Genomic DNA, 143482 nt, shown 5'->3' with positions numbered 1-143482 from the left:
TTCATACTGAGCCTGGTTCTGCTAGAGGTTTTTCTTCCCGTTAATGGGGAGTTTTTCTTTCCGCTGTAGCTTCGTACTTGCTCAGTATGAGGGATTGCTGCAAAGCCATGTACTATGCAGACGACTCTCCCTGTGGCTCTACGGTTCCCCAGGAGTGAATGCTGCTTGTCGGGACTTTAATGCAATCAACTGGTTCCCTCATATAGGATTTTTTTTACCAAATCTGTATAACCTGATTGATTTTGACTTTGTAAAGTGCCTTGAGATGACATGTTTCATGAATTGCCGTTATATGAATAAAATTGAAAAGTCGAAAGCTTATAGCAAAAGGGCTTTGAAGGCAGCTTTAGTCTGCTCTTCTAAATATGCTTTTGAGTTTAAGAATAAGGCCTCAGAATGAACTGTGAGTAGAAAAACCTTTCTGAAAGTAGTGCAGGACAAACGCTTTGACATTTCTATACTTTTATAAAGTCATCTGCAGGCTTTATTATTTCTTCTTGCTCTTGTTGGCTTATTTGTGTCATGTTCAGTTGATGCTCAGTTTTTCTGTTTTAAGGACTTTTACTGTGAAGTTCTCGGTGATTTCATCTGTGAAAACTGCTAGATGAATATTTCCTTCCTTCCTAATTGTTCTGGTTCCTCCACAGAGTGGACCAGCAGAACTCAGAGGTTCCCAGAGGTCCGTCTGCCCGGCAGCATCAAACCCAGCTGGACTCCATATTTATGGTCTGTACATGTACAACAACTACTATTCCATTGGTTCTGTTCAGTCGTCTCCATGCTGGACTTTGTGGACCAGTGGACCATCAGTCTGTCCAACATGGTTCTGATGTTTGGATCCATGATCTCAGTCTGATGTGTCCTTCATATATTATTCTGTTCCAGCTGCTGGAGGACAACATCGTCACTTTTGTGAAGAAGGAGCTGAAGAAGATCCAAAAGGTTCTGAGTCCAGATGACCCAGACTGCTCAGAGAGTCAGAGAGATTATGAGGAGGTGCTGGAATGTGAGGATGAAGAGCAGAGGAGGAGCAGCAGAGAGGCACTGATGAAGATCACTGCTGAACTTCCTGAGGAGGATGAAGCAGGAGGAGCTGGCTGACCGTCTGCAGAGCAGTAAGACGATTTCTACAAAGATTTAACCTGATGGATAAATCACACATTTACTGATGTCTGAAGAGATGGAATCACATTTATTCACATCATCTTCAGAAGATCATTTGGTTTCCTTTCTGATTTCACTTTTTCTGTTAATTTAGAACATTTTGCTGCAGTTTGTCAACATAAACTTAAATCTGGTCTGAAGGAGAAGTTCCAGTGTGTGTTTGAGGGGATCGCTAAAGCAGGAAGTCCAACCCTTCTGAACCAGATCTACACAGAGCTCTACATCACAGAGGGGGGACTGGAGAGGTCAATGAGGAACATGAGGTCAGACAGATTGAAACAGCATCCAGGAAACCACACAGACCAGAAACAACCATCAGACAAGAAGACATCTTTAAAGTCCCACCTGGAAGGAGATCAACCAATCAGAACAGTGATGACAAAGGGAGTGGCTGGCATTGGGAAAACAGTCTTAACCCAGAAGTTCACTCTGGACTGGGCTGAAGACAAAGCCCACCAGAACATCCACTTCATATTTCCATTCACCTTCAGAGAGCTGAATGTGCTAAAAGAGAAAAAGTTCAGCTTGGTGGACCTTGTTCATCACTTCTTTACTGAAACCAAAGGAATCTGCAGCTTTGAACACTTCCAGGTTCTGTTCATCTTTGATGGTCTGGATGAGAGTCGACTTCCTCTGGACTTCCAGAACCAGGAGATCCTGACTGATGCTACAGAGTCCACCTCAGTGGATGTTCTGCTGACAAACCTCATCAGGGGGAAACTGCTTCCCTCTGCTCGCTTCTGGATAACCACACGACCTGCAGCAGCCAATCAGATCCCTCCTGAGTGTGTTGGCATGGTGACAGAGGTCAGAGGGTTCACTGACCCACAGAAGGAGGAGTACTTCAGGAAGAGATTCAGAGATGAGAAGCAGGCCAGGAGGATCATCTCCCACATGAAGACATCAAGAAGCCTCCACATCATGTGCCACATCCCAGTCTTCTGCTGGATCACTGCTACGGTTCTGGAGGACGTGTTGGAGACCAGAGAGGGAGGAGAGCTGCCCAGCACCCTGACTGACATGTACATCCACTTCCTGGTGGTTCAGACCAAAGTGAAGAAGGTCAAGTATGATGGAGGAGCTGAAACAGATCCACACTGGAGTCCAGAGAGCAGGAAGATGATTGAGTCTCTGGGAAAACTGGCTTTTGATCAGCTGCAGAAAGGAAACCTGATCTTCTATGAATCAGACCTGACAGAGTGTGGCATAGATATCAGAGCAGCCTCAGTGTACTCAGGAGTGTTCACACAGATCTTTAGAGAGGAGAGAGGGCTGTACCAGGACAAGGTGTTCTGCTTCGTCCATCTGAGTGTTCAGGAGTTTCTGGCTGCTCTTCATGTTCATCTGACCTTCATAAATCATGGCCTCAACCTGATGGAAGAAACACAAACATCTAAGAAGTCTTTATTTTCTAAGAAACCTAAACTAAAGTCTCTTCACCAGAGAGCTGTTGATCAGGCCTTGCAGAGTCCAAATGGACACCTGGACTTGTTCCTCCGGTTCCTCTTGGGACTTTCAGTGCAGACCAATCAGAGACTCCTACAAGGTCTGCTGACACAAAGAGGAAGTAGCTCACAGACCAATCAGGAAACAGTTCAGTACATCAAAGAGCAGATCAGTTATAATGTATCTGCAGAGAAAAGCATCAATCTGTTCCACTGTCTGAATGAACTGAAGGATCGTTCTCTAGTGGAGGAGATCCAACAGTCTTTGAGTTCAGGACGTCTCTCCACAGATAAACTGTCTCCTGCTCAGTGGTCAGCTCTGATCTTTATATTAGTATCATCAGCAGAAGATCTGGATGTGTTTGACCTGAAGAAATACTTTGCTTCAGAGAAGGTTCTTCTGAGGCTGCTGCCAGTGGTTAAAGCCTCCAACAAAGCTCTGTAAGGACACAGATTGTTGCTGCTTTTATTTCTGATAGTGAGAAATCTGCTAATGAGCTAAATATTGATTCATGTTTCTTCAGTTTATTTCTAATGAACCAGTTCACAACAAAAGGCAACATAAAGACGTGTAAAATCAGACAGATCCATCAATGTTTCCAAGGAGAACATTGGTGACTGTAAAGAAATCAACAATATTTCTGATGAATTGTTTAATAGCAGATTTTTCTCCCTGTCTCCTCAGATTGAGTGGGTGTAACCTCTCAGAGAGAAGCTGTAAAGCTCTTTCCTCAATTCTCAGCTCCCAGTCCTCCAGTCTCAGAGAACTGGACCTGAGGAACAACTACCTGCAGGATTCAGGAGTGAAGCTTCTCTCTGCTGGACTGGAGAGTCCAAACTGCAGACTGGAAACTCTCAGGTACAAAGTTCTCCATCCTGTGGAAACCAGATTTCTGTCCATCACCTGTTAAAACAGGATGTAAATGTTAGTTTAAAGATAGATTTGTTAACTTTTCCCCCCTATCAATAGAAACCAGGCACAGATTCTAAAAGGTTTTTATTTTGTGACTAGTTTGAAGAATGAAATATATTCAGGAGCCCCATCCCAAAAAAATGTGTCAGAATTGTAACTTTTATATTTTTCTGTTTTAATGAATTAAATATAATAATAAAAAAATAAAAAAAAAAATAATAATAATAATAGTCAAGCGTTTAGCTAAAAGAGCAATAAATTCATGCCATGAAAAATTACATAAATAATATAATAAATAAGTTCACAGTTTAAAAATAGTCCAAGTAAATCAATGCTAAAAACAGTTAAAAATGTTTAGTGTTTCATGTTTAATCAGAGTGAGACATCCCACCTTTGTCAGTTCTGTACGTGAATTACGTTACATAGTAAGTGCTCTTACCTTAAACTATCTTTGATGTATTTTCTCCGGAAAAATCAATGTTCCATTAAGTAAGCTAGAAAAAACTGTTCATGTTGAAGTTAAATGTGTTCTACATGCTTCTACCTTTGAAAACATTCGTCTTTGTGAGAATTACTTTGCTCAGAAAGAACTTGAATATGTTTTGAAAGTATTATGGGTAAAGAGTATGAAAAAATGTCTCAGCGATATATTGTGTTGAAGCTAAGCTAGCTAAGTATGGAAAGACTCTTAAAAAACAAATTTTAAAAACACAGAAATATAATAAAATTCATACTACAGAAAAACAAGTTTAAATAAGTGGGATTTGTAGTTCTGTAATGAGTCTGAGTTCCTGATGGTTTGGGGCGGCAGCAGCAAAGTTTTGGTTTCTAAAAGCCCTTTATGTGATGATTACTCAGAATCTATTTTAAAATTTAAATATATTATATTAAAAGGTTTCTAGCAGCTAGGATTTTCAACATTGCCACACTTTCTAACTTTATAATCACAACAAAATAAAAGGTTGTAAGCCCGACTCGTACCTGCAGTTAAATCAAAGGATGAAACTAAAATGTTCACTGCCTGCAGACACAGCTCCTTCTCTCTCTGGAAAGACGGCACATGTTCATTTTAACTATTTATGAACCTCATCATCAATCAAATTCAGAGACCCAGAAAAAACAAGATGAAAATAATGCAAAAATAATATCAAGCCATTAATATTAAAGACAAACTTCAGTTACATTAGGTTTTATACATTTTTAGGAGATTATTAACCTTATGATGTGTTCTGAAAGCAGCCCAGCTTAGCGCAGGTTCTGCTACATGTTGCTGCCACTGGGAGACCTGATGTCTCCACCGTCATCATCAGCCATGGCAGCTGTCGACGGCCCTGCCACAAACATTTCTGTTATTTTTGAACATTTGGGAGCAAGTGCTTGAAAAGCAAGTTGTTGTTTTTATTCACACAGTTTCTCTGAGCCTCCTGACTTTTTCTCCATCTCAGCATACTAAATTACACCTAAAGGTAGTTTATTTATAATGAACCAGTTCACAACAAAAGGCAACATAAAGATGTGTAAAATCAGAAAGATCCATCAATCTTTCCAAGGAGAACATTGGTGAATGTAAAGAAATCAACAATATTTCTGATGAATTGTTTAATAGCAGATTTTTCTCCCTGTCTCCTCAGACTGAGTGGCTGTAACCTCTCAAAGAGAAGCTGTAAAGCTCTGTCCTTAGTTCTCAGCACCCAGTCCTCCAGTCTCAGAGAACTGGACCTGAGTAACAACAACCTGCAGGATTCAGGAGTGAAGCTTCTCTCTGCTGGACTGGAGAGTCCAACCTGCAGACTGGAAACTCTGAGGTACAAAGTTCTCCATCCTGTTGAAACCAGATTTCTGTCCATTACCTCCTAAAAACATGATGGAAATGTTAGTTCAGTGATAGATTTGTTAACTTCTGTCTGACCTTTATTCACTATGAACAGAAACTAGGCGCAGATTCACTGTATAGGAGTGATTCTCAAAGGTTTTTTGTGCCCCATTAAAGAATTAAACATTTCCAGGACCTCTGACAACAAAATGTGTCAGAAATGTAACTTTGATTGTTTTCTCTTTTAATATATTAAAGCAGTCACTTTGAAGATTATGCAGAATTCAAAATTTAAATACATTATAAAATAATGGTTGACGCATCGGTGTTGCAGGACACATCACCAGCATTTATAATGCAGACTAACTTGGCCTTAGAACATTAGCTAAGATTAATGTATTGACGTTGTATCATTTTGTCAGATTTACCAAGTGGTTGGGTTGCTTTAACCTGCTCATTACACAGCCTTGTGTTCTGAAAGCAGCCCAGCTTAGCGCAGGTTCTGCTACATGTTGCTGCCACTGAGAGACCTGATGTCTCCGCCACCATCATCATCAGCCATGGCAGCTGTTGACGGCCCTGCCACAAACATTTCTGTTATTTTTGAACATTTGGCAGCAAGTGCTTGAAAAGCAAGTTGTTGTTTTTATTCACACAGTTTCTCTGATCCTCCTGACTTTTTCTCCATCTCAGCATCATAAATTACACCTAAAGGTAGTTTATTTATAATGAACCAGTTCACAACAAAAGGCAACATAAAGATGTGTAAAATCAGACAGATCCATCAATCTTTCCAAGGAGAACATTGGGGAATGTACATAAATCAACAATATTTCTGACGAATTGTTTAATAGCAGATTTTTCTCCCTGTCTCCTCAGACTGAGTGGCTGTAACCTCTCAGAGAGAAGCTGTGAAGCTCTGTCCTCAGTTCTCAGCTCCCAGTCCTCCAGTCTCAGAGAACTGGACCTGAGGAACAATGAACTGCAGGATTCAGGAGTGAAGCTTCTCTCTGCTGGAATAGAGAGTCCAAACTGCAAACTGGAAACTCTTAGGTACAAAGTTCTCCATCCTGTTGAAACCAGATTTCTGTCCATTACATGCTAAAAACATGAGGGAAATGTTAGTTTAAAGATAGATTTGTTAACTTTTTTTCCCCTATAAAAAGAAACCAGGCACAGATTCACCGTATAGGAGTGATTCTCAAAGGTTTTTATTTTGTGACCATTTTGAAGAATGAAACATATTCAGGAGCCCCATCCCAACAAAATGTGTCAGAATTGTGACTTTTATATTTTTCTGTTTTAATGCATTAAATATAATAGTAAAAATATAATAAAAATAATAATAATAGTCAAGCCTTTAGCTAAAGAGCAATAAATTCATGCCATGAAAAATTACATAAATAATATAATAAATAAGTTCACAGTTTAAAAATAGTCCAAGTAAATCAATGCTAAAAACAGTTAAAAATGTTTAGTGTTTCATGTTTAATCAGAGTGAGACATCCCACCTTTGTCAGTTCTGTACGTGAATTACGTTACATAGTAAGTGCTCTTACCTTAAACTATCTTTGATGTATTTTCTCCGGAAAAATCATTGTTCCATTAAGTAAGCTAGAAAAAACTGTTCATGTTGAAGTTAAATGTGTTCTACAAGCTGCCGCCTTGGAAAACATTCGTCTTTGTGAGAATTACTTTGCTCAGAAAGAACTTGAATATGTTTTGAAAGTATTATGGGTAAAGAATATGAAAAAATGTCTCAGCGATATATTTGTGTTGAAGCTAAGCTAGCTAAGTATGGAAAGACTCTTAAAAAACAAATTTTAAAAACACAGAAGTATAATAAAAATCATACTACAGAAAAACAAGTTAAAAAAAGTGGGATTTGTAGTTCTGTAATGAGTCTGAGTTCCTGATGGTTTGGGGCGGCAGCAGCAAAGTTTTGGTTCCTAACAGCCGTTTATGTGATGATTACTCAGAATCCATTTTACATTTTAAATATATTATATTAAAAGGTTTCTAGCAGATAGGATTTTCAACATTGCCACACTTTCTAACTTTATAATCACAACAATATAAAAGGTTGTTAGCCCGACTCGTACCTGCAGTTAAATCAAAGGATGAAACTAAAATGTTCACTGCCTGCAGACATAGTTCCTTCTCTCTCTGGAAAGACGACACATGTTAATTTTAACTATTTATGAACCTCATCATCAATCAAATTCAGAGATCCAGAATAAACAAGATGAAAATAATGCAAAAATAATATCAAGCCATTGATACTAAAGATAAACGTCAGTTACATTAGGTTTTATACTTTTTTAGGAGTTTATTAACATTATGATTTGTTCTGAAAGCAGCCCAGCTTAGTGAAGGTTCTGCTACATGTTGCTGCCACTGAGAGACCCGATGTCTCTGCCACCGTCATCATCAGCCATGGCAGCTGTTGACGGCCCTGCCACAAACATTTCTGTTATTTTTGAACATTAGGCAGCAAGTGTTTGAAAAGCAAGTTGTTGTTTTTATTCACACAGTTTCTCTGATCCTCCTGACTTTTTCTCCATCTCTGCATCATAAATTACACCTAAAGGTAGTTTATTTATAATACTCCAGTTCACAACAAAAGGCAACATAAAGACGTGTAAAATCACACAGATCCATCAATCTTACCAAGGAGAACATTGGTGAAAAGAAATCAACAATATTTCTGATGAATTGTTTAATAGCAGATTTTTCTTCCCGTCTCCTCAGACTGAGTGGCTGTAACCTCTCAGAGAGAAGCTGTGAAGCTCTGTCCTCAGTTCTCAGCTCCCAGTCCTCCAGTCTCAGAGAACTGGACCTGAGGAACAACAACCTGCAGGATTCAGGAGTGAAGCTTCTCTCTGCTGGACTGAAGAGTCCAAACTGCAGACTGGAAACTCTCAGGTACAAAGTTCTCCATCCTGTTGAAACCAGATTTCTGTCCATTACCTGTTAAAACATGATGGAAATGTTAGTTCAGTGATAGATTTGTTAACTTCTGTCTGACCTTTATTCACTATGAACAGAAACTAGGCGCAGATTTACTGTATAGGAGTGATTCTCAAAGGTTTTTTGTGCCCCATTAAAGAATTAAACATTTCCAGGACCTCCGACAACAAAATGTGTCAGAAATGTAACTTTTATTGTTTTCTCTTTTAATATATTAAAGCAGTCCCTTTGAAGGTTATGCAGATTTTAAAATTTAAATACATTATAAAATAATGGTTGACGCATCGGTGTTGCAGGACACATCACCAGCATTTATAATGCAGACTAACTTGGCCTTAAAACATTAGCTAAGATTAATGTATTGATGTTGTATAATTTTCTCAGATTTACCAAGTGGTTGGTTTGCCTTAACCTGCTCATTACACAGCCTTGTGTTCTGAAAGCAGTCCAGCTTAGCGCAGGTTCTGTTACATGTTGCTGCCACTAAGAGACCTGATGTCACCCCCACCTTCATCATCAGCCATGGCAGCTGTTGATGGCCCTGCCACAAACATTTCTGTTATTTTTGAACATTTGGCAGCAAGTGCTTGAAAAGCAAGTTGTTGTTTTTATTCACACAGTTTCTCTGAGCCTCCTGACTTTTTCTCCATCTCAGCATCATAAATCACACCTAAAGGTAGTTTATTTATAATGAACCAGTTCACAACAAAAGGCAACATAAATTCAATTCAATTTCAATTAAATTTTATTTATATAGCGCCAAATCATGAAACATGTCATCTCAAGGCACTTTACAAAGTCAAGTTCAATCATATTATACAGATTGGGTCAGATTATACAGATTGGTCAAAAATTTCCTATATAAGGAAACCAGTCGATTGCATCAAAGTCCCGACAAGCAGCATTCACTCCTAGGGAAGCGTAGAGCCACAGGGACAGTCATCTGCATTGTACATGGCTTTGCTGCAATCCCTCATACTGAGCAAGCATGAAGCGACAGTGGAAAGAAAAACTCCCCATTAACGGGAAGGAAAACCTCCAGCAGAACCGGGCTCAGTATGAACGGTCATCTGCCTCGACCGACTGGGGTTTACAGAAGACAGAGCAGAGACACAACAAGAGAGACAAAGAAGCACAGAAGCACACATTGATCCAGTAATCTGTTCTACATTAGATGGTAATAGCGGGTGAGCCGTCTTCTCCGGATGATGTCACAATTAACAGAACGCCAGACCAGGTGTACCTACTATAAAGATAAAAGAGAGAGAACAGAAAGTTAAAGCAGAAATGACAACACATAATGCATAATTGAAGAACAGTAGAACTCTATAGAGTGAGAAAATTAGGTCCTGATATCCTCCAGTAGCCTAAGCCTATAGCAGTAAAACTATAAAGGTAGCTCAGAGTAACATGAGCCACTCTAACTATAAGCTTTGTCAAAAAGGAAAGTTTTAAGATTAGTCTTAAAAGTAGACAGGTTGTCTGCCTCACGGACCAAAACTGGAAGTTGGTTCCACAGGAGAGGAGCCTGATAGCTAAAGGATCTGCCTCCCATTCTACTTTTAGAGACTCTAGGAACCACCAGCAGACCTGCAGTCTGAGAGTGAAGTGCTCTGTTAGGAACATACGTGGTAATCAGAGCTCTGATATATGATGGAGCTTGATTATTAATGGCTTTATACATTAGAAGGAGAATTTTAAATTCTATTCTTGATTTAACAGGAAGCCAATGAAGGGAAGCTAAAATTGGAGAAATATGATCCCGCTTGTTGATTTTCATCAGAACTCTTGCTGCAGCATTTTGGATCAGCTGAAGGCTTTGAACTGCATTTTGTGGACATCCTGATAGTAAAGAATTACAATAGTCCAGCCTTGAAGTAACAAATGCATGGACCAGTTTTTCAGCATCACTCCTGGACAGAATGTTTCTATTTTTGGCGATATTCCGGAGGTGAAAAAAGGAAACTCTGGAGACCTGTTTAATATGGGATTTAAATGACATGTCTTGGTCAAAAATAACACCAAGATTTTTTACTTTATTACCAGAGGCCAAGTTAATGCCACCCAGATTAAGTGATTGGTTAAGAAGTTTATTTTTTGAAGACTCTGGCCCAAAGATTAGAACTTCAGTCTTGTCAGAATTTAGATGCAGGAAATTTAAAGTCATCCAGCTTTTGATGTCATCAAGACATGACTGCAGTCGAAGTAGTTGATTGGATTCATCAGGATTTATGGATAAATATACCTGAGTATCATCAGCATAACAGTGGAAATTAATCCCATGCTGTCTGATAATTTTGCCAATCGGAAGCATATATGTAGTAAAGAGAATTGGTCCAAGGACTGAACCCTGTGGTACTCCACAGGTGACCCTAGAGTTTGAGGAAGATTTATTATTAACATGAACAAACTGGAATCTGTCCGATAGATAAGATTCAAACCAGCCTAATGCTTTCCCCTTAATCCCTACAGTATGTTCAAGTCTTTGTAGGAGAATATCGTGATCAACTGTATCAAATGCAGCACTGAGATCTAACAGGACAAGTACAGACATAAGTCCATTATCTGAGGCCATGAGAATATCATTAGTGACCTTCACCAGAGCTGTTTCAGTGCTATGATGAGCTCTGAAGCCTGACTGAAACTCCTCAAGTAGGTCATTACTTTGTAAATGTTCACAAAGTTGATTAGCAACTACTTTCTCAAGAATTTTAGATAAGAAAAGAAGATTAGATATAGGTTTGTAGTTTACTAACTCATCTTGATCAAGAGAAGGTTTCTTAAGTAAAAGTTTAATAACAGCTACTTTAAAAACCTGTGGTACATATCCATTTACTAAGGATAGATTAATCATGTCTATAATAGTGCCACTGATCAATGGGAATATGTCCTTAAACAACTTGGTTGGGATTGGGTCTAACATACAGGTAGAAGGTTTAGATGAAGCTAAAATTTTAGATAGCTCAGAAAGCTCTACTGCTGCTAAACAGTTCAAACACTGCACAGGTTCTAAAGATTCCTCCAATACTGCCTCACTTACTGAGGACGAGGTAATCATGTTTGGGAGGATGCCAATTATTTTATTTTTAATGACATAAATTTTATTTATGAAGAATCCCATAAAATCGTTACTACTAAGAGCTAAGGGAATGAATGGATCAACAGAGCTATGGCTCTGGGTAAGTTTGGCAACTGTACTAAAGAGAAATCTAGGATTATTTTTATTCTCTTCAATTATTGATGAAAAATATGCTGCTCTAACTCTGCGAAGGGTCTTGTTATACAACAATAGACTGTCCCTCCAGATTAAGTAGGATTCCTCTTGGTGTGTAGAGCGCCATTTTCTCTCCAATTTCCTAACATTGTGCTTCAAGGAACGCAGCTCTGAATTAAACCAGGGAGCCAGCTTCCTGTGAATAATCACCTTCTTTTTCAGGGGAGCTACATTGTCTAATGCAGAACGCAATGAGGAAGTCACATTGTTAGCAAAGGTATCGTTTTGTGAATGGGAAGAAACAGCATTGCTGCCATCTACAGGGCATTTCTGCAATACTGAGGATATTAAAAAGGGGACAGACTCTTTAAGTTTTGATACAGCATTATCCGATAAAGATCTACTATAATGGAACCCTCTTTTGGGGGTGGAGAACTCAGTTAGATTAAACTCAAATGTTATTAAAAAATGATCAGACAGGACAGGGTTGTGAGAGAATACTGTTTATTCTTCACAATCAATGCCATATGTCAGAACAAGGTCTAAAGTATGGACCAGAGAGTGCGTCGGTTTATGCACATTTTGAGCAAAACCAATTGAATCTAGGATAGTTTTAAAGGCTTCACTAAGGTTATCACATTATCAACATAAAGACGTGTAAAATCAGACAGATCCATTAATCTTTCCAAGGAGAACATTGGTGACTGTAAAGAAATCAACAATATTTCTGATGAATTGTTTAATAGCAGATTTTTCTCCCTGTCTCCTTAGACTGAGTGGCTGTAACCTCTCAGAGAGAAGCTGTGAAGCTCTGTCCTCAGTTCTCAGCTCCCAGTCCTCCAGTCTCAGAGAACTGGACCTGAGGAACAACCCCCTGCAGAATTCAGGAGTAAAGCTTCTCTCTGCTGGACTGGACAGTCCAAACTGCAGACTGGAAACTCTCAGGTACAAAGTTCTCCATTCTGTTGAAACCAGATTTCTGTCCATTACATATTTTTTTTTAATTAGTTTATTTGTCAGGGACAATGCAGCGCACATTATTACATTCATAGTTGTAATAGGCAGAGCCATAACAAAATGTGTAAATGTGTTGCATGAAAGGTTTCTAGCCTATAGGCTAATTTGCAACCGCAGTCCCCAGTCAGGTCTTTATAAAATACATTTCCCTAAAACGTAGCTCACATTGCACAATCATATATAAAATACATTATAAAAGACAACCATTAACATTTTACACAATCCTAACAACATTGCACAAAGCAACACTTCACATCCAACATAATCATAATGACTCAATGTTCACATATTTGATTTTCTTTCAGCCAATGTTTCACCTTTCTATTAAATGTTTTCAGGTCAGTTTCTATTTTTATTTCCGTTGGTAAATCATTCAAAAAACGGATCCCTATCACTGAGAAACTTGACTGTCCAAAAGTGGTTTTGCGCCCCTCTGCTATACAGTTGCCACCCGCTGCTCTCCTAGTGTTAACTCTCCGTGTATTTATTTTTGTCACAAAAGGACAGAGTACGGCTGGAGCTATATTGTTTGTGCATTTAAAAATCATCTTAAGAAAAGAAAACTTAATAAAACTATCAAAATCTAAAAGCTTATATTTCTGTACAATCAAACAGTGATGCCACCTATTTGGTTTCTGATCCATAATTTTCAATGCTTGTTTGTATAGTGATAAAATAGGTTTAACTGTTGTCTGGGAGGCTTGGCCCCATAAAGTAACACAATAAGATAAATGAGAAAATATCATGGCATGCAAGAACAGCAAAGCTGCTTTAACAGGTATATGCTGCCTCATCATTCTAAAACAGTTTAGATTTATCCGGACAGTCTTACAGAGTTTATTAATGTGTTTATTAAATTTAAGTTGGGAATCCAGAATAATGCCTAAAAATCTAAATTCCTCAACTTCCTCTATCGCTTCTTGATCTAATTTAATGGTACATTTTGCTTTCCCTCTTATTGAGAAGCACATAGATACCGTCTTTTTGGCATTAAGCGTCAGATGATTTTCTTTAAGCCATATGGATACACTCTTCATTTCCTTGGTAAGGGTCTGTGCAACGATAGTTGGTGTCTTAGCTGATGCATAAATTACTGTGTCGTCAGCATACATTTGGCAGTTGGCTGACTGACAGCATGTAGGTAAATCATTTATGTATAAACTAAAGAGCAGAGGCCCCAGAATGGAGCCCTGTGGAACACCCATTGTAGATTGTAATGGTTTTCAGAGCTCTGTGTTTATTTTAACACGTTGCTCTCTATGCTCCAAATATAAAGCAAACCAACCAATGGTATGTTCTGATAGTTTGAAGTTTGAAAGTTTATTCAAGAGTATGTTGTGATTCAGTGTCAAAGGCCTTTTTTAGGTCTATGAACACTGCTCCCACAACACTACCCTTGTCCAGCTTGCTCTTAATGTTCTCGGTAAGGTAACAATTAGCCATTTCTGTAGAATACCCTGCTCTAAATCCAAACTGCTTAGAATTTATAAGTTTATTACTTTCAAGATGTTCTACTAACTGTTCTGTAATTACTTTCTCTAAAATTTTAGATAAAACCAGCAGTATTGAGATTGGCCTGTAATTGCTTGCTTGGCTCTTTGCACCAACCTTGAAAATCGGTGTAATAATAGCTTGTTTCCAACTTTGTGGGAATTTACCCACTGTGATGGAAAGATTTACAAGGTGGGTTATAGGTTTAATTAAGGCAGAGCAATAAGTTTTAACAAATGCAGTATCCAACCCAAATGCATCCTTTGTCTTTGATTTATTTAATTTATTAATAGTTGTACGTACTTTTTCCTCACTAACCTCTTTAAAATGAAAAAAATCTATTTGATCAAACTTTAAAGTCTGCGAGGTGGTTGCTGGTTTAAAAGTCTCAGCAAACCCCTCCACAGACTGAATAAAAAATCTGTTCAATTCATTTGCAATAGCTGAATTGTCAGTACTGATAACTCCGTCCACTTCCAACTCAGCTATTGTTTTTTGTGGAATAGGCTTAAGTTTTGTAAGGCTATTGAGATGCTTCCAAAGAGATGCACTATTTCCTTCCGATTCTTCAATCAATTGCATAAAATAAGCTGTCTTTGCTTTATGCAATTCTCTGACCACTGTATTTCTCAATCCTTTAAAGTTTAACAAGTCAATATTAGTTTTAGAGAGCAAAGATTTTTTTCAATGCAAAGTCTCTTTTTTTCATTAACTGACGAATATCGTTGTTCAGCCAAGGTAAGGAGGCTTTACGTTGCATATCCTTAAATGTCTTACTGTATTTCTCAATCAGATTTGTTAGGGTTTTCATCAAGGAGCTACAAAAGTTTTCTAGATCGTTCGATTCCAAGACATTATTCCAGTCTAAGTTGTCTAAATCATTTTTAACTTGTGTCAACTTATTTTTTGACTTGCTAAAAACATGATGGAAATGTTAGTTTAAAGATCGATTTATTAACTTTTTTTCCCTATAAAAAAGAAACCAGGCACAGATTCACCGTATAGGAGTGATTCTCAAAGGTTTTTATTTTGTGACCAATTTGAAGAATGAAATATATTCAGGAGCCCCATCCCAACAAAATGTGTCAGAATTGTAACTTTTATATTTTTCTGTTTTAATGCATTAAATATAATAATAAAAATATAATAATAATAATAATAATAATAATAATAATAATAATAATAATAATAGTCAAGCCTTTAGCTAAAAAAGCAATGAATTCATGCCATGGATAAATTACATAAATATTATAATAAATAAGTTCACAGTTTAAAATTAGTCCAAGTAAATCAATGCTAAAAACAGTTAAAAATGTTTAGCGTTTCATGTGTAATCAGAGTGAGACATCCCACCTGTGTCAGCTTTGTACGTGAATTACGTTACATAGTGAGTGCTCCTACCTTAAACTATCTTTGATGTATTTTTTTTTTCGGAAAAAATCATTGTTCCATTAAGTAAGCTAGAAAAAACTGTTCATGTTGAAGTTAAATGTGTTTTACACGCTGCCGCCTTGGAAAACATTTGTCTTTGTGAGAATTACTTTGCTCAGAAAGAACTTAAATATTTTTTTGAAAGTATTTTGGGTAAAGAGTATGAAAAAATGTCTCAGCGATATATTTGTGTTGAAGCTAAGCTAGCTAAGTATGGAAAGACTTAAAAAACAAATTTTAAAAACACAGAAATATAATAAAAATCATACTACAGAAAAACAAGTTTAAATAAGTGGGATTTGTAGTTCTGTAATGAGTCTGAGTTCCTGATGGTTTGGGGTGGCAGCAGCAGAGTTTTGGTTCCTAAAAGCCCTTTATGTGATGATTACTCAGAATCCATTTTAAATTTTAAATATATTATATTAAAAGGTTTCTAGCAGCTAGGATTTTCAACATTGCCACACTTTCTAACTTTATAATCACAACAATAAAAAAGGTTGTTAGCCCGACTCGTACCTGCAGTTAAATCAAAGGATGAAACTAAAATGTTCACTGCCTGCAGACACAGCTCCTTCTCTCTCTGGAAAGACAACACTTGTTAATTTTAACTATTTATGAACCTCATCATCAATCAAATTCAGAGACCCAGAATAAACAAGATGAAAATAATGCAAAAATAATACCAAGCCATTAATATTAAAGACAAACTTCAGTTACATTAGGTTTTATACATTTTTAGGAGTTTATTAACCTTATGATGTGTTCTGAAAGCAGCCCAGCTTAGCGCAGGTTCTGCTACATGTTGCTGCCACTGGGAGACCTGATGTCTCTGCCACTGTCATCATCAGCCATGGTAGCTGTTGACGGCCCTGCCACAAACATTTCTGTTATTTTTTAATATTTGGCAGCAAGTGTTTGAAAAGCAAGTTGTTGTTTTTATTCACACAGTTTCTCTGATCCTCCTGACTTTTTCTCCATCTCAGCATCCTAAATTACACCTAAAGGTAGTTTATTTATAATAAACCAGATCACAACAAAAGGCAACATAAAGACGTGTAAATCAGACAGATCCATCAATCTTTCCAAGGAGAACATTGGTGACTGTAAAGAAATTAACAATATTTCTGATGAATCGTTTAATAGCAGATTTTTCTCCCTGTCTCCTCAGACTGAGTTGCTGTAACCTCTCAGAGAGAAGCTGTGAAGCTCTGTCCTCAGTTCTCAGCTCCCAGTCCTCCAATCTCAGAAAACTGGACCTGAGTAACAACGACCTGCAAGATTCAGGAATGAAGCTTCTCTCTGCTGGACTGGAGAGTCCAAACTGCAGACTGGAAACTCTCAGGTACAAAGTTCTCCATCCTGTTGAAACCAGATTTCTGTCCATTACCTGCTAAAACATGATGGAAATGTTAGTTCATTGATAGATTTGTTAACTTTTGTCTGACCTTTATTCCCTACGAATAGAAACCAGGAACAGATTCACCGTATAGGAGAGATTCTCAAAGGTTTTATTTTGTGACCAATTTGAAGAATGAAACATGTTTAGGACTCTCATCCCAACAAAGTGCCTCAGAATTATTCAATTCAATTTTATTTATATAGCTCCAATTCATAAAACATGTCATCTCAAGGCACTTTACAAAGTCAAAATCAATCATATTATACAGATTGGTCAAAAATTTCCTATATAAGGAAACCAGTTGTTTGCTCCAATGTCCCGACACGCAGCATTCACTCCTGGAGAAGCATAGAGCTACAGGGAGAGTCGTCTGCATTGTCCATGGCTTTGCAGCAATCCCTCATACTGAGCAAGCATGAAGCAACAGTGGAAAGAAAAACCACCCATTAACGGGAAGGAAAGCCTCCGGCAGAACCAGGCTCAGTATGAACAGTCATCTGCCTCGACCGACTGGGGATTAGAGAAGACAGCGCAGAGACACAACAAGAGAGACAAAAAAGCACAGAAGCACACATTGATCTAGTAATCTGTTCTACATTAGATATTAATAGCAGGTGATCTGTCTTCCCAGGATGATGTCACAGATAACAGAACGCCAGACCAGGTGCACCTACTATGATGAAAAAACAGAGAGAACAAAAGTTAAAAGCTGAAATGACAACAGTCATGCAAAACTGGAGAACAGTAGAACTCAGCAGAGTGAGAGAAATAGACCCTGATGTCCTCAAGTAGCCTAAGCCTATAGCAGCATAACTATAGAGGTAGCTCAGGGTAACATGACCCACTCTAACTATAAGCTTTGTGAAAAAGGAAAGTTTTAAGATTAGACTTAAAAGTAGACAGGGTGTCTGCCTCACGGACCAAAACTGGGAGTTGGTTCCACAGGAGAGGAGCCTGATAGCTAAAGGATCTGCCTTTCATTCTACTTTTAGAGACTCTAGGAACCACCAGCAGACCTGCAGTCTGAGAGTGAAGTGCTCTGTTAGGAACACAAGGGGTAATCAGAGCTCTGATATTTGATGGAGCTTGATTATTAAGGGCTTTACACGTTATAACTTTTATAATTTTCTGTTTTAATGCATTAAATAATAATGATTTCCCTGCCTTTTGTTAAAAGAGCAATAAATTCATGGCATGAATAAATTACATAAATAATGTTAGATGAGTTAATAGTTTAAACTTACTTCTAGTAAATCAGTGCTAAAAACAGTTAAAAAGGTTTGTCAGGAACAAGAGGTTGAGGACCCCGTATTCAGCCAGACACTAGAGTGCAAATAAAAAGGCTTTAATAAAGCTCAAAAAGATCAGACAGGGATAAGCAGGCTCGGTGGTCAAATAACTGTCAAGGGTCAAAACACAAACAGGCAAACTGGTTCAATTAGGGCAGGCAGACTTGATTGTCAAAAAGAGTCCAGAACGGTACACTGATAAGCAACCTAACTAGGCAGGGATCAGGCAAACTCAGAAACTCCACGACAGAGTCAGGGTCAGGCAAAACAGGCAGTTAAAAACGGAAAAACAGGTTCAAGGATCAGGCTGGCTCAGAACACAAAAAGGCACATTGGATCAATTAGTGATGGGTCCGGCAACGCTGATGCGTCGGCGCATGCGTCAAGCTGATAGAGCAACACCCGTGTTGATGCGCGTACCGCTAAGGGCAAGTATCGCTATGGGAAAGTCACGTGACCGATACAGGAACTATTTTTAACTGACTCAGACGAGCCAAAGCAGTGTTCCCTCTAAGGTGCGTGCGTGTGCATTCGCGCACAGCATCTGGATTCAGCGCGCACAGCAAAGCTATGCTGCACAGTAAATAAAATCCAAGCGGAACTGTAAACAAAATATTAATAAACCAAGTTATTTTTTGCAACTCTGGTGAGAGGGTTTACCACGGCCCCGCTCTGTGAGAGCCAGATGGTGATCGGAGCGCAAAACTGATTGATGGGTTGGGCAGACGCCTTTATGGTTGGGCAGGTTGCGCTGTGCGTCTTTGTTCTGAGCGTCGTTTCAGAAAAAACGGCTGATCTACACTGGGTAGAAAGCTGCTACGCTGAGTAGCTCTACATGACGCTGTCATACTCAGCGTTTCCGGTTTAAGAACAGATGATATCAGTTAGGTAACTAAACACAGCGTCCGATCAACCGTCAGTTGAACATGAGAACGAGCATGAAAAGAAGCCCAATTGATGGAACACAAATAACGTGATTCACCATGGCACTGACAGCAAATAATCCTGTGTGCATGTCCTGCGAATGGAATTAGAAATCTATAAAGAAGGCATATGGACAATATAAAACCACAAGAAACAATGCCATTGCTGCTGAAAAAGTGAGTTTGCAGCAGAGAATTCTTTTTAGAGAATTTTTGACATCAAAGTGGACAGGCAGAGCCAAAGTGCCACAGCTGATGCCTTCCAGGAGGTGCATAGATACTTAGCACAGGGTCCCAGGATCCTATGATATACTGGAAAAAACAAAAGACAGTCTGTCCAAGCCTCTTACATCTTTCATTACAATTTCTCTGCACTCCAGCCTCATCGTGTGAGCGGGTGTTTTCTACAGCTGGAGATGTGATATCAAAAAAGTGTAACAGACTGAATATCAAAACGTTGGAACAACTTATTTCTTTGAATAAAAATGTGTAAAAAAAAATAAAATAAAAAGCCAGTCTACAAGCATCCCCATTCAAAACATTTTTACTTAGAGATTATTACGTTATGATACAGGTTCACATTATTTATTGGCTGTATCTAAAAAAAAATCAAAGATATTTTAAATTTAAATGAAAATATTAAATACAAGCAATTTAATGCCACAGTATCGGCACAATATCAATACAGTTTGGCAATGTGTCGAAACGCTTCATGACGCATCATCTACCCATCACTACTCAATATTCACAGGACTATCAGAAAAGAGTTCGCTGGACAAGACTCGCCATGATGGAACTAATTGATCTGGCAGATTGCAGGGGGAGGAGGCAGTTATAAGTAAAGGAGTGAACAGGACGGATTTCTGTCCTACAATGTGAAATATTTACACACATATTTAACAATCTATACAGTGATATATCTTATATCTGCTATGTACATACTACTACTGTACATTAGGGGTGTGCAAAATAATCGTCATGGTGATGCATCGTGATTCTAATTTTCGTGATCTACTGCATCGATTCTTGACGCCAAGTATCGATTATTAATTTAAAAAAATGAATAAATAAAATTGCATGAATGGTTGGCGAACATCAGCCAAAAACAAGTCTAATACAACTTCCAGTCCAGTAGATGTCGCTGCGGATGTGTTGACGCACGCTGCCATGTGTCACATTTCCGGCCGCGGGATACTGTGCCGAGTCATTCAAAAACAAAACATGGAGGAGATTGAGAAACTTCGTCCGGCTCATCACATGTCAAATCCGATGTTTGGAAGCATTTTGACTTAAAAAACAAAGGTAAAAATGAAGTTGATATGACGCACGCAATTTGCAAACACTGCTACACCAGAATGAAATACTGTGGGAACACAACAAACCTAAAAGCACACATGCAGAGGCGCCATCCAGAAAATCAAGAGCCGCCAGCGCTGCAAAAAGTGCTTAAACAAACAACGTTTGTTTAAAACGTTTGCTCATACACTAAATTTGGCATCCCAGCGTGCCCTGAAACTCCCCGCTGTCACTAGATTGCTAGTGAGAGTAAGACAGGTGACAACTTTTTTCAGACGCAGCACTGTTGCATTCCATGTACTGCATGAGAAGCAAGCTTTGGTGAACCTCCCTCGCCACATATTTATAACCAATGTCACCACCCGCTGGAACAGCGCACACAATATTCTGGAGCGCTTTTTAGTGCAACAGCCTGCCATCCACGCTGCGCTCACCGATTCTGACATAACAACTGCAGAGGAGGTTGTCGCTGCCATGAAACCTATGAAAACAGTTCATAGGTTTCATGGCAGTACACTCGCCGTATCATAGGAGGTCAGTCCAACGCAATCGATTGTAGCACCACTCCGTGCCCAACTCGTCCATGAGCTCCAAGACAAACCGAGTGATTCCACCTTGACAAGGGAGCTAAAAACCACAATGTGCCAGGATCTTAAAAAGAGATACTTAAACGAAAAGGAAGCTCTGGATAAAGCCTTGCTCTTGATCCCCGTTTTAAGGCCTTGCCTTTCCTTTCCAAGGATGAGAGGCAAGATGTCTACAATGGAATAACTGCAGAAGCTACCAGGACCAAGTGGGCATTACAGGTAACATTAACAGCAATACAGTTGAAATTTACTATAGAAATATAAAATATATATACTGCTGAAGACCAGGCAAAAGAGGAGATGGCAAGATACAAGGAGGAAGCATCCCTTAGCCTCGTGAGACCATCCTGATCTCGCGAGCTTTCAAGGTTTCACTCGCAGATCAGTCTGGCTACTCTCCGTTAAAGAAAATTTGGAGCCGTTCACCAAACGAACATCCAATCAGCGTTGGCTTTGAGGCGGGTTGAGGTGTGACGCAACCGGAAGCGCGACAGTTCAGTCTAAAGAACATGGCGGCTTCAGCCGATGAAACTAGCGTTAGCGTGGCTATCGAGCAAGTCTTATCGGAATTACAGAGTATTTCTTTGCTGAGCTAACGAGCCTTTACCTGCAGCAGCAAGAGTAGCTTGGCTTGTGGTTGTGTTTTCGTCGTCACTCGTAACAGAGCGACGACAAAGCATGTTGACAAGTACGTCATATGCTTCGTTGATCTGATTGGTTTATTTAGCCCGTCTATCACCAACATAGGCCAATCAGCTAACCAGTATTTTCGCCCCTTCCCAAAATTACTTCAACGGAAGGTTTCCAGATGGATATGCGGAGCAAATCTATCTGGCGGCGTCAGGTTAAGCATCCCTAGCCCTTAGTGATAATCCGCTTGGCTGGTGGAAAGAACATGAGGGCCAGTATCCTTTTCTGTCACGAGTAGCTAAAAAACACCTGAGCATACCAGGTACTAGTGTCCCCTCAGAGAGAGTTTTCTCTACTGCAGGGGACATTATCACTGCCAAAAGGAGTGTAATTTTCCCTGAGCACCCGGACCAGCTTCTGTTCTTAAACAAAAACATTAAGCACTAAGAATGGCATAGTAGCTGTTGCCTTTGTATGTATAACTAGTTTAACACTTGTTCATTTGTTTTTTGAGTGGACATTGGGCACATGCAGCTAATGCATTTGGCTGCAAGGGATGTTTGCAATGTCCAGTGTTCTCTCACCCGGTGAACGCTGGAGATAGGCACCAGCAACCCCCGCGACCCCATGAGGGATTAAGCGGTTTGGAAAATGGATGGATGGATGGATGGATGGGATGTTTGCAATATATATTTAAATTTTTTGTAGTTTTATAATGCCTACGCACTTTTTTGTCTCAGTTTGTCCTCTTGTGTTTATGGAATGATATTGTTATAATGGCAGCTACTTCCAAAAGGTGAAATGTCATACATTTGAATGTTTTCATTTCATTGAGTTAAAGGACCACTGAGGCCATGTACATGGCACTGATTATCCTTATTTTGTTATTTTTAGTTTTATAAATCCTAAGCACTTTTTGTCAATGTGTCCACTCCAGCAAAAGTAATATTTGTGTCCAGTTACAGTAATATTTGTTTTCGTGGCAATACCTCCAAAAGTCATTTCAATAAATACAGCTATGTATGAATGCAGTTGCTTTCAGTTATTTATGAATTGGAAGACACTATCCAGATCATAATCAGCCAGTCAGCCACTGGTAATGGCTGTATTTTTTTCTAACAGTGTTCAGTGAAAATATTGCAATGCATCTGTCAGGATGCAGCTCATTGGCTGCATGCTGAGCCTCTCTCCCTCTCTCTTGTTCCTGCGCAGCCTGATCGGTTTCACCTGGCAGGCTGCAATTAACCCGCAACTGCTTCCACCTGTTTCCACCGCTTTATAAGACTCACCTCTTTCTGTTCCCGTCGCCGGTCCATAGCGTTCACTCCCGCTCAGTCTCTGCCAGTATTCTTGTCAGCTCCGTTTGTTACCGTCAGCCTGAAGACTCCTTTCAACCTGGTTTTTGTTACAGTCAGCCCATAGACTTTCCGTCAGTTTGTTTTCTCCAGAACACGGCTCCGATGTTCAGCTCTCCACTGCACGGCTCTGATGTTCAGCTCTCCACTGCACGGCTCTGATGTTCTGCCCTCCGGTGCACGGCTCTGATGTTCAGCTCTCCACTGCACGGCTCAGACGTTCTGCCCTCCAGTGCTCTGCTCAGATGTGTTGCTCTCCAGTGCTCGGCTCTGATGCTCTGCTCTCCAGCGCTCGGCTCAGATGTTCTGCTCTCCAGCGCTGGGCTCAGATGTTCTGCTCTCCAGTGTTCGGCTCCAGAGTTCCTCCCGGTCAGTCTCTCCACACTCCTCCTGCCGGCCAGCTTCTACACCCTACACCTCCGTCTGTTGAAAGACTCTGGTCTCATCATCCATCTTCCACGCCATTCAATAAAACTCACTCATAAGAACTGACTCTGTGTGTGCGTGCTGTGTCCGGGTTCATCCCAGAAAAATATCATAACATTATCAAGATGCATTGCAATAATTCAAGTATCGTGATGCATCGTGATAGAATCGCGTCGTGGCCTGTGAATTGTGATTCAAATCGAATCGTGACTTTTTGGGCAATACCCACCCCTACTGTACATTGTATATATTTTTGATTATCTGACATTTTATTATTTGTGCTCTGGATAGAGCTGGCTTTGATCTCGTTGTACATGTGTGGAACATGATGTACAATGACAATAATAAACATTCTGATTCTGTTATATTATTCATGTACAGACAGCTATACGTTACCTCAATGCAGAGAAGCTGAAGGCAACCACCTGGGCCCCCACCAGTAATGGGACCCACTGGTTACCCATTTCACCTGATTCTGCAAGTGTGAAATATGTGCTCACCATACACTGCTAACGCCACTGATCCAAACCACTGCTTTATCTGTATCTGAGCTTCAATTCTTGACTCCATCACTGAGATTAAAGTGATCTAAACACCTGAACAATGGTTCTACTGGGACCACCAGTTTATCTTTGGTATTTTAGATCCAGTTTGAAGTCGCTTAAAGCCAGAACCTCCTGCAGAGTTTGTGTCAGTTTGTACAGTTTCCATCTTAGTGGAGCTCTAGTTAGGATTCATCTGGTTAAATGTATCAGTTGTTACTTTTTATAACCTACAGAAAAAAATGCTGTTTGATTTATATTTGTATTTATTAAAACCAGTTGAGCAGCAGCTTCTTGAGCACTACTTTATCATGTTAACATCATGTGTTGAATTGTGTGTCTGCAGCTTGTCAGGCTGTCTGGTCTCAGAGGAAGGCTGTGCTTCTCTGAAATCAGCTCTGAGGTCCAACCCCTCCCATCTGAAAGAGTTGGACCTGAGCTACAATCATCCAGGAGACTCAGGAGTTAAGCTGCTGTCAGCTGGACTGAAGGATCAACACTGGAGACTGGAAACTCTCAGGTATTATTATTCAAATCTTTTTATTGTTTCATACATGTAAGAACAACAATAAAACAATAACAAAATGACAACAGGTGCTAACATCACATATTTAGTGGGGGGGGGGAGGGAGGGCTACATGCTCAGAAGTCTGTCTCAAAATGCAAAAGAAATGGCTGCCAGGTGATATTGTATTGTTGGATTGAATCATTTATTGTATGTTTCAGATGTTCAAGCTTCAGATGGAGCATAACATCTTCCATCCACTGCTTATGAGATGGAGGAGCAGCTCTCTTCCAATTGAATAATATTAGGCGTCTTGCAAGCAGTGTAACAAATGCTATAGCATTGGCCTGCTGCGTTGTTATTGGTGTAGTCGGAGGGACAACCCCAAATAAGGCAGTTAGAGCACTGTGATCAATATTCCTCTTCCATATAAATGTAGTCGTCCTAAAAACTGACTCCCAAAAGGGGAGGAGCCTGGGGCAAAGCCAGAACATATGACTGAGATCAGCAGGGTTGTGTCCACACCTAACAAATGATGAGTCTACACCAGGATACATTCTAGCTAATTTATTAGGGGACAAGTGCAATCTGTGCAGAACCTTAAATTGTAGCAGGCTATGTCTAATGCAAATTGAGGAAGAATGGATTCTTGAGATCGCAGCCTGCCAGGCTGTATCAGTAAATAGTTCCCCTAACTCTTCTTCCCATGATTCTTTTAGATGTATAAGTGATGGGGATGCAGCGTTCTGAATTTTGCCATATATAACTGATATTAAGCCCTTATCAGTCGGATTCATATCCAAACATTCATCAATCCATGTTATTCGAGGCAGTGTTAATGAGAAATTAGTATTCACGTAACTACGTACCTGGAGATATCTGAAGAAGTCAGCCTGAGGGACACCAAAGCGCCTTTTAAGCTGTTCAAAAGAAACAAATTGACCTCTTTCATAAAGATCCTTAACGCAAGTTATGCCTCTCTCGTGCCACTTCTGAAAGGATGGATCTATCAAGGATGGGGTGAACTGGACATTGCATCGCACAGGAGATGCAGTTAGTGCATTTCTAAATTGAAAATGAGTCCTAAATTGGGACCATATCTTTAGAGCGCCCGCAACAACTGGATTATTCGTCCTGTGGCATTTACTCAAAGGTAAACGGCTACATATTAATGAGCTAAGCAACACTGGATTGCTCGAATATTGTTCCAGGTGGACCCAGTCTGGGGACTCAGGACCCGTCTGATCTATAAACCAGTACAAAAACTTATGAATATTGGTTGCCCAGTAATAGTAAAGGAAATTAGGTAGGGACAGTCCACCGTCCTCACTCTGCCTCTCTAGATATTCCTTTCTAATTCTCGGGATGTTTTTATTCCAGATAAACACAGATACATGTTTGTTTAATTCTTTGAAGAATTTCTTAGGAATAAAGACTGGTATGGTTTGGAACAGATATAAGAACCTTGGCATGATTGTCATCTTGACTGAGTTTATTCTTCCTACAAGAGACAGAGGGAGTTTTGACCACTTCTCCATGTCTGATTTAGCCTTATTCAGTGCTTTAGCGAAATTTTTGTTAAACAAGCAACTGTAATCATATGTTACACAGACGCCTAAATAATCAAAACTATCTTTACTGACTATAAAGGGGAGACTATGGAAGGCAATTTGACGTGCCTTGTCGTTGATTGGGAATAAAACACTTTTTGATAGATTCAATCTATAACCAGAAACCTGCCCAAATTTTCCAATTAGGTTTAGAGCAATAGGTATTGTAATATTGGGTTTAGACAGGAAAAGGAGGAGGTCATCGGCATAAAGGGACAGTTTGTTTATGCGCCCACCTCTCTGCACACCAGTTAAATTAGCGGAGTCCCTTATCAAGATTGCCAGAGGTTCAATAGCGATATCGAACAAAAGGGGGCTAAGGGGACATCCTTGTCGGGTACCACGTGAGAGAGGAAAGAAACTAGAAGTGACCTTATTTGTTCGTACTAATGCATGTGGTGCTGTGTACAAAATGGTGATCCAGGTACAGAAAACTGGGCCGAATCCAAATTTTTTGAGTGTAGTAAATAGAAAATCATATTCAATTCTGTCGAATGCCTTTTGGGCGTCAAGGGATATCACTACTTCAGGTTCAACATCATGGCGGTGATAGATTACATTAAAGAGACGTCGTAAATTACTGGATATCTGTCTGCCCCTAACAAAGCCCGTCTGGTCCGGGTGGATAAGTTTGGGAAGAACATCTTCAAGCCTGCCAGCAAGGACCTTTGCCAAAATCTTATAATCACAACATAGCAGACTAATTGGGCGATATGACTCACAGTGCAAGGGGTCTTTAGATTTTTTAAGTATCAGTGAAATAATTGCTTGCGTCATAGTCACAGGTAGGGCCTTTTTATCTAATATCTCCCTAAAAACTCTTAGCAGTAAAGGGACTAATTTTGGTGCGAATTTTTTAAAAAACTCTATGGGAAACCCATCTGGGCCAGGTGCCTTTCCGGGTTTCATTTTTGTGATAGCCTGAGTTATTTCTGATATAGTAATAGTACCCTCCAATTTAGATTTGTCCGAGTCATCTAGCATGGGTGTAGTCAGATTACTGAAAAAGTCTTCAATCAAAGCAGTGTCACCAGCTTCAGAAGTGTACAAATTCTCATAAAATGACTTAAACTGAGCATTAATCTCATTTTGGTTAGTAAGTATGTTACCATGCTCATCCTTTATCGCTGTAATGAAACCTGCAGATGCTGACTGTTTAAGTTGATGGGACAACATTTTGCCGGCACGATCCCCAGACTCATAATAGGTGAGACGTGACCTCAGGTGCATGTCTGTGGCTTTGGTATTAGTGACTGAGTCAAATTCTGTTTGAAGTAGGATTCTTTCTCTGTATAAGTCGTCAGAAGGTGAAGCTGAATGTTGTTGATCTACGGTTTTAATTCGTTCAATAAGCTCTGAGGCCCGTTTAGCCCTCCTTTTGTTTTCACCAGCAACGTAAGATATCACTTGACCTCTCAGATATGCTTTTAGACTTTCCCAAAGTATAGCATTACTTATCTCAGGCGACTCATTTAACTCAATGAAAATATCTATTTGTGCGTTGATGAAGTCAACAAATCTTTGTTCAGATAGCAGTCTGGGATTAAGCCGCCACGAAAAGGTGGGAGATTTGTTTTCAGGAAAGCCTAACCGCAGAGTGACTGGGGAATGGTCTGATATTACAATACTGCCATAATCCACTTGGGTAACCATGGGCAAGAGTCTCTCATCAATCAGGAAGTAGTCAATCCTTGAATAGGTTTGGTGTACTTGGGAGAAAAAAGAGAACTGTTTGGATAATGGATATTTGAATCTCCAGGGGTCCACCATTCCGTATGTTTCAATGAACGTATTGATACATCGGGCTGAGTTACTAAGCGTGGAAACTTTTGGGCTGGAACGATCCAATGTTGGATTCAAAGTGCAATTCAAGTCCCCACCTAGTATTAAATTGTGCGATTCAAGATCTGGTAAGAGGGAAAAAAGATTGCTAAAAAAATCCACATTATCCCAGTTAGGGGCATAAACATTAGCAAGAACAACAGGCCTATTAAATAATTTGCCTTGTGTGATGACATACCTGCCATTTTTATCCCTAATTGTTTTAGACTCTTCATACTGTACATCTTTATGTATTAAAATAGCTGCTCCCCTGCTCTTACTGTTGAAATCCGAATGAAAATATTGTGTAAAGCCACCTCTGCAGAGTCTACACTGATCTTTATTTAGCAAATTGGTTTCTTGCAAATAAACAATGCGACTTTGCAATTTCTGAAGATGAGAGAATACTTTGTTACGTTTCACCGGATGGTTTAATCCCCTGACATTCCAGCACACCAAAGTGGTGTTGGTTAGTATCTTATTATTTGCAGAGGTCATAGATAAGACTCAACAAAAGAGGCTTCCAACATGTAGCCCATGAAGGGAACAGGGGAAAGAAAAAAAAGGAAAAGGGGCAGGAGGGGAGGAATAATGAACACAAAATTAACAAAGCACCTATAATAGAACGGCAGAAAAGGGAAAAAAAATAAAATGAAAATTAGCCTCAAAAGGAGGCCGCTATACTTCCAGTTCTCACAGTGTATCTCCTCACTATCCAAACTGATAGATGCTTACCATGTTAGCCCACACAAGAACCCAATTACAAACGGTAATTAAATGCAACGATGCGATTCCTACAGCAGTAGTGACCCATTCCAATATAGCATCACAAGGCTCAAAAAAAAAAATTAAAAAATAATTGCCAGTATCAAAAAAGCCAAAACTTAGAATTCAGAATTAGACATTATGGTATGTCTCTTTTATAAAGAAAAAGCACTATAAGGCTCAATATACGCACGCATTACCTGTAAGATCCGATTATTCAGCATTAATGTTTATTATTGTCCTGCGACGACACCATCTGGTCCTAATAACTCCAGGCCATGCTCCCTTGCGAAAGGTCATGCTTAATGGGACGCTTCAGCGCTCAGCAACTCCTTCAGAACAAACTCCTTCGCACGCTTTGGATCCTTGAAGGTCGTTTCTTGTCCATCCGCCGTAGTAATCCTTAACGTTGCTGGATATCTGAGGCCGTAGCGGACTCCTGTGCAGCTGCGAAGCAGTTTCCTTACTTCGGTAAAAGCGGCGCGTTGTTTACTCACAGCTTGGGTGAAGTCCGGCAGGACACGAATAGTATCACCATCAGCGGTTGTTATCACTCCAGCCTCTGCTGCTTTTTTAAGGAGTAATTCTTTTTCTGTGAAGTAGTGACATTTAACCACAAACGCCCTTGGTGGCAAGTCATCTTGTACTGGCTTTGTGCGGAGGGTCCGATGCACTCTATCCAGAGTCGGCAACTTGTCCAGTCCAAGGGCTTCTTTCAGCACACCAGCTACGTAAACTGACGGATGTTTCCCTTGCTCGCGCCCCTCTTTCACTCCGGTGATGCGGACGTTGCAGCGCCGTGATCTGGCCTCCAGATCCTCACACCGGGCTTTGAGCAGGGAAAGTTCTTTTTTCATCCCGGACAAGTCAGACTCCATAGCCGCAATAGAGTTAGCATTAGCGGTCACTCCGTTTTCTAGCTCAGCCGTGTGACTCTCAAGTTTGTCCAGTCTTTTATTGAGTTTATCTGTGACATTGCGCAGCTCCGTTTGGATTTCAATAGCCTTTTCATCCATTTTCTTCAACAATTCTTGCCTCATTGACTGTAATTCCTCCATAATGGCATTCTGGTTGCCCGCCGCAGTCGTCATTGTTGAGGTTGAGCAAGCTAGGCTAGCTGAGCTGGCTTCCGCTTCAGAGGCCCTCGCGTCTTGACCGAACTTGTTGACTTGGGACTTTTTTGGCATGCCTGAAAGGTTGATGTTGTCTAATATATACACAACAGCTTGTGCAAGGCTATATCGCGTAGTTTTATAAGAGCTGTATCATAAATGAAATGGTTCAGGTGTGGAGCTCACAAACCCACGTCCTCACATGGCGCTGCCTAAACCGGAAGTCAACTCTCAGGTATGAATGAATAAAGGTATAAAGGTAATTTATGACAAAGTTTGGACTGATTTATAGATTTATGATTTATAAATCAAAACCTCCTAAGTTAAATCCCACCCATCCCTCTCCTACCCCTCTTGTCACTTTGCTTTGGAAAAGCAGACGTGATTTCAGACAGAGTAGGGAAGTGTGCAGCATTAAAGCCTCGTAGTTGTGTCTCAAGGAGGCAGAGCTTTACCCAGAGAGCTTTCAGGTGTGTATACAGGTGTGGCACCAGCTGTTCTTTGCCTTGTAGCTTCATCGGTGTATTCAGATGATGTGTAAGATCAACTAAAGATGCCAGGTCTGTCAGCCGCAGAGGGTCATTTAGTTCATGAAGAGGTCGGCCCTTCTCTTTTAAAACCTGCTTCATTTCTGGTCTCAGCCAATCAAAGCGCTGCAGAACAGAGCTGCGGCTGAGCCAGCGCACATCAGAGTGGTAGAGTACACCCCCGTATTCAGCATCCACATCAGGGTGTTAGAGTACATCCCCGTATTCAGCATCCACATCAGAGAGGTAGAGTACATCCCGTATTCAGCATCCACATCAGAGAGGTAGAGTACATCCCGTATTCAGCATCCACATCAGAGAGGTAGAGTACATCCCCGTATTCAGCCTCCACATCAGAGCGGTAGAGTACATCCCCGTATTCAGCGTCCACATCAGAGTGGTAGAGTACATCCCCGTATTCAGCCTCCACAACAGAGAGGTAGAGTACATCCCGTATTCAGCATCCACATCAGAGAGGTAGAGTACATCCTGTATTCAGCATCCACATCAGACAGGAAAGCCTGAAATTCTCCGTGCTACAGTTCTCTAGCTCCAGTTATGTTGACAGTTTTTCCATCAGTGTTCATCACATGGTCAGTCTTGCTGGACAGTCTTGGCACACAGAGCTTCTTGGTGGATTATACATCCAAACAGCCTCACCTCCGCTCTCTTTTACCTTGGCGCACACCAACCATGCCGTTGCTTTGGGCTCGCCCGTCATGGCTGGAGCTCCATCCGTTGTTGCTCCACAGAGCTTGTCCCATTTAAGCTCCATCTTTTCAGCTGCCTCTGACACAGCTTCAAAAATAGCTTATCCTGTCGCTCTGCCTTTTAGGCTCATCATATCATCAGCTCCTCCCTACAGCTAAAATGATCATCTACTCCCCTCAAATAAGGCAAGGCAAGGCAAGGCAAATTTATTAATATAGCACAATTCAGTACAAGACAATACAAAGTGCTTTACATGATTAAGATATACCAAAATAATAAAATGTAGATAGAAAATAGAATAAAAGCAAGTAGGGATAGAATGTAGTAACAAAAAAGAACATTAAAAACAGTAAAACTGTTTAACTAGAACAGTCAAAGGCAATTTTAAACAGATGTGTTTTAATCTTGATTTAAAAGAACTCAGGCTTTCCGCACTTTTACAGTTTTCTGGAAGTTTGTTCCAGATAAACGGAGCATAGGAACTAAATGCTGCTTCTCCGTGTTTAGTTCTGGTTCTAGGTATGCAGAGTAGGCTGGAGCCAGAAGACCTGAGTGGTCTGGATGGTTGATACACTGATAACAAGTCTGTGATGTATTTAGGTGCTAAGCCATTTAAGGATTTATAGACTAACAGAAGTATTTTAAAGTCTATTCTCTGAGATACAGGGAGCCAGTGTAAGGACTTTAGAACTGGGGTTATGTGCTCTACTTTCTTAGTCTTAGTGAGGACGCGGGCAGCAGCGTTCTGGATCAGCTGCAGCTGTCTGACCCACTTTTTAGGAAGTCCTGTGAAAACACCGTTGCAGTAATCAATTCTACTAAATATAAACGCATGGATTAGTTTTTCCAGATTCTGCTGAGACACCAGTCCTTTAATCCTAGAAATGTTCCTCAGGTGATAGAAAGCTGACCTTGTAATTGTCTTTAGATGATTTTGAAGGTTCAGATCTGAGTCCATCACTACTCCCAGATTTCGGGCCTGATTGGTGGTTTTTAGCTGAAGCGACTGAAGCTGTGTGCTAACTTTTGATCTTTCCTCTATTGGTCCAAATATTATTACTTCAGTTTTGTTTTTATTCAATTGGAGAAAATTTTGGCACATCCATGCATTGATTTCTTCTAGGCATTTACTCAGTGCCTGAATTGGTTCATAGTCACCTGGTGACATGGTGATGTAAAGCTGTGTGTCGTCTGCATAGTTATGGTAGCTGATGTTGTTATTTTTTATTATCTGGGCTAGAGGGAGCATGTAGATATTGAATAGGAGGGGACCCAGGATGGACCCTTGGGGAACCCCACATGTGATTTTTGTCATCTCTGATGTAAAGCTACCTGTAGGAGCCATTTCTCTATTTTTGCTGATGAGTGGATGGTAAAGCCATGGAGGATTCCACTTCTTTGTTCTTGGACGATGTCAGGAGGAGGAAGTGCCACGCACACAAGCAATGAGGTGCCTCAGATATAAGCCACAAACACTCATGTCCCTCTTCGATGACAACGGTATGTACAAAGATTGCTAATGCTGTAAAGGAAAAACGGCCAGACGATTGGAGTTTGATGATAGCAATCAATGTTAAAGTACAAGTTTGTCAACATGAAGATGAGTTAAAGATTGAATTAAAGCATTGCACTCCTAAACAAAGCAAGTGGATTTGAAATATAAACGGAACAAAGGCAACAACAAAGTTACATGCAGTTTAAAGTTTGTGCAAAAATGTCTGATGTAACAAAACCACAGATGGCAAAGTGTGACTCAGAGATTTCATCCAAAAGAAGCATTAAATTCACTGAGAAAGGCTTGATGTCATATATGAAAACATGCCAAGATAAAAGAACTGCTAAATTGAAACAAGCAAAACGGATAAAAGATGATTTAAATGTGTTGATGGACTCCAAGGATAACGCTGACTCAGTCAAGTCACTTTTGACTACATTTATGCAATGTTGTGAGGATGCAGAGGTGTCGCATAAACAATTAACAAGTTTGCCACTCCTCTCTGATGAACTTAAGAAACAAAATGAACATTTTCAAAGTAAAATGAGTACTTACCTGGCGTTTACTGAACATGTCAAGGGCTGGTTATGTGAACTGAGTGAGCCGTTTGTGATACCAAATGCTGATGACCAAGCCAAAGACAACGCTGAATATTTAATTAACCCTGAAGACAGTGTTTCCAATGTGTGCTCTGTAAAGTCCAATGTATGCTCTCAATTGTCCCGTGTCTCTTCCACTGCATCTGCACGCATAAGAGCAGAGGCTGAAAGAGCAGCGCTGCTGGAGCGTGCTGCAGCTCTCAAAAGGAAGCATCAGCTTGAAGCCATGGAGGAGAAGCTAAAGCAAGAAAAGGAGCAATTTGAACTTGAGACAGAACTAGCGGCTGCTAATGCAAAGCTTCGCGTATTAGAAATAAATTCACAAGGTGGCTCGAAATGTTCTGATGGCATGAACTCTTACATTAAAAGGGGTATTTGTAAGTCGGCGCCAAAACTTAATCCAAGTGCCAACATATCTGTCCCTGAGGACGTGGACGTTGTTAAAATGTCCTCTGCAATCTCTGAGCATCCAGTTGTTCGATTGAAACATAAGTCAGCAATTCAAAACACTGAGCCACAAAGTGTCCATGTTCAACTAAATGTTCAAAGTCCAGACACAAGTGTAAAGCCACAACTGGAAAAATTGGATCATCAAACCAGTATAATTAACATCATGCAAAGGCAAAATGACATCACTGCCATGTTGGTTCAGCAGAGTCAGAGTTCGGTCTTGCCACCAAGAAACATTCCAATTTTTGATGGCAACCCTCTTGAATACAAATCATTCATAAGAGCTTTTGAGAACAGCGTGGAGGCCAAAACATCTAACTTGAGCGATTGTTTGCACTTTCTAGAACAATTCACTAGGGGACAACTTAGAGACCTTGTGCATAGTTGCCAGCATTTACCATCGGAATTGGGCTATCTTCAAGCTAAAAATCTTCTTTCTGAACATTTTGGAAATGAATACAAGATTGCACAGGCCTATATGGATAAAATTAGCAACTGGCCAGCTATTAAAAGTGAGGATATTAAATCACTGCAAGCATTTGCTCTGTTTCTTAAGGGATGCTCAAATTTAACGAAACACCTCATTCATATGAAAGAACTGGACTTGCCTTCAAATATGAGGAGCATAATCTTTAAGCTTCCCTACAAAATAAGAGAGATGGAGAAATGCAGCCTGTGACCTGCAAGAAAAAAGGAATCAAAGAGCACTATTTACTGATCTTGTTGCTTTTGTTGAAAAGCAGGTTAAAATTGCATCTGATCCGTTGTTTGGCAATATCACTGATGTTCAACAGCTCAGCTCTAAAAACCCCAGTAGCGGCCTTACAAAACTAAAGAAAAAGGGGAGCAGCTTTTTCACAAAAGTCCTTTCAGTGAATAATGAATCATCTGAAGATGAGATGAAGTCCTCTAAAAACCACAACTGTTTGTATTGTTTCAAAAGTAATCACTCAGTTGACAAATGTTTTAAGTTCAAAGACAAGCCACACAAGGATAAAGTGAACTTTATTAAGGAAAAAGACATGTGTTTTGGCTGTTTAAAGGTGGGACACATAAGCAAAGAATGCAGAGGTCGCTTGATCTGTACTGTCTGTCACCAACAACATCCCAGTGTCCTGCACATTGACAAGGAAACCACAAAAGCTTTCTCCAGATGTCCACAGAATTCTCTGAGAACCACGTCCACAATGACTCAAACCTGTAGTCATATTAGGGTCTGTGATGAAGATAATTCAATTTTCTCTATTGTTGCAGTTCAAGTTAGGAGTCCAAAAACCAACACAACTGTGCAGACATATGCATTTCTGGACCCGGGCAGCACAGCAACATTCTGCACAGAAAGTCTGGCCAGAAGGCTGCAACTGAAGGGCAAGAGAACAAGCATTCAGCTGCAAACGATGGGTCATAAAGACATTGTGAGTACAAACATCATCTCTGGACTGCAAGTAGCAGCGTTTGATAAAAATGATTTCATTGAGCTTCCAGATGTCATGACACAAAAACGAATGCCTGTTTCAAAGCGAAATGTTCCACAACAGGAGGACATTAACCAGTGGCCATACCTGCAAAGTATCAAGCTCCACAACTTAGATGCTGATGTAGATTTACTCATTGGCACAGACGCACCTAAAGTAATGGAGCCGTGGGAGCTGATAAACAGCCAGGATGATGGCCCATATGCAGTTTGGACTCGAGTTGGATGGGTCATCAATGGACCACTTAGGAGTGAAAGGAGAAAGACAGACTGTCATGCTTTCACCGCAAACAGGATTTCTGTACAAAATCTGGAAACAATGTTGATTGAACAATATAATCATGATTTCAATGAAAAAACATCCCAAGAACAGATTGAAATGTCCAGAGAAGATATCAAGTTTATGGATATCATGAACAATACAGCACATTTAATCAATGGACATTATTGCATTGATTTGCCTTTTAAGGCTGAAAATTCCACCTTGCCAGTGAACCGCTGTATTGCAGAGCAACGTCTTCAAAGCCTTAAAAGGAAGTTTGATAAGAGCATCACCTTCAAGAAAGACTACATTGCATTTATGGATGACATGATATGTAATGGATATGCTGAAGTTGTTCCAAGTGATCGCTTAGTGGGCAGTGAGGGAAAAGTGTGGGTGTTTATCACCCCAGAAAAGGCAAACTACGAGTTGTTTTTGATTGTGCTGCAACATTCAAGGGGACCTCACCTGAATTGCCAGCTGTTACAAGGACCAGATCTGACCAACTCAGTTGTGGAAGTCCTTGTGCGCTTTAGAGCCAATTGCCATTATGGCAGATATTCAAGCCATGTTTCACCAGGTCTATGTTCCAGAGAAACATAGAGACTTTCTTCGTTTCCTCTGGTGGCCCAATGGTAACACATCACAAGTTCCACAAGAATATCGAATGACAGTGCATCTGTTTGGAGCAGTGTCCTCGCCGAGCTGTGCAAATTATGCATTAAGAAGAACAGCAGAAGATAATGCTCAGCAATTTCCTGCCGAAGTGGTCAGTACAATCAAGCATAATTTCTATGTGGATGATTGCCTGAAATCTTTGCCTACAGAAGAAGAAGCAATAAAATTTGCCCAAGATCTGACAGCTCTTTGTAACAAAGGAGGATTTAAGCTCTCCAAGTGGATCAGTAATAATCACACGGTGTTGCAAACATTTCCAGACAACATCAAAGCAAAGGAAATACTGGAACTGGATTTGGAGCTTCCAATGGAACGGACACTTGGCTTACAGTGGTGCACTCAAGGTGATGTCTTTAAATTTAAAGCTTCATTTCCAGAGCGGTCGCACACGAGAAGGGGAATACTGTCAGTAGTAAGCTCATTGTATGATCCTTTGGGTTTTCTCGCTCCCTTCATCATCACTGGCAAAATTATACTACAAGAGCTCTGCAGGAGAAACCTGGGCTGGGACGATGCTGTTCCTAATAATTTCTCCAATCAATGGACCGACTGGATGAAAGATCTGAAGAGGATCTCAGAGTTTGAAGTGGACCGCTGCATTAAGCCTAAAGACTTTTGTCCTGTTACTGCACAGCTTCACCACTTCTCTGATGCCAGTCAAGTGGGATATGGTACAGTGTCGTATCTAAGATTAAAAAATGAGCATCACATACACCTAGCATTCCTCCTGGGAAAGGCCAGAGTTGCTCCTCTTAAGCAGACAACCATTCCTCGTTTGGAGCTCACTGCAGCTGTCCTCGCTGTTCGAATAGACCAACTACTACACAGAGAGTTGCACCTTGAACTTGAGACATCTGTTTTCTGGACTGACAGTACCACTGTCTTAAAGTACATCTGCAATGAAGCAAAGCGTTTTCATACCTTTGTTGCAAACAGAGTGTCCATCATCAGAGATGCTACACAAACTGATCAATGGAGACATGTGAGCTCTAAAGATAATCCAGCTGATGAAGCATCAAGAGGGATGAAAGCGGAAGACTTTATGGAGCAAAGTAAATGGATTAATGGTCCTAAGTTCCTGCTTGAGTCTGAAGATAAATGGCCTAAACTGGAAGTGAGGTATGACTCTCTTCCTGCTGATGATTCTGAAATAAAAAGGAATGTGACTATCAACGCTGTTGTTGAGAAGATTAAATGCCCTACCAGTGTTTTCATCTCCTATTTCTCATCTTGGGCAAAGCTAAAGACATCTGTAGCTTGGGTTTTAAAGCTCAAAAAACTCCTTATTTTGTTGTCTCAAAAAAGACAAGAGTTTTCTGCCATGTTACAGCAATCTGCAGAAGATGGAAACACCAAGCAGGAAAAGGTGTCACAAAAGTTGCAGCAATTTAAAGCTAGGCTGAAGAAGCAGTGTTTGACATCTGAAGATCTGGCTAAAGCAGAGCATTTCATTATTCAGTTTGAACAACATCGCAGGTTTGGTCCAGAGATCACCTCGATCAAAGCCAACAGGATTGTTTCCAAAGACAGCCAGCTGTACAGACTTGATCCAGTGTTGGACAATGGAGTCCTCAGAGTGGGTGGACGCCTCAAAAGAGCTGCTATGCCGTCTGAAACTAAACATCCTGTCATCCTGTCCAAAGACATGCATGTGGCAACGTTAATTCTGTTCTACATTCACCATCTGCTTGGTCACGCAGGAAGAAACCACATGCTGTCCAGGCTGCGTCAGAGATACTGGATAATCAATGGAAACTCTGCTGTCAGAAAAATCTTGTCTGATTGTGTGACCTGTAGAAAAAATAGAGGAAAGCTTTTGGAACAAAAAATGGCTGACTTACCCCAGGAAAGGGTTGCACCAGACAAAGCTCCATTTACAGATGTGGGAGTTGATTATTTTGGCCCCATTGATGTTAAGAGAGGCAGAAGTCTGCTCAAACGGTATGGAGTAATATTTACGTGCCCAACAAGTCGTGCTGTTCATTTGGAGGTGGCTCATACCCTTGATGCAGACTCTTGTATCAATGCAATTAGAAGATTCATCTGTAGACGTGGTCCAGTCTCTTCCATCAGGTCAGACAACGGCACAAATTTTGTGGGAGCCAACAGAGAACTAAGAGAAAATCTGGCTGCCTTGAACCAGAGCAAAATACAAAGAGTTCTGGTCCAAGATGGCATAAACTGGCACTTTAATACACCGGTAGCTTCACATCAAGGTGGTGTCTGGGAGCGCTTGATTCGTTCTGTCAGAAGTATACTCACCTCAGTTCTAAAACAGCAGGTTGTGGATGATGAAACTTTGCAAACTGTTTTCTGTGAGGCTGAAGCCATTTTGAATGATAGACCCATCACACTGGTCTCTGACGATTCAAATGATTTAGAAGCCCTCACACCAAATCACATCCTGACACTAAAGAACAAACCTGTTATGCCACCCGGACTGTTTCAAAAGCAAGATCTATACCTCAGACGACGTTGGAAACAAGTACAGTATATGGCTGAACTGTTTTGGAAAAGATGGATCTCTGAGTATTTGCCTTTGATGCAGGAAAGACAAAAATGGATGAGACCGAGAAGAAACATCACTGCTGGCGATATTGTCCTGATTGCAGATGTGACGGCACCCAGAGGATGTTGGCAGATGAGGAGAGTCCTGGCTGTCAACGCTGAGGCACGAGGACTGGTTCGTCCAGTGCAACTTCGGACCAAAACCAGTGTGTTGGAGAGACCAGTGACGAAGGACATTTTATTCTTTCTTTCTCTCTCTTCCTTTCTCTCTGTCTATATCCAATCTCTTTGCAGGTTCATCATAAAGAAGAATGAAGAACCCAGAAGATTTGCATTGAAATATTTGTATTGAAATTGTTGTTAGAATAGTCCTTTAGTTAGAGAAGTAATTGTGATGTAATGCACAATTAGGGGCCGGAGTGTAGGAGCCATTTCTCTATTTTTGTTTTAGAACTCAGATTATTTAGTTCATTTGTATTTATTTGGTTATTTGTTGCATTTAGAATACAGTTGTTTAGAATACAATTATTTCTTAGTAAATTGTTTAATTAGTTAATTGATTTTGTTTGGGTTTTGGGTGTGTCTGGTGTATAAATACATGGACTCCAGGTAGCTCAGGATGGAAAGTGGGTGGGCTTATGGTTTTTTACCAGTCTTCCAGTGCTGCAGTCTGGCAGTCTACCAGTCCTTTCAGGAAGCAAGTCACTCAGCCAGATTTCGGGCCTGATCAGTGGTTTTTAGCTGAAGCAGCTGGAGCTGTGTGCTAACTTTTGATCTCTCCTCTATTGGTCCAAATATTATTACTTCTGTTTTGTTTTTGTTCAACTGAAGAAAATTTTGACACATCCATGCATTGATTTCTTCTAGGCATTTACTCAGTGCTTGAACTGGTTTATAGTCACCTGGTGACATGGTGATGTAGAGCTGTGTTTCGTCTGCATAGTTATGGTAACTGATGTTGTTATTTTTTATTATCTGGGCTGTGGTGACCACGGAAGCCTGACTGGAAAACGTCAAAGCGGCTGGTCGTTGTTAAGAAGGTGTTTAATTGTTGAAATACAGCTTTTTCAATAATCTTACTGATAAAGGGGAGGTTTGAGATGGGCCTGTAGTTCTGGAGTAGAAGTTTGTCTAAATTGTTCTTTTTCAGCAGTGGTTTGATAATTGCTGTTTTTAGGGACTGGGGGAAAACACCTGACAGAAGGGACGTGTTTATTATCTGGGTCAAATCAGACGCTATGACAGGTAAAACTTTCTTAAGGAAAACTGTGGGTAGAACATCAAGGCAGCTGGAGGAGGAACTTAGCTGCTGAATGATCTGCTCTAAGCTTTTGTGGTTTATTTCGCTGAAATGGGACATTTTGTCAGAAATAGTTCCAGCTGAATAAAGCATTGGTTCTGGTGTTGATATGGTAGTACAAAGTGATCCTCTAATTTTTAGGATTTTTTCAGTAAAGAAGTTAGCAAATTCGTTGCAGGCCCTGGTGGAGTGGAGTTCGGAAGTCACGGACACAGTAGGATTTGTTAACCTGTCGACTGTGGAAAATAAGACACGAGCATTATTAATGTTTTTCTTGATGATCTCAGAGAAGAAAGATTCTCTTGCATTTTTCAGTTGTAAGTTATATCTGTAAAGTCTCTCTTTATAGATGTCATAGTGAACCAGGAGTCTATTCTTTCTCCACCTGCGTTCAGCTTTTCGACATTCCCTTTTTTCACTTCTAACTGATGGAGCATTTCTCCAAGGAGATTTTTTCTTCCCGGAAAAAAACTTCACTTTGACTGGAGCAATGCAGTTAATGATGTCTGAGACTTTAGACTGAAAGTTATCTACTAGCTCATCTACTGAGTTGCAGCCCAAGGTTGAAGTATCAGAGTAAGCTTGAATAAAAGTTTCCGTGGCATTGTCCTTAAAGGTGCGTTTTCTTACGATGTCCCTTTGGCTAAATGAGTCACTGGAAATGATGCTTTCAAAGGTAACAGAAAAGTGATCAGATAGGGCAACATCAGTTACATTGACCTGTGAAATCTTTAGACCTTTAGTGATGATCAAGTCTAAAATATGTCCCTGTTTGTGTGTTGGCTGTTTAACGTGTTGACTTAAACCAAAGTTTCTAAGTGTGTCACACAGTTCTTTTGCACTTCTGTCTTCAGGGTTGTCAACGTGAAAGTTGAAGTCTCCAACAATAATTAAACAGTCATAATCAACACATATCACAGACAGCAGGTCACTAAAATCATCAGTTTGATGTGGACTTAGGAGGCCTGTACACATTCAGAAACATAGTTCGTACCGGGCCCTTTACCTGGAGAGCCAAATGTTCAAAAGAGTCAAATTTTCCTAAAAACACCTTTTTACACTTTAGTGAATCATTAAACAAGGTTGCTACTCCTCCACCTTTCCTTTGCTGTCTGCTCTCACAAAGGAAATTGTAGTTTGGAGGAGTCGACTCCATCAGTATAGCTGCTTCACTAAATTCATGCAGCCATGTTTCTGTTAAAAACATTACATCAAGATTATTGTCAATAATGAAGTCATTAATTAAAAGGGATTTTCCTGACAGAGATCTAATATTTAATAAACCCAGTTTATATGACTTAGCGGTTGATGATGTCTCTGTGACAGGTTGCATCTGACAGTTTATGATTTTTAAGTATTTGTTCCTGTTTATCCTTTTGTTTTTCTTATTTCTGCCACGTATTATCACAGATATTCCATAATCTCCGGCGAAAGGCCCCGGCTGATGCTGGGAACTCTCATGTCTGATAAACGTGTGGCCAGGGCCCAATCTGTATCACAGCGAAGTAATTTGGAGTTCCTCAGTACCAGAGTGTTCTGTGATACGTGGAGGAGGAGGATCTGAGGCTCTGAGGCCTTTGGAGAATCCTGGTTTATTCACAGCAGAATGGCTATGTGGAGAGGATGTCATCTGTAGGCCAATCTTAAATACTTTGTTCATGTTATGAGAAAATTCCAGAAAAGGAACTTCTGGGCTTTGTGGAGAAGAAGGGGAGGCGGGTCCAGTCTGGACCGGTGTTTGTGAAGATGGAGGTTCTTGGTCCTTTCGTTGTCCTGCTGAGATCTGGGATGAATTGTCCTGTAGCTCTGACGAAGCCTCTTTCTGTGTCATCTTTCTGGCCATCTTTATCTTGGCTTGTTCGGGCTGCACTGGGCTTATCATTTGTTTTGGCACTGGATGTTCTTTGTTTTGGGACAAAGCTGATGACGCATGGTTCACAGAATAGAAGATGTTTGAAATCAGCCGTTTTGCACCTGACCTATTTAGAGAGAAACGATCTCTGTTGAACAGATGTCTTCTCTCCCAAAATATGTTAAAGTTGTCTATGAAGGTTACAGTTGTTTCTTTGCATGTTTTTTCCAGCCATTTGTTTAGCATCAGAATTCTGGAAAAAATCTCGTCTCCGCAGTTAGCGGGTGGGTGAGGCCCGCTAAGAAGAACCTTGACATTCAGGCCATCAACAAGTTTCAACAAACGAATGTAATCCTCTTTTAATACTTCTGATTTTCTTATATGGTTGACGTCCTTCAGGGCTTCAGCTTGTATTATGAGGTTTTCCAAGGTCGGACGTTTTCTCAAGATCCTTGGAAGGTCTGTCTGAAGGATGTCTGTTAAATCAGACACCAGGCCACAGTTCCCGTCGTTATAAATCAACACCTCTGTATTTTTCTTGTTACAGAAATGTTTAATCCCCCTTACAGAACCATTGCATAATATCAGGGTCCTTGGCCCTGTGGCATGTCTTTTCTCTGATGTCTTAGAACGAAAATCGTTGACATACCTCTGGTTTTTGTCCTCCTGGGTCACATTTTGGAGCGGAGCGAATCTGTTTCGTAAAGGAATTCCAGCATTTCCAGTAGGTTTACTCCTATCATTTGTTGTGGGAACAGCCCGCTGTTGTTTCACTTGTCCTGGGACATCTCTCTGTAGTCTCGGCCAGTTTTCTTTGTCTAGGCGTGGGGTTCGTTGGTCCTTTGGTCTTGCACCCAGAGTGGTCCAGGGATTCTCATTTTCCTCAGGGAACTGTTTGTTCGCTGAGTCGCTGGGCTGGTGGTCACCGCTCGGAATCACGGGCAGGGTCGTATCATTTCCATTCGCGGCGTTTACATCATAATTCACTTCAAGTCGACAGATTTTCAGTTCCATAACAGCTATCTTCTGTAAAAGCTTGTCAAAGTCCATTGTGTTGAAGGAAGGCATCTTTTCAAAATCCAAATCAAAAAATAAGTAAAAGAAAATAAAAAGAAAATAAATAAATAAAAACTAAATCCAACTTTCTGTGGTTTAGGTTAAGAGATGAAAAGGAGATAAAAAGTAAAAGGCAGGAAAATGCAAGCAAGCAGAGAGCAGAGAAAAAAGCGTCCGAACAGGCTGAGAGGCAGATAGAACCATTATACCCTTTCATCACAGCAACATCTTCATTACAAATCAAACAGACACACTTTCTGCTGATTTCTCTGAAGAAATACTCATTTTCCCACCGTCTTTGAAATCTTCTTCACTCACTTGGTATTTTACGTTTCTTCAGTGCTGCCATCTCTGGTGACTTACGGTAAAAGTTTTTCTTTCGCTGAATTTTGTTTCTGTGGCTCCATCTAGTGTTGAAACTGAGAAGTGCAGCAGAGTTGAGCCATATTCAGTTATATTTTCAGAATTTGCTGCGGGCCAATAAAAAGTGGACCAAGGGCCACAGTTGGCCCGCAGGCCGTAGGTTGGACAGCCCTGCTTTCTACCTTGTGTCAAGTGGTGATTTAGTCTGTGCCTCATTCCAGTGTCCAGTGTTTAGAGCTAAAACCTGATACCGTGCAGAGATCCCAGATAATACTTTGAAGGAAACATTGAAGAGCCCACTCACTTCATTTGTGAGGATTAAAGGGCTACAACCAGAACACATCCAGCTTGGGTCAGAACCAGAACACATGGCTGTGATCTGCTATGTGGGTTGTACAGGTTCTCCAGCATAAACTGGGTTATTTGGGTCCATCTTTGTTGTAATTCCTGTAGTTCTGAAGAACCTCATCATTATTCTCCACTTAAACTCCCTCCATGTGTCTGAATTTGTAGTCAAATGAGCTTCAGTGCAGATTGTCTCCCAGTCCTCTTCAGAACAAACTGGGCCCGGTTCTTCCTCCCATCTCTGCTGAATTGCTCCAGATTTCTGCTGCTTCATGGACCCAAAAATACTGTAGAATATCCAAGATATTTCTTTGCTGCTCTTCCTACCTGGACATCAATCAGAGCTTCTCAATGGGAGCTGGAGCTCTGATTTTACTCCTGATGTGACATCAGGGAGGATCTGAGCTGAGAGCATCTAAAATGATCAGTGTTGGCAGTTTATCTTCACTTTTAAGTCCTTTAAATGTTTTAAACTGGCTGTTAGCAAATAGTTGATAAATGTAATGAAGTTTATATTCTGCTCATTTTAAACTAATATGCAGGTTATTTGGAGCAAAGGACTTCATGCATCCAGTAGATGACAGGAAGAGATGGAGGTTGATGTTCCTACGTTTTCTGGATCTTGGTCCATAGTTGAAGTGTGCTGCTTGTCCTTCTGTTGTCTCCTTAAACTGAACCGGCAGGATGTGCAGGGGTACGGTACCTGCTCAATATGAAGCCAGAGCGTATCTCCATCATTCATCATCCAAGTCATGATGGATTTCATTCATGCAGCAACAATTCAACTCTTTCTGAAAACTAATGAGACATAAAACAATGGGGTTTTTTACCATCCAGACCTTCAGAACCAGTACAGCTCTTCTTGGTCTCATTGTAAATGTGTGCAGCACCACCTGGTGGTGCTGATTGGTAGAGGAAGAGCTGAAAGGTTGGAGGTGTTTGTCAGAGGTCTGTTATGATGGAAGCCTCTCCCTGGATTGTGAGTCTGAGCTCAGAGATCAGATCTTTGATTCTTGTTGAACTCTTTGTTGAATGTGATGCAGCTTCTCCTTTTTAATGTTTGTATTTCTGGATCTTGCAGTGTGGCCACAGCAGATTTCCACAGGGCTCTTTAGTCTTTCATTCCTCCATCTGTGTGTGGGAGTGTGGATGGAACAGGGATCCAGAGTTGGTGTCAGTCTTTAGATTGATTGTATTTTAATGCTGATTATTAAATCAGTTGGAGCTTCCAGAAATGTTGACTTAGTTTCCTGATGTCCTTTTAGGCTTCAGGCTGTTTCTTCAGGTTGTTACTGAGGGATTTTCTTTCTCCTCTCTGTTGGAGCTTTTCCTCTGTTAGGACAAATTAGTTGTGCTACAGCGCCACCAACTGTCCTCACTACACCCACTGCAGGTTGTAATGTTTCATCATCATCATCAGAGCCCAGGTGTCTGTCTGCTCTCAGCTCTTCCTTCTTTCTCTGGATCTTTACAACAAGTGGACGTGTCCAAATGTTGGACTGGTCCTTTCTCAGTGGAGGACAATGTGTGTCTGAGAGACATGTAATGTCCATGTTTGCTGCTGAAAGAGACTGATGGTCTGACCCCCCTCCTCCTTTCAGGGTGGAGCCTGCTGGAGTCCGATGGTTGACACCAGGTCTGAGGAAGTGTAAGTGTGTTTTTCATTTGATTCATAATAACAAAGCAGCTCACATTCAACCATCTTCAAACTGTCCATCACTCATTCAGGAGTCATCATCAAAGTGTCAATAAATGATCAATAACTGCAGCTGGATTGTCTTTGTTCTCTCCATCAGATTCCTGTCAACTCACAATCGACACAAACACAGTGAGCAGAAAACTCAAACTGTCTGAAGACAACAGGAAGGTGACATATGTGAAGGAGCTTCAGTCATATCCTGATCATCCAGACAGATTTGATGATCCTCAGCTGCTGTGTAGAACTGATCTGACTGGTCGCTGTTACTGGGAGGTCGAGTGGAGAGGAGGAGTTGATATATCAGTGAGTTACAGAAGAATCAGGAGGAAAGGAGACTGGAGAGACTGTTTGTTTGGGTGTAATAATCATTCCTGGAGTCTGAGCTGCTCTGATGGTGTTGGTTACTCTGTCTGGCACAATAACATTAAAACATCTATCTCCTCCTCCTCCGTCTCCAACAAAGTAGCAGTGTATGTGGACTGTCCTACTGGTATTCTGTCCTTCTACAGAGTCTCCTCTGACTCACTGATCCACCTCCACACCTTCAACACCACATTCACTGAACCTCTGCTTCCTGGCTTTGGCTTTGGGTTCACTCCTGGTTCCTCAGTGTTTCTGTGCTGATTGAGTCTAAAGAGTCTCCTCCTGTCAGAGAAAGCCTCTCCCTGTTGAACAGATAGTTCAGTCTGTTCATGTCTGTCTCTTTCACTCAGAAACACGTTTTCACATTCATGGATTCAATCTGTTTCTTTGTGAAACTCTTCTAAATAATTCCTTGGAAACTTCTTCCTCTTCCAGTCCTTTAAAGATGGAAGCTGGGATTATTCCAGGATCCACATGTTGTTTTTCTGCCTGTTTCCAGTCAAAGCTTCACTCTGAATATCAGCATGTTGACTTTCTCTCTTGGTTTTTTACCTTTATTCATCAGTCAGATTTCATTGAAATGTTGGCCAGTTTTTCCTCAATCTCTGGACATTATCAGTTTCTGTCTGCTCCTATTTTTCTAAACACTTTTTACATTCACGTGTTAAATCTTCCTTTAGTATATTTGCTGCAGTTCTACTTCATGTGTTTTAATGAGCAATAAACAGATTTTCTTCTTCTGTGTTTGATTCATTTGCTGCTTATTCTCTTCTATTCCTCTGATCAATTTTCAATATTTCACTAAAACTCTTGTTTCAATAAAACTGATTTTTTTCTCTCAACACTGACTTTCAAAAAGTCCTAATTTACAGTAAAACATTTCCATTGTCTTTCTGACATGTTTTTAAATGACAGATTTTGTTCTTTAGTTGAATAAATCAGCAGCAGAAACTCAAAGCAATGATGAAATGATATTTCTGCTCCATCTTTCCAAACCTTGAAAACACGTTGAGAATGAAAGAAGAGCCGACGCTGACAGTCTGGGACTAAAATCGGCTTCTTTACTTCCAAACTGCTGACTTGGACAGACTGAAGACCAGTTTTTCATTTTCTAGCTAAACTCCTGCGGCACCAAACCAGAAGCTGAATCAACACCAACAACAGAACCACATGGAACATTTCCACATCACAACTTCTTCCTATTCTGGACTTTTAGTTTTACACAGGAAACGTGTGAACGCGCACAAAGAGCCGCAGCGTGCACGGCTTCCTGCTGCTCCTCTTAAAGGGACAGTCCCACATTTTCAGCTTCAGGTTCCTGATCCAACGGTGTCCAGCTCCGGACCTGGAGGGCCGGTGTCCTGAAACTTTCAGAGGTTCTCTGGTTCATCAGGCCTGAATCAAATGGAACAATCAGCTCCTCAGTCTGAAGTCAGGTTCTCCAGAGTCCTGATAATTACCGGATTATTGACTCAGGCGTGTCGGACCAGGGACACATCTAAAAGTTGCAGGACACCGGTGTTGTATGAAATTTTGTTTCCCTGTGTCGGGAGTGCGCATTGCAGCCGGACAGGCGGTGTCGGGAGCGCGCATTGCAGCCAGACAGGCGGGTTTTCACGGTGCATCTGATCGATTTCTCGTCCACCAGGGGGCGCCACAGGGTTCAGTCCTTGGTTCCTTTAATTGTCTATCTGTGAACGTGTTGATGCTAATTTGCATCTTTATGCTGATGAGGTTTTTACTGTTGAGCTCTGACAGCAGAAATAAATACTTTGATGACCTTTAACCCCCAGGTGGAGAAACTGGATGTAGCTGAGAATAAAGATATTTTTGTTGTAACAAGTTTTCATTCCTTAATGTAAAATCATCTTAAAGCTGCAACATTTTCTCTGGACTGGATTACAGAGATATTTTCTAAATGAAAGCTTTTTTTTAGCAATAATTTTCTGACCAACTCTGCTGAAAATGTTTTTAAAGGCTTTTTGACATTTGGCAGATTTTTATTTCCAGTTGCTTTGACACTTCAGTGCCCGGTTAGGGACATTTCTCAACAATTCAGGTTGCAATTTATGTTACAGTCCTGCAAAGTGAAATAAAAAAAAAAATCAACTATTTCAATGTTCTCGGTTTCAATGTTCTGTTGGCTGACGGAGGTAAAAAATGCTTTCAAGCGGGCACTGTGCCATCGTTGCTCTGGGATATCAAGGTCTCATTGCTTTATTTCACATTTGGTATGGACTCTGAAGACATTTAGGAAGCATAGATAACCGCCTAGTTAAAAGAGATCTCAGATTTTATTTTTTAAAAGTCACCTTTGACTGAAACATCTGAGGTTTAAAGGTCTTCAGCCATCAGAACATCACTTTAACCAGACCCAGTCAGAGCTAAAGAGGCAGAACCGCTGGGTTCTAGCAGCAGCTGGGAGGAACCAGAACCAGAACCGCTGGGTTCTAGCAGCTGCTGGGAGGAACCAGAACCGCTGGGTTCTAGCAGCAGCTGGGAGGAACCAGAACCAGAAGTGCAGCTTCAGCGTCTCAGGTCCACGGCTGTGATCACTCTGCAGGGATTTAGTTCATTCAAGCTGAGATTGGGTTGATTACTTCTTGATGTGAATAATGATGTAAACGCAGTGTATGGAAATGAAACTGTGAATGCCTGTGATTCCGAACGGTGACCATCAGCCAAGCAACTCAGTTCCCTGAAGAAAATGAGAATCCCTGGACCACTCTGGGTGCAAGACCAAGGGATCAACGAACCCGCCACCTAGACAAAGGAAACTGGCCGATACTAAAGAGAAGTGTCCCAAGACAACTGAAACAACAACGGGCTGTTCTCACAACAAATGATAGGAGTAAACCTGCTGGAAATGTTGGAATTCCGTTACTAAACAGATTTGCTCCGCTCCAAAATGTGACCCAGGAGGATCATGACATCAATCATAGGTATGTCAACAATCTTCACTCTAAGCTACCAGAGAAAAAGCACGCCACAGGACCGAGGACCCTGATACTATGCAATGGATCTGTAAATGGGATTAAACGTTTCTGTAACAAGAAAAACACAAAGGTGTTGATTTATAACGACAGGAACTGTACCCTGGTGTCTGATATATCAGACATCCTTCCAAAGATGTTGAAAGAACGCCCGACCTTGGAAAAACTCATAATACAAGCTGAAGCCCTGGGCGACGTCACCCGGATAAGAAAATCAGAAGTATTGAAAGAGGATTACATTCGTCTGATGAACTTAGTTGATGGCCTTAATGTCAAGGTGTTTCTCAGTGGCCCTCATGCACCCGTTAATTGTGGAGATGAGATTTTTTCCAGAATTCTGATGCTAAACAAACGGCTGGAAAAAAAACATGCAAAACAAACAACTGTAACCTTCATAGACAACTTTAACATCTTCTGGGAAAGAAGACATCTGGTCAACAGAGATTGTTTCTCTCTAAATAGGTCAGGTGCAAAACGGCTGATTTCAAACATCTTCTATTCTGTGAACCATGCACCATCAGCGTTGTCCCAAAACAAAGCTCAACCAGTGCCAGAACAAATGATAAGCCCAGTACAGCCCGAACAAGCCAAGATAAAGATGGAGAGAAAGATGACACAGAAAGAGGCTTTGTCAGAACTATAGGAGGATTCATCCCAGATCTCAGCAGGACAAAGAGAGGACCAAGAACCTCCATTGTCACGAACACCGGTCCAGACTGGACCCGCCTTTCTCACAACATGAACAAAATATTTAAGATTGGCCTACAGATGACATCCTCTCCACATAGCCATTCTGCTGTGAATAAACCAGGATTTTCCAAAGGCCTCAGAGCCTCAGATCCTCCTCCTCTACGTATCACGGAACATTCTGGTGCTGAGGACCTTCAGATTACTTTGCTGTGATACACACCGGGCCCTGGCCGCACGTTTATCAGACATGACAGTTTCCAGCATCAGCCTGGGCCTTTTGCCGGAGATTATGGAATATCTGTGATGATACGTGGCAGAAATAAGAAAAACAAAAGGATAAACATGAACAAATACTTAAAAGTTATAAACTGTCAGATGAAACCTGCCACAGAGACATCAATAACCACTAAGTCATATAAACTGGGTTTATTAAACATTAGATCTCTGTCAGGAAAAGGCCTTTTAATTAATGACTTCATTATTGACAATAATATTGATGTAATGTTTTTAACAGAAACATGGTTACATGAATCTAATGAAGAAATTATTCTGTTGGAGTTGACACCTCCAAACTACAATTTTCTTTGTGAGAGCAGACAGCAAAGGAAAGGTGGAGGAGTAGCAACATTGTTTAATGATTCACTAAAGTGTAAAAAAGTGTCTTTGGGAAAATTTCACTCTTTTGAACAGTTTACACCGGGCTCTTTACCTGGAGAGCCAACTATGTTTCTGAATGTTTACAGGTCTCCCAAGTCCACATCAAACTTTTTAAATGATCTTAGTCATAATCAATGCATATCACAGATAGGACGTCACTGTTTAATTAATGTGGGAGACTTCAACTTTCACACTTTCATTCTAAAGTCTCAGACATCATTGACTGCATTGCTCCAGTTAAAGTGAAAGTTTTTTCCGGGAAGTAAAAATCTCCTTTGAGAAATGCTCCAGCAGTTAGAGGTGAAGAAAGGGAATGTCGAAAAGCTGAACGCAGGTGGAGAAAGACTAAACTTCAGGTTCACTATGACGGCTATAAAGAGAGACTTTACAGATATAACTTACAACTGAAAAATGCAAGAGAATCTTTCTTCTCAGAGATCATCAACAAACACATTAATAATGCTTGTATCTTTTTTGCCACAGTCGACAGGTTAACAAACCCTCCTGTGTCCGTAGCTTCGAAACACCACTCCACCAGGGCCTGCAATGAATTTGCTAACTTCTTTACTGAAAAAATCCTAAAAATTAGAGGATCACTTTGTACTACCATATCAACACCAGAACCAATGCTTTATTCAGCTGGAACTATTTCTGACAAAATGTCCCATTTCAGCGAAATAAACCACAAAAGCTTAGAGCAGATCATTCAGCAGTTAAGTTCCTCCTCCAGCTGCCTTGATGTTCTACCCACAGCTTTCTTTAAAAAAGTTTTACCTGGCATAGTGTCTGATTTGACCCAGATAATAAACACGTCCCTTCTGTCAGGTGTTTTCCCCTAGTCCCTAAAAACAGCAATTATCAAACCACTGCTGAAAAAGAACAATTTAGACAAACTACTACTCCAGAACTACAGGCCCATCTCAAAGCTCCCCTTTATCAGTAAGATTATAGAAAAAGCTGTATTTCAACAATTAAACACCTTCTTAACTACGACCAGCCGCTTTGATGTTTTCCAGTCTGGCTTCCGTGCTCACCACAGTACAGAGACCACCCTTATTAAGGTGTTCAATGACATCCATATAAATACAGACTGTGGAAGAACCACCGTGCTGGTACTATTGGACCTTAGTGCAGCATTTGATACTGTTGATCACTCCATTCTGTTAGAGCGCCTGGAGAACCGGGTCAGCCTCTCTGGTACAGCTCTCCACTGGTTTAAATCCTACTTAAAGGACAGGGACTTTATTGTGTCAGTAGGTAACTTTACATCCCAGATGACAAAAATCACATGTGGGGTTCCCCAAGGGTCCATCCTGGGTCCCCTCCTCTTCAATATCTACATGCTCCCCCTAGCTCAGATAATAAAAAATAACAACATCAGCTACCATAACTATGCAGACGACACATAGCTTTACATCACCATGTCACCAGGTGACTATAAACCAGTTCAAGCACTAAGTAAATGCCTAGAAGAAATCAATACGTGGATGTGCCAAAATTTTCTTCAGTTGAATAAAAACAAAACAGAAGTAATAAGTTTTGGACCAATAGAGGAGAGATCAAAAGTTAGCAAACAGCTTCAGTCGCTTCAGCTAAAAACCACTAATCAGGCCCAAAACCTGGGTGTAGTGATGGACTCAGACCTGAACCTTCAAAAGCATCTAAAGACAATTACATGGTCGGCTTTTTATCACCTGAGGAACATTTCCAGGATTAAAGGACTAATGTCTCAGCAGGATCTGGAAAAACTAATCCATGCGTTTATTTTTAGTAGAATTGATTACTGCAACGGTGTTTTCACAGGTCTGCCTAAAAAGTGGATCAGACAGCTGCAGCTGATCCAGAACGCTGCTGCCCGCGTTCTCACTAAGACTAAGAAAGTAGAGCACATAACCCCAGTTCTAAAGTCCTTACACTGGCTCCCTATATCTCAGAGAATAGACTTTAAAATACTTCTGTTAGTCTATAAATCCCTAAATGGCTTAGCACCTAAATACATCACAGACTTGTTATCAGCGTATAAACCCTCCAGACCACTCAGGTCTTCTGGCTCCAGCCTTCTCTGCATACCTAGAACACGAACCAAACACGGAGAAGCAGCATTTAGTTCCTATGCTCCACTTATCTGGAACAAACTTCCAGAAAACTGTAAAAGTGCTGAAAGCCTGAGTTCCTTTAAATCGAGATTAAAAACACATTTGTTTAAAATTGCCTTTGAATGTTCAAGTTAAAATGTTTTACTGTTTTCAAATGTTCTTTTTTTGTTTCTACACTATTCTGTTTTATTTTCCTATATTTTAATCATGTAAAGCACTTTGCATTGTCTCTGTACTGAATTGTGCTATATAAATAAATTTGCCTTGCCTTGCCTTGCCTTGCCTTGCCGTTGACCGGCTACTTTTGACTGCCCTGGTAATGTAATCCCAGCAATAGCTTCAAAAACAGTATGAAGAAAATTAGACCAGAGACCAGAGATTATATATTAATATATGCAAGAGATTTTGTAATTTTTAATGAAACTCTGTAATTATTTGAGTTTAATAGAACTGTTGATTGGATCAAAATCAGATTTAAACCTTCTTCTAAAGTTTTAACTATGTCACCTCCTGATGTAATGACATCTGATTCTCCAAATGAAATTAAAGTTTTCCTGATTTCACTTTTAAATCATTTTATCAGATATAGAACATGAAAAAGCTGAATAAATGAGATGGGATAAACTTTCCATTTTAATGAGTAGAATACATCCAAAAATTGATAAATCTTTCTGGATCAAACTGTTGAGAACAATTTTATTCATCCTGAATAATCATTATTTCACATTTTTCATATTCAAATGCAGATCAGAGGCTTTAGAACATTTATCTCCTTCAGCACCTTTGAAGTTTGTGTTTTGTCTTTTAAGAACAGGGTCATGTCATCTGCTAGTTGAGTAATTACCAGGGAGCTTCCATCACATTTAACGGTTCCATACTTGAATTATTTTTATAAAAGTTGCTAACACCTTCATCACCATAATAAACATCAGAGGTGAAACAGGAAAATATTGATGGATTCCTCTTTTAACATCTAAACCTTTAAAAGTTCCTGAAGGTAAAATGCTGATCTATTGATGTCCGTGTAAAGCAGTGATACTCAATCATTTTTTCACAGGAGCCATATTGGCAGATCAAGGTCAAGAGGAGAGCCAATTTACCAAGTCACTGACATAAATAAACCATTTTACCTAAATACTGGCTACCCCACATTAAAAAAACAACACAGTCAATATATTTTACATTAAAATTTTATTAAAAATGAATCCCAACATGTTCCATCCAAATTGCCACAGAAGCCACTTTAATTAAAGTGTTTATTTACCTTAATAGAGGTAAGAGCAGAAGCTGGCATGCATGTCCTTAACCTTCTTCATGTTGTATTTGTAGCTTGTTGTTGTGATTATAGTGAGGCATTCCAGGTGAGCGTTGGTCAGTCTGTGTCTCTCTTTCCTCTTGATAATGTTCATGGTTGAAAATGTTGACTCACATGGGTATGTGCTCACCAAGAAAGACATCACCTTCTGTACGAGTGCTTTGAAGTTGGCAAAGTCTGCTTCAGAAACCAAGCTCCAGAAGTTACCAACACGAGTACGCTCACTTTTGGCTTTTTCTTTCAGTCCTGGGAAGTGTGTGAGGTCTTTGTCAGATATCCACAGAGCAGTTCTTTTGTTCTGGAAAGCTCTGATTGCCCTCATCATGTCACTTGGCAACTTGTCTCTTCCCTGGAGCTGCAGGTTGACAGAGTTCAGGTGATGGTAATATCTGTTAGAAAGGCCAGCTGATGATCCAGTGTGGCTCTTTAACTCAGGCTAGTGTTTCCATGCTTGGAGCTCCATCAGTACACTTGAAAGTTGGACTAGCTTAGATGGTTTTGGTAAAAAAAAAATCAACAGTGCATTCAGAACATCCTCACCTGTGGTTTGGCCAAGAAGCAGAAGTAAGGCCAACATTTGCTCCTTCAAAGAGTTTTCTTTGGGGAAGCTCAGCCAAACACACAGCTGCTCATTATGGCTGATATCCGTGCTTTCATCCAGAGCCATGCTGAAACAGGGCACTGCGCGCAGCTCAGTCAGCAGCTGCTCACCTATGTCCCGTCCACTATCCTCCATCCGTCTCATTATTGTTGAATCAGACAGTTGTAATGCTTTTATTTGTTTAACAACTGCATCCTTGTTGTCAAAGTCTGCAAACATTATTTCTGCTGAGGCTAAAAAGCAGTCTTTCACTATCTCAGCGTCCTAGAATGGCTTTTTGGCCCTTGCCTAAATCCCCGCAGCCTGAAAAGATGCCTCTGTTAAAGGCTCTGCTGTAGAAGTTCTCCTGTGGAGAAGGTTTAGTTGTTGCTCAGGCGATGCGCTAAGCTCTGTTATTTTTCTCTTTCTCAGTTCGCTGCCAGATGGGGAACTTTCATTGAATTTTGGATGCCTGGTTTTGAAACGGCGCTCTAAGTTACTTGGTCTGAAACACACACGGGTTTGTTTGCATATTAAGCACAGAGGATCATTGCTGTGAAGAACAAATAAAAATTCCTCTATCCATTTGTCCTGAAACCTTCGCTGCTCGTCTTGTATTCCACGTATCTTGATCTTTTTACTGTGAATGTGCTCCTGCCTGCTTGCCCCCTCTCCCCCGTCATCTTCCTGTTGAATTTCGTCTTCCTCGTCCTCTGAATCTTTATCCTCTGTGTTACCTACAACACTGTGGCTCTGTCCATCTGGTTTTTGTCCCTTTTTTAGTAGAAATCCATCCATTTTGCTCATGTAACTTAGTGATGCTGAAGGCCGAGGATGTGCGCTAGCTTCACGTCAGTCATCATGCGTGGCAGCGTTGTGAACAGGCCGTAAAGAAGACGCTACCACCTAAATATTTATTGCCTTGGCTGTGTTATAGTTTTATACAGGGTTATGAGCTGCAAGCCGCCAGATCAGGCATGACGAGCCGCACAAAGAGAATCAGGAGTGTAAAGCAACTGAAGTTGTTTTAAACTTTTCTCCATAAACAAAATCCTCCAAAGCTTTTTAGATTATGGGCTGTTCAACCATAGAAAGCTTTATAAAAATCCTGACAGAAAACAATTCCGTCATCCTCCAGCAGATGTTCTTAGTCCAGCAGATCTAGAACCAGTCTCAGCTTGTTGTGGACAGATCTCTCTTTAAGAAAACCAGACTGTGTTTCACTTAGAATCTGAGATAAATCATCTTTTAACTGATCTGTGATCAGTGCAGCAGTTTTTTCATCATTCTGTCTAATTCTTCCAGTCTAAAACCAGATTCACAGTTTTCCTACAAAGCTGCATCTATTATTGGGAAATGTTCTTTGATTTATTCTAGAAAATGTTGGAGTTCATTGGATTGTATTCAGATGAATATGAAGTTGAGTAAAATATGTGATTTTCCTCTGAAATAACTTTATGATCTGTGAATTCTTTGTTGTCTATAATTAATGAATTTATCTTCTTTCTCTCTGGCCTATTTTTTTCTAGGTCACTAAAATAAGATTCATTTTTTTTCACCTTCCTCTTTCCATTTAGCTCCAGATCTGATGTCAGCACCTTGTACCTTTTTACCATATAGAACATCTCATTGATTTTACATCTGTCGTCTTCAGTCATTTCAGATTTCCTGAATAAATCATCCAGAACACCAGGATTTTTGTCTCTCCATAAACCTGTGAGAGTATTGGAGTATGAAGGCAGATTTGTGTCTTTATTATTCAATCAAAAAAAAGGTTGCTTCAATCAAAAAATATATTTTCAATTAAAAAAAATTCACTTCAATTAAAAAAAACCTTTTCAATCAAAGAAAAAAAGTATTTGAATCCAAAAATATATTTGAGACTCAAAAAAATACATTTGAACACTGATTTTCTTTGATTGAAAATGTTTTCTTTGATAGAAGTCCGTTTTTTTTGTTTGAAGCAATGTTTTTAATTGAAGTAGCATTGTTTTTTGATTGGACCATATAATGGGTAGGACATTTGTGTCTTTATCATTCAATCAAAAAATAAGTTGCTTCAAACAAACAAACAAGGGAATCAATAAAAAAAAGTCACTTCAATCAAAAGATAAACGTTTTCAATCATAGAAAATAGTTTTGAATGCAAATAAAATATTTGAGACTCCAAAAATTGCATTTGAACACTTTTTTTTTAATTGAAAATGTTTTCTTTGATTGAAGTAATCTTTTTTTGCGTTTGGGGTATACATGGGTAGGACATTTGTGTCTTAATCATTCAATTCCAAAAAAGTTGTTTCAATCAAAAAAAATATTTTCAATTAAAAAAATAAATAAATTAAATGCAAAAAAAAATTACCCGTCAATAAAAAGGTATTGAAGAGAATGTGTTTTTTCGTTGTTTTTTTTTTTTTTTTTTTAAGAAAAAAAAAATTTGAAGTTCAACATTTTTTGATTAAATAACTTTTTTTTTTGAAGAGAAAAAAGTTTTAAAGTTCAATTTTTTTTGATTGAATCATTTTTTTTTTAAGTGAAAAAAGTTTTGAAGTTCAGATTTTTTCGTTTGAATCACTTTTTTTTTTTTGAAGCTCAAAAAGTTTTGAAGTTCAAATTTTTTCGATTGAATCATTTTGGAACAAACGTACCGCGGTGGGCGGGTGCTTCTCTATTGGTCAGACATGTTTGATTGACAAGTGTCTACACCAACGACGTCTTTCTGACAAAGAAGTCTTGTTCGGCACTCCCCAGGCCAGACAGCTTTTTACCAGCAAGAGGGAACAGCGGTGAAGTTGTCGGTAAGTAGATAAAACAGGTTGAAAATAATTGTTGTCATGTTATTAGCCTATTCTGTTGATATTTACAATAAATTGTACGCTTACTAACTTTGTTCACGTTGAGGAATGTTTGTAATGGTGTGAGGTTAGATGTCTAAATATTTTCAGACAGGCAAGCAAAGTGGGCGAACCTATGGCCCCCACGCAGCAGCTTGCTATGTGCTAAAGAGCTACTGTGTTGAGTAAAGTAGCCACAGCGCTGCCTGTTTAGTAGATGCTTTTATCTTGAGAGCGGGATATAGGCTGCTTAAGCTGCTGTTAGTCGAGGTGCATGCGTCTCTCTCCCCCCTCCCCCCCATACAGTTATCGCTGGGTCCGGTGTCGGCCAAGTGCCATGTACTGTGCAGGGTATGGCAGGCCGTTTTAACATTTATTAGCTTGACTGAATATGTATACCAGACATCTGAAATACATTCCTTCCTAGTCAAAATTTACATTTCAGACATCTACAATAACATTTGTCCTATCTAAAATGAATATTTCAGATATCTTGAATATAATTCAAAGTAGTACAAATTACGTCACTTTCCCCATTCATGTGTATAGGGCTTTTATTTACAGACATCTGCAATAACATTCTTCCAATCTAAAATAAACATTCCGGATGTCTAAAACTGAATTCCGACTAGGATGAAATCTAATTTCAGATCTCCATAATCCAGTCAATACTAGTCATCATCATTTCAGATATAAAAAATAAATAAAACATTCTAGATATCCAGATATATAATTCTTGACATCAAAAATATATTTCTACTAGTAGAAATGACATTATATATATCCACTATCCACTGGCGCTATATAAATCACATTTAAATAAATTGAATTGAACTTCTGGTCACAAGAAACCAAAACTTTTAAAATGAGATTATAGAATTGTTACATTACAGTTAATCTTTCTCCTCTTCCCATCTCTCAGAGTTACCCTAAAAGCCATTTAGTCTTAGCTGATCAGTGGAGTGGACATGAGTATTTCTCCAGCCAGCCATCAAATAAACGTCACATAGTGCTAGGGTATTTTGTATGTCAGGGTTCGTTTTTAATCATGCCTTCCTCATTCTAGTGAATTCAGTCTATTTTAAGCAGAGGAATTTAGTCTTGGGTAGTCATTTAACTAACCATCCTTTTATGTTTCTTCTGCAGCATTGGAAGCAAAGTTGTACTACTTTGTAGCAAAAATGATTACAGTCTGTGTTGTCCGTGGAGGAGTTGCCCACCATTTTTTCTCAGAAGGGCTGTTTCAGCAATTTGCGGGCTTCCAAAGGCCCCTTTCAGACCAGAAGTTCTGCATGATCACAAACTCCGGGAGCAGCTAATCAAGGTATGAGTATAAACTGTCATTTGTCACCTTCAATACTTTTTAAAATGCTTAGTCCTGGATAATGTGGGCCTACCACAGATGAGGCTTAAAAGCCTCTGTGTGAAGTTTGCATGTTCTCCCTGTGTATATGTGGCCCCCTTCAGGCACACCGGTTTCCTTCCATTGTCCAAAGACATGCACTTAGTATGAGTTTATTGGTGGGACTCATGTGTCCGTCCATCCATTTTCAGACCCGCCTAATCCCTGATGGGGTGGCGGGGGTTGCTGGTGCCTATCTCCAGCGGTCACTGGGGGAGAGGCTGGGTGGACTCATGTGTATTCATCTTTATTCAGACAAAAGAAGGTGAAACCACCAATGAGGCTAATTTTGCCATTGAAGAAGCAGCAGACAGCCTTAGCATCAAGGGTTGCCTTAGGCATGTCCCAAACTGGAGAAAAAAGGACTCCCTAGTTCGCTCCGCTGTCAAGTTTATTGTCAACGGACCTATGAGAGTTGCCCACGACCAGTAAAATATTCACACCCTCTTATCTTAACAAAGGCGTTGATGTTGTCATAAGATCTGAGGGGAAAAAATGGGTTCCTCCATGTTTCTGTTAGCATACTTGTGTTGTGGTGCCTTTATCAGTAAGATTGATGGACAGGGATATTAATCTATACTTCTAAAAACCACCAACCAGGCCAGAAATCTGGATTTAGTGACAGATTCAGACCTAAATTTTAAAAAACAAGTTAAGGCAATTACAAAATCAGCCTTAAGAATATCAGATGAAATGTGTGATTACTTTGCAGGACCTGGAGAAACTAGTCCTTCATTCATCTGCAGTCAGCCTAATTATTGTAACAGCATGTTTACAGATCTACCATTTAAATATACAGGGGTTGGACAATCAAACTGAAACACCTGGTTTTAGACCACAATAATTTATTAGTATGGTTTAGGGCCTCCTATTGTGGCCAATACAGCGTCAATTCGTCTTGGGAATGACATAAACAAGTCCTGCACAGTGGTCAGAGGGATTTTAAGCCATTCGTCTTGCAGGATAGTGGCCAGGTCACAACGTGATGCTGGTGGAGGAAAATGTTTCCTGACTCCTCCAAAACACCCCAAAGTGGCTGAATAATATTTAGATCTGGTGACTGTGCAGGCCATGGGAGATGTTCAACTTCACTTTCATGTTCATCAAACCAATCTTTCATCAGTCTTGCTGTGTGTATTGGTGCATTGTCATCCTGATACACAGCACCTCCTTCAGGATACAATGTTTGAACTAGTGATGGGTCGATGAGGCGTCATGAAGCGTTTCAACACATTGGCGAACTGTATTGATACTGTGTCACTGAATACTGACACCTGCTGGACCTTAAAATCCCTACAGCCAACCTGGTTGACAGAGTTAACTGACACTGATTTGATGACCAAGTATACACAATACAATTTAAATCATTGTATGTTGCATTGCATTATTTTATATTTTCATTTGAATTAAACATATATTTGATTTTTTTTTAGATACAGTCAATAAATAATGTGAACGAGGATGCTTGTGGACTGGCTTTTATATTTATTTATTTATTAAAAATTTTTTGCTGCCATGTCCTTTCAATGCTCATGCTCACGTTCAATGATTGATCGAACTACTCAGAGTAGCAGCTTTCTACAAAGTGTAGATCAGCCGTTTTTTCTGAAACAACGCTCAGAACAAAGACGCACAGCGCAACCCGCCCAACCATAAAGGCGTCTGCCACACCCATCCATCAGTGGTGCGCTCCGATCAGCACCTGCTGCTCACAGAGCGAGACTGTGGTACACCATCACACCAGAGTTGTAACATGGTTAAAAATGAACCATTATTAACCGTTACTTTGTTTACAGTTCAGCTTGGATTTTATTTACTGCGCAGCAAAGCTTTGCTGTGCGCGAATGCACACGCGTGCAGCTTAGAGGGAACAGAAACAGTTTGGCGCGTCAGTCAGTTCGAAACAGTTCCTGTATCGGTCACGTGATTTTCCCGTGCATCGACACGGGTTTTGCTCTATGAGCTCGACACATGCGCCGACGCATCGGTGTTGCTGGACCCATCACTAGTTTGAACCATTGGATGCACATGGTCCTCCATTCTGGAGGACCATGTGCATCCAATTTGTCCTCTTTTGAACTCTGGTATGTCACCCATAATGTTGTGTGCAGTGCAATATTTTGAGCAAAACTGTGCTCTTACCCTGCTAATTGGACCTTCACACTCTTCTCTTATTGGTTCAATGTGCAATTAATGAAGATTGGCCACCAGGCTGGTCCAATTTGACCATGAAAGCTACCACACTAAAATAAGAGGTGTTTCAGTTTCATTGTCCCACCCCTGTAATAGACAACTGCAGCTCATTCAGCCCTAGCTAAAAACAAACCCTTGGACCACATCAGTCTGGTTCTGAGGTCTTTCCATTGGCTCCCTCACTGTCAGAAGACAGACTTTTGAGTTATGCTGCTGGTCTATAAAGCTCTGATTGTTTTAGGACCAGGATCCATCAGTGGCCTTCTGATCCAACATAAATCCATAAGACCTCTCAGGTCATCTGGATGCAATCTGGACCGGTTCCCATAGTCAGAAGCAGACCTAAAGAAGCTGCATTCAGCTTCTATGCTCCACATGTCTGGAACAAACTCCCAGACTCAGCTAAAACATTTTTTATGTAAATCCAGATTAAAGACCCACCTGTTCTTAGGTCTATAGTTAATATTAGCCTGGCGGTCCACCATGCTAATAATACGCTGAGAAATGCAGAGTGGTCACCACGCCACGGTGCAGGCAGCCTTTGAAAGCACCCATGATTGTTTTGGTCTACAGACAGTGCTAAAGCACAACCTTGTGTCAAAATAATGCTTATTGTTCCTTTAATAAATTGTTTGTTAATCATGTTTGTTTTTTTATATGTACTTTTTTAATGTCCTCTGTACCTTGCTTTAATGTTTTTGTAGAAATTTTCTTGTACATTAGATGTGCTTTAGAAATAAACTTGCCTTGCCTCTTAGGTTTGCAGAGGGCTTCAAGATTCTGGGGCTACTGAAAGAGCTGCAGAAAAACCCAGCGGTTGTTTCTGACATGTCTGTGTGTGAGGAGAAAGCCCTCACTGCCAGGGACATGAGCCACAGTGGCCTATTCTGCTCAGGGCAGCAATCAGCGCGTTCTGGAGAATCAGTTGGTCTGCTTTAGGAGTGACTGGCTGATTGACATTAAAGGTCTGTTTTTGCATTTTAGTCAATTTCCATAACTTTAAAATTACTTTGTACAATACATCAGGGGTATTTTTTCCATGTCTAACAGTCATATTCTTCTATTGTTCTGTCTTATAGAAGAGGAGGATGGCCCACCCTCTTTCTCGATGTTCACCTCTGGAGCCTCTGCCATCCCTCCACTTGGCTTTTCCTGCCAGCCTGAAATCCAGTTTCTGCATGACACCAAGACAATTTACCCAGAAGCCAATACTAGTGTTGTTGTCCTGTTGTATCTGTCGCTGCACTCCTCCTACAAGGCTGTTAGAATATACATGATGGAGGGAATTTTGCAAGCTCCGACCTTTGGAGTTTCTTAAATGATCACGAATGTGACTATGAAAGGTTACGCTGTAAGGTGATGACGGGTTTGCATGTTTGTCCAGCTGTTGTTAATGTTTTACTTAATTTTAAGGTAAAACGTGGTTTTACAAGTCTGAAAAGTGTACCAGTGTTTAAAAAATACTGTTCATATGTTTTTTACTAAAAGCCTTTAGCTGGTCCTGAGGATAAAATATCAGAAGACTGTGCCAGATGATTCAGGTTCTGTCATTAAACTTCTGAAATGGTTTTAGATTTTAACAACTTTCAGGAAGTTGACAAATTGTTATCCAAGACCATCATATGTTCTCTTCTAGGTTTGTCTTTATGGCAATAAAGAAAATACTCAAAATTAAAGTTTGATACATAAAAAAATATTAAACTGAACTTATCATGGCCACTAATGACAAAGGAAAAAATAAACAGATATTTTTGCCAAAAGGAGGGAGAAGTTTAACACAAGAAGAGGGCCAAAATAAAAATGTGTTTTTTAAAAGAAAGAGAATGAATAAATTTCGTCCCACTTAATGATTGTGTCCCACTTGTTGATTCTTCACGAAAACATGCAGTTTTATATCTTTATGTTTGAAGCCTGAAATTTGGCCAAAGGTTGAAAAGTTCAAGGGGGCTAAATACTTTCAGAAGGTTCTGTATGTGAGATCATGTTGGTCCAGACAACTCCTGTAAGACAGCAGCTCCAGATGTAAGGGAGAGGTTGAAACATAAGATATGCAAACTATATAGAATTTCCCATTAGAGTCAATAAAGAAGCTGTTTTATATTACCTAGTCTATCTGATGTGTTTGTGCATAATGTGTACAGTCCTTTGGAGTTCTTATAGAAGAGATGTTGTGAGCGTCTGTCGTCTTGACTTAGTTGGGCATCTAAATTTGCTAAACGGAATCTTTCGCTCAGAGCACAATTAAAATGTGGTAGAAACGCAAACATCCGAAGGTTAGGTTAGGGATACAGTGACGGTATTCATGCTTCTTCCTTTTCCTGAACTAAAGTTTACAAGTTCCTCACAGCGGCCTGACTGCAAGGTTTCATCGAACCGCACCCAACAGTTATTTCAGAATCAGAAATACTTTAATAATCTCAGTGGGAAATTATTTTCGTTACACGCTGCAGATATAAAAACAACATAATTATATAAATACAACATTCCCCACAAAAGAAATATATGTATATATATATAAATATTTACAGATCTAAAATAAAGTGATAATGGCAATGTGCAAAAGAATGATTAAATGTCAATAATTGTCAAATGTATTCTGCATCAGAATTACAGACGAGCTGCTGTGTGATTACTTTCTGTGGGCAAACCATGGTGGTACCAAGCCTGTCTGAACTGTTCCAGCCTCCTTTGAATCTCAGGTGGATATACAATATGTAAAGAAAGTCTGTGGATATCATTATCTGGGTTAAGATTCTCTGCGTCCTCCAGACAGTAGAATGTATGGTAGAAATGCTGCAGCACATGCAAAAATACATCCTGCCAAAGGTGTTCTATGCGCTGATTATGAACTGATTGTCCTGTTATGAAGCCTCTGTGTTCCAGCCCTTGAACTAGATGCATGCATAAAGCAAGCAGCATGTTTTCATCCCCATGGTCTGATCTGACTCTTGATGGTAGTCCATAGTAAGATGTTGCTTTCAAAAACTGACAGTGTACTGTTGTTGCCCTATTGTTTGTACTGCAGCTGAGGTAATCCCACACGGGTGTCCTTCGATGGCACCATGTATCACAAAGCCCCATCTAGAAAGTTGAAATAACACAAAATAAAATTAGTACTTAAAATAAGGATACAACCCCCTACCTGGAGACAATATACTATAATGATCAGAAAACCCGTATTAGAAATAAATCAATGGTTTCAACATTTTTTGCTGAAATTATGAATAATTGAATTAGTATATCAGCAAATATTTGAAACACGTTATCACCTAGTGCTAAAAATCAACATTATCAATCTTCAAAAAGACAAAGTTATATATTCATTGCTGGAAAAACACTCAAGGTCACTATATTGTTTCAATTGATAATTTGCTGTAAAAAGCAATTCAGAGCAGAATAACTCAACAATAGAACTTAAAGAGCTACTGATATCAACCTGGAGGGTATCCCAGATAGGAGGCTTAACAAATATGGAAAAGCCTGGTTTCTAGGTTGCTAAATTCTGTTAAAGTGTAACTCTTCCTCAAATCAGCTGTTTGTTGTCAATAAACTCTTAACATGGTTGTTTTATAGTACTATCTACATATCCTGGTCATTATTTTTGAAAAATTATAATGCATATTAGTTGAAATCCGGCTTTTGTGTCCAAAACTTAGTATGGCGCCTTCCTACGGTCAAACTTCTTGCATTGAATTTCAAATTAACATTAGTTTCTGCACGTGCAACGTAATTCTGAGCGTGTGACATTGGTCCCCTGGCTGCTCAGGACTATAAAAGCCAGCTCAGTCTTAAAAAACAAAACAAAAAAATAGAGCATCTTCTTGTGCCTCCATAGAGAGCACTATTGCACTTTTCAAACTCTCTAGCGACCTTTTTTATCTTCAAAAAACAAATTTACCAACTTTTTATGTGTTGTTGGGGAGTGTATGTGAAAGCAATCAATTGTTCTGCAGTTAGTGTCTTGAGGCAGCCGGGAAGGGGCTGCTGTGAGACTGTGATGTTGGTTCTAGGTTGGACATTGGACATGGGCGATCTGCGGTATCTGCCTGCTGTTTGAGACGATACAGAGAGGGTGATCTGGGGCTGACGTGTCCACATTACAAATGAATCATGATGCACAAAGCTGCCGGTGATCCCGCCTGGGTTACAAAGCAGGAAATATATATTGATTCTGATATATGATAATATATAACAGGACCAATTCTGTCCACCATTTGACCCTGCAGCGCCAGGTTGTGGCTTCACTGAGTCAGGGCCTTGAGCCAGCAGGTCAAATTGATCAGAGTCTGGCCTGCTTGGCTCCACAAAAACCTTCCTACACCGCCGGGGATGAGGAGGGTGAAAAATCCTCCAACTCAAAAGACCGAAACGTGGCGTAACTACCAGCAAGTGAGTAAAACTTTCTTGAAATCAGTGTATTCTTCCTTGATTTGAGCAGCTAAATAAGACTATTTGCCAATGGAATGAGTATTCTTACCCCTAAAAGAAGGTTATTAGCTATTCTGCACTTGAAATAAGATGATGTAGATGAACTGTTATTAGTTTAAGTGCAAAAATCTTATTCCGTATTTGAGATGTCTGGTATACATATTCAGTCAAGCTAATAAATGTTAAAACGGCCTGCCATACCCTGCACAGTACATGGCACTTGGCCGACACCGGACCCAGCGATAACTGTATGGGGGGGAGGGGGGAGAGAGACGCATGCACCTCGACTAACAGCAGCTTAAGCAGCCTATATCCCGCTCTCAAGATAAAAGCATCTACTAAACAGGCAGCGCTGTGGCTACTTTACTCAACACAGTAGCTCTTTAGCACATAGCAAGCTGCTGCGTGGGGGCCATAGGTTCGCCCACTTTGCTTGCCTGTCTGAAAATATTTAGACATCTAACCTCACACCATTACAAACATTCCTCAACGTGAACAAAGTTAGTAAGCGTACAATTTATTGTAAATATCAACAGAATAGGCTAATAACATGACAACAATTATTTTCAACCTGTTTTATCTACTTACCGACAACTTCACCGCTGTTCCCTCTTGCTGGTAAAAAGCTGTCTGGCCTGGGGAGTGCCGAACAAGACTTCTTTGTCAGAAAGACGTCGTTGGTGTAGACACTTGTCAATCAAACATGTCTGACCAATAGAGAAGCACCCGCCCACCGCGGTACGTTTGTTCCAAAATGATTCAATCGAAAAAATTTGAACTTCAAAACTTTTTGAGCTTCAAAAAAAAAAAAAGTGATTCAAACGAAAAAATCTGAACTTCAAAACTTTTTTCACTTAAAAAAAAAATGATTCAATCAAAAAAAATTGAACTTTAAAACTTTTTTCTCTTCAAAAAAAAAAGTTATTTAATCAAAAAATGTTGAACTTCAAATTTTTTTTTTCTTAAAAAAAAAAAAAAAAAAAACAACGAAAAAACACATTCTCTTCAATACCTTTTTATTGACGGGTAATTTTTTTTTGCATTTAATTTATTTATTTTTTTAATTGAAAATATTTTTTTTGATTGAAACAACTTTTTTGGAATTGAATGATTAAGACACAAATGTCCTACCCATGTATACCCCAAACGCAAAAAAAGATTACTTCAATCAAAGAAAACATTTTCAATTAAAAAAAAAGTGTTCAAATGCAATTTTTGGAGTCTCAAATATTTTATTTGCATTCAAAACTATTTTCTATGATTGAAAACGTTTATCTTTTGATTGAAGTGACTTTTTTTTATTGATTCCCTTGTTTGTTTGTTTGAAGCAACTTATTTTTTGATTGAATGATAAAGACACAAATGTCCTACCCATTATATGGTCCAATCAAAAAACAATGCTACTTCAATTAAAAACATTGCTTCAAACAAAAAAAAGTGATTCAAACGAAAAAATCTGAACTTCAAAACTTTTTTCACTTAAAAAAAAAATGATTCAATCAAAAAAAATTGAACTTTAAAACTTTTTTCTCTTCAAAAAAAAAAGTTATTTAATCAAAAAATGTTGAACTTCAAATTTTTTTTTTCTTAAAAAAAAAAAAAAAAAAACAACGAAAAAACACATTCTCTTCAATACCTTTTTATTGACGGGTAATTTTTTTTTGCATTTAATTTATTTATTTTTTTAATTGAAAATATTTTTTTTGATTGAAACAACTTTTTTGGAATTGAATGATTAAGACACAAATGTCCTACCCATGTATACCCCAAACGCAAAAAAAGATTACTTCAATCAAAGAAAACATTTTCAATTAAAAAAAAAGTGTTCAAATGCAATTTTTGGAGTCTCAAATATTTTATTTGCATTCAAAACTATTTTCTATGATTGAAAACGTTTATCTTTTGATTGAAGTGACTTTTTTTTATTGATTCCCTTGTTTGTTTGTTTGAAGCAACTTATTTTTTGATTGAATGATAAAGACACAAATGTCCTACCCATTATATGGTCCAATCAAAAAACAATGCTACTTCAATTAAAAACATTGCTTCAAACAAAAAAAACGGACTTCTATCAAAGAAAACATTTTCAATCAAAGAAAATCAGTGTTCAAATGTATTTTTTTGAGTCTCAAATATATTTTTGGATTCAAATACTTTTTTTCTTTGATTGAAAAGGTTTTTTTTAATTGAAGTGAATTTTTTTTAATTGAAAATATATTTTTTGATTGAAGCAACCTTTTTTTTGATTGAATAATAAAGACACAAATCTGCCTTCATATTGGAGTTGTTAATTTCACATAAAGTAGGATTCAACCTTTTCTTAGAGCATCTAGAAGGACATCTGTCTATCCAGTCATCTGCTGTCAGGTTATAATCACCACCTACCACAATTAAATCTGAAGAGTAAATTTCCTTATATTTAGAAATAACATCAGTTAGCTTTAACATTAGCAACTTATTTTAATTAGTGTTGGCATATCCATAAATATTCAATAATTATATTTATTGTAACATACAGTCTTGGCCAAAAGTATTGAGAATGACACAAATATTATATTTTCACATGATCTGCTGCCCTCTAGTTTTCATGTGTGTATGTCAGATGTTGTTATCACATTCATACAGAAATACAATTGCAATCATATTATGAGTAACAAAAGCTTTTAATGACAGAATGAATTAATGCAGCAAGTCAATATTTGCAGTGTTGACCCATCTTCTTCAGGACCTCTGCAATTCTCCCTGGCATGCTCTCAATCAACTTCTGGACCAAATCCTGACTGATAGCAGTCCATTCTTGCACAATCAATGCTTGCATTTTGTCAGAATTCCTAGGTTTTCGTTTTTCCATCCGTTTCTTAATGACTGACCACAAGTTTTCAATGGGATTGAGATCAGGGGAGTTTCCAGGCCATGGACCCAAAATCTCTATGTTTTGTTCCCTGAGCCAGTTAGATATCACCTTTGCTTTATGGCAAGGTGCTCCATCATGCTGGAAAAGGCATTGTTCATCACCAAATTGCTCCTGGACGGTTGGGAGAAGTTGCTCTCGGAGGACATTCTGGTACCATTCTTTATTCATGGCTGAGTTTCTAGGTAAGACTGTGAGAGAGCCAACTCCCTTGGCTGAGAAGCAACTCCACACATGAATGGTTCCAGGATGCTTTACAGTTGGCATGAGACAAGACTGGTGGTAGCGCTCAGCTCATCTTCTCCCAACAAGCTGTTTTACAGATGTCCCAAACAATCAGAAAGGGGATTGATCAGAGAAAATGACTTTACCCCAGTCCTCAGCAGTCCACTCCCTGTACCTTTTGCAGAATATCAGTCTGTCCCTGATGTTTTTCCTGGAGAGAAGTGGCTTCTTTGCTGCCCTCTTTGAGACCAGGCCTTGCTCCAAGAGTCTCCGCCTCACAGTGCGTGCAGATGCACCCACACCTGCCTGCTGCCATTCCTGAGCAAGCTTTGCACTGGTGGTAGCCCGATCCCGCATCTGAAACACTTTTAAGAGACGGTCCTGGTGCTTGCTGGTCTTTCTTGGACGCCCTGGAGCCTTTTTGGCAACAATGGAACCTCTCTCCTTGAAGTTCTTGATGATGTGATAGATTGTTGACTGAGGTGCAATCTTTCTAGCTGCCATTCTCTTTCCTGTTTGGCCATTTTTGTGCAGTGCAATGATGACTGCGCGTGTTTCTTTAGAGATAACCATGGTTCACAGAAGAGAAACAATGATGCCAAGCACCAGCCTCTTTTTTAAAGTGTCCAGTGGTGTCATTCTTACTTAATCATGACAGATTGATCTCCAGCCCTGTCCTCATCACCACCCACACCTGTGTTAATGGAGCAATCACTGAAACCATGTTAGCTGGTCCTTTTAAGGCAGGGCTGCAATGACTCTGAAATGTGTTTTGGGGGATAAAGTTCATTTTCTAGGCAAATATTGACCTTGCAATTAATTGCTGTTACGCTGATCACTCTTTATAACATTCTGGAGTATATGCAAATTGCCGTTATAAAAACTGATGCAGTAGACTTTGTAAATATTAACATTTGAATCTTACTCAATACTTCTGGCCATGACTGTACGTGCTTTTAAATGTAGAAGCTCATTACCTGTCTCACCCCCACCAGGTGTGCTCTGTCACCACCTCTTCCATATATGGGCAAGAGAACCAGCGCACAGCGCCCTACTTCCTGGACAGCAGCCCCGGCTACAATCTGAAGAGACCAAGAGTGGAGAAAAAAACAGTTAAAGCAGCTGTGCTGTCCTCGCCCTGAGTTTTCCTGATTTATTTTTTTTTTCAGCAGCTAGACAGCCAGATAACGACGCTCAAATAACCAAACTTCTTTCTCTCTTTAGTTTATTGAAGAGTGACCTCTGACCTCTGCCATCGCTTTAGCCATCGTAAACTGTAACAAACCAGGCTTTGGATTAGCAACAAACATTACAAATCAGTCACTCTTGCTGCAAGCTAAAATAAAACATTTTCATAACTTTAGCGTACAATTATTTACACCTCAGTTAAATAAGGTAAAAAGACAATTATTGTTTTCCCAATTAACCAATACTTACGAACAAATCTCGTCTGAAACACAACGTGAAAGATAGTAATCAGCCCACAACTGCTCGGTGCTCACTGAGCTCTATTATACACTGGATTGATGATTGGCCCTAAAAATTGAAGTCAACGGCCGCCATCTTGCTACTCCCTACTCTCACAGAATCTCACAGGATTTGGTTGCAACAACAAGCCGTTTTCTGGCTGTGTGAAAACATTTCACAGGTAATTCTACAGTCAGTGGATGTACTAACACTATCAACTACTAGGAAATTCAATTCAATTCAATTCAATTCAATTTTATTTATATAGCGCCAAATCATGAAACATGTCATCTCAAGGCACTTTACAAAGTCAAGTTCAATCATATTATACAGATGATGATTATACAGAAATGATGTGCTGAAATATTTTAGATGTTATTCATATTAAATATATACATATATGTATATAAGTATGTGAATATGTATATATGTATATATATTTAAAAATATGTTTTTGTGTATTGTTATTTATATACTTATAAATGGTATATATATATATATTTAAATAAATAAAATGCAAAATATTTCAGCACATGACTTTCTCAGTACTTGATAGTTTTAGAACGTAACATAAAAGTATTTGGCATTTAACATTTTAAAAGTTTTAAGCCCCCCTGAACATGAGAAAATCCTCGTTATTTGATGCTGTAGCGCACATATTCCCTAGTAACTGGAGGAAAATAGGGAGTACCAATATGGCGGCTGGTGGCTTCACAGTGACTCGTTCTAACAGCGGCTATTAGCACTCCAGTGTATAATAGAGATCAGTGATCAAAACCGACTCATACAAAAAAAAAACAACCTGCATAGAGCAGCAGCTTTTACATTAATCTCTTTCTTTTTTTATACATTTACCCAACTCAACTGTACAGTATTTATCCTCTTTTTAATCTTAAATTAATGAACGTGAACCATTCAAATTGACAAAGTATCACATAAAGCTATAAAATTAATTTTTAAACAGCCCACACACATAAAATGGTGTATATGAATTATTTTAAATCACATTTCAATCATGTTTGTTAATCATTCATTAAATTACTGTCTCTCAATAACTCAAAAGCACACTGTTGCTTGTTTTAGCTCATAAAACCAGCTCGCTTAACTATATAGCATTAGTTGGCATATAGTAATAGTACAAATCACATGCAGCAATAGCTCAAATTAACACATAATTTACACAAAACTAAATTTATTACATCCTCAATTCACTCATATACCTTCATCTGTCTCCAGCTGGTTTTAAACATCGTCTCCAAGCATAACAATATAACAAAGATACTTTCTCCATGAAATCAGTGAGCAATCAGCCAGAATCAGCAGTAGTTAGCATGCTATGCTAAGCGCTAATCATCATTACTCACCGCAGTTTTCACTCGACAAAACACAACAACACGGTGATGTCCCGCAACCAGAAACCCTCCTGGCAGGTGCAGATAATCTCCTAGGATCAATAACTCAAGATATAACACAGTTTTAATCAGTATTTACTTAGTAACTAGTTATATTGACGCCTCCTGTTCTAACTCTCTCTAAACTGCAGTAACGGCATCAGCGCAAAGAGAAAAAAGACAAAAGAAGAAGCGCGTAGAGCTTGTAGTTGTGAATACGCTCCCTGCTGGCAGAAATATGGAACTACAACAGAAACAAACTATTGAATTTTACAAATAATACAAAATTAATATTCTGCCTTTTTTTTAGGTCACAAGGGAAGTGAGGAAAGCTTTTCCAAATATTCCAGCCATCAGCTTTTTTACATCAAAAAGAACCTGGAAAAGGAAAGAGTTGCTCTGGGTGAACAAATACTGACGGCATCAGGTAGGACCAGGCAGGGATTTTAGGGCTAAATATTGCCATGTAGAGCTAATATATAGAATATGCAACTAGAGTATATTGCAAAGTGGTAAACCTTGTTTCAGTGTCTAAGCTCTGTTTAGGGAGATGCTACAAAATCTGCTGGCCACGCCCACATTAAGACATTTATGTCATGTGGAATATGAAACGTATGGAAGTGATAAAAGCCGACTATTTGATGACATTTATAGTTACATAGAGACAAAGAAAAAGAAACTTCATGTCCTGTTAAATCCCCAAAGAATGTTTTTTAGCCTGTGGAACAAGCAGTGATCAGGTAATGCTCCACAATAACCACACTAAAATGTTTTCACTTCAATTAGATTTTATTTCTATAGCGCCAGTTCACAACACGTCATCTCAAGGCTCTTTACAAAGTCACATTCAATCAGATCCTAAAAAGTAGCTCTCAGTGTTTCCAGTCCAGAGTGCATGTAGGAGGGAAACATTTGGTACTAAAACGCCTCTCACTGCATGGCAGAAATTGTGGCATTAAGCACATCTGTGGTCAGAAGCTTTGGGCATTACTTAGACTTAGACTTAGACTTAGACTTTCTTTATTGTCATTTTGTATACACAGAGTGCATACAGAACGAAATTTCGTTTTCACACAGCTCAGAAAGATTGCAGTAACTCTACATGATACCTTGCAGTGAATTACAGTACAGGATCAAGTGCAGTGATAAATCGCAGTCGCTTACAGGATATGTTTCAATTGACTTCCGGATAAAGTGCAGCAGTGAACAGTAGGCAGTTGAAATGTAAACAATGTAAAACAAATGTAAACAAATATGCAGTAAGGTGCAGCAGTGATTTAAAAGTAGACAGTTGCATTGTAAACAGTTTTGCAGTACGTTTCTGGGTAAGGTGCAGCAGCAATTTTGCTGCAGTTCTACTTCATGTGTTTTAATGAGAAATAAACAGATTTTCTTCTTCTGTGTTTGATTCATTTGCTGCTCATTCTCTTCTGTTCCTCTGATCAATTTTCTTTGAGTTAATTTCATTAAGTTTCCCAGTAGCTGAGCTGATGTGGCGGCCATCTTACCTGGGGCTGACTCCCAGATTTTAATCATTTATTGATTTGATAAAAACTCATTTTCTGGAACATAGCTTGAGCCGTTCTGTAGTTGTTCAATAACCAAATGTGAGAATGAAAAGATGAAGCCAGCAAAAGCCACCTCCTTGTCCCCTAATGTGTATATTCTTTAAGTTGTTGTGCAGATCCAGGGACACGTGTGGCAGATGGTTCCATGAGCCGTGCCTAGGCTGACAAGAAGATGTCCTGAAAGCTCTGAGGGAATCCAGCTGGAACCGTCTATTGTGTTGTTGGAACCAAAGTTCTGTGGCAGCAAACTATGGAAATGTTCTTCATCATTTCAACATTTTATACTTACCTGTTTCTAGTTCAGCTTTTTCTGGACCTTGTTTTATTTTCTGTGTAATTAGTATGTACATAGTGTGGCAATGTAAAGCTCAGCAGTTTTGATCAATAGAATTGTAAAGTCACATGTTGATGAGCTTTAAATGTGAAATTCCACATCATATCTTAATGAAATGTGTTGAGTAACATCTGGAGGTGTTCTCCTGTCAAGCTGAATCCAAATTGTCCACTGAACACGTACTAAAGGTTTACTAGCAACATTGACAGCAAGCTAACATGTGAACTGTGGAGCTGGAATGTTCCAGATGCTGGAAAAGTGCAGAAATCAACGTTCCAGAGCCGTTGTTCAGGAACCAGAAGCTGCTCTCACATCAGTTTTAGTCCAGATGTTTGTGTTGCACTAAAAGCTGAAAAGATGAAAGCCATGAGTTGCTTTTAAAAGCAGAAGCTTCATGTTTCTACTGTGCTGTGTGTGATGTGTTGCCAACAATCAATGAGATTCATGGAAGGAAAGAACGTCTGAGTCGCTGCTTTGATTTTCTTTTGCAGCTTTTCTCTGACTTCTAACTTCAGCTTTAAGCAACAGTTCTGGTTGCTGCTGAAGCTCAGAAATCTGATCCACACTTGGAGCTTTTTACTAAAAGCCATTTTCCATCAATACACACAGAACTGTTAGAGGCTTTTTCTTTGTGCTTACAAATCAAATGGAGTTGATTTAGATCAAGTCCTGCTGGGTGCGCTCCATTGAGCCCACCTGAACACCACTGGATGGGAGGAGTGAAGATTTCAGAGCTTTTCCTCTAAAGAAGCACAGCTCTTCACAGCTCTGAGAGACATTTTCTTCACAAATCCCAGTCAGTGGCATCTGCAGACCTGATCACATCCAAACATCCCATTTTTCAGGACTCAATCATTTCATCTGTGCAATTGTTCCAGCTGCTGTGGGAAGAATCCAGCTGTGAACATCTGGAGCTTTAATGTACCGCTTCTCTCCTCCCAAACATCCAGCCTCCACCTGTGGAGAACAGCTGGAAAACAGCTGCAGGTGGAAAGAAGGAGTTTGGACCAAGCTGCCTCCTCTCTGCTCTTTTCTCTGACTCTGACTTTAAATTCACTTTGATGGTTTGAAATGAAATCAGGGTTTCAACCTGGATCTTCAGAACATCCTCAGCTGATGCTGATTTTAACCAGAGACTGTCCACACTCTGCTCAGCAGCACTAAAATAAGGAGAAATAATTCTCTAGGAGCTCTAGTAATAATCTGCATTAGAACAACGGCTCATTTTAGCAGCAGCAGTGTGCTGATATTAAGGACTACAGTTTACTTTGTTACTTTGATGGATTTTTATCATTATTTGGTCTTAGTTTGTGTTTTTAGTGGATTCTTGGTTTTTATCTTGTTTTTCTGTTTCTGTTTTGATGCCATAATTCCAGCAAAGCATCAACTAATTGTTGTTTAGTGTTAAAGGGCTAAAAATGGTTAAAGTGCAGATTGTCATGTGATCAGCAGCTCCTTGCAGCTACTGAGCCTCTGACCTGCTGTGGAAGCAGAAAGGATGGACTTAGTTTTTCACTCACTGCTTCAGGGTTCTGCTTCTGGTTCTGTTCACTAAATAATGACCCAATGGAATCTGTGCTGCTGTTGTGTTTCCCTCATTTTAAGAGCTGCTGAGGAACAGATGATCTTTTATTCATGTCCTGATAAATGAAAGCTTAGAACTGACTGTGGTTCTGCTCACTTTTTACCATCACTGACATGTTTGGATCATTTAAAAACGCAGCAAATGGGTTTAATAATCAGACATCATGCAGTTTATCTTTTCACCACCAGAGGGAGACAAATCTCCAGCAATGAAGAGTCCAGTTGGTTCCCAGTCAAAGCAGGTTGTGGTTCCATCAGAGCTGAACAGAACCTGGATCAGCAGAACAACAATGAAGCCATTTAAACAGCAGCAGAGTGTTTGTGTTCACACTGGGAGTCATGAGAAGGCTTCATGTCTTCAGACGTCAGCAGGTGAACTTTCCTCTGACTCCCACTCAGCCAGACCAGTCTGAGCAGTTCCTGCAGCAGGAAGCAACCAGCAGCTCTGTTCTCTGGGCTCATTTCTCCTCAGGACGCCATCAGGAAACATTTTCAGCACAACTTCTCTCCTTTCTCATCAAGACTTTATCAACCTGCCTCTGATATCACTGCAGACGCTCTGCTGACTGTTTTAGTCTGAAAGAAAAACTACAAACCAGGTGAGCTGTGACGTCATCAGAGGATCAGAGCTGATGTGCAGATGAATGATTTGTGTTTCCTCTGCAGGTGAAGGTAGAAAGTGTTTCTGAGCTCTAGAACTACACTGAACAGAACTAGAAACATGAACTTGCAGAGAAATAGTTCCTGTTTTGCTGCTTTGAGCAGAGCCGTGCATGGAGCCAACGTGATGTAGCAGAAAGTAGCAGCGTTCACATGCAGCCCTACCCTGAGAAAGGCATCTAGCTTCAACAGACTCGCTCCATCATGTCAGAAGTAATGTGGAACATTTAGATCCAAGACTAAAACTACAGCCAGCTTTATGTTCTGTTCTCCAGTTTTTAGACCCAGTACCATCCCAGCTTTATTTATAGAGCACTTTCAGCACCACAGAACCAAATTACTCTATATGAATAAACAGCAGCCATATGATAACATGACAAGACATTAAACTTTAAAACTTGAACACATTTTTACTCTTTGGCCTAAAACACAGCATGAAACTTCTTCTTTTTACAGTTAAATTAATGTTGATTTTATTATTTTAACAGTTTTTCTTTTGTCATGTGCAGCTGTGATTGTTTTAAAGTGTTTTAATAAAAAAGTAAGCATATTAAAACCAAAATGACCAAAAATAAATAAACAGCCCTATGCTAAAATAATACAATAATAAAATCTGTAAAAAATAAAGTTAAAGTAAAGAGAATCAAAATGTTATTAATGATAATCAGAACAGTTTAAAGTCTCTGATGGTGTCAGAGGTCAATGAGAATAGATGGTTTTATAAATGAATGAGAAACACAGGGAGGAGAACTGTCTGATGTCCAAGGGAAGGTTGTTTCATAATTCTAGATCTGCTGCAGCTAAAGCTCAGTCACCCTGAGCTTAAGCTTCATCTTTGGCTGACTCAGGATCAGCTGATCAGTGGCCTGAGGGAACAGAGGATGTGCAGGATGTACTAGTTCAGACAGCTAATGTGTGGCAAGGCCATTTAGAGCTTTAGAAGCAGATAAAAACATTTTAAAATGAATCCTAAAATGTTCAGGCAGCCAGTGCAGAGAGACTAAAATAACAGAAATGTGGTCAAAGCTTCATGTTTCATAGAGTCTAGCTGACCACTGATCTAGATCCTCACAGTTCTGGACTAAAAATGATGTTTTCTGTCTGCATGAAGCTGTAGCATATTGTGACTGATGCGCTCATTGATATTATGGACACACTGACTCAGTGAGTGCAGTGAGCCAGGCTCAGCAGCAACATGGAGATTACAAGTCACATGTAGTCAGCATGGATGTTAGGAGATGCTGGAGAACTCTAGAATCTGACCTGTTGGCATCAGATGGAGGAGAAATAATAGTGGCTGAAAATGGATCCTTGAGGAACCCCACGTTTCATTTTTGTTGGTCCAGATTTATATTTATTTACCAAATGACACAAAGTTATCCATGTCTGCCAAATATGGTGTGAACCAGTTTAGCCCAGAACCAGATAATCCAGCCAGTGTTCTAGTTGGATCATCAACATGTTGTGATGAACTGTGTTCAGCAGAACTGAGATCCAGTAGAACCAACAGAGGAGTTCTGGAGCCATTCCAGTCAAGATGAGCATCATTGTAAACGTTTAGCAGTGCAGTCTCTGTGCTGTGGTCTGAAGCCTGACTAGAAATCACTGAAGAGATTCATTTCATCAGAAAGTCATACATTTGTTCATCAGAACCATTTTCAATGATCTTTTCCAGAACCAGTGGATTAGTTCTGGTCCTGTAGGGACTTATTATCCATGGATCTAGAGTTGGTTTCTCTAACAGAGGTTTGATCTCTGCAGTTTTCAGCCTTTAGAAAACAAACTAACTGGAGGGAAGTATTTACTATCTGTAATATTTCAGGGGCATCACAGCTAAAAACTGCTTTTAGAAACTCAGAGGGAACAAATCCAGGCAGCAAGTTGTGGATTTTCTGTTCTGATGTGTTTCTGTCAAGAAGACATAATTCAGTTTGTTAAAGTCATTTAGATGCTGTAATGATTGTGGAGGCTCAGGAGACATCAGCAGGTTCTCAGAGGTGGAGATAGATGGTGCTGGTCTCCATCAGGAGGGATGATTGGTGAGCTGTTGGTCAGCCTGTCAACAATAGCAAACAAAGTTCTGCTATTATTAGTGTTTTTATTGCTGAGATCAGAGAAATAGAACTGCCTCGCTGGTTTTAACTCCACAAACTCACATCATGATGGTAAGATCTGTTTCACTTCAATCATTTCTCTGACTGATCAACACTCTGTAGACATGAAGTTTTCTGCATCACTGATGAGGAACCTTCAGGACATCTGAGAACAAGAACAAGGCAGAAACATGGAACTTATTCATGATTATGTGTTTATGAATCATAATACAGATTAAAATAATTCAGGTTAACATTATTCCAGTACAGTGACTACATGTGGGGATAATAGCTCATCACATGTGGGTCAGGAAAATGTCCAACAGTGAAGCAAAGAATCTGGTTTAATAGTGAGGAACACATTCAGACTGATGTTCTAGGCTGAGCAGAAGAACGTCAGAGTTTCTCATGGAGATCCTGCAGGGAGCAGCTTGTCTTCTCAGTCTGTTCCTCAGAGTCAGACTGGTCCCTCTTTCTGGAGAAAAGAACCAGAGTTTCTCTGAATTCACTGTTAGCAGACAGTTAAACTGAGTTTTTACATCACCTGCTTTCTAGGTAGCACCAGGTTCTTCAGCAGAACAGCAGAGATGAGTCTGAGAACCAGAAGGCAGTCAGATCTGAACTCCTCCCACTAACCTACCTGTCCTGCCTCCATCACAGCTGAAGCTCCGCCTCCTTCCAGGTAGCAGCTCACCTGTGTCTCAGTGGTTCAGATCTTGTTCTTCAGCACTTTGGACCGTCTGAACAAACTGTAAGTTTGCTTTGTTTCCTACCAGAACTTTGTCTTGAGGAACTTTCCTCTTTGTTTCTGCTCTCTGATGTCTGGAGAACATGTTCACTTCTGATTTCAGCACAAAGTTTCATCTCTGCTGTCTGAAGACTAATCTATGAGAGATGGTGTTTAATTTGTCTTAATCTGAATTATCTAAGTGCTAGAATCAAAAATAATGTTCACTGTTTTTTTTTGCTTTTGTTTTTTTCAAAAAGAACAAACATTTTTAGTTCCTGGTCCTAAACCGTCGTCTGTGGTTCTGTAACTCCTTTTAGTCTTTCCAGTCAAACTGGAATCACTGCATTCCTTCAACATCATCCTTTAGTTTATGTTTTTTCTCAAGGTCTGGAAACTCAAACATGTTTCCAGACTATACACTTGAATTAGTTTAAATCTGATTTTCATTGTAGTAAAATGTGAACAAATAGTTTAATCTTCTTTATTAAACTCCTCCCAGCACCTAAAATCTAACACGTCTGTTTGTAGTTCTTTCTTCAATGTCCTCTGAAAACTAACCAGTGATAATGATTCTGATGCTTTGAGCTCTGATGATCTTCTGCTGCATAAACCATCAGCTGAAATGGTTTCATGTGTTGAACTGAGTCAATGTGATGGACTGAAGCTTCCAGTCAGAGTGAATCAGTGTCAGTGGATGAAATGTTGCTCCATGGCTCCATCTAGTGGACTGATAGTAGAAGTACAGCAGCTGATGGCAGCTTCCTCTGCCTCTCACTGCTGTCTGACTGCATTCAACTGACACTGATATGAAGCAGAGAAGAAGAGCCAATCAGAGGAGGAGCAGCTGATCTTTTTCCAGCACTAATGATGTAAAGGATGATGAGAGTTGATGTGCAGATGAATGATTTGTGTTTCCTCTGCAGGTGAAGGTAGAAAGTGTGTGTGAGCTGATGTGGATGTGAATTCAGCAGCATGGATCAGTGTGAGGACAGAGAGGAGGGAGTCCCTCCCTCTAAAACCACTCTGTGTGGGGAAGCTGAGAGCCAGAGCCACGCTCAGAGGTGAGATCAGCATCTCTAAGTCCAGAGGCCTTTTCACACAGCGTTCTCACCATATCAGGCCAGAAGAGACCAAGTGGTCCTGAAGCTGCTGCTGTTCCTCTTTGCTGCTTCATCCAGACTGAACAGAGCAGCTCAGCATGGTACCAGTGGGTTCTGACAAACAGCAAGTCAGTGTTGCACAACCAGCTGGTCCATCTATGGAGGTATTAAAACAAGTATTCTTCTTACAGAATGCTTGAGAGACTAAAATGTAAACATCAACCAGAACCAGAACCCAGCTGTGTGTCCTTTAAGAGCAACAGGTCAAGGACTCCTCCTCCTGACTTCAAATCTTCAGGACCTGCGTCCTCAGAGAGGTGAGCTGTATCTAACTGCTGTAACTGTGGAAACTGAGTCAGTCTGAAATGTTTTTATTCCAACATGTGTTTAACGTGAGCTCAGCTCTTTTTCCCACATTTCTATGTTCATATGTGAAGCGGTGTGTGTTGGATGTTCTCCAGAACCACAGCAGTGAAAGTGGAAAGAATGGATGTTGTTGGAGGCGTCCTGGATGCTGCTACATCATGTTTAACAGCTCTGATCTGTTTGCTTTTGGGCCTCATTGATTAGTCGCCATCATTAAACACTTTTCTCTGCTTAAAGTCAAAGATTTAGTTTGGACTGGAGCTCATTCTGATTGGTTCTGTTCCATGTTAATGAGCTAACTGGACTCTTTAGTCCCTCTCCCATATTAATAGTGATTGAATCAAATCCAACTGTTCTGTAGAACCCTGTTCTATTCCTATGCACCAGTAAAAGTCCCTGAACCTAAAGCTTCTTCATTATGATACAAACATCTTATGATTATTTTTCTTCATATTAAAGTTAATGGTATTTAAATTATTTTTTATGGAGTTTTGAAAAATTAACAGTTTATTCAACTTGGAGTTCAGTAAATTTTCTTGACAATGAACCTTTCCCAGAAAACTTTATTACTGAACTTTCCCCTAAAATAACTGATAAATGATTAATTTAAACATAAAGAAAAATACACACTAATAAGATAATCCACAACATCTTAACTGGCTCCCCCAAAGATCCAAAAATTCCTAAAGAAAAATATACCCAAATTAAATTAGACGCTGCTCCTGAACTCTTTGGAGAGGAGGCAAAAGCTTGGTGTCTCTGTAGAGATAACACTTTGTAGTTTTAAACAAAGAAGTCCAGTGTGGTTTTCTGGTAACCAGTTTTTAGTTATTGTAGTTGGAACACACATAAATTGCCCGTTGTTTTGCTTCGTGTTTTCTTTTTTCGGGTGACAATGTATGTCTAACACTTAAAAACTGGCTTTTACACACAAGAATGCACAGAGAGTGCAGTAATCCAATGATCTTTACACATGCTGTTGCTATGGAGCTTTAAATGTCCTGCCCCACAAGTGATACATCCACATGATGGTAATTTCACTGGTTATAATCTCCACATGTGTCAATGATCGTCTAAACTGACTGGTCTGAGTAACGTACGTCAATCCAGGAGGAGGGAGGGTTTTAGAAATGAGCTATGGTGAATAACATTAGCTCTGGAGAAACTGTGGATCAACACAGTTGGTCAGCAGATGTGTCAATGAAAGGAGTAGGACCTAGATGGCCATCTTGAACCAAGAGTTTTTAAAATAGAAGGTAGGAACTGCACGACTTTGAAGTTAAAGTTACGTTCTGATAGGTCCCTGGTGACCAGTTGCCAGTTCTCCATAAAGATTTTGTGTAAAAATCTCTTAACTGGACATAAAGAAAGGAGGCGTGCTGACTAGCACAGCTCTACAGGTTCCAGAGCCTTCAGCATCTCAGGATGATTCAGATTTCTCTTAATTTGCCGTTTGCAGTTTAAAAAATCAACATTGGAATAGAGATGCAAGTAGCTCAAGGGCACAATTTGACATTTACACCGACAGAGGAATGGAAACCATAGCTACCCAATCTGATACGACAAGAGGGGCACATAAACATTTTAAACAAATACTAAAACCCTAATATATAAAATAAAACAAAGAGCCCCAAGTGCTTTTATCATTCATTATATAGTCTGTATGATTAACGTCATCCCAGCTTGAGGAAAGAAGCTTTAATTGTGGTGTGATGTCCCACATTTAATCGCTCCATAGCTCCTCCCAGAAGGGAGAAGTTCAAACAGGTCTCTGGCAGGATGCAAAGGGTCCTTAATGATGCTAAAGCCTAAGAGCTGACAGGATGATACACTCCTGTTACCATGACAACATGGAGCTTTTAAACTTCTTCACTGACCTCAGAGAAAGTGATGGACTCACCTTCCTCCAAGGACTCAGACTCTTCCTCCTCCATTGAAGACATGATGACCAGACTGAGGATATCCTTGGAGCGCTCCTTCCACCACACAACCAAAGTCCTAAGTCCAGGTCTGCAGTTCCCCCCAAACCAGACCCAGCCAGGATGGACCATCCTGTCCCTTTTAGACCCATCGGTTTACAGAACTTCCACTAGTTTCCCCACAGCCACCAGAATCCTCTCTGGGTAACCCTAGAGCAGGAGAAAGTTCAGCTCCTCTGCAGGAGTTTGTTTCCAGAACCCAAGCTGTCCATGGAGGTGAGTCCAAACATCTAGCTGGTACCAGTTAACCTCCTACACCAGCTCTGGTTCCTGACCCACCAGTGAGATGAACCTCCATGTCTCTAGATCCAGATGATCATCCCAGGAATTATAACACCCAGCTCCTCATCCTCACCTGTTACCCAACTCCTATAGAACCAGACCTCCCTGCAGATGGTGGCCCACATGGAGGGGGTTCTGTAGCTTCTTGGACCTGGATCCATCCAAGCTCAAGGAGTCAGAGCTAGAACATTAGATGCCCACTTCTGAACCCCTCCTGACCCCCACCCTGCAGCCATGGCTCCAGGGAGGTGTCAGATCGCTGTTTTGAGTTCAACATGCCATGGAGATCCGACCAGCCCAGAACACCATGGTACCAGGATCTCAGGAACCAACAGAACTGCTGTTTCTGCTCTAGAAACAAGGCTGGACTTTGTTCAGGAGGATCAATGATCAGGAACATGATGGAGGATTGGACCGGTTCTGATGGGAATCATTTAGAACATGAAGTTTATGATCTGTCTGGTTCTGTTGTGTCTCACAGCTCTTTATTTTTTTCAGTCGTATTTTAAAATAAAATAAAACTCTCTTAAACTATTATATTTTTATCTGACAGGACTCCTGAGACACTGACACATAAACATCAACCAGAACCAGAACCCAGCTGTGTGTCCTTTAAGAGCGACTGGTCAAAGGATGAGAACATCAACTTCAAACCTTCAGGACCTGCATCCTCAGAGAGGTGAGCTGTATCTAACTGCTGTAACTGTGGAAACTGAGTCAGTCTGAAATGTTTTCATTCCAACATGTGTTTAACGTGAGCTCAGCTCTTTTTCCCACATTTCTATGTTCATATGTGAAGCGGTGTGTGTTGGATGTTCTCCAGAACCACAGCAGTGAAAGTGGAAAGAATGGATGTTGTTGGAGGCGTCCTGGATGCTGCTACATCATGTTTAACAGCTCTGATCTGTTTGCTTTTGGGCCTCATTGATTAGTCGCCATCATTAAACACTTTTCTCTGCTTAAAGTCAAAGATTTAGTTTGGACTGGAGCTCACTCTGATTGGTTCTGTTCCATGTTAATGAGCTAACTGGACTCTTTAGTCCCTCTCCCATATTCATAGTGATTGAATCAAATCCAACATGGAACCAACTGGACTTTCTTTCTTTGTTCCTGAACCGTTTTGTCATCGTATCTGAAAGTCTTCCTCAGTTTTAGTGACTGAAGAGTTTCAGTTCTTCTCAGCTGGAGCTGGAACAATCACTGGGATCAGAACCAGAGACTTGGTGTTGTTCCCTCACAGGAGTTTAGAGCTGCAGTTGTTCTTCAGCTCTTAAATATCTCTATGGATTTATTACATTTCAGTTGAGCTTCAGACAAGTTAGCAGAACTGCAGCAACTCATTAAAATGGGTCCAGAAATGCTCTGGTCCAAATGCTTCTCTAGATTTTTCTTCAACAGCTTTATTGATACTTTGGGAAACTAATAAAATCCTGATTTCACTGCAAGGAATCATGTTGTGATATTTTAGCCAATCACCACCCTAGTATGGACCGGTCTCCTCAGTCGGGGTCTGAGGTTCTGGAAATGACCCGTTCCATTTCTTTAAGAGCCAAGAACAGAAACCCAGTTCCTCCCAGTGAGCTCTCAGATGTTCCAGTTCTATCTGCAGACAGAGGTTTGATCCGTTATCTCCAGAAATCAGCTGCCCTGTTCTTATGAAAACACCTTCATATCTTCATGTCTGGAGTGTTGATGCTGATCAGGAGGTTCTGCTGCTTCCTGGCTCCATGTCAGACTAATGTAGCGCCCCCTTGCCTACGTTACTGGCAAAACATCCAAAATCATGTAAAATAACCAAATATGGGACGCCCTGAGTTCTTATCATTAAAAGATGATAAAACTGTAGTCGTTGTTATCAGATTAGTTATGAGTTTCCGTATAAATGCCTTGTAAATATACTCATTTTTTACCCAAGAAGAAATCTGTTAATGAAATAATGAATTGACACAGTAAATGTCTTTCTTCTTTTTACTTATGAAAATATACTTCAAATGAAATTACCCGGAATTTAGATAAATGAAATATCTTACATTTGTAAATAAACCATAAACACACTCGAAGAAGTGGGCACAACTTAAAATAACTCAAATTACCTGTATATCAATGTACAGTCAATAAGGAATGTGTCTTAACTCAAAACCTTACAATTAAAGTTTCCCTTTAAAGTTCAAAAATCAAACCCTTGTTGTCCATCAGTCACTTTCAGGGCATTAACAAACAAACACAATAAGCAAAATCATCCAAGTCACTAGTAAATCCTAAGCTATGCCGGCTTTATAATAACTAAAATGACCCAAAAGTACCCGTTGCAGGCCTGAACGTCGCTTGTGTGCGTGGAGGCCTGGAAACTTAAATACTGGCCGCTTCACTCAATGAGCAAACAAAATAAATTGACTCGTTGTGTCGGAAGGTGAAGAGTAGAGCGTTCATGTGCTCACAGCATGGACCTGTCGTGGCTCGTGGCTCCGCACGTGCCTCCTGCATGGACTCCCGCAGCACTGAATCCCCCGGTCCCCACCGTGTAGTCGATCTCGGTCGTCTTTTCCAAACGAAACCACAACTCTTCCAAGACGATTCTCGCATCCAGATTCACAAAGAACAGCAGTCGTGTAGCTCACCAACGTGATAGCGAACCCTCCTCGCTGTCTTTTAACCTAGGGTGACCAGACGTCCCCGTTTTCCGGGGACTGTCCCCGTTTTGGACCACCTGTCCCCGGCTAAAGCTGTCCCCGGAAATGTCCCCGATTTTACCGAGGGGGAAATTGTGTTGCGGTAGCTGGTTGCGCTGCTGATAATATAAAGACGAGGAACAGAGCGCACCACTAGATGGCGGTAATGATCCTTTTGGATGTCAGATGCCATTAAAACACGAAGAGGAAGAAGAAGAAGACGAGCGCACCACTTTTAAAACAGAAGAAGAAGAAGCGAAACGTCGTCAACTGGGGGCAACTGATGGGGAGCTGCTGTGTTATGGTGTTTTAATCGATTCATTTTATTTGGATCAAGCTGATCCTGTGAGAAATGTTTTTTTTTTTTTTCCAGGTTAAAAAATAATCAATAAAAAGTAAGACAAGACCACGAGTTGCTGCCCACATGAGTAAAAGACACTCAGATAAAATGTAACAGAATGATTGAAAACTCTTTGTAAGGCGCTAATCTGGTACGCCGGTTCTCCAGGGATCAACAAGGGTTCGTCTAAAGATGTTTTAGAACTGATTGGTGACCTTTTACTTTATATTTCAGATAGTTAGTTATTAGTAGAGTTATTACAAGTTGTTTTGCTGATTTATGGTTGTGATTTATGAGCATAGACTTCCAGGCTTAGGTTTAGCTTTTCTACTGCTCAGTTTGGATTTATGAAAGTTCCTCATGAAAAAATAGGAGTCAGTAACAGGAGAACTGAATGAGAAAATATTTACATGATCTGAGAATGATGGAGGAAGAGATAACTGCCTGTTTAAGGTTAATTTATTATGTTGTTTTTGCTTGTATCTCCTAGTATTGTGGTAATTAGCATTTTTTCTATTTAATCAGAGGAAATAATAATAATAATAATAATAATAATAATAATAATAATAATAATAATAATAATAATAATAATAATAATAATAATTGGACATTTTCATGTTGTACAATCTAATGTTTTTGGAAGTGATTTTAAATATATAATGTCTCTGTTTTAGAATAATGTAAGATTGATACAAGAGGTGAAAGGAAGAGAATAGGAAGACAGTAAGGCGATTAAATGAGAGTGGAGGAAAATAGGAATATTGATGTAAAGAATGATTGACGAGAAGGGAGAAATATTTACTTAGAGTATTAATAAAGTTCAAGTGATAAAGCTCTCACATGATATACTCAGGTTTGAGCTGAGAAGCCCAATTGTCTGAGGATATAACCTCTTTCTGAGTCTCTGCACTGAACATGAGTTTCACTGCACTTCCCTAGCTGTGGCACAATAAAGAGGCAGTTTAGGTTTTTTTTCTTGTGTTTTAAAAATTTCAGTTCTGCACATAATATATCCTCTTCTCCTCTTATTTTATCCAGACCTCTGGATATCGTGGCTGATGGCTCTTCAGACACAGAAGGCCTTCAAGAAACCAGAGATAAACTCATGTTAGCTGACTCACTGACCGGAGTTAACTCACCTTATAGGAGCAAACAATATACTCACACATCAGCTACTACCATACACATACACATAATGTAGTTATACACACTTTATGTAAGTTTATACATGCTCATGCTGCACTACACACACAATCACTTGCATTCATGTCAAGGGGTTTTCCAAGTCTGTGCCTTTGTTTTACCTCACATCACCACAATCCATTGGACAATGTCTTGTTCCAAACAGGCTCTATGCACTATGTGCTCTATGTGCTTATAGCCCATTATGGGAGAAATTAATCTGCTTTGTGATGCACAGAACCCTTATGTGGTCAGTTGACAGTAAGAAACATATATCATCCTTTACCAGCGGGCTTGACTGCTACTTTTTGATGTTAATGCAGAAAAACCTATTTCTCATAGGTATGTAGACGTGAACAGAATGAGTATTTGTTGCACTTTTTTAAAAGGTTCAGGAACTCTGTCTCCACAGACAGCCACAGGCTAAATGTTTGTATTTACTGGTTTTTCTTTTCCTCATGTCACTCTCCCCTTAGGGGGTGGCAGAGCTCTTTGAGCCCCACAAAATTGAAAAACCCTGCTAACCACTCTGGACCCCTCCACACCCACCACTTTGCCCCAACCCAGAGACACAGTTCTAGTTTCTATTAATAACACTATTTATTGATTTTATTAATCTTAGGATGCACTAAAGGTCTGGAGAGGCACATTCCTGTCTTTTACACTTGATTTTTATTGTTTAAATATTAATAAACATGTAAAAATAAATGAAACCATTACTGTCCCCGTTTCCTAATTTCATCTTGATTAGATGTATTGATTTTTATCCACGAGCAAGAAATGTCCCCAGATTTGATTTTAGAAATCTGGTCACCTTATTTTAACCAAGCGTGCTCTCGCGTGCGTCGCGTCGGTTTTCACAACAGTCCAGGTTGCGACTTCTTGAAACAACAGAGGAAAAGTGTCCCACCGCACATAACTAAAGTCCACTGCTTTTATAAATGTTCTGGCCGAACACTTGACTGCAGCTGCCTTTCCTTAGCTAGGAAAAGTCTTTGCTTAGCACATGCTAACTGGGAGGAGCAACCGAGCAGACTGACTCCTTTTTCCCCTCCGTCGAACTCTCTCCTCTTTCCTTCCCTTCCCATTACGTCACAGTTCAAGGATCAGTATCCTTAACCAATTACAAATTAGTAAAATAATTTGGCAATTATTAAATACGGAAATAAAATACAAATTTATACATAACAAAGGCATTTGACATAGGAATATTACTAGTGTTTGGAAATTGCTTTTTTTTTTATTTTTAACGTCACTTGAATTTAAATGAATGAACCCAAAATACAACACGGGCTACACTAACAGTGGATCACATTTCCACGACCCACTGGGAAATAGCTGGTAGAGCCAGTCTGACCCATCAAGACTTGGTTCCTGTGTGCGTTGTGAGAGCAGTTCAGCAGGGAAGGAAAGCTTCATCATGTGGTTGGTGGAACCAAGCTGAGCTGAAGTGGACCATCAGAAGTTCTGCTAGTTCTTAGTGGATCAGCAGGAACATTAAACATCTCCAACTACCTGGATCCTCTGGTTCTCTGCTCACATCCAGATGTCCTTCATGGACCTTTACCTTCTGATTGTCTCTGTGTGGACAGATATAATGTGAGCTCACTGGCTTCCAGGGACCTACAGGATCCATTTTAAAATACTCACCATCACATCCAGGACAGAACCTTACATGGACACACAGCCACATATCTCAGACCTCCACCAGGTCCACACCACCTCAGATCTAGTCATCAGAACCTGCTGGATGTCCCACACACTGTCCTGAAGACCTGTGTGGACAGAACCTTCACCTCCACTGTCTCCAAGCTCTGGGTCACTGTCCCCACCAGCATCAGATCTGCTGACAGTGTGGACAGTTTGAAGTCCCAGTTCAAGACCCACTTTTTAAAATGTCTACTGGGTGGTTCTGGTCTTCATCCTTTTATTTCATCTTCCTCTTTTTAACTTATTTGTATCGTGTTAATTTGATGCTCAGTTTTTCTGTTTTAAGGACTTTTACTGTGAAGCTCTTGGTGATTTCATCTGTGAAAACTGCTGGATGAATATTTCCTTCCTTCCTAATTGTTCTGGTTCCTCCACAGAGTGGACCAGCAGAACTCAGAGGTTCCCAGAGGTCCGTCTGCCCGGCAGCATCAAACCCAGCTGGACTCCATATTTATGGTCTGTACATGTACAACAACTACTTTTCCATCGGTTCTGTTCAGTCGTCTCCATGCTGGACTTTGTGGACCAGTGGACCGTCAGTCTGTCCAACATGGTTCTGATGTTTGGATCCATGATCTCAGTCCGATGTGTCCTTCATATATTATTCTGTTCCAGCTGCTGGAGGACAACATTGTCACTTTTGTGAAGAAGGAGCTGAAGAAGATCCAGAAGGTTCTGAGTCCAGATGACCCAGACTGCTCAGAGAGTCAGAGAGATGATGAGGAGGTGTTGGAAGGTGAGGATGAAGAGCAGAGGAGGAGCAGCAGAGAGGCACTGATGAAGATCACTGTGAACTTCCTGAGGAAGATGAAGCAGGAGGAGCTGGCTGGCCGTCTGCAGAACAGTAAGAGGATTTCTACAAAGATTTAACCTGATGGATAAATCACACATTTACTGATAAAGAGATGTAATCACATTTATTCACATCATCTTCAGAAGATCATTTGGTGTCCTTCCTGATTTCACTTTTTCTGTTCATTTAGAACATTTTGCTGCAGTTTGTCAACATCAACTTAAATCTGGTCTGAAGGAGAAGTTCCAGTGTGTGTTTGAGGGGATCGCTAAAGCAGGAAGTCCAACCCTTCTGAACCAGATCTACACAGAGCTCTACATCACAGAGGGAGGGACTGGAGAGGTCAATGATGAACATGAGGTCAGACAGATTGAAACAGCATCCAGGAAACCACACAGACCAGAAACAACCATCAGACAAGAGGACATCTTTAAAGTCCCACCTGAAGGAGATCAACCAATCAGAACATTGATGACAAAGGGAGTGGCTGGCATTGGGAAAACAGTCTTAACCCAGAAGTACACTCTGGACTGGGCTGAAGACAAAGCCCACCAGAACATCCACTTCATATTTCCATTCACCTTCAGAGAGCTGAATGTGCTGAAAGAGAAAAAGTTCAGCTTGGTGGACCTTGTTCATCACTTCTTTACTGAAACCAAAGGAATCTGCAGCTTTGAAGACTTACAGGTTCTGTTCATCTTTGATGGTCTGGATGAGAGTCGACTTCCTCTGGACTTCCAGAACCAGGAGATCCTGACTGATGCTACAGAGTCCACCTCAGTGGATGTTCTGCTGACAAACCTCATCAGGGGGAAACTGCTTCCCTCTGCTCGCCTCTGGATAACCACACGACCTGCAGCAGCCAATCAGATCCCTCCTGAGTGTGTTGGCATGGTGACAGAGGTCAGAGGGTTCACTGACCCACAGAAGGAGGAGTACTTCAGGAAGAGATTCAAAGATGAGGAGAAGGCCAGGAGGATCATCTCCCACATGAAGACATCACGAAGCCTCCACATCATGTGCCACATCCCAGTCTTCTGCTGGATCACTGCTACGGTTCTGGAGGACGTGTTGGAGACCAGAGAGGGAGGAGAGCTGCCCAGCACCTTGACTGAGATGTACATCCACTTCCTGGTGGTTCAGACCAAAGTGAAGAAGGTCAAGTATGATGGAGGAGCTGAAACAGATCCACACTGGAGTCCAGAGAGCAGGAAGATGATTGAGTCTCTGGGAAAACTGGCTTTTGATCAGCTGCAGACAGGAAACCTGATCTTCTATGAATCAGACCTGACAGAGTGTGGCATCGATATCAGAGCAGCCTCAGTGTACTCAGGAGTGTTCACACAGATCTTTAGAGAGGAGAAAGGAGGACTGATCCAGAAAAAGGTGTTCTGCTTTGTTCATCTGAGTCTTCAGGAGTTTCTGGCTGCTCTTCATGTTCATCGGACCTTCATAAATCATAGTCTCAACCTGATGGAAGAAACACAAACATCTAAGAAGTCTTTATTTTCTAAGAAACCTAAACTAAAGTCTCTTCATCAGACAGCTGTTGATCAGGCCTTAGAGAGTCCAAATGGACACCTGGACTTGTTCCTCCGGTTCCTCCTGGGACTTTCACTGCAGACCAATCAGAGACTCCTACAAGGTCTGCTGACACAGACAGGAAGTAGCTCACAGACCAATCAGGAAACAGTTAAGTACATCAAGGAGAAGATCAGTGAGAATGTGTCTGCAGAAAAAAGCATCAATCTGTTCCACTGTCTGAATGAACTGAAGGATCGTTCTCTAGTGGAGGAGATCCAACAGTCTCTGAGTTCAGGAAGTCTCTCTACAGATAAACTGTCTCCTGCTCAGTGGTCAGCTCTGGGTTTCATGTTAGTGTCATCAGCAGAAGATCTGGATGTGTTTGACCTGAAGAAATACTTTGCTTCAGATGAGGTTCTCCTGAGGCTGCTGCCAGTGGTTAAAGCCTCCAACAAAGCTCTGTAAGGACACAGATTGTTGCTGCTTTTATTTCTGATAGTGAGAAATCTGCTAATGAGGTAAATATTGATTCATGTTGCTTCAGTTTATCTATAATGAACCAGTTCACAACAAAAGGCAACATAAAGACGTGTAAAATCAGACAGATCCATCAATATTTCCAAGGAGAACATTGGTGACTGTAAAGAAATCAACAATATTTCTGATGAATTGTTTAATAGCAGATTTTTCTCCCTGTCTCCTCAGACTGAGTGGCTGTAACCTCTCAGAGAGAAGCTGTGAAGCTCTGTCCTCAGTTCTCAGCTCCCAGTCCTCCAGTCTCAGAGAACTGGACCTGAGTAACAACAACCTGCAGGATTCAGGAGTGAAGCTTCTCTCTGCTGGACTGGAGAGTCCAAACTGCAAACTGGAAACTCTCAGGTACAAAGTTCTCCATCCTGTTAAAACCAGATTTCTGTCCAAATAATATGAAAAGTTCAGTGCAGTGCAAAATAATATGGTGCAAAAATGTAGTAAACATTCAGTTGTGTACTATTTAAATGGATTATAAAAGTTGTTAGTGCAAAATAATTATACAAATGTGATGCAGAGTGCAGTTTATAGTTCAACAGTTCAACAGTCTGATGGCAGCAGGGAACAAGCTTTTGCAGAACCTGGTGGACCTGCAGCGGAGGGAAGAGGAGCCCCGATGATCCCTTCTGCTGTCCTCACCACTCTCCTCAAGTTCCTCCAGTCGGAGGCACTGCAGCCTCCATACCACACAGGGAGACAGCTGGTCAGAATGCTCTCAATGGTGCTTCTGTAGAAGGTCGTGAGGATGGGCGGGGGCAGATAAGCATACGCTTGTACTTCCTGCAGGTGATGAGGAGAGCCTCATCATCTGCAGGAAGTACAAGCGTTTCTGTGCCTTCTTCACCAGTGACGTGGTGTTCAGACCAGGTGAGGTTGTCTGTGATGTGCACCCCCAGGAACTTGGTGCTGGTGACCACCTCCACAGCTGAGCTGTTGATGAGCAGTGGAGCGTGGTGAGGCCGGTTCTTCCTGAAGTCAACGATGATCTCCTTCGTCTTCTCCACGTTCAGGATCAGGCTGTTGTCTCTGCACCAGCCCACCAGTTGCTCTACCTCCTCTCTGTAGTCCTGGTCGTTGTTGTCTCTGATCAGGCCCACCACCGTTGTGACGTCTGCAAACTTCACGATGTGATTGGTGGTGAACCTGGGGATGGAGTCATGTGTCATCAGAGTGAACAGCAGGGGGCTCAGGACGCAGCCCTGAGTGGAGCCCGTGCTGAGGGTGATGAAATCAGAGGTGTTCTGACCGACCCGGACCAACTGAGGTCTGTTGGTGAGGAAGTCTAGCAGCCAGTTGCGAAGGGGTGTGCTGAATACAAGTGGCTAATCCAATCATATGCAAGGATTTTTTATAAGGCCCAGCCTTCTGAAACGCCATTCCTAGGATCAGTTCCAGATGGATGAGTGGAGCTAGGCGGAGCGAAATTCATTTGGCTAGGGTCAGGTTAGAAAACACTCTGCGTGTGTGCAGATTTCAGCTCAGTCATAGTCCGATAGAGAACACTCATAGCCTCTTTAGTATTTGCGCTGGGAGGCACGTAAACAGCAGTGATGCTAACAACAGTAAACTCCCTGGGCAGGTAGAAAGGTCTGCAGTTAACAGTCAAAAACTCGATGTCCGGAGAGCAAACGCTACTGACAGATCTGGCATTTTTACACCATTTGTTGTTGATGTAAACACACAGCCTGCCCCCTCGGGTCTTACCGCTGAGTCCGCTGTTTCTGTCGGAGCGAAATGTAGCTAGCCCCTCCAGGCTAACGCAACTTTCCGGTATCGATGAAGTAAGCCATGTCTCCGTCAGGATGAAAGCGCAGCAGTTACTCAACTCCCTCTTTAAACAGAGTTCAAGTTGTAGATGATCCATTTTGTTGTCCAGTGAGCGGACGTTGGAGAGCAAGATGAATGGAAGTGGCGGTTTGTAGGGGGTTAGCTTTTAGCTTAGCTGTTAGCCCACCTCAGCCGCGCTCCCACCGCCGGTCAAACCGCCTTCGCTCACTCCTCCTCCGGTGTGTGCTGCTCTGTGAGTATGCTTCATTGTGGGCCTCCGGGACTTGTGCCTGAAGCACTCAGAAGCTAACCTGACACAAGCCAGACGCATGTCGCTCCGCCTAGCTCCACTCACATACATCTGGGACACCGCCATAGTAATTGCCTTTATTGAAGGCTGGGGCTTATCAAAACTCCTTGCATATGATTGGATAAGCCACTTGTCTGTCATCTTTATCGACGTGCTATTTCAACCACTCACACCGAAGCCAACCCGTGACGCTGATGAGAGCGACGCAGGGGAAAAAAAAGGAAGAGGGGGGAAGACAGGCGGCAAAGTGCTGCGAGTTGGAGTCGATCCCGGGCCGACCGCGTTGAGGACTAAAGGCCTCCTAATATGGTTCACGTTAACCGCTAACTGCTCCGGGGCGCGTCCGCGTCCGCGCCCCGGAAAACAAAACTTGCCAAATGCGGTCGGGAGAAGGGCGAAAACATCGTTTCCACCAACAAAAGCCTTCAGAGGCGTTCTCTGATGTTCTTTTAATGAAACAATATTAGGTAGATTGGACAACACGGAAGAAATAGCAGCATCAATGTTAACGCTTGCTTCCTCCACAAGCCGCCATTGCTATCAAAACAGTCTCACGTCATGGTCGCGTCTCCACTACGTCACATCTATGAAACTCCAGCCCTGCGTCCTGATTGGCCAGACCATAAAATTGGTTGGAGAAATCACTTTCTATGGCCGATGTCCCAGATGTATGTGAGTGGAGCTAGGCGGAGCGACATGCGTCTGGCTTGTGTCAGGTTACTCAGAAGCTACATAAGCAATCGAGAGTAGTTGTATAGTTTGTAGCGTTCTGGGCAGCATATTTTTGTAGAAATGCTCGCAGGTTCTTGGGAGCCATAGCAGCCGCAGTTGTCAGGACGCTGCCAAAAGTATATACGTTAAGAAAGACATTTAGATGTTTGTTAAAAAGATGCATTAAGCCCCAAAATGACATTTGATTTAAGTATTTAATTTAAACACAATCAGATTAGTTTTTTTATTATATCACATATAGTCACTACCTACTGCACGATAATCTGACAAAGAGTCAAAAGCAAAAAATTATTTGTGCACAAGCAACACCACGACTGCTCAACTACTCCCACAACCAGGACCCACTGTTTTTGAAGGTGAAGTTACTTATTTGGGCTTGACTTTATTTCTGAGATAAATAATTTATTTATCTCCAAGTTTCCCACAATAAAGCAGAACATGAGTGATAGATAGGTTGTCCTTTCCATGTCCCAGTTTCCTGGTCATCACGTCTGCCAGAGCTGATTCAGCACATCACAAACACACGCAGGCCAGAGCCCAGAGTGACAGGGAAACTAGTGATGAGACAGCAAGAGAGGAGATGCAGTAAGTGGGAAAAATATGGGAAAAAGTTGAATAAAGAGTGGAAGAAAGAGAACGCACTGAAAGACTGGATCTGACCTCAGATGGGAGATGTCTCAAAGACATTCTGCTGATTCTGCAAGTGTGAAATATGTTTTCACCATACACTGCTAACGCCAATGATCCAAACCACTGCTTTATTCTTTATCTCAGCTTCAATTATTGACTCCATCAATGATATTAAAGCGATTTAAACACCAGAACAATGGTTCTACTGGGATCACCAGTTTATCGTTGGTATTTTAGGTCTAGTTTAAAGTTTGCTTAAAGCCAGAATCTTCTGCAGAGTTTGTCTTTTTGTACAGTTTCCAACCCAGTGAAGCTCTAGTTGGGATTCATCTGTTTAAATGTGTCAGATGTTACTTTTTATTACCTACAGAACAAAATACAGTTTGGTTTCTAGTTTATATTTATTAAAACCAGCTGAGCAGCAGCTTCTTGAGCTCTACGTTCTCATGTTAATATCATGTGTTGAATTGTGTGTCTGCAGCTTGTCAGGCTGTCTGGTCTCAGAGGAAGGCTGTGCTTCTCTAAAATCAGCTCTGAGCTCCAACCCCTCCCACCTGAAAGAGTTGGACCTGAGCTACAATCATCCAGGAGACTCAGGAGTGAAGCTGCTGTCGGCTGGACTGAAGGATCCTTGCTGGAGACTGGAAGCTCTCAGGTATGGAGGAATAAAGGTATAGAGGTACTTTATGACAAAGTTTGGACTGATTTATGACCCCAGATCATAAATCAAAACCTCCTTGATTAAATCCCACCCATCCCTCTCCTACCCCTCTTATCACGTCATCAGTCAGAATAATTGTATAGTTCATTTAAATAAGTCTAAAGCTTAATTAGGAATAGTTTAATGTAGCGTCCCACAGTGGGAAGATTCAAGATGATGGTGCAAATCCTGGTAGGCTCAGCATGATGCTCTCGTAGTGGATATTAATATTTATCAATTAAGTAAGCACACCAATAATTTTTAACCAAGGGAAAAGAAAAGATGCATCTTTGTCTTTGTATGTTATTTAATTCAAAGGCGAGAAGCGTTTGAATGTCTCTGTCCCCTAATGTCTCCTAAATGCTGACAACCCAGGGTCCAGACTAGGAAGCAGAGCCGTAGTTTAACACACCTCTCTGCAGCTTCTGTACTGTTACCCACCCATTACCCTATTGAGACGGTGTCTTTCCCATGGCCAACACTTAATAGATCAAAAGCTGATCTAAAAGGAACAAATCGTAAAAATCAATACGGCTCACCTTGAACTAAAAAATAAAACAATTAAATGTGGTCTATTAAAATAAGGTCTCTCCATTCAATTTGTTAGTTAATGAATTGATTTCTGATAATCACATTGATTTATGTCTCACAGAAATCTGGCTACAAGAGAACTATGTTAGTAAAAATGAGTCAACTCCCTCTAATTATTCAAATTTCCACATTCCCAGATCTGTGGGAAGAGGAGGAGAAGTAGCAACCATCTTTCAGTCTGATTTATTAATTAGTCCCAGGCCAATTAATAATTACAGTTCTTTTGAACATTTAACTCTCGGTTTCCCTCATCCAAATTGCAAAGCAATAAAACCTCTTCTGTTTGTTGTTTTGTATCATCCACCAGGCCCTTACACTCAGTTTCTGGATCAGTTGTCAGACTTCTTATCTGATTTGGTGTTAAACACTGACAATGTTATTATAATGGGGGATTTTAACATTCATGTTGACACTGAATGTGATAACCTTAGTGTAGCCTTTAAAACTATCCTAGATTCAATTGGTTTTGCTCAAAATGTGCATAAACAGACGCACTCTTGGCTTCATACTTTAGGCCTTGTGCTGACATATGGCATTGATTGTGAAGAATTAACTGTATTTCTTCACAACCCTGTCCTATCTGATCATTTCTTAATAACATTTGAGTTTAATCTAACTGAGTTCTCCACCCCCAGAAGAGGGTTCCATTATAGTAGATCTTTATCAGATAATGCTGCATCAAACTTTAAAGCGTCTGCATAATCTGATTGAATTTGACTTTGGAAAGTGCCTTGAGATGTCATGTTTCATGAATTGGCGCTGTATGAATAAAACTGGATTGAATTGAATTAACGCAGACAGGAACCAGCCAAGAGAAAAAGAAAACACTAAACTTTTATACAATACTGGGTTAACAAAGAAAGCGGGATTAATCTTCAGAGGAGTGCAGCCACTGGTGCAATCCAGTTCCTATCTAACTCAACTACTCTTTGTGTCCTTGGATGTGGAAACACAGTAAATCTGTAAGCATGTGAGCTTCTTTATCACCTGAAAGTTCTGCAGGTGCATTCAGACCAGACATGATCAGAGTTACATACATCAATAACATTTTCCACAACAGTCTGTTCCCCCAGAAATAGTGGAAAGCTGTAGGCTGACTTTGTGCAAGACTGGAGCAGAAAGACTTTAAAATACAAAGATCACTACTGATAATCTGAAGGATCTGTAAATTAAAATAGCTGCGATAGACGAGTGATGTTCTGAAGGCAGGACTGTGGTGCAGTTTCCAGACTTTTGAGTCATGTCAGAAGAAATGTAAAAATGGTGTTTCTGGAAGCAGTGAGGATCTTTACAAGCTGAGTTTTGGATTTTTGTTTATTGTCCAATCAGAATAATTTGTTCGGCAGGTTTATTGTTCTGGATCTTTTCTGTCAGCTCATTATAGCTGACAGCAGATATGGCTAACTAAGCTAACTTTTTCCCTTCAGTTGGGGATTCTGATCATGTTTAGTTTTGTTGTTTGTCTGATTTCCACATTATCAGTGATTGAAACACATGACTGGAAGAAGATAAAACAGTTTTCATTTGTTACCAGTTCTAGTTTGGGCTCCAAATAAAGGCCTGTTAGGTTTACTAGACAGTATGTGGCTATAATGACTTGTGTGATCTACTAATATTAGAGGTTGTGATTACATTAGATTATAATTTGTGTTTAGTGTATTTGTGTTTTAGTTTATTATAGTTTGTAGAACCACACACATACAGAGACCTAAATCTGCTTAATAAAGAAAGCAGAAAGCATCACTTGGCCTGGTCATTGGATATGAAGCCTAGGCGCAAATTCAAGCTGGAAGACTTCCGCTTACCTGTTACTGCGTCATCTTCATTTCCGGACCTCGACCCGCTTTCTCCAATCTTCAATCAAGCTTCCGTTTAAAAGGGTCCACACCCAGGCCGCCTGTCGCTTTCCAGCTGTGCTCGAATGGTACGCGTTCGTCATGTCTGACTTCGAGTCCGATATCCCTCCGGGTTCTCCGGTCGCCTCTCGTGAGGACCCCGTCCCCCCCTCCTCCTCTCCTGTCCGCCGCAGCACTCGTTTGGCCATGCGCCCGGACCATCTCTCCCCAGCTTCTTTCCTTAAATCTAAAGGCATCTCCCTCGCTGCTGGCCTTCAATCTCCGCAGATTGCCTCTCTCGCTGCCCTCCTGCCGTTCATCGACACCTCTCCGCCCCTTTTTCCTCCGTCCCCTCCTGTTCCTCCTTCATCGGTCAGAGGGAAAAGATCCTGCAAGTCTGCCGCTCCTCCGGCCAAGGGACTCGCAAGCGATGCAGACGCGTCCAAACTCTGCCTAAGTTCCGGTCAGCTTCGCTTCATAGAGCGCCGGGGTCTTTCTCAACTAATCCCGTGGGGCTGGCTCTTGGTTCGCGGATCCGCCGACTCATCCGGGACCTCCTCTGGTTTTCATCGGCTTTGCGGCACCACCTTGCCGCTCGTCCCGGCCGCAACTTTTCAGCCGGATCTACTCTCTCATTCACTCGCAAATGTGTTCGGAGTCAGCTCAGGTAATATGTGTTCACCCATGTTCGTCCTCTATTCAGGCGAACGAATTCACTCAAGATGAATATCCGGAGAGCATCACTGAAGGTGCTGTTGTCTGGTTGATACTATTTTCAATTACGGATCCTCTCTGCAGGCGTGAGGCTAACTGAAGCTACTAAGCAATGAAATCATCAGTTAGCAGGATGCAGTGCAGAATCTGAATTAAACTATTAAATTCATCCAAACAACATGGAATAAGCTAATCGAGTCATAACAGCATTTGGTATGTGTTTGGCATTCTACGCATTTATGAGCTAAGCAAACATTATCGATTATGTCTTAAGAAGTGTTACCCGTGTTCAATGGTCCTTCATTTTCTGGATGTTTTCTTCTTATAGATATTCTTTTTACTATTCCCAGTTTTTCTCAAACTAAACCTGTCAGCCTGCAATTGAGTTCTACGTATTGATCTTAACCTAGTTCCATGAAGGTTTTTGCCTGCAGACAAGCTCTCGAATTCTCGATATCAGTTCATTCTCATATCAGTTATTTCTGAGCGTCAGCTCGGTCACCTCGGTCATCTCGCAGGTGCATCATTTCCAGAGTCACGTTTTTATTTCCAGGCAGCTTGAGCTCACTAATTCTGTTTCCTTTTCTAGCCATGTTCAACTACGCTCTCTTAAGACACAAATTGAGTTTTTCCCCCGAACCCCTGTTCTTAACCCCCGAAGGGTTCCCCATGTCCTCTGCCTGGTTCCTTAAACACCTGAGGCTACTTCTAGCCGCATCCAACCTCCCTCCTAGCCGATTCTCAGGCCACTCCTTTAGAATAGGAGCAGCTACATCCGCAGCCGCGCAGGGTATTCCCACTTCAACTCTCCAGCAACTCGGCCACAACTTCGGCTTTCGCATCCTACATTCGTCCAGATCTCTCAGCCGTTCTCGCAGCTCAACGGTCTCTCAGTGCTCAGGTAAGCACTTCGCAACTCACTGGTGGTGGATGGTTTACTCCATTTAAGAGCTCAAGTCCTGAACTCATAAGGCCCTGCACATCCTCCCGTGCTGCTACTTTCAGGTTTCATTTCAAGTGATCCCACCTCTTATCCCTGCCAGCTAACAATTTATCCGGTGAGTTTACTCCCAGCTTCGCTTCGATCTTCAGCTCCCTGTTTTCTGGTGTCTTCCTTCCTGACTTCTAGGCTATTACTACCACTGGCCTTCTTCCACCGATTTCACTCAGTTCATCTTTCTTTTGGGGCGGCCTTGCTAAATTCCATGTCTATCAGCTTACCTATAAGCTTTTGCACAAGTCCCTGCTAGCTCGTATCCATCGGCTTCTCTATCTTTCTCTTTACTTAATGAGATTTGTAGCTATTCTTCTACCTAACTCTAAGTATTCTCATAACCCCAGTTAGCTTCATTTCCCGGCATGGCTCCACATCATCCCAACGACTCCACATCCGACTTTCATCTACCAACTCCGCATCACGTCAATAATCCCTCAGCTGGCCTACATCTTCCAGCCCGGCTCCGCATCACATCAATAACCCTTCAGCTGGCCTTCATCTTCCAGCCCGACTCCGCACCATGTCAGTAACCCCCAGACGGCCTTCATCTATCAGCCTGGCTCTGCGTCATCCCATACAGTTTCCACTTCCATCCGTCACCTCGATTTCTCCCGCCTGCTTTTCACCTCTCGTTGCGAAGTCCTGGCCTCGGCCCCGGCATCGGCCCAGAAGTTTTGGGGGGAGCATCCCTATTCAGCGTTGATGGGCTCATCTGAATTCGTCGGAATTCACTGCTCAAATCTTCAGCCGGGGCCCGAGCGCCAAAGAACTGTTATTCATTTTGTCAAATAAATTTGTTAATCGTTTTCTCTTTCTCCATCTGAGTCTCTCCAGATTGAACTGGGGTCATCCAGGCATTTAACCAGAGCCCACCCTGAGATCACCACCATAGTGAGCCAGACATTAATTTTAGAAATCGTCATTACAAGTGGAGTAGAGGATCCAGATTCTGGCAGTGTAAAAATTAACTAAGAAACCTGATGTTAGAACAGACACTGAGGTGGAAATGATGGGGATGGTAAGAGGAAATGAAGAAATGAGAAATGAACCTACCTGCCTCATTTTTCTCTTTAAATCTATATCAAATTATGGAGAAAATGTTACATCATTCATGGTGACTTTTCCTCCAAGATGGCAGGAGGTTAGATGAGAGGTGAAAACGTGTTAAATGTGTTAAAAAAAAAAGTACAGATGGTTAAAATGTGTAAAAGACAAAATAAATCTGTAACTCATTTACTGAATAAGTAGAGATGTTTCAGTGACAGGAAGGAAGAAACAGGAGGAGGATGTTCACCATTTAGAAAATATCATCTAACAAGCAGAGAAATAAGTAGAGGAACTGATCTAGAATATATAGTAATAGAAAGAATAATAAATGAGGTTAATTAATTATAGTTAACTATTATAATCCTTGTAAAAAGTTGGATCTGAATCAGTTAATGCAGATTAATGGTGGAGATAATCAGTAATATGTGGTGACTTTAATGCACATGGAATATTATGGGGAGAAAACAGAACAGATGGAAATGGAGAAATAGTAGAAGAACATTTAGAGGATAATAATTTATTCTGTTGAATAATGGAAGATGGACCAGAACAGATGTTCATCCAGGAAATGGATCAGTCCTTGATTTAACACTAGTGTCCAGGAATATTTCAGCTGGTTGTGAAATGGGATTTATTAATTCAATTCAATTTTATTTATATAGCGCCAATTCATGAAACATGTCATCTCGAGGCATTTTACAAAGTCAAAATCAATCATATTATACAGATTGGTCAAAAATTTCCTATATAAGGAAACCAGTTGATTGCTTCAAAGTCCCGACAAGCAGCATTCACTCCTGGAGAAGCGTAGAGCCACAGGGAGAGTCGTCTGCATTGTCCATGGCTTTGCAGCAATCCCTCATACTGAGCAAGCATGAAGCGACAGTGGTAAGAAAAACTCCCCATTAACGGGAAGGAAAAACCTCCAGCAGAACCGGGCTCAGTATGAACCGTCATCTGCCTCGACCGACTGGGGGTTACAGAAGACAGAGCAGAGACACAACAAGAGAGACAAAAAAGCACAGAAGCACACATTGATCTAGTAATCTGTTCTACATTAGATGGTAGTAGCGGGTGATCTGTCTTCTCTGGATGATGTCACAGTTAACAGATTGTCAGACCAGGTGTACCTACTATGAAGAAAAGAGAGAGAGAACAAAAAGTTAAAAGCTGAAATGACAACAGTCATTTTAATGCAATGCAATACAAAACTAGAAAACAGTGGAAATCAGTAGAGTGAGAAAAATAGACCCTGATGTCCTCCAGTAGCCTAAGCCTATAGCAGCATAACTATAGAGGTAGCTCAGGGTAACATGAGCCACTCTAACTATAAGCTTTGTCACAAAGGAGAGTTAGACGACTCGCCTGCAGGCAGAGATCATTATCCAGTTTTCTGTAATATTCTCCTCACTAAGAATGGCTCACAGGGTAAATTAAAATTAAAGGGTCGAGGGTCTTTAATGGTGCTGAATAGGAACTTTGAATATATCTGTGAAAGAGAAGTTCACCAGTTAGATTCACATGATGAAACCCATTTTAAATTAAATTTTATTGATTTTGTTACATTTTCTAAACAACAAAAAGAGAAAAAGATCAACAACAAGATCATCAGTCTTGGGTCAGAGCTGTGTTGTCTCAAAGTCTCAGATCCTCCATGTAACAATGATCCAAGTACTAATTACTACCTTTAGTTTTATTGCATCAGTAACATTACTGCAGGTTCCCAACGCCTATAGAACACATTAATTTAAAGTCTGGTCAAGTTGGTTCTTCTCTACATTTGGTTCCTGGCCTAAACTTTCAGCACCACCAGTTGTAGGATGGAGGTTCTGCCTTCAACCAATCAGTTGTTCTGCATTTCAAGGCTGCAGTGAGCAGCAGATTGAAGAGGTAGAACTTTGTTGGTCCCTCTGACCGTCTGAGGTGAGACCCGTGAGACCCAACAATGCAGAACTGGGTTCTGGTGATATGTTGGCTTTAAAAGCTGCTTTGAGGCCTCAGATCCATCCATTCCGACTCATCCAGCTTGGATCAGGACCATGTAGCCTAGATCAGTGGTTTTCAGTAGGTGAGGCGCACCTGCCCTGGGGGGCGCCAAAGAGGCGCAGGAGAGGCGCAAAGAAATATAAGACAGCAGTGCCGCTCAACTCTGAGAAACCGGTCATCAGCATCTGAACGGGCTGCATGATCAGTTCTGAGAGTAATTTGGAGAAGAGCCACTGGGAAACCAGTGGGTCAGAAACACCTTCTCTTTCCCACCCACAGTCCACGATGAACTGAACATCCAAGAGGAGGAGGCTCTTGTTGAGCTCAGCTCAAATCTGGACTTAAAACAGAGACTGGTGGAAATGCTGATTATGCAATTCTGGTTGAGTGTCGAGAGCGAGTTTCCCCATGTGTCCACCAAAGCCATGAGTCCTGATGCCCTTCACCTCCACTTACCTGTGTGAATGTGGGTTTTCCACTCTCACCTTGATCAGAAACTAATACCGATCAAGGCTACAAGTGCAGGATGTTGTTGTGGTTGTTAAAATAGCAACAGGTTTAAATTGTGTATAATTGGCCTAAAAAGTAAATCACAATATGGAATATACTAGTGATGTTACGTTATGTGCCGAGGCTTCGAGGCGTGTGTCGAGTAATGGAGGGGGCGTTTCCGTGAAGCGCGTATCGAGGCTTGCTTCATTTAGGGGAGGAGCCGAAAACGATGACGTCCGAAGCCTCGCTGGCCGGCTGTACCACGTGACTGCTTCGGGAAGTGGCTCAGATGTTGGCGCGGCTTCGACAGCTTTAGAAACCCCACAGGCTCCATTCAAAATGTGGGTAGTTGTAGGCGAGTTGCGGTCAGTTGAGAGAGTGGATAGAGTTTTGATAGTTTGGATAGCAGAGTTTGGATAGTGGTTATTTAGTTTGAGACAGTTAGTTTGGTGTTTGGAGAGTTTAGGAGAGAGATAGATAGATAGGAGATCAGTGCTCTCAACTATCACGCATTGACCGTCACTGACTTCACACAGTCACACGCAAACATGGCATTTTTCACGCATAAAAATCCCAACGCCCATCTGGGCAGCGGACGATAAAAACTCCACCTTCTGCTGGAGTGTTTCAGCTTCTTTCACAGCTTGTGGCCATCAGTAATTCCTGCTGCAGTTCATGTTAACAGAGCAGCAGGAAGAGCGATCAGAGTTATGAATAATTTTAGTCTTAACCAGCGGTTGAAAGTGTGCCGGTAAGGTCCTGTACCGCGTACACAGGAGGGGAGGGGGCGGGGGAGAGCTGCTGCCAGATGTTGCCTTCATTCAGAACCAGTCATGGCTGCACTCTGGATCATAAAACAGTTCTGCTCACCAGATGCAGTTTAAAACGCTACGTCTGGTTATAAGTTGTTTTTATTAATTCTGCATTGTTTAACTACATGCACCGTATTTCTGTGCCTCAGCGCTTCTGCCGTGCGCTTTTTTCAGGTGCGCAAAATTACGTTACTTGTAATTTGGGTGCGCGCTTTCATTTTAAAGAACTTGTAACATCAGGAGGCTGATCTCAGACCGGTCAGCTCCTATGATCACTGTATAGGAGCCCTTTACCGTTTTTATTTATGCATTTCCCCCCTGTTTATCCCTCGCACGCAGCGCACCATCGGGTAAAATCCTCCCACCTCACCGCCCAGAGCGCACTGAGGAGAGCAATAGAGATTTGTCTGGTCGACTGAGATGAGAAACCTGTTGCTGTGAAAGGTGATATAGGTTATAAACTGTTACTGTCTAGAATTGCATTGAGCTGAAAAAAGAGGAGACATCAGCAGCTGGATCGTGCGTAAAGACGCAGCGGGAACCTCTGTGTGCTTCAGTGTTGCTGCTGAGGGGAAACTGTGGGACCGTATAGTACTGGGCTAATCATTGGTCACAGTACCCCAATCTGTACATACTTGCACTTATTTATTTATGCACCCCGGCATCATCTGTGCCATGTGAGCGTGTCTTTTCAAAGGTTGGAGAAGTAGTATCAAAAAAGAGAAATCATTTGAAACCAAAAACTGTGGAGAAATTGTTGTTTCTTAATAAAAATGCATGAAATCATCCAAGTTACACGAGCATTAGCCTATTCACTACCCCCTGCCTAGTTCCACAAGCACTTTCATTGTCCTCTGCCTGATTAAGCCCATGCCATTTTTCTAGAGTCACAGAAAAACATTATTACACAACATGCCATATCATGTCACTACTATTTTGGGAATAATTACACACAGAGAATACATTTAAACAATATTTTATTGTACACATGTGTTTACAAAATTTATGTAGACAAATGATTTCGTCCTACACCTTCTGTGAAGTCATTCCCAAGAGCCATAATAGACAAAAATGATATGCATCACACGTGTTAAGATACAGCTGGCTGTGATTATACAACTTGCCAGTAGGTGTTGCTGTGTGCACATGAACCGTCAAGAAATGAACCTTTTCTCGAACCAGTTGGCTGAGTGGTTCAATGCCTCATGAGGCTTCATCTCGCCATCACTAGAATATGTTGACGTCTGTTAAATTCAGGTTATCTTTTTTATTATTATTATTATTATTTCAGTTGACGTCTCCTGTTGACATGAGTTCAGTCTGACGTTGGCGTCTGTTTAGTTCAGTTTGTCTGCTGTTGAAAACAATTGTTTATGAAATTGCTAGTTATCTGTTACGCTGCGAGGTGTGGTGTGGAAGGAAAACTCCTCAAAGTTGGCTGTAGTTTAAACAAAGGTGGTTTATTAAGCCTCCCTCAGCACAGCATAGGTCAGGGACAAAGGGGGGGAAAAAATGACATCTTCCCTTCAGACTCTCAAGCCTTCTCTCTCTCTCCTTGGTACAGCCAACAGTCTCCTTATACACTGTTGTCCCCGCCTTCTCAATTAATTGCCCAGCCAATCAAAGTCCAGCAAACAAGGTCCTTTCTATAAAAGAGCTGGGTTTGAGTCAGGCCTCCTCTTTGATAGGTTCCAAGATGGCTGCTATAAGGACACACCCAAAAGGTAACAAACATTTTGAAAACAAAAACATCACATATACACATTCCAGAACTTAATTGTTACAGAAAATATTATTGCTTCTTAACATTATCTTTACCTATTCCAAGGGGAGGCTCACATTCAATGAATTAGAAAACCTTAGCATAGCAACTAGCCAATGCTAACAAGCTAGCTAATAGACTTTAGGCTAACTCAACTGGACCGAGGAGCTTGTAGAGGATCATTACCCAACCGGACAATGAGAGATTGGACCCAGCTAGAACTCTGAGCCACCCGGAAGCATTTAGAGGACCTCTGGAAACGTTGGAGACGAGGACCAAAAGTTAAGAGAGAGAATATGTTAATTTTTGGTGGGTCTGGGGGCGGAGCTTACTGAACCCTGGTCCAGTCCACTAATCTCTATTATACACTGGATTGATGATTGGCCCTAAAAACTGAAGTCACTGGCCGCCATCTTGCTACTCGCTACTCTCACAGAATCCCATAGGATTTGGTTGCAACAACAAGCAGTTTTCTGGCTGTTTGAAAACGGTTCACAGGTAATTCTGCAGTTAGTGAATGTACTAACACTATTAACTATTAGGAAATTATGTGCTGAAATACTTTACATGGTATTCATTATATATATATATATATATATATATATATATATATATATATATATATATATATATATATATATATATATATATATATATATATATATATATAAATAATATGCAAAATATTTCAGCACATGACTTTCTCAATACTTGATAGTTTTAGTATATAACATAAAAGTATATGGCATTTGACATTTTAAAAGTTTCAAGCCCCCCTGAACATGAGAAAATCCTCGTTACTGATGTTTCCCTCTTTTCAGCTCCATGAACTTCTAGCCTGTTACAGTTTATAACCATCATGACTTTTCACAGCCACAGGTTTCTCATCTCAGTCTCTGCTCTGACCGGACAAATCTCCTCTATTGCTCTCCTCAGGGCGCTCTGGTGCGTAATTACCAAGCTGAAGGCTGAGTTTGAAGTTGTTCTCTGAGCGTTTTGTTTGTGGTCAGAGCGGACAGAATAATGACTTTCTGCTTCGCTTTTAGCTCACTAGTAGTCTTTATTGGGGAATCCTACAGCAAATATAGCACTTTTTATGCATCTCAACCCCAGAGTTGATGAGTAAAGGTGCTGCTTTTCAATATCTGCGTCTCTCTGGTTCCTAAGTGACTGTAGAAAAAAACACTTTATTGGTAACGTCTGGTATCGGCATAATTTATACTAATGATATCAGTTTTGAGGCGATGAGGTGGGCAGATTTTACCCCCATTGGTGCTCTGCACGCGAGGAATAAACAGTAGGAAAAATGCATAAATAAATAGTGTAAAGGGCTCCTTTAGAGGGAAGAGGAGGAATAATGGGTCTGAGCTGAAGCCCCTGATGTTACAAGTTCCTTAAAATGACCCTTAAAAGTCCACACCTAAATTACATTTAACGTAATTATGCTCACCTGAATTAAAGAGCAAGGCAGCATTCCATTGAAGCACCGCTGGTTCTGTGTGGTTAAAAACAAAATAGCATGAAACACAGCTGCTGACTCTCCTATTAACTTTAATTGGGACATTTTGGTACGAGTGGAAGGATATTAAACGTAGAGATTCACGTTTTGAAGGCTGGCCGCTGATAAAAGCACCTGGGTCTGAGGGAAGGGAGGAGAGAGGAGCAGTAAGAGCGTTGAGGCACAAACACAGCGCATGTAGTTAAAATAATGTAGAATTAATAAAAACAAACTTATAAAGCAGGTGGCCTAGTATTGGAGTCAGAGTCGTGACTGTGGGAGCTGAGTTTTTTCCACAGGAGAGGAGGACTAAACGGAGCAGAGCGTTTCTGTTAGGATTATTATTCATCTGGCACAAGGGACCTTTTTAGTTTATTATTTGCTCTTTGAGTGAAGCGACCACTGAGTTTGGTCTCCATATTCACAAGCATGGAAACAGGCCTGCAACATAGGGTTAGCTTGGCGTTTGCTGGCTTTAGCTTTAATTAATCAGCATTTAAGCAAATATTATTGAGCTGTGATTTTAGATTGACACCCTGAGTGTTTTTATTTTAGTGTTTTATGCAGAGAAGCACTTGTTACTTGTCTTAATTTCATTTAAAGGTCCTAAAGTAGATTTATTTTATTCACCTTTTTTATTTCCTAAATAAAAGGGGGAACATTAACACTTTATACCAGGGGTGTCACAACTTTTTTAGTGAGGGCCAAATCCAGAAAACTAAACAAAGGGCCACACTAGAGGTGCCATATTGCCACATGAACACTGTGTGTGTTTCTAAGTCAGCTATAATGTGAAGAACTTTGCAGTCAGTGGGAGCAGTAATGCTGTCCTTTGATTGAAGGATGGCTGACATGTCAGCAGAAAGTTTGCTGGTTGAGACACGAAGGACTTCACAGAGATGCTGTCAGTCATTCTGCTTCTCAGTCTGCTTTTGTTCTGATTTAACAGAGAAAATCTTTGTTCACATCTGGATGTTGAGCCCAACAGGCTCATCATTGTTTCTGCGTGGCGTCTCATCAGAGGAAACTTGGCATTATCCAAACTCTGAAAGAATTCAGGGAGGGAGAGAAGCTGATGTTGACTCTGCAGAGAATCATCACATTGCATTTCAATCAGTTCTAACTGCAGACTCTCTTCCACTTCTTCTGCATCCACCAGGAAGGAGGTGGAGAACAGCTGGATTTGTTTTTCAATGACAGAAAAGTCTTGAAGACACTGGTTGAATTCTGTCACCAGAGATGCAATCACAGACACATATTTCTCCTTTTTAGCAGAAAGGTCGGCCTTTGGAAAAGCAGACGTGATTTCAGACAGAGCAGGGAAGTGTGCAGCATTAAAGCCTCGTAGTTGTGTCTCAAAGAGGCGGAGCTTTACCCAGAAGGCTTTCAGGTGTGCATACAGGTGTGGCACTAGCTGTTCTTTGCCTTCTAGCTTCTTGTTCAGTGTCTTCAGACGATGCGTAAGATCAACTAAAGATGCCAGGTCTGCCAGCCACAGAGGGTCACTGAGTTCATGAAGAGGTCGGCCCTTCTCTTTTAAAACCTGGTCCATTTCTGATCTCAGCCAATCAGAGTGCTGCAGCACAGAGCACGTGAATTTCCCACAGCGACACTAAATCCACTGCAGGTTGTAATGTTTCATCATCATCATCATCATCATCATCATCATCATCATCATCATCATCAGAGCCCAGGTGTCTGTCTGCTCTCAGCTCTTCTTTCTTTCTCTGGATTTTTACAACAAGTGGACGTGTCCAAATGTTGGACTGGTCCTTTCTCAGTGGAGGACAATGTGTGTCTGAGAGACATGTAATGTCCATGTTTGCTGCTGAAAGAGACTGATGGTCTGACCCCCCTCCTCCTTTCAGGGTGGAGCCTGCTGGAGTCCGATGGTTGACACCAGGTCTGAGGAAGTGTAAGTGTGTTTTTCATTTGATTCATGACAACAAAGCAGCTCACATTCAACCATCTTCAAACTGTCCATCACTCATTCAGGAGTCATCATCAAAGTGTCAATAAATGATCAATAACTGCAGCTGGATTGTCTTTGTTCTCTCCATCAGATTCCTGTCAACTCACAATCGACACAAACACAGTGAGCAGAAAACTCAAACTGTCTGAAGACAACAGGAAGGTGACATATGTGGAGGAGCTTCAGTCATATCCTGATCATCCAGACAGATTTTATCTTCCTCAGCTGCTGTGTAGAACTGGTCTGACTGGTCGCTGTTACTGGGAGGTCGAGTGGAGAGGAGGAGTTAATATATCAGTGAGTTACAGAAGAATCAGGAGGAAAGGAGGCAGTAGAGACTGTTGCTTTGGATTTAATGATCATTCCTGGAGTCTAAGCTGCTCTGATCGTCATGGTTACTCTGTCTGGCACAATAACAGACAAACATCTATCTCCTCCTCCGTCTCCCACAGAGTAGCAGTGTATGTGGACTGTCCTGCTGGTATTCTGTCCTTCTACAGAGTCTCCTCTGACTCACTGATCCACCTCCACACCTTCAACACCACATTCACTGAACCTCTGCTTCCTGGCTTTGGGTTCTGGTTCTGGTCCAGTCCTGGTTGCTCAGTGTTTCTGTGCTGATTGAGTCTAAAGAGTCTCCTCCTTTCAGAGAAAGCCTCTCCCTGTTGAACAGATAGTTCAGTCTGTTCATGTCTGTCTCCTTCACTCAGAAACACGTTTTCACATTCATGGATTCAATCTGTTTCTTTGTGAAACTCTTCTAAATGATTCCTTGGAAACTTCTTCCTCTTCCAGTCCTTTAAAGATGGAAGCTGGGATTATTCCAGGATCCACATGTTGTTTTTCTGCCTGTTTCCAGTCAAAGCTTCTGAATATCAGCATGTTGACTTTCTCTCTTGGTTTTTTACTTTCATTCATCAGTCAGATTTCATTATAATGTTGGCCAGTTTTTCTCAATCTCTGGACATTATCTGTTTCTGTCGGCTCCTATTTTTCTAAACACTTTTTACATTCACATGTTAAATCTTCCTTTTGTATATTTGCTGCAGTTCTACTTCATGTGTTTTAATGTGAAATAAAAAGATTTTCTTCTTCTGGATTTTATTTTGTTCCTCTGATCAATTTTCAATCTTTCAATAAAACTCTGCTTGTTTCAATAAAACAGATTTTTTCTATCAACACTGACTTTCAAAAAGTCCTAATTTACAGTAAAACATTTCCATCTTCTTTCTGACATGTTTTTAAATGACAGATTTTGTTCTTTAGTTGAATAAATCAGCAGCAGAAACTCAAAGCAATGATGAAATGATATTTCTGCTTCATCTTTCCAAACCTTGAAAACACGTTGAGAATGAAAGAAGAGCCGACGCTGACAGTCTGGGACTAAAATCAGCTTCTTTACTTCCAAACTGCTGACTTGGACAGACTGAAGACCAGTTTTTACTTTTCTAGCTAAACTCCTGCGGCACCAAACCAGAAGCTGAACCAACACCAACAACAGAACCACATGGAACATTTCCACATCACAACTTCTTCCTATTCTGGACTTTTAGTTTTACACAGGAAACGTGTGAACGCGCACACAGAGCCGCAGCGTGCACGGCGTCCTGCTGCTCCTCTTAAAGGGACAGTCCCACATTTTCAGCTTCAGGTACGTGTCAGCCCTTGAGTCCAGGTACATGTTAATGTGTATTTTCTTATAAAAAGCATTTTACAATGAAAGGTTTCCATCTTCTTCCATAAGGTGTAGAACAGACCAAATAACTTTCTCCAACTAATCTGTTTAAAAGAGTGATTTTTGTTTATCAGGATTCATCTGTTGTTCCAAATCAGGACAGAGTTTGGTGAAAAGTTGGGTTTAAAAACTAGTTTCCAATATTGCAGAACCTGTTTATGAAAGTCTGATAGTTTTATTAGTAATTTAAAGATTTTAAAGTCACATCTCATAAGTAAAGTAATCCCACCAATAGCTTCAAAAATAGTAAGAAGAAAATTATACCAGAGATTTATGTAATTTTTAATAAAACTGTAATTTTTTTGTTTAATAGAACCGTTGATTGGATCAAAATCAGATTTAAACCTTCTTCTAAAGATTTAACTATGTCACCTCCTGATGTAATGACATCTGATTCTCCAAATGAAATTAAAGTTTTCCTGATTTAACTTGTTAAATAATTTTTTCAAATATAGAACATGAAAAAGCTGAATAAATGAGACAGGCTAAACTTTCCATTTTAATGAGTAGAATACGTCCAAAAATAGATAAATCTTTCTAGAGCCAACTGTTGAGAACGATTTTACTCATCCTGAATAGTCATTATTTCACATTTTTCATATTCAAATGCAGACCAGAGGCTTTAGAACATTTTTTTATCTCCTTCAGCACCTTTGAAGTTTGTGTTTTGTCTTTTAAGAACAGGGTCATGTCATCTGCTAGTTGAGTAATTACCAGGGAGCTTCCATCACATTTAACGTTTCCATACTTTAATTATTTTTATAAAAGTTGCTAACAACTCCGTCACCATAATAAACATGAGAGGTGAAACAGGACAACATTGATGGATTCCTCTTTTAACATCAAACCTTTAGAAGTTCCTGAAGGTAAAACGCTGATCTATTGATGTCCGTGTAAAGCAGTGATACTCTCTCATTTTTTCACAGGAGCCATATTGGCAGACCAAGGTCAAGAGGAGAGCCACTGTTACCACAATTTACCAAGTCACTGACATAAATAAACCATTTTACCTAAAAACTGGCTACCCCACATTAAAAAACAGCACAGTCAATATATTTTACATTAAAATTTTATTGAAAATGAATCCCAACACGTTCCATCCAAAGTGCCACAGAACCCACTTTGTGGGTTCTGTGGAACCAATAAGTGTTTATTTACCTCAATAAAGGGAAGAGCAGAATCTGGCATGCATGTCCTTAACCTTCTTCATGTTGTATTTGTAGCTTGTTGTTGTGATTATAGTGAGGCATTCAAGGTGAGCGTTGGTCAGTCTGTGTCCCTGTTTCCTCTTGATAATGTTCATGGTTGAAAATGTTGACTCACATGTGTATGTGCTCACCAAGAAAGACATCACCTTCTGTATGAGTGCTTTGAAGTTGGCAAAGTCTGCTTCAGAAACCAAGCTCCAGAAGTTACCAACACCTGCTCTGTGTTCAGCTTGGAGAAAGTCATTTGCTTGCAGCTCAATTATTTCACTTTGAAGAGAGGCGCGGCTGTTAGGGCAGAGCTGTGTGATGGTTGGTGTAAGAGAGGATATATCCACATGAAAGGGGTTTTCACTAAGATTAAAAATGCCCTTATGTTCATTCACATCACTGAACCTGGATTCAAACTCCCCACTCAGCTCCAAAACTTCAACTAAACCACTGTAGCTGAAGCTCTGCTGCAGAGTACGCTCACTTTTGGCTTTTTCTTTCAGTCCTGGGAAGTGTGTGAGGTCTTTGTCAGATATCCACAGAGCAGTTTTTTTGTTCTGGAAAGCTCTGATTGCTCTCATCATGTCACTTGGCAACTTGTCTCTTCCCTGGAGCTGCAGGTTGACAGAGTTCAGGTGATGGTAATATCTGTTAGAAAGGCCAGCTGATGATCCAGTGTGGCTCTTTAACTCAGGCTAGTGTTTCCATGCTTGGAGCTCCATCAGTACACTTGAAGTTTGGACCAGCTTAGATGGTTTTGATTAAAAAAAAATCAACAGTGCATTCAGAACATCCTCACCTGTGGTTTGGCCAAGAAGCAGAAGTAAGGCCAACATTTGCTCCTTCAAAGTGTTTTCTTTGGGGAAGCTCAGCCAAACACACAGCTGCTCATTATGGCTGATATCCGTGCTTTCATCCAGAGCCATGCTGAAACAGGGCACTGCACGCAGCTCAGTCAGCGGCTGCTCACCTATGTCCCGTCCACTATCCTCCATCCGTCTCATTATTGGTGAATCAGCTGTAATGCTTTTATTTGTTTAACAACTGCATCCTTGTTGTCAAAGTCTGCAGACATTATTTCTGCTGAGGCTAGAAAGCAGTCTTTCACTACAACAGCGTCCTAGAATGGCTTTTTGGCCCTTGCCTAAATCCCCACAGCCTGAAAAGATGCCTCTGTTAAAGGCTCTGCTGTAGAAGTTGTCCTGTGAAGAAGGTTTAGTTGTTGCTCAGGCGATGCGCTAAGCTCTGTTATTTTTCTCTTTCTCAGTTCGCTGCCAGGTGGGGAACTTTCATTGAATTTTGGATGCGTGGTTTTGAAATTGCGCTCTAAGTTACTTGGTTTGAAACACACACGGGTTTGTTTGCATATCAAGCACAGAGGATTCTTGCTGTGAAGAACAAATAAAAATTCCTCTGTCCATTTGTCCTGAAACCTTCGCTGCTCGTCTTGTATTCCACGTATCTTGATCTTTTTACTGTGAATGTGCTCCTGCCTGCTTGCCCCCTCTCCCGCGTCATCTTCCTGTTGAATTTCGTCTTCCTCGTCCTCTGAATCTTTATCCTCTGTGTTACCTACAACACTGTGGCTCTGTCCATCTGGTTTTTGTCCCTTTTTTAGTAGAAATCCATCCATTTTGCTCATGTAACCTAGTGATGCTGAAGGCCGAGGATGTGCGCTAGCTTCACGTCAGTCATCAAGCGTGGCAGCGTTGTGAACAGGCCGTAAAGAAGACGCTACCACCTAAATATTTATTGCCTTGGCTGTGTTATAGTTTTATACAGGATTATGAGCTGCAAGCTGCCAGATCAGGCATGACGAGCCGCACAAAGAGTATCAGGGGTGTAAAGCAACTGAAGTTGTTTTAAACTTTTCTCCAAAAGCAAAATACTCCAAAGCTTTTTAGATAAAGGGCTGTTCAACCATGGAAAGCTTTATAAAAATCCAGACAGAAAACGACTCCGTCATCCTCCAGCAGATGTTCTTAGTCCAGCAGATCTAGAACCAGTCTCAGCTTGTTGTGGATAAATCTCTCTTTAAGAAAACCAGACTGTGTTTCACTTAGAATCTGAGATAAATCACCTTTTAACTGATCTGTGATCAGTGCAGCAGTTTTTTCATCATTCTGTCTAATTCTTCCAGTCTAAAACCAGATTCACAGTTTTCCTTCAAAGCTGCATCTATTATTGGGAAATGTTCTTTGATTTATTCTAGAAAATGTTGGAGTTCATTGGATTGTATTCAGATTAATATAAAGTTTAGTAAAATGTGTGAATTTCATCTAAAATAACTTTATGATCTGTGAATTCTTTGTTGTCTATAATTAATGAATTTATATTCTTTCTTTCTGGCCTATTTTTTTTCTAGGTCACTAAAAGAAGATGAATTTTTTTCACCTTCCTCTTTCCATTTAACTCCAGATCTGATGTCAGCACCTTGTGCCTTTTTACCATATAGAACATCTCATTGATTTTACATCTGTCGTCTTCAGTCATTTCAGATTACCTGAATAAATAATTTATTTTACCCGAGCACCAGGATTTTTGTCTCTCCATGAATCTATGAGATTATTGGAGTTGCTAATTTCACATAAAGTAGGATTCAACCTTTTCTTAGAGCATCTAGAAGGACATCTGTCTAGCCAGTCATCTGCGGTCAGGTTATAATCACCACCTACCACAATTAAATCTGAAGAGTAAATTTCCTTATATTCAGAAATAACATAAGTTAGCTTTAACATTAGCAACTTATTTTAAATAGTGTTGGCATATCCATAAATATTCAATAATTATATTTATTGTAACATACAGTCTTGGCCAAAAGTATTGAGAATGACACAAATATTATATTTTCACATGATCTGCTGCCCTCTGGTTTTCATGTGTGTTTGTCAGATGTCATCACATACAGAAATACAACTGCAATCATATTACGAGTAACAAAAGCTTTTAATGACAGTTAGAATGAGTTAATGCAGCAAGTCAATATTTGAAATGTTGACCCTTCTTCTTCAGGACCTCTGCAATTCTCCCTGGCATGCTCTCAATCAACTTCTGGACCAAATCCTGACTGATAGCAGTCCATTCTGGCACAATCAATGCTTGCATTTTGTCAGAATTCCTAGGTTTTCGTTTTTCCACCCGTCTCTTGATGATTGACCACAAGTTTTCAATGGGATTAAGATCAGGGGAGTTTCCAGGCCATGGACCCAAAATCTCTATGTTTTGTTCCCTGAGCCAGTTAGATATCACCTTTGCTTTATGGCAAGGTGCTCCATCATGCTGGAAAAGGCATTGTTCATCACCAAACTGCTCTTGGACGGTTGGGAGAAGTTGCTCTCGAAGGACATTCTGGTACCATTCTTTATTCATGGCTGTGTTTTTAGGTAAGACTGTGAGAGAACCGACTCCCTTGGCTGAGAAGCAACGCCACACATGAATGGTTTCAGGATGCTTTACAGTTGGCATGAGACAAGACTGGTGGTAGCGCTCAGCTCGTCTTCTCCTAACAAGCTGTTTTCCAGATGTCCCAAACAATCAGAAAGGGAATTGATCAGAGAAAATGACTTTAGCCCAGTCCTCAGCAGTCCACTCCCTGTACCTTCTGCAGAATATCAGTCTGTCCCTGATGTTTTTCCTGGAGAGAAGTGGCTTCTTTGCTGCCCTCCTTGAGACCAGGCCTTGCTCCAAGAGTCTCCGCCTCACAGTGCGTGCAGATGCACTCACACCTGCCTGCTGCCATTCCTAAGCAAGCTCTGCACTGGTGGTAGCCTGATCCCGCAGCTGAAAAACTTGAGAGACGGTCCCGGCGCTTGCTGGTCTTTCTTGGGCGCCCTGGAGCCTTTTGGCAACAATGGAACCTCTCTCCTTGAAGTTCTTGATGATGCGATAGATTGTTGACTGAGGTGCAATCTTTTCCTGTTAGGCCATTTTTGTGCAGTGCAATGATGACTGCACGTGTTTCATTAGAGATAACCATGGTTCACAGAAGAGAAACAATGATGCCAAGCACCATTCTTACTTAATCATGACAGATTGATCTCCAGCCCTGTCCTCATCACCACCCACACCTGTGTTAATGGAGCAATCACTGAAACCATGTTAGCTGGTCCTTTTAAGGCAGCGCTGCAATGACGTTGAAATGTGTTTTGGGGGATAAAGTTCATTTTCTAGGCAAATATTGACTTTGCAATTAATTGCTGTTACGCTGATCACTCTTTATAACATTCTGGAGTATAAGCAGATTGCCGTTATAAAAACTGAAGAAGTAGACTTGGTAAATATATTAACATTTGAATCATTCTCAATACTTTTGGCCATGACTGTACGTGCTTTTAAATGTAGACGCTCATTACCTGTCTCACCCCCACCAGGTGTGCTCTGTCACCGCCTCTTCCATATATGGGCAAGAGAACCAGCGCACAGCGCCCTACTTCCTGGACAGCAGCCCCGGCTACAATCTGAAGAGACCAAGAGTGGAGAAAAAAAACAGTTAAAGCAGCTGTGCTGTCCTCGTCCTGAGTTTTCCTGATTTATTTATTTTTTCAGCAGGCTAGACAGCCAGATAACGACGCTCCAATAACCAAACTTCTTTCTCTCTTTAGTTTATTGAAGAGTGACCTCTGACCTCTGCCATTGCTTTAGCCATCGTAAACTGTAACATACCAGGCTTTGGATTAGCAACAAACATTACAAATCAGTCACTCTTGCTGCAAGCTAAAATAAAAACATTATATATATATATATATATATATATATATATATATATATATATATATATATACACACACACATATGTCAATATGTTTGTGTATTGTTATTTATACATTTATCTTATATATATATTTAAATAAATAAAAAGCAAAATATTTCAGCACATGACTTTCTCAGTACTTGATAGTTTTAGAACATAACATAAGTATATGTCATTTGACATTTTAAAACTTTTAAGCCCCCCTGAACATGAGAAAATCCTCGTTATTCGATGCTGTAGCGCACATATTCTCTAGTTACTGGAGGAAAATAGGGAGTACCAATATGGCGGCTGGTGGCTTCACAGCGACTCGTTCTAACAGCGGCTATTAGCACTCCAGTGTATAATAGAGATCAGTGATCAAAACCGACTCATACAAAAAAAACAACAACCTGCATAGAGCTGCAGCTTTTACATTAATCTCTTTCTCTTTTTATACATTTACCCAAATCAACTGTTCAGTATTTATCCTCTTTTTAATCTTAAATCAATGAACGTGAACCATTCAAATTGCCAGAGTATCACATAGAGCTATAAAATTAATTTTTAAACAGCCCACACACACAACATGGTGTATATGAATTATTTTAAATCACATTAAAATCATGTTTGTTAATCATTCATTAAATTACTATCTCTCAATAACTCAAAAGCACACTGTTGCAAATTCACTCATATACCTTCATCTGTCTCCAGCTGGTTTTAAACATCGTCTCCAAGCATAACAATATAACAAAGATACTTTCTCCATGAAATCAGTGAGCAATCAGCCAGAATCAGCAGTAGTTAGCATGCTATGCTAAGCGCTAATCATCATTACTCACCGCAGTTTTCACTCGACAAAACACAACAACACGGTGATGTCCCGCAACCAAAAACCCTCCTGGCAGGTGCAGATAATCTCCTAGGATCAATAACTCAAGATATAACACAGTTTTAATCAGTATTTACTTAGTAACTAGTTATATTGACGCCTCCTGTTCTAACTCTCTCTAAACTGCAGTAACGGCATCAGCGCAAAGAGAAAAAAGACAAAAGAAGAAGCGCGTAGAGCTTGTAGTTGTGAATACGCTCCCTGCTGGCAGAAATATGGAACTACAACAGAAACAAACTATTGAATATTACAAATAATACAAAATGAATATTCTGCCTTTTTTAGATCACAAGGGAAGTGAGGAAAGCTTTTCCAAATATTCCAGCCATCAGCTTTTCTACATCAAAAAGAACATGTGACGATGAAAAGATAGTATGAAGCCAGCAAAAGCCACCTCCTTGTCCCCTAATGTGTATATTGTGTAAGTTGTTGTGCAGATCCAGGGACACGTGTGGCAGATGGTTCCATGAGCCGTGCCTAGGCTGACAAGAAGATGTCCTGAAAGCTCTGAGGGAATCCAGCTGGAACCGTCTATTGTGTTGTTGGAACCAAAGTTCTGTGGCAGCAAACTATGGAAATGTTCTTCATCATTTCAACATTTTATACTTACCTGTTTCTAGTTCAGCTTTTTCTGGACCTTGTTTTATTTTCTGTGTAATTAGTACGTACATAGTGTGGCAATGTAAACCTCAGCAGTTTTGATCAATAGAATTGTAAAGTCACATGTTGATGAGCTTTAAATGTGAAATTCCACATCATATCTTAATGAAATGTGTTGAGTAACATCTGGAGGTGTTCTCCTGTCAAGCTGAATCCAAATTGTCCACTGAACACGTACTAAAGGTTTACTAGCAACATTGACAGCAAGCTAACATGTGAACTGTGGAGCTGGAATGTTCCAGATGCTGGAAAAGTGCAGAAATCAACGTTCCAGAGCCGTTGTTCAGGAACCAGAAGCTGCTCTCACATCAGTTTTAGTCCAGATGTTTGTGTTGCACTAAAAGCTGAAAAGATGAAAGCCATGAGTTGCTTTTAAAAGCAGAAGCTTCATGTTTCTACTGTGCTGTGTGTGATGTGTTGCCAACAATCAATGAGCTTCATGGAAGGAAAGAACGTCTGAGTCGCTGCTTTGATTTTCTTTTGCAGCTTTTCTCTGACTTCTAACTTCAGCTTTAAGCAACAGTTCTGGTTGCTGCTGAAGCTCAGAAATCTGATCCACACTTGGAGCTTTTTACTAAAAGCCATTTTCCATCAATACACACAGAACTGTTAGAGGCTTTTTCTTTGTGCTTAGAAATCAAATGGAGTTGATTCAGATCAAGTCCTGCTGGGTGCGCTCCATTGAGCCCACCTGAACACCACTGGATGGGAGGAGTGAAGATTTCAGAGCTTTCCCTCTAAAGAAGCACAGCTCTTCACAGCTCTGAGAGACATTTTCTTCACAAATCCCAGTCAGTGGCATCTGCAGACCTGATCACATCCAAACATCCCATTTTTCAGGACTCAATCATTTCATCTGTGCAATTGTTCCAGCTGCTGTGGGAAGAATCCAGCTGTGAACATCTGGAGCTTTAATGTGCCGCTTCTCTCCTCCCAAACATCCAGCCTCCACCTGTGGAGAACAGCTGGAAAACAGCTGCAGGTGGAAAGAAGGAGTTTGGACCAAGCTGCCTCCTCTCTGCTCTTTTCTCTGACTCTGACTTTAAATTCACTTTGATGGTTTGAAATGAAATCAGGGTTTCAACCTGGATTTTCAGAACATCCTCAGCTGATGCTGATTTTAACCAGAGACTGTCCACACTCTGCTCAGCAGCACTAAAATAAGGAGAAATAATTCTCTAGGAGCTCTAGTAATAATCTGCATTAGAACAACGGCTCATTTTAGCAGCAGCAGTGTGCTGATATTAAGGACTACAGTTTACTTTGTTACTTTGATGCATTTTTATCATTATTTGGTGGTAGTTTGTATTTTTAGTGGATTCTTGGTTTATATCTTGTTTTTCTGTTTCTGTTTTGATGCCATAATTCCACCAAAGCATCAACTAATTGTTGTTTAGTGTTAAAGGGCTAAAAATGGTTAAAGTGCAGATTGTCATGTGATCAGCAGCTCCTTGCAGCTACTGAGCCTCTGACCTGCTGTGGAAGCAGAAAGGATGGACTTAGTTTTTCACTCACTGCTTCAGGGTTCTGCTTCTGGTTCTGTTCACTAAATAATGACCCAATGGAATCTGTGCTGCTGTTGTATTTCCCTCATTTTAAGAGCTGCTGAGGAACAGATGATCTTTTATTCATGTTCTGATAAATGAAAGCTTAGAACTGACTGTGGTTCTGCTCACTTTTTACCATCACTGACATGTTTGGATCATTTAAAAACGCAGCAAATGGGTTTAATAATCAGACATCATGCAGTTTATCTTTTCACCAGCAGAGGGAGACAAATCTCCAGCAATGAAGAGTCCAGTTGGTTCCCAGTTAAAGCAGGTTGTGGTTCCATCAGAGCTGAACAGAAGCTGGATCAGCAGAACAACAATGAAGCCATTTAAACAGCAGCAGAGTGTTTGTGTTCACACTGGGAGTCATGAGAAGGCTTCATGTCTTCAGACGTCAGCAGGTGAACTTTCCTCTGACTCCCACTCAGCCAGACCAGTCTGAGCAGTTCCTGCAGCAGGAAGCAACCAGCAGCTCTGTTCTCTGGGCTCATTTCTCCTCAGGACGCCATCAGGAAACATTTTCAGCACAACTTCTCTCCTTTCTCATCAAGACTTTATCAACCTGCCTCTGATATCACTGCAGACGCTCTGCTGACTGTTTTAGTCTGAAAGAAAAAGTACAAACCAGGTGAGCTGTGACGTCATCAGTTATGCAACATTTCTAACTGTAACTTTCGGTTTGAACTCACCTGTCCAGGTGAGACACCCAGTCTGGTTCTACGGTGGTTCTGTTTGGTCTCAGTCTGTTGTTCAGATCTTGTTCTTCAGCACTTTGGAGCGTCTGAACAAACTGTAAGTTTACTTTGTTTCCTACCAGAACTTTGTCTTGAGGAACTTTCCTCTTTGTTTCTGCTCTCTGATGTCTGGAGAACATGTTCACTTCTGATTTCAGCACAAAGTTTCATCTCTGCTGTCTGAAGACTAATCTACAGGATTATTAGATTATTGATGAACTGGAACCAAACAACATGATGAACAGCTGATGTTTCTTTGTTTTCTTCACTCAACAAACTGCTTCATGTTTTATTTCCTGGAATCAAACTCCGGTCTCCCATTAAAGTCAGACACAACAGCCTCCTGCTGCTTCCTGTGAGTCCTTTCAAAATAAAATGACATCAATGTTAAAATGTGTTTAATTCAGTCAGATTATTAAATAGTTCAGCTTTGATGCAGCAGATAATCCACTTGTAGAGTTTGATGATTGTGAAATAAAATAGTTGCTGATGTTCAGTCAGAGTGAATCAGTGTCAGTGGATGAAATGTTGCTCCATGGCTCCATCTAGTGGATTGATAGTAGAAGTACAGCAGCTGATGGCAGCTTCCTCTGCCTCTCACTGCTGTCTGACTGCATTCAACTGACACTGATATGAAGCAGAGAAGAAGAGCCAATCAGAGGAGGAGCAGCTGATCTTTTTCCAGCACTAATGATGTAAAGGATGATCAGAGTTGATGTGCAGATGAATGATTTGTGTTTCCTCTGCAGGTGAAGGTAGAAAGTGTGTGTGAGCTGATGTGGATGTGAATTCAGCAGCATGGATCAGTGTGAGGACAGAGAGGAGGGAGTCCCTCCCTCTAAAACCACTCTGTGTGGGGAAGCTGAGAGCCAGAGCCACGCTCAGAGGTGAGATCAGCATCTCTAAGTGTCCAGAGCCCTTTTCACACAGCGTTCTCACTATATCAGGCCAGAAGAGACCAAGTGGTCCTGAAGCTGCTGCTGTTCCTCTTTGCTGCTTCATCCAGACTGAACAGAGCAGCTCAGCATGGTACCAGTGGCTTCTGACAAACAGCAAGTCAGTGTTGCAGAACCAGCTGAGTGACACCAGCCTGTTGCTTAGAGCTCTGGGTTCCAGCAGGACACATCTGGAAAAACTCACCAACTTCCAGAACATTTCCTGGAACTTGATGACCAACATGTGTTCAACATTATTCATCCTAGAAAGAAGGACGGCTGATCAGACATTTATGGAAGAATCTTTACATTTATTTTCTGTCCCTGCATGTAGGTACTGACTGGGTCAGCTAATCTGTTCAAATATAGCAGAACCTCTGATTCCCATCTGGATCCCAGAGTTGTTCTGCCTCAAACATAAATAGACAATTAACACGGAGCAGTTATTTAAGTTGTAGACAATTACCTCTGGGACCCATTTTTCAGCGCAGTTCCTGCTCATATAGGTCCATGATGTAAATGTGGGCTGGTATTAAACAGAAACTCAGAACATTAAATAGAACCTAACAGGATGTATGTTGATAATAATGTTTCCATCAGGATCCATCAAACAGTCAAGCCAGAACCAGAACCCAGCTGTGTGTCCTTAAAGAGCAATGATTCAAAGGATGCCATCATTAACTTCAAATCTTCAGGACCTGCATCCTCACAGAGGTGAGCTGTATCTAACTGCTGTAACTGTGGAAACTGAGTCAGTCTGAAATGTTTTTATTCCAACATGTGTTTAACGTGAGCGCAGCTCTTTTTCCCACATTTCTATATTCATATGTGAAGCGGTGTGTGTTGGATGTTCTCCAGAACCACAGCAGTGAAAGTGGAAAGAATGGATGTTGTTGGAGGCGTCCTGGATGCTGCTACATCATGTTTAACAGCTCTGATCTGTTTGCTTTTGGGCCTCATTGATTAGTCGCCATCATTAAACACTTTTCTCTGCTTAAAGTCAAAGATTTAGTTTGGACTGGAGCTCACTCTGATTGGTTCTGTTCCATGTTAATGAGCTAACTGGACCCTTTAGTCCCTCTCCCATATTCATAGTGACTGAATCAAATCCAACATGGAACCAACTGGACTTTCTCTCTTTGTTCCTGAACCGTTTTGTCTTCGTATCTGAAAGTCTTCCTCAGTTTTAGTGACTGAAGAGTTTCAGTTCTTCTCAGCTAGAGCTGGAACAATCACTGGGATCAGAACCAGAGACTTGGTGTTGTTCCCTCACAGGAGTTTAGAGCTGCAGCTGTTCTTCAGCTCTTAAATATCTCAATGGATTTATTACATTTCAGTTGAGCTTCAGACAAGTTAGCAGAACTGCAGCAACTCATTAAAATGGGTCCAGAAATACTCTGGTCTAAATGCTTCTCTAGATTTTTCTTCAGCAGCTTTATTGTTACTTTGGGAAACTAATAAAATCCTGATTTCACTGCAAGGAATCATGTTGTGATATTTTAGCCAATCACCAGCCCTAGTATGGACCGGTCTCCTCAGTCGGGGTCTGAGGTTCTGGAAATGACCCGTTACATTTCTTTAAGAGCCAAGAACAGAAACCCAGTTCCTCCCAGTGAGCTCTCAGATGTTCCAGTTCTATCTGCAGACAGAGGTTTGATCCGTTATCTCCAGAAATCAGCTGCCCTGTTCTGATGAAAACACCTTCATGTCTTCATGTCTGGAGTGTTGATGCTGATCAGGAGGTTCTGCTGCTTCCTGGCTCCATGTCAGACTAACAGTGGATCACATTTCCATGACCCGCTGGGAAATAGCTGGTAGAGCCAGTCTGACCCATCAAGACTTGGTTCCTGTGTGCGTTGTGAGAGCAGTTCAGCAGGGAAGGAAAGCTTCATCATGTGGTTGGTGGAACCAAGCTGAGCTGAAGTGGACCATCAGAGGTTCTGCTAGTTCTTAGTGGATCAGCAGGAACATTAAACATCTCCAACTACCTGGATCCTCTGGTTCTCTGCTCACATCCAGATGTTCTTCATGGACCTTTACCTTCTGATTGTCTCTGTGTGGACAGATATAATGTGAGCTCACTGGCTTCCAGGGACCTTCAGGATCCATTTTAAAATACTCACCATCACATCCAGGACAGAACCTTACATGGACACACAGCCACATATCTCAGACCTCCTCCAGGTCCACACCACCTCAGGTCTAGTCATCAGAACCTGCTGGATGTCCCACACACTGTCCTGAAGACCTGTGTGGACAGAACCTTCACCTCCACTGTCTCCAAGCTCTGGGTCACTGTCCCCACCAGCATCAGTTTTGCTGACAGTGTGGACAGTTTGAAGTCCCAGTTCAAGGCCCACTTTTTAAAATGTCTACTGGGTGGTTCTGGTCTTCATCCTTTTAGTTCATTCAATTCAATTCAATTTTATTTATATAGCGCTAATTCATGAAACATGTCATCTTGAGGCACTTTACAAAGTCAAAATCAATCATATTATACAGATTGGTCAAAAAAAATTCCTATATAAGGGAACCAGTTGATTGCTTCAATGTCCCGACAAGCAGCATTCACTCCTGGAGAAGCGTAGAGCCACAGGGAGAGTCGTCTGCATTGTCCATGGCTTTGCAGCAATCCCTCATACTGAGCAAGCATGAAGCGACAGTGGAAAGAAAAACTCCCCATTAACGGGAAGGAAAACCTTCAGCAGAACCGGGCTCAGTATAGAGATAGATTAGAGATAGACAACTTTATTTGTCATTTTGTATGCAGAAAGTGCGTACAGAACGAAATTTCGTTTGCATACAGCTTGAAAAATCACAGTAAATTGCAGTAAATTTCAGGATAAGGTGCAGCAGTGATTTATGTAAACAATTGAAATGTAAAACAATGTAACAATGTAAACAATGCATGGGAAATAGACAGTGTGCTATTCACGGTATTCAGGAGAGTATTATTAGAACCGTTTAATATACAAATGTGGTACAGAGTCTATTTGTGGCTTCAGCATTTCAGAGTCCATTTTGTAGCTTCATCAGTTCAGCAGCATGAAGCATATGTGCAAATGTGTAAATGTGCAGTTATGCGAGTGTGGTGCAGTGTCCATTTTGGGTTTCAGCAGTTCATAGTCCATTTAGTGGCTTCAGCAGTGAACGGTCATCTGCCTCGACCGACTGGGGGTTACAGAAGACAGAGCAGAGATGGGGTTGGAAAAGTAGCGTGGACCGGGCCAATGAACTGAACTTATTTTTTAATAGGTTTGATACTGCGGCCCACCCCCCACGTCACCCCGCTGCTGTTTTGCCTACAAGGCCAGATCCACCCCCCACTCCTCCTCCTCCTGACAGACCCCCTGTCCGCTCCTCACCACATCAATCCACATCCACCGACTCCACCCCGCCCCCCTGCTCACGTCCCCCATGATCTGAGGTCCTCACCCCTCCCCCTGCTGCTGCTACTACAATATCCTTCACACCTGACATGGTGAGAAGACAGCTTACCAGACTGCATTCCGAAAAAGCTGTCCCATGTCACGAAGACCTTTGAGAGGCTAGTCCTGGAGAAGCTAGGGCCCATGGTCAGACCCTTCACTAATCCACTACAGTTCACCTACCACCCCGCCTGGGAGTTGAGGACAGCATCATCTTCCTGCTGAACAGAGTCTACACTCATCTGGACAAGCCGGCGAGCACTGTGAGAATCATGTTCTTTGATTTCTCCAGTGCCTTCAACACCATCCGTCCGGCTCTACTGGGTGAGAAGATGACGGCGATGCAGGTGGAGCCACCCATCGTGTCCTGGATTGTTGATTACCTGACGGACAGACCACAGTATGTACGCCTTCAGAACTGTGTGACTCACAGGGTGGGCAGCAACACTGGGGCCCCTCAGGATACTGTCCTCTCTCCCTTCCTCTTCACCCTCTTCACCTCAGACTTCCACTACTGCACTGAGTCCTGTCACCTTCAGAAGTTTTCTGATGACTCAGAAGCAATAGTTGGCTGCATTGAAGGGGGTGATGAGAGTGAATATAGGTCATTGGTGGGCAACTTTGTCACTTGGAGTGAGCTGAACCATCTGCAGCTCAACGTGACAAAGACTAAGGAGCTAATAGCGGATCTGAGGAGGACAAAAACACCCGTGACCCCTGTTTCCATCCAGGGGGTCCCTGTAGACACTGTGGAGGAGTATAAGTACCTGGGAGTGTACTTTAACAATAAGCTTGACTGGCTCCCTGTATCTCAGAGAATAGACTTTAAAATACTTCTGTTAGTCTATAAATCCCTAAATAGCTTAGCACCTAAATACATCAGAGACTTGTTATCAGTGTATCAACCATCCAGACCACTAAGGTCTTCTGGCTCCAGTCTACTCTGCAGAACACAAACCAAACACGGAGAAGCAGCATTTAGTTCCTATGCTCCACTGATCTGGAACAAACTTCCAGAAAACTGTAAAAGTGCTGAAAGCCTGAGTTCTTTTAAATCAAGATTAAAAACACATTTGTTTAAATTTGCCTTTGGATGTTCTAGTTAAACTGTTTTACTGTTTTTAATGTTCTTTTTTGCTTCTACATTCTATCCCTACTTCCTTTATTCCTATATTTTAATCATGTAAAGCACTTTGCATTGTCTCTGTACTGAATTGTGCCATATAAATAAATTTGCCTTGCCTTGCCTTGCCTTGCCTTACCAGGAACACCGAGGTGGTCTACAAAAAGGGTCAAAGCGGACTCTTCTTCCTGAGGAGGCTGAGGTCCTTTAACATCTGTGGGGCTCTGTTGAGGATGTTTTATGAGTCTGCTGTTGCTGGCACGCTCTTCTTCGCTGTCACATGCTGGGGCAGTGGGCTGTGGGCTGCCGACAACAACAGACTGAACAAACTGATCAGGAGGCCGGGGGATGTTGTGGGGGAGGAGCTGGACAATCTGACGGCAGTGGCAGAGAGGAGGATGCTGTCCAGGCTTCAGTCCATCTTAGACAATGTCTCACACCCTCTCCATGACACACTGACCCAGCAGAGGAGCTCTTTTAGCAGAAGGCTCCTCTTACCCAGATGTACCACAGAGCGCCACAGGAAATCATTCCTGCCTGTGGCTATCAATCTCTAACACCCCCCCCCCTTCTGTAACTGTCATTTATGCATTCTCTAAACTGTTCTTGCTCAAGTCACTATCACTTCACTGGGATTCCCAAGGGAAGTGATATGAGTATTGTGATATGGTATTACCTTGTATGGAATGTTGTAAATATATATATAACAATGTGTGTATTCTGGAGCATGTAACAAAAGTAATTTCCCCCTGGGATTATTGAAGTATGACTGAGTCTGAGTTTCCAGAGTTTCATTTTTTCATCTCAGGAATATCGGCAAAATTAGAAACATTCTGTGCAATTTTAGCTTCCCTTCATTGGCTTCCTGTTAAATCAAGAATAGAATTTAAAATTCTTCTTCTAACGTATAAAGCCCTTAATAATCAAGCTCCATCATATATCACAGCTCTGATTACCCCGTATGTTCCTAACAGAGCACTTCGCTCTCAGACTGCAGGTCTGCTGGTGGTTCCTAGAGTCTCTAAAAGTAGAATGGGAGGCAGATCCTTTAGCTATCAGGCTCCTCACCAACTCCCAGTTTTGGTCCGTGAGGCAGACACCCCGTCTACTTTTAAGACTAATCTTAAAACTTTCCTTTTTGACAAAGCTTATAGTTAGAGTGGCTCATGTTACCCTGAGCTACCGCTATAGTTATGTTGCTATAGGCTTAGGCTACTGGAGGACATCAGGGCCAATTTGTCTTGCTCTACTGAGTTCTACTGTTCTCCAGTGTACTGTTCTCCAGTTTTGCATTGCATTACATTGAAATGACTGTTGTCATTTCAGCTTTTAACTTTTTGCTCTCTCTCTTTTTTCTTCATAGTAGGTACACCTGGTCTGACGTTTTCTTAACTGTGACATCATCCAGGGAAGACAGATCACCCGCTATTACCATCTAATGTAGAACAGATTACTGGATCAATGTGAGCTTCTGTGCTTTTTTGTCTCTCTTGTTGTGTCTCTGCTCTGTCTTCTGTAACCCCCAGTCGGTCGAGGCAGATGACCGTTCATACTGAGCCCGGTTCTGCTGGAGGTTTTTCCTTCCCGTTAATGGGGAGTTTTTCTTTCCACTGAGGCTTCATGCTTGCTCAGTATGAGGGATTGCTGCAAAGCCATGGACAACACAGACAACTCTCCCTGTAGCTCTATGCTTCTCCAGGAGTGAATGCTGCGTGTCAGGACTTTGAAGCAATCAACTGGTTCCCTTATATAGGACATTTTTGACCAATCTGTATAATACGATTGATTTTGACTTTGTAAAGTGCCTCGATATAAAAGGTTTCATGAATTAGCGCTATATAAATAAAATTGAACTGAATTAACATGAACAAACTGGAATCTGTCCGACAGATAAGATTTAAACCAGCTAATGCTTTCCCCTTAATCCCTACAGTATGCTCAAGTCTTTGTAGGAGAATATTGTGATCAACTGTATCAAATGCAGCACTGAGATCTAACAGGACATGTACAGACACAAGTCCATTATCTGAGGCCATGAGAATATCATTAGTGACCTTCACCAGAGCTGTTTCAGTGCTATGATGAGCTCTGAAGCCTGACTGAAACTCCTCAAGTAGGTCATTACTTTGTAAATGTTCACATAGTTGATTAGCAACTACTTTCTCAAGAATTTTAGATAAGAAAAGAAGATTAGGTATAGGTCTGTAATTTATTAACTCATCTTGATCAAGAGATGGTTTCTTAAGTAAAGGTTTAATAACAGCTACTTTAAAAACCTGTGGTACATATCCATTTACTAAGGATAGATTAATCATGTCTAAAATAGCGCCACTGATCAAAGGGAATATCTCTTTAAACAACTTGGTTGGGATTGGGTCTAACATACAGGTAGAAGGTTTAGATAAAGCTAAAATTTTAGATAGCTCAGAATGCTCTACTGCTTTTAAACAGTTCAGACACTGTGCAGGTTCTAAAGATTTCTCCAACACTGCCTCACTTACTGAGGACAAGGCAATCATGTTTGGGAGGATGCCAATTAATTTAGTTTTTATGGAATCAGTTTTATTTATGAAGAATCCCATAAAGTCAGTACTGCTAAGAGCTAAGGGAATGGATGGATCAACAGAGCTATGACTCTGTGTAAGTTTGGCAACTGTACTGAAGAGAAATCTAGGATTATTTTTATTCTCCTCAATTAATGATGAAAGATATGCTGCTCTAACTCTGCGAAGGGTCTTTCTATACAACATTAGACTGTCCCTCCAGATTAAGTAGGATTCATCTTGGTGTGTAGAGCGCCATTTTCTCTCCAATTTCCTAACATTGTGCTTCAAGGAACGCAGCTCTGAATTAAACCAGGGAGCCAGCTTCCTGTGAATAATCACCTTCTTTTTCAAGGGAACTATATCGTCTAATGCAGAACGCAATGAGGAAGTCACACCATTAACAAAGACATCTATTTGTGAATGGGAAGAAAACTATTACTGCCATCTGCAGGGCATTTCTGTGATACTGAGGATATTAAAAGGGGGACAGACTCTTTAAAGTTTGATGCAGCATTGTCCGATAAAGATCTACTATAATGGAACCCTCTTTTGGGGGTGGAGAACTCAGTTAGATTAAACTCAAATGTTAATAAAAAATTATCAGATAGGACAGGGTTGTGAGGAAATACTGTTACTTCTTCACAATTAATGCCATATGTCAGCACAAGGTCTAAAGTATGGAGCCAAGAGTGTGTCGGTTTATGCACATTTTGAGCAAAACCAATTGAATCTAGGATAGTTTTAAAGGCTATGCTAGTTGTACTAATTTACTTATGGACTGTGTGGAAATCTATGTAAAATCAAACCAATGTGTTCCTCTGTCTGTACTTTATCCTATTTCTAAAAGTAGAAATAATTAAATAGCACTATTATTATGTTGAACCCTAATTATGTTTTCTAAACAAAAAATAGCAATGTTTAGGCACCATCTCATGTTGTTATACACTCTATAAAACGAATAACACATGCTATTTATATCTGAACCGCCTTAAAGGGATTTTTTGAAAGCTTACATTCTTTGCTTGTCGATTTTTCCAGCAGTCTTCAGAACTCCTGCCTGACACTGAATATTTTTGTTGATAAAATGTATTATACTTCAGAATTAAATATTATTTTAAGATGCTAACGTTGGTTACTTACATTTCTTAAGTTCCACAAATGAAAACTACTCTCTCCTGCTTCTTCTATCGCCTGTTATAGCATGGATAATATAATTTTTTTAATCGTTGTAGTAACCGCAGTATTCTAGTGTGAATTAACAGGTTATCATGTTCTGTGTCAACATGAATGTTAAAATCACCCACTATAATAACCATGTCAGTGTTTAACACCAAATCAGATAAGAAGTCTGACAACTGATCTAAGAAACTGAGTGTAAGGACCTGGTGGACGATACATAACAACAAACAGAAGAGGTTTTATTGCATTGCAATTTGGATGAGGGAAACTGAGGGTTAAATGTTCAAAAGAACTGTAGTTATTTATTGGCCTGGGACTAATTAATAAATCAGACTGAAACATGCGGCTAAACATGTCATCACTGGTCAGATCAGGCAGGGGACCAGAGAAAATTACAGAGTCCGACATTGTTTTAGCAAACTTACACACCGAAGCAACACCAACTTTAGTGACCTCCGATCGGCGTGACCATCATCACCGCCAGCGTGTATTTACGCTTATCCTTAGCCAGCAGTTTCAGGTAAGATTCTATGTCGCCCGTTCTGGCCCCTGGCAGGCATTTGACTATGGTCCCTGGTGCCTCTAGTGCCACGTTTCTGACTATCGAGCTGCCAATAACCAGGGTCGGCTTCTCAGCGAGTGTGTCGCTGGGTGGGGAAAATTTGTTAGAAACGCAGACGGGTTGGTGGTGACCTTGGGGCTGAAATCTAGAGCTATGCTTCCTACGAATCGTCACTGGAGGACCGCTACGTGAAGTTACTCTATGTGGCTCCGCACTAGCAAAGGGGCGGCTATCAGCTGGTTTTTCAACAGCACAAAGCCGGGTCTCCAATTCTGACACCCTCGCCTCCAAAGCTACAAAAACACTACATTTATTACAAGTACCATTATTACTAAAGGAGGCAGAGGAATAACTAAGCATCTGACACAGAGAGTAGGAGATAGGTGGATAGACAGAGACGGAGAAGCTGAAGTAATAGTAATATTACTTCAGCTATAATAGAGAAGGAGCCATTGTTGAGCTAAAGCTAGGCTAGGCTAAAGTTAGGCTAGTGCACTCTTAACACGCCAAAAAAGCAAACCGTGTGAAACACGAGGAGTTCCCAAGCGTGATGTGCAGCAACAGAAAATGTTTTAAAAGTGCTTATGTGTTAAAAACAGATGTTACAGCAAAGACATTAAAGATAAAAGTGAGAGAGTCTGGAGCAACAGTCCGCAATTCACACTGTGACAATAGGAAGTGACACAATACGCCTTGCCACATACCGCAAACATCTTCCTCTTTTTAACTTATTTGTATCATGTTCATTTGATGCTCAGTTTTTCTGTTTTACGGACTTTTACTGTGAAGCTCTTGGTGATTTCATCTTTGAAAACTGCTGGATGAATATTTCCTTCCTTCCTAATTGTTCTGGTTCCTCCACAGAGTGGACCAGCAGAACTCAGAGGTTCCCAGAGGTCCGTCTGCCCGGCAGCATCAAATCCACCTGGACTCCATATTTATGGTCTGTACATGTACAACAACTACTTTTCCATCGGTTCTGTTCAGTCGTCTCCATGCTGGACTTAGTGGACCAGTGGACCGTCAGCCTGTCCAACATGGTTCTGATGTATGGATCCATGATCTTAGTCTGATTTGTCCTTCATTTATAATTCTGTTCCAGCTGCTGGAGGACAACATTGTCACTTTTGTGAAGAAGGAGCTGAAGAAGATCCAGAAGGTTCTGAATCCAGATGACCCAGACTGCTCAGAGAGTCAGAGAGATGATGAGGAGGTGTTGGAAGGTGAGGATGAAGAGCAGAGGAGGAGCAGCAGAGAGGCACTGATGAAGATTACCCTAATCTTCCTGAGGAGAATGAAGCAGAAGGAGCTGGCTGACCGTCTGCAGAGCAGTAAGAGGATTTCTATAAAGATTTAACCTGATGGATAAATCACACATTTACTGATGTCTGAAGAGATGGAATCACATTTATTCACATCATCTTCAGAAGATCATTTGGTTTCATCCTGATTTAATTTTTTTCTGTTCATTTAGAACATTTTGCTGCAGTTTGTCAACAAAAACTTAAATCTGGTCTGAAGGAGAAGTTCCAGTGTGTGTTTGAGGGGATCGCTAAAGCAGGAAGTCCAACCCTTCTGAACCAGATCTACACAGAGCTCTACATCACAGAGGGAGGGACTGGAGAGGTCAATGATGAACATGAGGTCAGACAGATTGAAACAGCATCCAGGAAACCACACAGACCAGAAACAACCATCAGACAAGAAGACATCTTTAAAGTCCCACCTGGAAGAGATCAACCAATCAGAACAGTGATGACAAAGGGAGTGGCTGGCATTGGGAAAACAGTCTTTACCCAGAAGTTCACTCTGGACTGGGCTGAAGACAATGCCCACCAGAACATCCACTTCATATTTCCATTCACCTTCAGAGAGCTGAATGTGATGAAAGAGAAAAAGTTCAGCTTGGTGGACCTAGTTCATCACTTCTTTACTGAAACCAAAGGAATCTGCAGCTTTGAACACTTTCAGGTTCTGTTCATCTTTGATGGTCTGGATGAGAGTCGACTTCCTCTGGACTTCCAGAACCAGGAGATCCTGACTGATGCTACAGAGTCCACCTCAGTGGATGTTCTGCTGACAAACCTCATCAGGGGGAAACTGCTTCCCTCTGCTCGCCTCTGGATAACCACACGACCTGCAGCAGCCAATCAGATCCCTCCTGAGTGTGTTGGCATGGTGACAGAGGTCAGAGGGTTCACTGACCCACAGAAGGAGGAGTACTTCAGAAAGAGATTCAGAGATGAGGAGCAGGCCAGGAGGATCATCTCCCACATGAAGACATCAAGAAGCCTCCACATCATGTGCCACATCCCAGTCTTCTGCTGGATCACTGCTACGGTTCTGGAGGACATGTTGGAGACCAGAGAGGGAGGAGAGCTGCCCAGCACCCTGACTGAGATGTACATCCACTTCCTGGTGGTTCAGACCAAAGTGAGGAAAGTCAAGTATGATGTAGGAGCTGGAACAGATCAACACTGGAGTCCAGAGAGCAGGAAGATGATTGAGTCTCTGGGAAAACTGGCTTTTGATCAGCTGCAGAAAGGAAACCTGATCTTCTATGAATCAGACCTGACAGAGTGTGGCATCGGTATCAGAGCAGCCTCAGTGTACTCAGGAGTGTTCACACAGATCTTTAGAGAGGAGAGAGGAGGGCTGTACCAGGACAAGGTGTTCTGCTTTGTCCATCTGAGTGTTCAGGAGTTCCTGGCTGCTCTTTATGTTCATCTGACCTTCATCACCTCTGGTGTCAACATGTTGGAAGAAACACAAACATCTAAGGAGTCCTCAGTTTCTAAGGACACTAAACCAAAGTCTTTTTATCAGACAGCTGTTGATCAGGCCTTAGAGAGTCCAAATGGACACCTGGACTTGTTCCTCCGGTTCCTCCTGGGACTTTCACTGCAGACCAATCAGAGACTCCTACAAGGTCTGCTGACACAGACAGGAAGTAGCTCACAGACCAATCAGGAAACAGTTCAGTACATCAAGAAGAAGATCAGTGAGAATGTGTCTGCAGAGAAACGCATCAATCTGTTCCACTGTCTGAATGAACTGAAGGATCGTTCTCTAGTGGAGGAGATCCAACAGTCTCTGCGTTCAGGAAGTCTCTCCACAGATAAAATGTCTCCTGCTCAGTGGTCAGCTCTGATCTTCATCTTAGTGTCATCAGCAGAAGATCTGGATGTGTCTTCCCGCCTCAAAGAACTGGACCTGAGTTACAAGCCCCTCCAGGATTCAGGAGTGAAGCTTCTCTCTGCTGGACTGGAGAGTCCAAACTGGAAACTGGAAACTCTCAGGTACAAAGTTCTCCATCCTGTAGAAACCAGATTTCTGTCCATTACCTGATAAAACATGATGGAAATGTTAGTTCACTGATAGATTTGTTAACTTTTGTCTGACCTTTACTCCCTATGAATAGAAACCAGGCACAGATTCCTCATATAGGAGTGATTCTGAAAGTTTTTTTGTGCCCCATTAAAGAATTAAACATTTCCAGGACCTCCGACAACAAAAATGTGTCAGAAATGTAACTTCAGAGGGCCAAGGCAGGCGCCTTTCCAGTTTCCAATCCAGGTTCCCGGGCGTGCGCCAGCCCACTCGCGGCAGCTGCTTCACGGGGCCGGGGCCCCCGCCGCGGGGGCGGGGCGCCCCTGGGGCCTCTGGCCCCCAGGGCCCATGGCCGGGACCACTTCAGCGGGGCTAGCTGCCGGCGGAGCCCACGGCTCTTGGGGGCGTCGGCATTGCGGTGGCTGGGGGATTTCCTCGGGGTCGTCTCTACTCTTTCCTTGGGGAGAGGGTTGCAGATATCCTGTGTCGGCCCCTCCTGGGCGACCTGCTTTGGGGGCCCCTTTGGGAGTCCGGGATTATGGGTCCCCTGACTCCTGCCTCTGTGCTCGGGGAAGGCGGGCCTTTGGTTCTCCACAACCACTATCAAGCTATTTCCTTCTGGATAATTTTCACCTAAACTAGTGCACTTTCACAAACTCCCACAGGTGCTGGGTCCCAGGTATTAAATGTTCACTTATATACAGTAAGCTTATAATTTATTTATTTATTTATGTTCTTTCACTTTCTTTTTTCAGGTATCACATTACACATGTCAGCTTACATAATAATATATATGATTTAGCAATGGCATCTAGGTGTTATTCGATTGTATCTGTTGCTTTATGTCTGTTGGTTGTCTCTTTCCAGGTGATGGAGCAGACGGAGAAGGTTTTATCATTCTCTCCCTTTTTTCTCTTCTTTCTTTCACCTCTTCTCTTTTTTTTCTCTCACTTCTTGTTCTTCCTTTACTCTCCCATTGTAATGTCCATATAATTTGAAATTCTCCCTGCAGGAATCACAATAAAGCTATTTACAAGCATAAATCAAGTGGAGCACTATGGCGAAAGCTGTTCGCTCCACTTGTAAAAGCAAAATCTGTCGAGCTCTATCTGGCATTGAGACATCAATTCCTATTGCCACATTGCTAGACAGGACACTGGGGGGGGGGGAAATAAATGTAACTTTTATTGTTTTCTCTTTTAATGCATTAAAGCAGTCGCTCTGGAGATTATGCAGAATTTAAAATTTAAATACACTGTAAAATGATGGTCCACGCATCGGCGTTGCAGGACCCATCACTAGCATTTACAAAGCAGACTAACTTGGCCTTAGAACAGTAGCTAAGATTACTGTATTGACGTTGTGTAATTTTCTCAGACTTACCAAGTGGTTGGGTTGCTTTAACCTGCTCATTACACAGCCTTGTGTACTGAAAGCAGCCCAGCTTAGCGCAGGTTCTGCTACATGTTGCTGCCCCTGAGAGACCTGATGTCACCGCCACCGTCATCATCAGCCATGGCAGCTGTTGACGGCCCTGCCACAAACATTTCTGTTATTTTTTAACATTTGGCAGCAAGTGCTTGAAAAGCAATTTGTTTTTGTTTTTATTCACACAGTTTCTCTGAGCCTCTTCACTTTTTCTCCATCTCAGCATCCTAAGTTACACCTAAAGGTAGTTTATTTACAATGAACCAGTTCACAACAAAAGGCAACATAAAGATGTGTTAAATCAGAAAGATCCATCAATATTTCCAAGGAGACTATTGGTGACTGTAAAGAAATCAACAATATTTCTAATGAATTGTTTAACAGCAGATTTTTCTCCCTGTCTCCTCAGACTGAGTGGCTGTAACCTCTCAGAGAGAAGCTGTGAAGCTCTGTCCTCAGTTCTCAGCTCCCAGTCCTCCAGTCTCAGAGAACTGGACCTGAGTAACAACAACCTGCAGGATTCAGGAGTGAAGCTTCTCTCTGCTGGACTGGAGAGTCCAAACTGCAGACTGGAAACTCTCAGGTACAAAGTTCTCCATCCTGTTGAAACCAGATTTCTGTCCATTACCTGCTACAAAGTTTATGGAAATGTTAGTTCAGTGATAGATTTGTTAACTTTTGTCTGACCTTTATTCCCTATGAGTAGAAACCAGGCAGAGATTCACCGTATAAGAGTGATTCGCAAAGGTTTTTATTTTGTGACCACTTTGAAAAATTAAATACATTCAGGACGCCCATCCCATCAGAGTGTGTTAGAATGAAGGCTGTCAGTTTTAGCACGTTATTAACACGTTAACTTTGTTAGACCATAACGCCGACAATTTATTTTTTGTCGCCGTTAATCTCGTGTCAAAACACGTACACCGTTCCCTAATGTTTTGTAATTATGTAATTACCCGCCGTGCTCTCCGGACTGTTTGTTTTACCCTCGGCGCTTTCCGTAGTTTCAAGGTTGCTAGAAACTGTAGCAAAACAGACCCACACTCACTGTTGCCAAGACTGTTTATTTCATGATACTTTGGGCTTCTTTTTTCTAAAGTCACTTGTAAATTTAATGAGTCGGGGGTTGTGCGTTTTTTTGGGCATGTTTCTAAAAGTGAAATCGCTTATTCGGGCTCTAAAATAAGTGACGAAACATTGGTTATTAAGAGACCTGCTTGCACTAAATATCCCTCCGCCATAGAAGCAGAGAGAAAAACTCTGCCCGTATTTTCTGCAGTTTACTTTTGCAATAACGTGTGATAACTGCTGAAAGTAGATTAGGCGGTGCAGAGATTGGTTCTGAAGATAACATTGCAGAAACCCAACCCATAAATCATACTTTAATGGTTATTAATTTGTTGTCTCTGTATTTGACAAACTAAGGCTGAATCACGGTGCCAAATGAAGTACCTGGAGTTACTAAACATTTGCTAAACAGTCTCTGTAAAGTTCAAAAACAAGTGCAGCCGGCCTGACTCGCTGCACCCTCAACAATCCCAACAAGTTGTCCAGATGATTGGTCCAAAAATAATCCAAGGAGACGTTATTGCATTTAAAAACGTTTTAGTGAATATATGGAAAAAACAAAAAAACAAAAAAGGGTGCCAAACATACAAAATATGAGGGCGACAGAGGTCAAAAAACCATTTGGCTCCACTCTGTCAGATCCACAACCAAAAACCCCAAACTCCCATGATGCATCATCCCACAAGGCAAGGCAAGGCAAGGCAAGGCAAAGTTATTTATATAGCACAATTCAGTACAAGACAATACAAAGTGCTTTACATGATTAAGATATAGCAAAATAATAAAATGTAGATAGAAAATAGAATAAAAGCAAGTAGGGATAGAATGTAGTAACAAAAAAAGAACATTAAAAACAGTAAAACTGTTTAACTAGAACAGTCAAAGGCAATTTTAAACAGATGTGTTTTTAATCTTGATTTAAAAGAACTCAGGCTTTCCGCACTTTTACAGTTTTCTGGAAGTTTGTTCCAGATAAGCGGAGCATAGGAACTAAATGCTGCTTCTCCATGTTTAGTTCTGGTTCTAGGTATGCAGAGTAGGCTGGAGCCAGAAGACCTGAGTGGTCTGGAGGGTTGATACACTGATAACAAGTCTGTAATGTATTTAGGTGCTAAGCCATTTAGGGATTTATAGACTAACAGAAGGATTTTAAAGTCTATTCTCTGAGATACAGGGAGCCAGTGTAAGGACTTTAGAACTGGGGTGATGTGCTCTACTTTCTTAGTCTTAGTGAGGACGCGGGCAGCAGCGTTCTGGATCAGCTGCAGCTGTCTGATCCACTTTTTAGGCAGACCTGTGAAAACACCGTTGCAGTAATCAATTCTACTAAATATAAACGCATGGATTAGTTTTTCCAGATCCTGCTGAGACATCAGTCCTTTAATCCTAGAAATGTTCCTCAGGTGATAGAAAGCTGACCTTGTAATTGTCTTTAGATGCTTTTGAAGGTTCAGGTCTGAGTCCATCACTACACCCAGGTTTCGGGCCTGATTGGTGGTTTTTAGCTGAAGCAACTGAAGCTGTGTGCTAACTTTTGATCTTTCCTCTATTGGTCCAAATATTATTACTTCAGTTTTGTTTTTATTCAGTTGAAGAAAATTTTGGTACATCCACGTATTGATTTCTTCTACGCATTTACTCAGTGCCTGAACTGGTCCATAGTCACCTGGTGACATGGTGATGTAGAGCTGTGTGTCGTCTGCATAGTTATGATAGCTGATGTTGCTGTTTTTTATTATCTGAGCTAGAGGGAGCATGTAGATATTGAATAGGAGGGGACCCAGGATGGACCCTTGGGGAACCCCACATGTGATTTTTGTCATCATTGATGTAAAGTTACCTACTGATACAAAAAAGTCCCTGTCCTTTAAGTAGGATTTAAACCAGTTGAGAGCTGTACCAGAAAGGCCGACCCAGTTCTCCAGGCGTTCTAACAGAATGGAGTGATCAACAGTATCAAATGCTGCACTGAGGTCCAACAGAACCAGCACGGTGGTTCTTCCACAGTCTGTATTTATATGGATGTCATTAAACACCTTGATCAGGGCGGTCTCTGTACTGTGGTGAGGAAACCTGACTGGAAAACATCAAAGCGGCTGGTCGTAGTTAAGAAGGTGTTTAATTGTTGAAATACAACTTTTTCAATGATCTTACTGATAAAGGGGAGGTTTGAGATGGGCCTGTAGTTCTGGAGTAGAAGTTTGTCTAAATTGTTCTTTTTCAGCAGTGGTTTGATAATTGCTGTTTTTAGGGACTGGGGGAAAACACCTGACAGAAGGGACGCGTTTATTATCTGAGTCAAATCAGACGCTATGACAGGTAAAACTTTTTTAAAGAAAGCTGTGGGGAGAGCATCAAGGCAGCTTGAGGAGGAACTTAACTGCTGAATTATCTGCTCTAAGCTTTTGGAGTTTATTTGGCTGAATTGGGACATTTGGTCAGAATCAATTCTGGTAGGAGACAACGTTGGTACTGAACTTAGTATGGATGTACAAACAGATCCTCTAATCTTTTGGATTTTTTCAGTAAAGAAGCTAGCAAATTCGTTGCAGGCCCTGGTGGAGTGGAGTTCGGAAGCCACTGACACAGGAGGATTTATTAACCTGTCGACTGTGGCAAATAAGACACGAGCATTATTAATGTTTTTCTTGATGATCTCTGAGAAGAAAGATTCTCTTGCATTTTTCAGTTGTAAGTTATATCTGTTAAGTCTCTCTTTATAGATGTCATAGTGAACCTGGAGTCTGTTCTTTCTCCACCTGCGTTCAGCTTTCCGACATTCCCTTATTTCACTTCTAGCTGCTGGAGCATTTCTCCAAGGAGATTTTTTCTTCCCGGAAAAAAACTTCACTTTGACTGGACCAATGCAGTTAATGATATCTACTAGCTCATCTACTGAGTTGCAGCCCAAGGTTGAGGTAGCAGAGTAAGCTTGAATAAAAGTTTCAGTGGCATTGTCCTTAAAGGTGCGTTTTCTTACGATGTCCCTTTGGCTAAATGAGTCACTGGTAATTATACATTCAAAGGTAACGGAGAAGTGATCGGATAGGGCAACATCAGTTACATTGACCTGTGAAATGTTTAGACCTTTAGTGAAGATCAAGTCTAAAATATGGCCCTGTTTGTGTGTTGGCTGTTTAACATTCTGAGTTAAACCAAAGTTTCTAAGTGTGTCACACAGTTATTTTGCACTTCTGTCTTCAGGGTTGTCAACGTGAAAGTTGAACTCTCCCACAATAATTAAACAGTCATAATCAACACATATCACAGACAAGAGGTCACTAAAATCCTTAAAAAAATTTGATGTGGACTTAGGAGGCCTGTAAACATTCAGAAACATAGTTCATACCGGGCTCTTTACCTGCAGAGCCAAATGTTCAAAAGAGTCGAATTTTCCCAAAAACACCTTTTTACACTTTAATGAATCATTAAACAATGTTGCTACTCCTCCACCTTTCCTTTGCTGTCTGCTCTCGAAAAGGAAATTGTAGTTTGGAGGTGTTGACTCCATCAGTATAACTTCTTCATTAGATTCATGTAACCATGTTTCTGTTAAAAACATAACATCAAGATTGTTGTCAATAATAAAGTCATTAATTAAAAGGGATTTTCCTGACAGAGATCTAATGTTTAATAAACCTAGTTTATATGATATGGTGGTTGATGATGTCTCTGTGGCAGGTTGCATCTGACAGTTAATGACTTTCAAGTATTTGTTCCTGTGCATCCTTTTGTTTTTCTTTTTTCTGCCACGTATCATCACAGATATTCCGTAATTCCCGGGAAAAGACCCAAGCTGATTCTGGAAACTGTCATGTCTGATAAACGTGCAGCGAGGGCCCGCTGTGTATCACAGCGAAGTAATCTGAAGGTCTTGAGGACAGGCATGTTCCGTGATACGTAGAGGAGGATCTGGGGCTCTGCGGCCTTTGGAAGATGCTGGTTTAGTCACAGAGCTGTGGCTATATGGAGAGGATGTCATCAGTAGGCCAATCTTAAATACTTTGTTCATGTTGGGAGAAAATTCCAGAAAAGGAACCTCTGGGCTTTGTGGAGAGGAAGGCGAGGCGGGTGTAGTCCGGACCGGTGTTTGTGACGATGGCGGTTCTTGGTCCTCTCGTTGTCCTGCTGAGATCTGGGATAAATCCTCCTATAGTTCTGACGTAGCCTCTTTCTGTGTCATCTTTCTGTCCATCTTTATCTTGGCTTGTTCGGGCTGCACTGTGCTTATCATTTGTTTTGGCACTGGATGGACTTTGTTTTGGGACAAAGCTGATGGCGTATGGTTCACAGAATAGAAGATGTTTGAAATCAACCGTTTTGCACCTGACCTATTTAAAGAGAAGCCATTGCTGCTAAACAGATGTCTTCTTTCCCAGAAGATGTTAAAGTTGTCTATGAAGGTTACAGTTGTTTGTTTTGCATGTTTTTTTTTTTTGTTTAGCATCAGAATTCTGGAGAAAAATCTCATCTCCACAGTAAACGGGCGAGTGAGGGCCGCTAAGAAACACCTTGACATTAAGGCCATGAACTAGGTTCAACAAACAAATGTAATCCTCTTTCAATACTTCTGATTTTCTTATCCGGGTGACGTCGCCCAGGGCTTCAGCTTGTATTATGAGTTTTTCCAAGGTCGGGCGTTCTTTCAAGATCCTCAGAAGGTGGTCTGTTATTTCAGACACCAGACCAAAGTTCGAAGGGTTATAAATCAACATCTCTGTGTTTTTCTTGTTACAGAAATGTTTAATCCCCCTTACAGATCCATTGCATAATATCAGGGTCCTTGGACCTGTGGCATGTCTTTTCTGTGATGTCTTAGAACGAAAATCGTTGACATACCTCTGATTGTTGTCGTGATCCGTCCTGGTCACATTTTGGAGCGGAGCGAATCTGTTTCGTAATGGAATTCCAGCATTTCCAGCAGGTTTACTCCTATCATTTGTTTTGAGAACAGCCCGTTGTTGTTTCATTTGTCTTGGGACATCTCTCTGTAGTCTCGGACAGTTTTCTTTGTCTGGGTGTGGGGTTCGTTGATCCTTTGGTCTTGCACCCAGAGTGATCCAGGGATTCTCATTTTCCTCCGGGGACTGTTTGTTCGCTGAGTCGCTGGGCTTGTGGTCACCATTCAGAATCACAGGCAGGGTTGTTTCATTTCCATGCGTGGCGTTTACATCATAATTCACTTCGAGTCGACAGATTTTCAGTTCCATAACAGCTATCTTCTGTAAAAGCTTGTCAAAGTCCATTGTGGTGAAGGTAGGCATCCTTTGAATCGGGTGGTTCTCCTTCATATCCGCTTCATGTTGAAGTCTTTCCATAAGAGCATTTTTCCTGAGAACTGCCTCCTCTGGGCTGTTGTAAAGAGGCATCTTGTGTGGATTAGCTGAAAACTAAAATAGTCCACACGGGGAAAAAATCTAAATCAAAAATAAATCACAGAAAATAAATAAAATTAAATAACTAAATCCAACTTTCTGTAATTTTGGTTAAGAGATAAAAAGGAGATAAAAAGGGGAGGAAAATGCAAGCAAGCAGGGAGCAGAGAAAAGAGCGTCCGAGTAGGCAGAGAGGCGGAGAGCAAAAAAGGTGACACGTATGCATCCTTAAATCAAAAAGTAATAAAAATAATAACAAAATATCCACAATAGTTAAATATTCAAATTCCCCAAATTAATATTAATTACCAATAAAATCTAATAATTTCAACAAACAAATAAATTTAGCAAGAAAACTAAACACAAAACATTAACCATAATGCATTCAAAGAAAATCACAAAATGTTCATTCAGGCTCCTACAGTCTCTTTCATGAGTATTAAGCTCCTACACAGTTACAAGCAAAGTGTAAGACTGGAATGACCTGGAAGTTTAAAACCTTTTTCCAGGCTTAAACTGTATAAATATGGATATAAACAGCAACCAAAAATATTCAAAGAAGTTATTGTTGTTGGTGTGAAAGCTCAGAATTAGATGTGAGAGAGTGAAAAAATTAACCACAAAACTTGTGACTTTATTGAAATGTGTCATGATTTTTATATGTTTTGCCCACATGCAGACAGAATACGGATGCGTAGTTTAAGATGTTTTATTAAGAGTCAGACTACAGAGATCGAATCTGATGATAGAATCTGTCGAGGTCTGAACGTCAATGCTGGAGAAACTGTGGGAAGAAAGGAGAATTGTTAAGAGAGATCAAACCAGAGAGAAATCTCCAGAAGCCGAGCCGGTTACCATTTAGTTGGGCAAACCTAACCGGGGAAGTAGTGACGAGGGAACTCTGTGACCGAATGCTCACGGTGGATAGCTGGTGATTAGCGGCTGGGGGGCGGACTAATGTTAAGTCGGCGAGGGATCCGGAGCGAGCCACGGCGGGCAGGAGTGACAGATGGAGCAACCAGAGTACGGAGGAACCAGCAGAATCCAGGGAAGGGAACCTCAGGCCCGGCTTGGTATCACCAAGTGAGTAAGAGGGGGAACGCCAGAGCAACATCTGAGCTTCAGGGATTCTTAGGAGCTGGTTCGACGAGCGAGACGTCATCCTTAAGACGCTAGTGAACACTGCTCGAAACGAGCCGCAGGTGTGGGCCACGCCCCCCAGCCAACTAGAACCACCTGTGAAGCAGAGTTAGAACATCAACCAAAACAGAGAACCCTGACACTACCCCCCCCCCCCCCTCAACAGTCGCCTCCTGGCAACCCAGACGATCACGTGGACGGGCGTGAAGTCCAAAACTCACTGAGCAGGTCCTGGTTGGCCACCACCGAGCCAGAGACCCATGACCGTTCCGCAGGACTGCGACCCTCCCAATCGACTAGGTACTGGTGTACTTTACCCCGTCGACGGGCCCTGACTGTCCTGAGAGGGTGGAGGGGGTTCGGAGGGAGAGCGAAGCTCGCTCTCCAGAACAGGCTTAATCTGAGACACATGGAACGTGGGATGAACTCGGGAGTGAGGAGGCAGGCGTAGACGCACGGAGGTGGGGCTGATAATAGACTGGATCTCAGTAAACCGAGGAGCAAGTTTCTTGGCCGATGGGTTAGACAGGACGTCCCTGGAGGATAACCAAACTCTCTGACCGGGGCGATACTGAGGGGCAGGTAACCGGTGCTGGGCGGCAAATCTCTTGTTCTGCTCTGCGGTGCGTGTAAGAGCAGTGACAGTGGACCTCCAGGTATCTTGGCAGCGGTGGATGTAATCGTTGGCGTATGCAAAGGGTATACGTTGTTCGTCAGTGGGTAGGAGGGGCGGTTGATATCCTAGAGAAATCTCGAATAGTGAATGTCCGGTGGCAGATGAAACATGAGAGTTTAATGCATACTCGACCCAGGGTAAAAATCTGTTCCAGCCTGAGGGGGAAGATGAGGGGAGACAGCGGAGGGTTGTTTCTAACTGTTGGTTCATCCTCTCTGTTTGACCGTTGGTTTGTGGGTGATATCCAGACGGGAGGGTGTAGCGGGCACCGAGAGCAGAACAAAAGTGCCGCCAGACATGAGAGACGAACTGGGGACCCCGGTCAGAGAGGATGTCTGTGGGTATTCCATGAAGTCTGAAAACATGACGGACGAGTAGTTGAGCAGTCTGAAAAACGTTGGGTAACTTGCGGAGAGGAATCAGATGGCAGGCCTTAGAAAATCTATCCACCACCGTGAGGATGGTGGACATGCCCTGGGATGGCGGGAGACCCGTGACAAAGTCTAGAGCAATATGTGACCAAGGACATTAAGGAACTGGGAGGGGGTTTAGTAAACCAGAAGGTGACTTATAGGAAGGCTTATTCTGAGCACAAACTGGACAGGCTAAGACATATTCGCGCACATCCTTAGTCCAAGATGGCCACCAAAAGCGACGAGAAACCTCAGACTGGGTTCTAGAAATGCCTGGATGGGCGGAAAACTTGGAGTCGTGACTCCAGCGGAGAAAATCAGGTCGAAGAGATCTGGGGACATAAATAAGACCCACGGGGCAGGTGCCAGGGTCAGGATCGAGTCTCTGAGCTTGGTTAATCCGGTCCTCTAGCTCCCAACGTAAGGCTCCCACGGTGCAAGTGGGGGGTAGTATGGGTGCTGGTTCCTTCTCCTCTTCCTGGGGTGCAAACTGTCGAGACAATGCATCGGGCTTGATGTTTCTGGAGCCAGGACGGTAGGTTATGATTAAATAAAACCTGGAGAAGAACAGGGACTAACGGGCTTGACGGGGATTCAGACATCGGGCTGACTGCAGATAAGCAAGGTTTTTATGGTCGGTTCAAATGATTATGGGCTGCTCGGATCCCTCTAACCACTCCTCTAATGCCAACTTGATGGCGAGCAGTTCCCTATCCCCCATGTCATAATTACGCTCGGCTGGAGACAACCGGCGAGAAAAAAAGGCTCACGGGTGAAGTTTATTGTCTGAGTCTGAGTGTTGGGAGAGAACTGCACCAACGCCAGTGTCTGGCGCGTCTATTTCAAGGGTGAATTGTTTAGTGGGATTGGGGTCAACCAGTATGGTAGCCTGAGAAAACTTAGTCTTAAGG

At 41.1% G+C, this 143482-nt stretch overlaps 2 long non-coding RNA genes across 3 annotated transcripts; both read left to right on the top strand.

Annotated features, from left to right (window-relative positions):
- The first annotated feature begins 56357 nt into the window (after positions 1 to 56357).
- LOC118559661 lies at positions 56358 to 61059 on the top strand. The gene is made up of 3 exons (XR_004928955.1): positions 56358 to 56526; positions 57709 to 57886; positions 60916 to 61059. It is a non-coding gene; the product is annotated as an uncharacterized LOC118559661 (long non-coding RNA).
- A 17686-nt stretch (positions 61060 to 78745) lies between these two features.
- Positions 78746 to 130283, top strand: LOC118559660. 2 transcript variants are annotated; one of them, XR_004928953.1, is made up of 3 exons: positions 78746 to 78965; positions 130006 to 130084; positions 130244 to 130283. It is a non-coding gene; the product is annotated as an uncharacterized LOC118559660 (long non-coding RNA). The 2 variants fall into 2 exon arrangements; XR_004928954.1 differs by lacking the exon at positions 78746 to 78965 and adding an exon at positions 120215 to 120255.
- The last annotated feature ends 13199 nt before the right edge of the window (positions 130284 to 143482 follow it).

This window comes from Fundulus heteroclitus, unplaced genomic scaffold, assembly GCF_011125445.2.
Source record: "Fundulus heteroclitus isolate FHET01 unplaced genomic scaffold, MU-UCD_Fhet_4.1 scaffold_333, whole genome shotgun sequence".
Lineage (NCBI taxonomy): Eukaryota > Metazoa > Chordata > Actinopteri > Cyprinodontiformes > Fundulidae > Fundulus > Fundulus heteroclitus.
Note: the sequence above shows the minus strand (reverse complement) of the source record. Positions and strands in the feature narration are given on the sequence as shown.